The 144,179-nt window shown below is 29.4% G+C and overlaps 1 protein-coding gene across 2 annotated transcripts; it reads right to left on the reverse strand.

Annotated features, from left to right (window-relative positions):
• Nucleotides 1-52,382: 52,382 nt before the first annotated feature.
• LOC107444914 (tachykinin-like peptides receptor 86C) lies at nucleotides 52,383-114,815 on the reverse strand. 2 transcript variants are annotated; one of them, XM_016059184.3, is made up of 5 exons: nucleotides 113,257-114,815; nucleotides 67,718-67,933; nucleotides 57,968-58,118; nucleotides 55,356-55,552; nucleotides 52,383-52,827 (listed from the first exon to the last, which is right to left on the reverse strand). In XM_016059184.3, exons 1-5 carry the CDS (start codon nucleotides 113,745-113,747, stop codon nucleotides 52,626-52,628), a joined length of 1,257 nt encoding a protein of 418 aa, XP_015914670.1. In that variant the 5' UTR covers nucleotides 113,748-114,815; the 3' UTR covers nucleotides 52,383-52,625. The 2 variants fall into 2 exon arrangements, with proteins under 2 accessions (XP_015914670.1, XP_042909337.1); XM_043053403.2 differs by lacking the exon at nucleotides 52,383-52,827 and adding an exon at nucleotides 53,768-53,840.
• Between the last annotated feature and the right edge of the window lie 29,364 nt (nucleotides 114,816-144,179).

The following is a 144,179-nucleotide window of genomic DNA, read 5'->3' on the forward strand; positions in this document are numbered from 1 at the left end:
ATTTAATAAGGCTTAATTCTATTATAATTAAATTAAATTGTTTACTCAATTTTTATCACATTTTATAAAAATCGAATATTAGCTTTATTTTTTTCTTCTTAAAAATCATTGTAACAGCTAACTTTTTGCTGCAAATCGAATATCAAAATAGATTTTTTAACTTCATTTTTCTTTAAGCTGCATTATTTTTCCAAAATCAAAAATGTTTCGGTGACAGGGTTATACTAAATTTCAAAGGTCATTTTGGTGATTAAGTTGTAGCCAGACTATTTAAAATTTAATATTAATAGCGCGGGGTTGATTCATTTTTTGGCTATATCATGGAAAATGGTTAGCGCGTTTGAAACTGGTTAGACCATCCATCGATAGCTCGCCAAATTTTGAATCTCTTCGATTGCTCCTAAGCTTCCTTTAACAACAATGCATTCAGTGGTAATGGTAAATTGTGGTGAGGAAGCTTCTTGGTGCTAGAATTGGGGGGGGGGGCTTTCAGATGTCCGATGGCCCTTTAGTCCGACCACTGAAAGCGTTAGCAATATTTGTGTAACAATGAATGCTTAAAGAATATTAGGGAAGCATTTATAGATTATATCAGCCTTTATAAACTCCTGTTTGTGAAAATTGCAACACCATGAAGGAATCGTCATAATTGAATAAAATTTAATACACAGTTGAGTGGTAGTGGTACAAATAAATGATTAAACTTTCAAAGCAAACAAACAATAACAAGAGATCGAAATCAGTATTTTGTGTAACCACCACGCTCCGCAATAAGTGCTGCTACACGACGTGGCATGGAGTCAAGCAAACTTTGAATGTCTGTCTGAGGAAGAGAATTCCATACTGTTTGTATGCGTACCCAAAGTTCGTCTGTAGAAGCAACAGGACGAGGATTACGAGCGAGACGCCGACCAACGAAATCCCACACATGTTCAATCGGCGACATATCCGGGGAATACGCCGGCCAAGGAAGAAGTTGTACCTGTCGCGATGCAAGGAAGGATTGAACAGTCCTAGCAATATGAGGGCGGGCATTGTACTGTTGAAATACAGCACCTGGCAAGGCTTGAAGGAAGGGAACAGCTTGGGGCTGTAGAACTTCACTGATGTACCGGTTGCTGTTCAGATTACCCACAATTCGTAGCAATTGAGATCGTCCATGATATGCTATGGCACCCCAGACCATAACTCCGGGTGTTCGTCCACTGTGGCGTTCGATAACGCACTCCGGAAGATGGCATTCACCGGCATAGCGTCTGACACGAATGCGGCCATCATGGTACCTCAAATTGAAGCGAGATTCATCAGAAAACACGACACGCTGCCAATCAGCACGCCAGTCCCTATGCTGGTTGTCCTATTGCAGCCGCAGGCGGCGAAGGTTTAGCGTGAGGGGATCCTGTATAAAGGAGTCCTTGCGCGCAGTCCACGCTGCAGCAGACGTCTACGAATTGATAAAGCACACAATGAAACACCTGTAGCTATTGGCCACCGTGCTGCTAGTTGTCTAGAGGGAGCCGTACGGTCCGTTAGCGCAACGCCGAACAAGTGTCTATCATCACGAGCTGACGTGACATTTCGGGGTCCACTCCCAGATTTCCGAGTTGTCCGACACTCGTCCTTCCACTGCTTTCAAACACGCATCACTGTGCTGCTGTTACGCTGCACACGAGGGGCTACTGTACGATAAGATAATCCAGCTTCACGAAGGCCGATGATTCTCCCCTGTTTAAACCCCGTAAGTTGTTGAAATCTCGCTCTCTTTCGTCCAATAGGCATAAGTAATGACTAAGCTAACGTTTACCACTAGCAGATAACCACCGATAACCATACTAGCTTTGCTACAACCGTCTATTTATTCGGATCCATCCGCCGTTCAGAGGGCGCTGCTCAGCATACGCATGCGCTACGGGTCTGAAATTCTAATCATTTGCATATCATGCTCTACTTTAGATTTCCTGAAAATTTCAGCTCACTCGCGTAAGTCCTTCATGGTGTTGCAATTTTCACAAACATGAGTTTATATCAAAAGGTATGTCTTGTGGAATCAAGTTAACATGCCTTATACATTACTGAATTGGTATTTCATATTTGTAGTGTTAGTTACGCCACAAATAATGCTACCATGCTGAAGATTTTGTCCAGCTTTACTTGAGCCAGTTTTGCTTTCGAATGGGGCTGCCGTGAGGAATTCTTCAATTGCGAAATAAAGGGATTTGTTTGATTTTTTTCTCTTTATGTTATAAGTTAAAGATATTTTTTTTCCAATGCCCACCTGTGTTAACATCCGCCAATGCAGGCATATACAGGGCGATTTTGTTGGCCTCTCTTTCGGGGGCACCATATTAGGTGGGCGAACGTCGCTCCCACAGTAAGGACAGATAGTACAGAGAAGGAAAGAACATCCATGCTTTGCCCGTGATTCGAACCCGGAACCTTTCTGATGCAAGGACAGTTCCCTGCCCCTACACAGGCCGGTTGGCAGTTAAAGATATGGAATACTACTGTTATCATGACCTAACATACATAATTATATCATTTATCTTATAGTGACTTATTATGCAGTAAAAAACAAATCAAGGAGAAATATTTTAAAATAACTACAGAGCAGGTCTTTTTTTTACTTATAAAAAATGGCATAGTAATAGTTAAGTTATTTCTTCATATTTAGTAAAAATAAATTTACAGCAAACATACTTATAATTATATGAATATTATTAATTTCATTAAAACAATAATTCAATCTCAATAAACATTTAACAGTGCTTAGATATTAATCTATGCAAGCTCTTTTAATTTTAGAAATTCAAATTTTACACGAAATTACCTTTTGAATGAAACAACGTGACGTGAATTCTGTGTTTTGCCATCCACAAGGATTTTCACGGTTGATAAATAGGCAGTTAACATGAAAATTAACTTTTAATTAAATCTTTCATGAAGCATTTCTCGCTCATAATATGAGCATGCATTTCGTCGAAATTCGAGAAAATTGCATTTTCTCGCTTGCGCTGCTCAAAGTATACAAGAAATAAAAAAAATTCTTCTAAGTTAAAACTATGGCACTGCGCTGAGTTTTGCTTAAACGTGACTCGTAAAAGCGTACAAAAATGTTATAAAAGATAACGAAATGAAAAGTGCTTTAATGGATTCGCAAAATTTAAATTCACCAAAATGGTGCCCATGTATTGCCCAATAAAACCAATGTTAAAAGCAATGTAGGAAGTAAGGCGATTCTCTTGTTAAATTCTAGTTTAATTTAAGAAAAGAAGAAAAAAAAAAGAAAAAAAACTTTAATAATTTAAAATTTTTTTTTACTTATTTGTCCATTTATTAGTAAAGTCATCTTACCGTAATCACATTAAAGTCAAAATAATTCTTTATAGAAATATGGCATATATAGTTTAAAATTATAGCTTTGCTTCAAGCGTAAAGTACTTAAACTGGGGGATCTTTTTTTTTTCCTTGGCGAAAGAACTTCAAAAAACTATTCAATCTATTAGCCTGTATAGTTATTATCTAAATACAATCCTTGAGCAAATTTGCGCAAAAGTGGTTTTGAACCTAATAAAAGAAAGTTAGACTACAACTAATAGCCAGATATGTTCTTTCTTAAAGTTTTTATAAAATAATTTTCACGAATTTTGTACAAAAATATCCTGGTTAAATCCAAGTTACTCTCGTAATAGCAGCTATGGAATGTAATTAACTTTAAATCACTCATATTTTCAAACATTTAATATTTTCCGTCAATATTTAATTAAATCGAGGTGTATGTTAAACGAGTTTGCCTGCTGTCCTTTCTATATAGTGTGATAGTTCAATCCTGAAGAGTATTTAAACGAATGTTAAAATCCATTAATTATGTTATAAGGTATTCGAGAAGTAGCAGTTTATTATATATTTATTACTTTGCCCGCTACGCAGCAATCAAATTAATTTTTCAACAATTGAATTTTAGTTTTGTACAACAAATTGAGAAACAAAAATATTTTAAAACAATTATGTTTGTATCGTATATGTTTTATGTTAAGACAACATGAATTTTGGTTATAAACACCGCATTATACGCTATTTAATTAATCATTTAATAGCTTTTCTGCTTGTTATAGAGGGCCAGGTTAGCCTGGCTGGTAGGACATTGGGTCCGTGTCCGAGAGGTCGTGAATTCGATTCTCGCCAGCCGAAGACAAAATGGTAACTGGTGCATGCAAATTTTTCGGGATCACAAAGTCCTCCAAGGTCCCATAACAAATCACTTATCTTAGGATACTGGATCAGAGATAGATCGTGATCCGGCTCAGATCAAAATTACGATCGGAGGATGGATGGTGTGTGAATGTGTCATCTCCGTAAAATCGGATGTGACGTATATATTGTCCTCGGATCATCCTCAGGGATTTTCCCCAGACCGTAGCCTATAGCCCATTGTGGAGCTCTAATGGGACATATTTTAATATGTCCCATTAGAGCTCCACAATGAGCTATAGGCTACGGTCTGGGAATAATATGTCCCATTAGAGCTCTGTACCCTACTGTTTGTTATAATAAGATTTATTGAAATTTTATTTTTTAAAATAATAGTTCTTACCCATACCTTTAATAACATTACGAAGCTAAAAACTATATTTAATGGAATAATTTTGTTCACGATTTACTCTGAAGAATTATGATATAATCACTGGACAAATCTTCAGAATCTTCCTTTTACCATTTATTCACCGATTTTAAGACATTAATAGAAATTACCCAATAGAATGGGATGGGACTGTCAGGATCCTGATTCCTCTCCCACGCATTTGATTGACCCCTTGACCTGAGGGTCAGAGGGTGAAGGACACTGCAGGTGTCGGCCCCTACATTGGGGGTGGAGCAAAGGACTGTTTCACATGGGAAAGAGGATTTTTGTAGAGGGCAGATCAGTTTTGAACGCAGGATAGATTAGCTTTGAACGGAGAAGAGTTGAGTTTCGTGTTGAACGATGCTAGAGAAAGTATGAGAGAGAAGGGAGCAGCAGCGCTCCGGAATATTATATTCTCCAATTCATGTATCATTTTGTAAATAATTCTATAATCAAGAATTTAGTAATAAATAAGCTAAAATTGAAGTAATCCTTGGTCATCTGTATTGAGTAGTCTTTAAAAACGAACCAAGAGACAGAAAGGTCTCACAGGGACCTTAAAATGTGTTTACCCTAATGAGCTTTATTTCTAAAATGGCGGCACTGGGCACATAGTTTATATGAATTAGATGGCTGTTAATTATTCCTGTTCCTTATATATTCTTTAATTATAACAGAGAAAAAGGGCATGAATAATGCATTTAAGTACTTAATTCAATTATTTAAACAATACTAAAATCAGACAGATCAAACTATGGTGTCTGTTTTATGCAGTTTTGATGTAAGTAGGGTAATTATTTATTTATTTACATACAAGTGTAAGTTTGTTTGCTTAATTAACCCTTTCAGATTGAAAAACAAATACCACAAGCTTAAGAAAGGCGGCAATAAGACACATTCATTTTAAAATCTGGAAAGGGGGCGTCCCTGCAAAACTCTATAGCCTGGAGGCAGTGGTTCGAATCCTGTCGTAACTCTGGATGTATCTTCGTGCTGCCCTTCTCTAACTTGTACTATCTATCTTTCTACTTGACAAAGGAATATAAGCCGTGCTTATACAGGGTTATTCATAATTCCCTCCGGGGTTTCGAAGAGTTATAGCGAAAAAACGAAGACGAACATGGCAAAAAAGAACATATGAAATTATTCCGAAAGTATTCAAGTTTTAATTTAAGCAGTTACCGGTAGATGGCAGTAACATGTACCACTGAAGCCAGTTGTAGTAAGCATAAGATTGTAGTAAACAGAGGGAATTATGAATAACCCTGTAAAATTTTGCCCCAAAGTCTGCATGCATGTGCACTGATAAATAACAATAATATTGTTAAATCGAGATTCAAACCTGCTACCTCCACCCTTCAGAGCACGTTACGAAGTGGCGATGCCGCTTGGCCATAAAGATCTATGTCATTTAATCCAATTAAAACAACCTAACATTAACATTATTGGGACTGCCAAATGGTATTTTACTACTGAAGTAATGGGCTCGAATCCTATCGTTACTGGACGTTATCTTTATGCTATTTTTCTCAAATTTTGTTGTCAGTTTTTCCATTTGATAAGAGCTTACAAGCTATTCGTTGCTTCGAGCATAATACGTATAATTTTAATCAAAATAATAAATAAATGTAATTCGTGAAGCAATGAAGAAAGTTCGTTGGCACTTGCGTAATATATCATTCGACACGAACGTGTACTGATAGAAAACAGACTCTATTTATTATTTTCCTCTTGTTCTTCAAGTTTTAAGTAAAGTTTCAGATCGCTTATGTAAAATCTATAAAGCGCTATAATATGATATATTCGCGTCGAATATCTTTCGACGCGAACGTGTACCGATATGAAAACAGACTCTATTTATTATTTTCCTCTTGTTCTTCAAGTTTTAAATAAAGTTTCAGATCGCTTAGGTAAAATCTATAAAGTGCTATAATAAAACCATATCATGGTTAAACAACATTCTACGTTATGTTTTGTGTTATTCTAGATACTTTTGTTTTGTGATTTAATTATGAATGTGAAGGCAATATATCATGGCTTCCCCTTACACCTAATGCATTGCAGTGTAAAGGTTGCGGGTTCGAATTCCGCTGCCCACGAGTGCATCTTTGCTATGCTTTTCTCGAACTTTTGTATACGCTCTTTAATTGGACAAGGCGGGCTTTGTAATGAGCGCAAAAGGCATGCGCATAAATGTGCAACAGTAAAGGAGTTGAAAATTCCCAGACGAAGTGGTCCAGTTCCGTCAAACGTTTTGCAGCTTATATGTAGTTGGTTCGAAATCCGTCATAAACCCTGGATACATCTTTGTGATGCTATGTGTCTTTTGTGATGCCCTTGCTTAATGCGTACTAAATGTTCTTCAACTTGACAAGGACTTAAAAGCCGAATTTATAATGAAAACTCAAGCCTGCATATATATGTGAAAAAACATAAATAAGATTTTTAATACTGATGTTTTGAGGAATTAGTTCAACATTTTACTGGTAAGTAACAACTTTTATTGAAAAGGACTTTTCGTAGGAAATTACCAAGTTTTGTTTCTATTTTAGTGATTTGCAAATAAGTTTAAAAGAAATTTGTTGACATTGTTAACCTATTGGGTGGTTAGTCTTAACTATAAAAAAAAGAAACTAATTAGCTGAAAAGAGTGTTTTTTCCTGCTTTCATCATATTGTTAAGATTGATTTGTTATTTTAATTTAATTATAATGGTTAAACTTGCACTAAAAATTTTTACTTATTCATTTAGCGTAATAATGAACTTTTCCCGGACTATTTTAGTTTACTTTATTCATCGTGCGAAATCTTAAATTTATTAGCACTATTTTGTGATCAACCTATTTCCGTAGAATTCATAATAGGTGTCTGCTACTATAATAACAAAATTACCTATTTCTATGCTTAATAAAGTAGCACAGGTGTCAATATAAGTTTGATACTTTTTTTACAGTCTCCAAAAATGGAATAATATACTTCTCTCGTTAAAATAACAGAAGTAATATAATAATAATAATCAAAGAGAATATAATAATAATAAATAGTTCTTGTTGCTTTTTGGTTTATGTTAGTACTTAGTAAATACCTTCTTTATTATTAATTTTTATTTTCTTTTACTTATCCTCATTTACTCACCCGATAATTCAGTTTATTGTTGACGACACGACAAAAAAAATTCTCCATATTTTGACAACTCAATGTTTTAATAAGACACTGCTTCAACAAAAATTCTCACCGTCTTATAAATAATATGAAAAATTACCAAACACCATTGCAGTGGATTTTTGTGTAAAATGATATCCTGAAGCCAAAAGTCTCCAATTACCTACCCATTTCCGTATCTTCCTCTGTCCCACAGTAAATTTACCGTAAACCATGGTTTGCAGTAGCTCACAGAAGTCAATCATCACTGTAAGCTGTCTATGAGCTTGTGGTTGACAGCCTTATCAGTCTTCCAGGGAGCCTAGCGTCTACAGTATTTATCCTCATTAAAGTGTTCTTCCCTAATGTGTTATCGAAGGAACCATCACCTCTACAGAAGATCAAATTTGTAATGGCAGATGTTCGATACATGTTTATTGATATTTTCCAAACCGTCAACAATAGCAGTTTGCAATTCTCTTTCATTTTTTGATAAACTTATAGCCATGAATTTTATTTGGAGGAGCGAAAACAGATTATTTTTATCCTAAGATCTAAAGAAAAAATATCGTTAAATTGTCATTTTTCTGTACGATTTCTTTTGCTATTTTCCGCTCATTCCTGCTTGCATTCTTATTTTACCTCCCATACATACCGTCTAATAACAAAAATATTTATAAAAAGTTTTATTCAAAAACCAGCGATACGGTGAGCCATCGTTCAGTGAAATCTCCAAATCACGAGATTTTTTGCAGTTTTTTTTTTATTTCTTACAGATAAATTTATTCTGTGGGCTTACAGAGGGAAATAGATTTAATACATTATGAGTTGTAGTTCTTGTAATTGTAATCAAACATATAGATGTTTTCAAATATGCATTTTCTTTTATAGTTTTAAAGTTGGTAGCTCTTCGATATTGTAATTAACAATAAATTAAAACAAATTTATTACTAAGATAAAAAAGAAAAAACTAGCGTCGCTGCTGAAATTAATAATAGGGGTGCTGCCCCTATTATGACCTTTACAGAAGCACACATGGAGAGAGGTCATAATAGGAAGGCACCCCTTACATATAACGTTTTTAAACTTGCACATTTCGACAAAAAATCTCAGTTTAAACGAAATTGTGGCTTTGAGCGAGAAACCGATTGCAGATTTAAAATCAGCGATATGAAAACATCTAAATCTATTAAAAAAATGTCGGGCATTAGAAAACAAATTTTTCCCCAGTGTTATTTTCTAGTTAATAAATTTATCAAATTTATTGGTAAAACCATAATTTATTGATAATTTTGACGAAATCCAATATGTACGTTTTAAAAAACGATATGTATAACACAGGATAGCATAAATATTGCAACAAATTTCTAGGGGAATTGGAGCACACTATCAAGTTTAAAATTGCATTGGAGTCCATGTTCGGGCCCGTCATCATACGCGGTTAGGGGTGCCGCCGCTATTATGACCTGTTCAGAAGCACAACTAGAAACAGTTCTAAATAGGGAATTACCTTTCGCATATATTTTTAAACTTCTAGAGGGAAAAGCCTTACGATGCAATTTACAGTATTTTTTTGTGTTCCAATAAAGGCAGAAAATATCAAATATTCTAACAAATTCCGATAGTTTTAACCATACTTCTCAGTGTGGCTAAAATATAGTTTATAAGAAACCGTTTTATATATTTTGTTTCTCTTTATGTAATTGCATCTTTTTAACAGTGTATATTTTTAATTTAAACTGATTTTAAGCAGGTGACTCTGTATCTAAAGACTGAATAAAGATATATAAAATGAAATGAGACAAACTATTGTTAAATCAATAAACGTGACCAAAAATGTGTCTTCATGCATTATGATTTTGGCAAATGAAGTAAGCACTCAATGGCTGGCGTAGCACAAGTGTATGTAAAATATCACGTTTCGAACAAGGAATATCTTTTCGAGAAAATTCATTTTCTTTTGTTAAGTGAACGTTTCTCAACCATAAAGTCGTTTACAGACAATAAATAAAACACTCTCTGCACGTAGTTGTTTTTGAAAAAAGATTTCTGAATTTAAATTAAATGTTTAAGGTAGAAGACATTAGAGAATCGAATGCATCTCTATTTATAAATTGTAAAAGCACTCAGAGCTATCTGTTTTTCTTCAAAATGAGAGGAAAAAAACTTGTATTTTTATTTAATTCTTAGGGGGAAAAGAAATTCTGATTGATTTTATTTTTTGATGCACTAAAGAAAACAAAAATGGAAAAGAACAATTATGGACAATAATCGAGAGTGATTTAAATTTGTCAGTACACAAGATTACTAAAAATATACATAATGATGAAATCAAAGTAATTTATGAATAATAAATGAAAGATGGAGATCGGAAGCGATCTCTTTAAGTCCGGCTGTTAAATTATTTTTACAGTATTTTTACAGGACAAGGGGGTCGTGAAGATTAAGGCACCACAGTTTCGGGTCAAACAGTAGACATCATGGTGATAACGTGGCCAGTATCACACATTGATAATAATGGACTTCTGGTATTTAGACTTTTAGGTTGGGCTTAAGAAACTAAATATTTTGAAATTTTGCATTGCAACTGTTTTGATTTAGTATATTTCATTTTAAATTAGGAATTTATTCATAATATTCATGACATCAAGTATAATGCGATTATTTATTGCTCGCTTTTAATTGATTTTTCATGTTTTAAGCAGAAAAAAATAGGTAAAGAAATAAAATTAAATAAAAAAGAAAAAGAAAAGAAATGAAGAGAAAAGAAATAAAAATAAATAAAATAAAATGAAATAAACGTTAAACAGCTGACCAAATATAGGATTTGAGGAAACTAATGTTCAGCTTCGTATCCTTGTAATTTCGAACCCAATCCGGAAGACAAGGAAACTCCTGGATAAGATATTGTGAGAAAATTGCTTTCGTGGAAGACTTTCTAAGGGAACTAAACCTCATTTAATTTGTATGAAGTGGAAAACCACGAAACCCTTTCAAGGTTAGCCTGACAGCAAGGAGACTCTTACCCATGATCCGTCTACCACTGAGGATATTTTACGTCAGCACTACGGTCGGTGCAAGCCGGATGCGGAATTCGTAACCAACTGCCATCGCTGGGATTCGAACCCGGTTTACCTCAGTGGAAGGCGAAAGCTCTATCACTTGAGCCAACACGGTTCACGTTTACCATTGAAATTATCCGATATAACGAATAAAAAAATTTTATATTAAAGAGCGTGCAATAAATTCTTTTAAATTAAATAGAGCTGAACACTAGCAAACATCACATATTTTATCGTGGAAGAATTTTGAAAAAGATAGAATTGTCAATACTTTAAAACAGTAGCCATTGCAAAATTAATGACAAAATAAGGGGACTCAAATTACTCCTTTCATCTACTGTTTAAATTTCATGATCCTGGAACAAACGTTCCTGAAGTCTTATAGATGGACGCAAAACCACTCTCACAAACCTTTCCTTTTATTATTGATTGAGATATGACTCGTAAATGTAATGAATTTTATTTTGTCTTTTATGGACTATTTCGGGGAAATAATTTAATATTCCATTTGATTTAAGTCACTTCTTCTGGAATATCACTTTTATTTCTACGATTAATACGATTTGCTTACTTTGCTAATCATAGGAAATTCAAAGTGCAACTATGGCAAAAAAAAAATGAAAGAAAATTTCTGCAAAAAAAAAAGTTATAAAGTTGAAATATTTTCACTTAAGTTAAAACATATTTCTGATCTGTAAGTTCTAAAAACTGCTTTATAAGAGGAACAGGGAATACGATGGAGTAAAAAAATCGACATTTGATAATTAATTTGAGAATTATTAACTGATAAACTTATCGAAGAAAAAAAGCACCACAAGCCATGGCCATTTTCTTTTATGAATTTAACACGATTTTTTTTCCCCTTCAAATTCTAATTTTTTTTTTTGTAATCTTAAGTGCATTTTTGCGAGTTTTTTTTTTACCTTTGAATTACTTTTTGCGGTAATTAATGACTTTTTATCCAGACCAGCGACAGTGAGATATTAGATATTGCCTGACATAAATCCTAATATTTGTTTCGAGATTTTTATAACTACAGAAACAATTTTTAATTTAAAAAGTAAAACGATGTAACGTTATTCTCATATATTGTTAACGAGTAAAATCGCTTCTCATTTACTGTTTCTACTCACGTTGTACTGTTTGCAAAATAAAACACGGATCACGTTAAATAACTTTGGATCTAATAGTCGGATCTTCAAGCTTTAGAACTCAATTTTAAGGGCTTAAGGGGGGGACTTAAAGTTTGCTAATTAATTAGTAGGGGAGAGTGGGGTCAATTGTAACAGGGTACGATTGTAACAGAGCAAAAATTTCGAATGTCGGGTTCTAGATTTGGTTCCTAGGTGGCGCACAAGGTGTATTTAATAAATCTACATGTACACCCATTTTTATGTACATTTTTATGTACAATTTATGTACTTTTGAAAGAGTTACATCACAAAAGATATTTTCACGCTACGTAAGTACTTTTTTGGTATTAGAATATTATATTGTAGCAAAGTAATTTTGTTTAAACAAATTAAAGTTATTAACCGAATATGTAAGCGGACACCTTAATTACATTTCAATAAAAAAAATTAGTTTTGTTACTAGCATTGTTTTTAACAAATGAAGCTGAAATGGCGTCTTGGGGACGATTGTAACAATAAGTAAAGGGACGATTGTAACAGCTGAAAATAAATAATCTTATGTTTACAAACCATTACTTAACACTTTAAGAACCACCAATAGTTTCCTATATCATTTATATTATGCTGCATGCATTATTTTATTATGTGCATTATTTTATTTGTCACCTTTCACAGCATAAATTAAAATTTTTAACCCCTTAAAGTTAAAAGTTTAACCCTTTAGGTCTCTCCTCATTATTATTTTTACTCCTAAAATATCACTACTATTTTGATGAATAAACAAATGTATCACAACTATGATAATATGTATAATTAACTATGTTTTAGTTGAATTTATGAACTGTTACAATTGACCCCGTAAGTGGGGACTATTGTGACAAGTGTACGACGGTCAAAAATTGTTAATGACTAATATAATAACATTTAAAATAAGGTATTTATTTTTTTCCAGTACAGGATAGTCTACTTTACTTGTCCGTCAATTAATACTAATAATATATTGGATTTTTTGTTAGTTAAAAATAATTAAGTAAAAAATGTTACAATTGACCCCAATCTCCCCTACATACGATGAATTACGAAATCAAACCCAAAAGCCTATTTTCTCTGAATAAACAAACCTTTTTTTTTCGAAATATTCAGATTTCTGGGCCCCAAAACATATGGGATGGTGCAATCTGGAAAATAAATTCCCAATAGCTTGATCGAGAGACTTTGGACCCCTTAATGTTAAATTTACTTTTTGTTTATTTCACCATATCTCGAAAGCATTTTAAGCGAATTGAAAAATTTTGCACACAGTCACAATATTCGTTAATAAATATAATCCGTTTCAAAATATAGCTTTTTATAAATATTTATTATTTTTTATTATTTTATTTAATAATACTCGGAAGCATTTTGAATTGTAAGGTATACAATTTTTTTATATAATTTTAAAAAAATATAATTTTGCGTGGAAAAATAAAAAATTTAAACGAAATCGGTCGAAGAGTTCATGAGAAATTGAATTTTAGAAATATCATATTTGTAAAATTTGATTTGTTTGACTATTTGACCAATTTTGCAAAGATTTTGCATTTTGCCATATAAAATTATGTTCTTTACATTGATGTAGAAAAACCTCACAATTCAAACTCTTTTCGAATATCATCAAAAAAATAGCAGATATTTACTAAAATATGGATTTTTAGTGAAATTATCATTAAATATATGGTTTCTTTATTTGTGCTCAAAAACTTTTCAATTCTCTTCAAAAGTACTAGAAATATAGCGAGAAAGGAAAAAAGGAAAATTTACATTAAGGGTTCCAAACTTTGGACTATTCCAACTGACTAAACTACTGGGACTTTATTTCCCAGATTGCAGCTACCCCCTATATTTTGGGGCTCTGAAAACAAAATCCTCAAAAAAAGGCATGTTTATTCAGAGAAGCAGATTTTGTGTCTGATTTAGTAATTTTAAAATATCGTCAGCGCAAATTAATTTGCAAACTTGCAGGTCAACCCCTTTGCAGGTCAGATTAAGACTGAGTCCTAAAACGTGAAGACCTTATCATTAAGTCAAAAGTTATTCAGGGTGGTATGTTTATTTATTTGACTCACTGTATATTATATATTTCTAAGTTTAAATATTTTTACAAAGGCTGTTGATTTTTTTTCCTTTCAAATTCATGTAATTGTACATTTTGTGGAGATTAACATCTATATATATATTTCCCTTACACGGCGATAAAAAAAAAGCCTCATTACAACTCCCCGAATGGCAACGCTTGAATATCGACCAATCATTGCGGCTGAGAATGTCACATGGTGAGGTGGCTCAACATATAGCGCTTTTAAAAACGGAAACTGAAATAACCAGAGTGTAAAATATTATGTGCTTATGCGCATCGTATTTTGTGTTAAATAATTTATTTATTATATATCAGTTTATTGATGGTAAGGAGAAGAGTTTTGTGGTTGCTATGGTGACTATTTAGAATGTATTTTTTTTTTTTCTTTTAGTGAGTGTGATATTTCTTTTTTGGATCTGCGATGCTGTAATTTTATTGTTTAGTTAATAAATCTTCCTTTTGTATTAAACGTGATAGTAGTTTCCTTAATTATTTGATTCGAAGTCCTTGGAGTTTTATTTGAGGTCAGTTTATTTTGTATTTTTTGACAAGAGAGAGCATGTCCGAAATTCAATGTTTTGTTTATGCAGGTTTTTCCATTGCAATTCACTTATTTCAATTTTTAATAGACTTAATTATAGCCAAAATTTTAACCTTTTTAAAGAGATATCAGTTTTAGAAATTTTATCTTAAGATTTTATACTATAGCACATTTCTAATAGGTTTAACGAATTACATGTCATTTATTTGAATTCAAATTTATTTTAATGACTTAGTATTTACTAAAAAGATGTAATTTTTTTTTAAAAGTTGTTATATGGATTTAAATGATTGTTTTGAATTCTTAGAATTTTGTGAATTTGCAATGTATCTAAGTTAGTAGCGAGCGAAGCGATCTTGGTTTGCGAAGCAAACCATATAAGATTGCGTAGCAATTTTCCGGGGTTGGCGAGCGTCAGCGAGCAGGGGGCGCAGCCCACTAGTATTAATAAAATAATCTTATATAAAATTATAATAATCATATATTTTATAAACGAAATGAACTATTAAAAAAAAGAACTATCGACCTTTAAGGGGATAAGAAAGCGATAAATGAGGAGCAATCATTATAGCCAGTAAGAGCAGCGAACTGGGGGGGGGGGGCTCTACGCTAATAAAAAAAATCAGAGTTCTTTTGCTTTTATCGATCAATAAAATGCATGCATTTTTCAATTTTTACAAAAATTATTATTCATACTTATTTATATATTATTCATATTTATTCATTTATTATTCATTTATTATTCATATTTATTCATTTATTATTCATACTTATTCATTTATTATTCATATTTATTCATATTTATTCATTTATTATTCATTTATTATTCATACTTATTCATTTATTATTCATATTAATTCATTTATTATTCATTTATTATTCATATTTATTTATTTATTATTCATTTTGCATGAACTATTATTCATAAATTATTAGTAAGTTTTGATCCAATATTTTTTAAACCATGCTTAATTATAATTTCCTAAAACGAGTTTTCAAATCCTCTTTTTTATTAAAATATTTCCTATTTTCTTAATATTTCTTATAATGCAAACTTTTACAGCACGATAGAGTTATCTTCTAAAGAAAAAAACTCAATACACATCAAAAATAAGCTTCCAAATAAGTGATATTTTTTTCCCATAAAAAACGCAAGCTTTCAAAATAGTTTTCATAATTAGTATACTCCATGACAGTTTTCATTTATAACTCTGCAGTCAAAAGCCTAAAAAAGCAACTCATAAATATATCTGCTATTAAATCACTTTTTTAAAAAATCTAAGTAAGAATATAGCCATCAAATACTTTGACTATTATCCATGACAACGGATATTTTCATGTTTGTTTTTTAACTCGTGTCTCCAAAGCAATATCCATTATTTTTGTTTATAGTTTCGGTTTACTCTGATAACAGGACAGTCTAACATAGAATGAAAATTAACCAAGATTTTCTTTTAAAAAATATTCCTTTTCCTCTAAATACATGAATACTATTTGAATAAATGCATAAAATGTATATCAGATTTAAGCGTAAGTTACATATTAACAATTTCTATTTTACAAACGTTTTTTTTTTCTTAATGCTAACGACAGTAAACGGTTTCTAGTTAAATGTGCGTGAGAAACATTGTGTACAAAAGAATTTCAATAAACATTTGGTTGTATACCAAATTTTACATCCAAACAGAAACATTATATTTAATTTCTGCGTGTTTTTTATACTTTCAGTTTTAATTTTCTCTTAAAAACGTAATAAAAAAAGTACTCCACTGAACAACTCACTGATCATACAGTTAGCTTAATAACGGGTTTTTTTCTTACCTGCGCAGCATCGGGTAAAGCTACTAGTCATAAAATATTTACAAAATGGAATAGAAAACTCTTTCAGTTGTAGTACAGTAGTTTGCATACCACGCTATAACCCAAAGAAATTGTGAAGCAGGTACTGACGACCGCTCTGTATTTGAGCGTACGCACACTAAGTGTAGTGCGAATCAGTTTAGAATAGTGGACTTGCATAAAAATCACATTTACATCTTAACATTCTATTGTAATACTGAGCAAATGAATGCATAAAGATGAAAAAATCATACTTTTTTTCCGAAATTAAACGCTTCTATTACTTTCTTTAAAAATATTTAACTTTTGAAGATATTTGGGTACCTGTACTGACTGCTGTCATCAACAAAACCAACCTGGCTATTTTTCTGTAATGGCTGAGTGCCGGTACAGAATGCTACAGGCACACTCCCTTTATGTAATAAAAATATAATAATTTTTTGCAGTCATAATTACTGTAAATTAGAATCACTCTAATTAAATAAATATTGTTGTAAAAATAGCAGTATATTTTTTGGTAAAAATGGATTTTCTAGATGAAGCACCTAATGTGCCGATACTTTATATCCTAATTTGATCCAAAATTTTTCACAGTATAGTTCATAATGGCGAATTTGTATAAGAAACTCATATAGTGCCGAAATAAAAAGTGGATCGCCCTGCGTAACTTTTGATCTAATTATTCGATTTCGGCGTTCCATGATTCGATTAAGATCGAGTGAGTGACCTTAAATGAGAAGAACGAAGGTGATCTCAGATATGCTAATTTGTAAGTACAGACTATATTATAAGTTATGAAACAGGCCTAAAAAATGTACTTACCCTGAATAACATATCTTTTTTTTAAAGATTCGGATTTCTGATCCCCAAATTATAGGGGATAGTCACAATTTGGGAAATATGGTCCCAATAGTTTGGACCCCATAATATTAATTTTACTTTCTGTGTGTTATCGCTATATCTCGAGAACTTTTTATGCAAATTCAACAATTTTTGCAGACAGTTATAAAATTTGTTTAACCAAAGATATTCCAAAAAATAACTTTAATAAATATTTATTATTATTTTATTTTATGATAGTCAAAAAAATTTTGAATTGTAAGGAATGCAAATTTTTGTATCATTTTGAAGAATATTGTTTTGCATGTCAAAATGCAAAATTTGAGCAAAATTGGTCGAATAGTTCCTGAGGTATCGAATTTTAAATCACTGATTTTTTGAAATTCAATTTCTCAGGAACTATTCAACCGAATTTTGCCATGCAAAATTATATTTTTTTAAAATGATGCAAAAAAATATATATACCTTACAATTCAAAATTTTTTCGACTATAATTAAATAAAATAATAAAAAAAATAATAATAATGTATACTTAAAGTTATATTTTGCACGGAATTATCTTTAGATAAATGAATTTTAATAACCGTGTGAAAAATTTTTTCTATTCGCTTAAAAAGTTTGCGAGACCTAGCGATATGCACAAAAAGTAAAATTAACATTAAGGGGTCCAAACGTTGGAGCGCTGTCCTAATCAAGCTATTAGGACCATATTTCTCAGATTGCAGCTACCTTTATTTTGAAGGTCGGGAATCCGAATCTTTCGTGAAAAAGGTATGTTTATTCAGAGAAAGTACGTTTTTGTGTCTGATTTCGTAACTTAGAACATTGTCTGCGCTAATTACTCAGCATATTCGAGGTCATCCTCAAGAACATTTAAGATTCAGTCCTAGAATAACTAGAGCGTGAAAATCCGGACCGGACCGGTTGGTCCGGGCTTTTTTTTTTTCTTTTTTGGTGGGCATACTGTTCATCTAAACTTTCTGCTTTTGCACTGCTCAAATATCAGGACATAAGCGGATAAAAATGCAGCGCCAATAAAATAGTGCTTTTATTCATATATGTCCTTATACACTTAAAAATATATTAAAATTTAATCATTTTTAATAAAATTTTCTTTAATGGCAATGGATTTTTAAAGACGTTTGGCTTTCATCCAAACGTCTTTAAATATTAGCATGTAGATATATATAACGTAGCATTAATTAACATGCAGTTCTACAGGTTTAATTAGCATGTGTTTCTTTCTATTTTTTTCAATTATCCACTTCACTTCTACTGTTAATGAAATAAACAATCCACAATCTTGATTAAAAATTTCATTCGCTTCAAAAATATACAAATAGAAAATAACAGTTGACATGTTTCAAGCTCTCGAAAACAGGAGCTCATTTTCAAGACTTGCAAAAAGTGAATGTGCAGGAATAAAGTGATTTGAAATATAAAACAATCATTTTTGATTCTTCTCCGTCACCTATGGCAAGTATGTTTTCGAACGTTTAAAACATGTCAACTGTTATTTCCCATTTGTATATTTTTGAAGTTTTTTAAGTTCGAAGTTTTTGACGTTTTTTAATCAGGTAATAAAGCTGTGGTTGATTCCTGATTATGACTGACTTACTTCTTTTATCTTCATTTGTATCTCCTAAACATTTGTGTTAATCGATGTGTTTTTCTAAGTTAAAAACGTTTTAGAAAATTCGAATCATCTAAGGAGTGAAGATAATAATTTCTTCAATTCAACAATATAAGCAGTGTCTTGGAAATATTTTCGTTAAAAACGAAGAAAATTTTGTGAAATTTGTGTAGGTAGTTTTTTTACAATTATGTTATTAGTAGGTAGTTTTTTTACAATGATATTAGTAGCGAATTTTAGGCAATTAATATTTTTGTTGAAAATGGTTTTTCACACTATTTAGATCTAAACTATCCCTCCAAGTTTCGATGCCAACCTTTAATATAAATACTTTTTATTATGAAAACTTGTGCGTTTCTCCAGAAGATAAAATCAATATGAATTGCTCAAAACCGCCTTGATTGTAATTCTTAATCGAGAAAAGTAAATGTTTGAAAGCATTTTACTTTCTTTACGAGTAAATAAAAGTAAGCACTAACAGAATGAGAAAAAATAACTGCTCTTTGCTAAATAAAACTGCAGTTCTATGTTGAAGTTGATGTGCATAAAAATTTTATTATATCTTTTGGGATATATAAAAGTCTCGTAAAAGAAATCTATTAGGAGTGAACTGTAAATAAATAATTGTTTTAAACTCCATGTGGTCATAAATGATTTTCTTTATTTATATAAAAAAGTTTTTAAAGTTTTTGTTCGGAAAAAAGTATTTTTTTAAGGCCTTTGTTTTTTGTCATGTACAGTTTACTCATCTTTTGTTCTTAAATGACACGGAAACAATGGAAACGACATTTTGTTTAACCGAAAACACTTTTTTGTTCTAAAAGTTTATTTGGAATAGTTTATTTCATGCTTTAAACTTTAATAAAGGGGAGTTGATGATATTCAATTCTTTTCTTCAAAATATTATTGTCGTTGAAAGTAATTTATATGCAGTTCTGCTCAGTTTAATTGTTAATATATATTTAAATTAATAAATATGCGTTAATTATTTATTTTCATATTTGGCAGCTTCATATGAATATAATTATAGTTATAGTTGTATTTTTTTCTTAAATAAATAAAGAAAATAACGGCAATACTGAAATAATAATATGATGGTAAGCCATAACTCTCCAGCGTTCAAGTGTTTTTTTTTTATGAAAACTCAATTTTAATCAGAAAAAAAGAGATATATCTGTACACAATGCTCTTATTTAGTGTAAATTCAGAAAACTTGTGACGCAACTATCTCGAAATAATATAAAGGATGATTCAATATTTCAATGTCATTTAAAATAAAAATGTTACTTAATATAAATAAAAATGTTCTGTTAATTCAATCACTTCATGCATAATTTTGAGCAACAAAAAAAACCTAAAAGTGGTAAGCAGAAATAAAATTGTGGGCTGAGATCTATAATAATGTATCCTTTTTAACTTAAAAAAAAACTATATTATAACTATCATTATTCTATTAGTATCTCCAATATACGAGTATAAGCACTTTGTATTCTTAATATTATATGTCATTCATAGAAACGTTTCTATTGTACATGGTTCTCGAAAATCAGTATTGCGATTACTTTTATAAATAATCTTTTCACAAGTATATAAATCTGAAAAATTGAGTTCCATTGGTAATACTTTTTCAAGGCAAGGCTTCTTAAACTAGCATAATAGAAAATATAGGTAAAATCATGCCAAAATGGTATGATATCTAGAATCTAGGGAAATATGCGTTGAATTTTGACATGATTTCCCCAATATTTTCTAATATGATAGTATAAGAAGCCTTGCCTTGAAAAAAATATTACCATTGGGATTCGATTTGCAGTTTTGTATATTTATTTAAATATTTTTATTCTTATATACTTGAGAATAAATTATCTGCCTCTTTTTACTGGATTCTGGATACCATGTCACTTTTTTACTAGATTCTTGATACTGTGCCACATTTCTCGAGATTCCAGATAATAATTTTACAAATTTCTAAAATTTATTTAATTATATTTTTTAAAGTATTTTATAAAATTTTATTGAAAAACTATGTTTACAAATTAATCCTTTCAAGACTGATTTATAATTTTGCATAGCGAAAATTTTTCTTTTGACAACTGATCATTAATGAAAATTAAGTTTGTAAAAAAAATTTCGTTGATAATCAAAATCAGAGAGATACTTTAGAGATAGAGTATACTCAGAGTATACTTTTCCGGATCGATCGATGTCACGGAATCGATGTTAAACAGGTTTTTAAAATAATCTGGACTAATTTCTTGCTGTTGGGCCTTAGGACATTAATGTTTCATTAGTGCGAAAAGACTACTGGTACATACGCATCTAATTGGTAAAGATGAGGCTGTTTTTATAATTTTCATGATAAAAACTTTCAACATCATACAATTAGAATTCGAATTCGAATTCAAAACAACGTAAAAGGATGAAAATAACACTTATATAATGATACCTACTATTTCTTAACTCTATTTTAGTTATTTTTTCTATGAAATGATCCATAAATGTTCACAAACATGTAATTTCTTAAAACTCTACCACAGTTACAGTTTTACTAGACCTTCCAAACCTTTCAACCTTCCAAACAGAAGGAACGACGTTTAAAACACGGTAATGTGCAAATCTAACGTAAAAACTTGATCTATTTGGCCCAACTGTATCCTTGGGACATAATATATGTCCCATAATATTCGAAAGGGTTAACATGTTTTGAAATACCCTTTAGTTATGCACTCATGTTAAACAATGTAATTTTAAAAGAACTAAGATTTTATTAAAAAAATCTATATTATGACTTATTCTTGTTAAATAAAGGCTGATACAATTATTGCAAATTTAATTACATAAATATAATTCCATGTAAAATGCATTTTATAAATAAAAGGTTTGAACACCGAAATAGTATTTAAATAATATTTAAAAAATATATAATTTTTTATTTGTTTTAAATCTGAAAAAATTATTACAAATTTATGTCTTATATTTTGTTGGACTTTTTAAGCTAATAATTAAAAAATGAAAGCATGCACTTTCTCAAATTAAACTTTTTTGAAGTTATAAATTCTCATAATAATTACTTTTAAATTAAATTTCCAGTCACTAATGGTATTTAAATAAATTATAAATTTTAAAATATTTTTCTCGGGTATAAATTTTTTATTTTGTTTAAAACAGTCAGAAATAAACAGATTTTTAAATCATATATTTTTAGCTTTACGGTTTCACTCAGTCAACTAAATTTTTTTATAAAATGATGTTACATAACGACAAAAATATCTACACTCATTTAATTACTAATAATTCATGTATATTTAAAAAAAAATCTGTTTGACAAAATAAGTTCGATAATTATCTTATAATAAATAGCTGTATTCAAAGGTTCATTAAAATTCAATTATTTTAAACATAATTGCCAGCTATTTATTGCTTAACAAAAAAACGTTTTGTAAGAAAACAACTTCCCTTTATTATGTTCAATTTTTCGGCAAAATTCGTAATTGAGGAAACGTATTGAATTATAATCATTACTATGTCTTTCCGTAAGTAACCTTGACGTCTGGCAAGACAGCTAGACTGCAAGCGTTTATCGTCTAATCTTTGTTGTATCATAAGTTTTTACAACGTCTTTAAATTTGATAACAAAAGAATTGTAAAATTATTTTTTCAATATCTGTATCTTTTCGAATTATTGTGTATTTAAAAGTAACTGAAACCACAATTTTATTCTGCTGTTTTTATTTATTACTGTAGGAATGAATAAAATTATATTATATATACAATTTCGACTAAAAACGCTGACATCTTTATTATATATTCTTATTAAAACATCGAAACATTAGTATGGAACTTAATAATTCAAGGTTTGGTTTCAAAAGCTAAGTCTTTAAATTAGTACACAGGATAAGTAGCTTGTAGTTTAGTTAGAGAACTAATACATTCATTTCAAACTTAAAGAATTGACAAAAATATAGTCGAAATATTTATTTATTTAACAATTTGATCGCTTAAATCAAAAGGTCATTGAACAAATTGACAGTAAATTTAAATGATAGAAAGTTTAGAGGAAGATAATACGCTTAGTTAAAATAATTCATTAATTTATGAGTAGGTTCAGTATTCAGTACGAATAAGTTCTGCTCGTATTTACAATTCAGTGTTTTGGTATAGGGTAATTTAAAAAGTATACAATAAAATACTAAAACAATGCCATTATTTATAATTATGAGACAAATATTAGTAACATATTTCAAAATTTATGAACAATGAGCTGCAGTGTTAGAAATTTCTCTGAAAAGATGGTTAAATAACAATTTATTTAATTTTTATTTTACCATATTCAAATAAAGCAGTCAAATAACCATACATAAGATGATATTCAAACTGTCAACTATTAGAAAAATCGTTTATTTACTGCTTTCTCCTAATACGGTTTAACAGCTAAAATTGCATCAATATGTTTCTTGCAGATAGGAACATATTATAGCCGAGAGGACGAATCTGTCAATCTCTTGTTCGACAGAACGGGGGTTCGACTCCCAGCGTTGACACAACAATATTTCCTTCATTCTCTTCAACAAGAGTTTCCAATGTCCTGCACTCCGGAGATTGTGACTCTGGATTCATTCTCATCCATGCGTAGATGGCAGCCCCATAATACTGTTTACTGCAAAAAATCTAGTATTTCGCATTTCTTACAACAGGTTAAACAACCAGATAAACTAATTAAACCATATTATACGGTTCATTTGATAAAGCGCAACTCAACCACTACCTAACTCTAAAGTCCATTATCTAACAAAAATCCTAACTTCTATGTCCAGTTAAATTTCTTTTTTATTGATTTGAAATAGTTAAAAGAGTTGTAAATAGTTGAAATCGCCGTAAAAATTTAAAAAACCGTATACGTTTTACTGATTTTTTAACCATACAAATTGTAAATGGTTTCAAAACTACAAATGCAAAAAAAATATCTTTAACGTAAACTTGAATGAACTATGATTAAATGTAAGAATATTGCTAGTTATTTTATGCTAATTTTAGATTGAGCATTTTAACAGTGTCGGGTAATAGATTCAAAATCGGGTAATAGATTTCAATATTAATGAATAATTCAATCTCCTGTAAATTCGTCAATTTTAGTTTACTGTATGTGTATTTATAGCATTAATATAGGGAAATGGATTCGGAAAGTATGAGAATGATAAAAATAAAAACTAATAACTCCGATTAAATTACAAGGAAATATTTTTATTAGTAATGGGATGCATTTGTACCTTTACTGCTTCAATCGTTTTTTTTTTCTCTGTAACTGATGTAATTATAAAGGTACTAATCAGAGTTTCAGTTACATTTATTCCTTTTTTTTTCAAATTTCGCAGAGATAGGATAGAAATCTTTTTAATCATCTTTTCATCATCTGCTCAATTAAATATTAATTAATCTTTGCATTAAAATTTTTGAAAATGCAAGAAAAAATTTTTTGATATGTTTTTTTTTCTGTTCTGAAAGTAATAAGAAATACCTGTTATGAAAAATATGCAGAAATATAATAAAAAAGTTTTTAATTATGTTTTCTTCTTCCAGAAAGTTTTGTTTTCTTCTTCTGTACATTTTCCAAGTTTTGTAGGCATGTAAAACAAAATAGTTTTGATTATTTTTAAAAATTTAATAATTTATATTTTTTAATAATTTATTTTTTCCTTTAACCAGCAAAAATAATAAAATTCAAATTTTGTAGATGTATGAAGAAAAGTAATAATTTTGATTATTTTTTTAAAATTTTATTACGTTTTTAATATTTGCTTTAAATTTAATAATTTTATTGTTTTTAATTTTTTCTCATTATTTCTTAGTATTTTCTATTTAGCCTGAAAAAATAATAAAACTTGTATATTTTCTTTTCCAAATTTTCTTGCCATATGAAACAAAATTATATTGAAGTGATATTGAAAAAAATGAAATGATTGCATAATTTGCATTTTTTCAAAAAAAAATGAGTTTAAAAAAGATATTTTTGAGTGTTTTGCACCAATACATTCCAAGTGCATACAAAAAAAATCTTTAACAATTTGAAAAAAAAAATCTTTAAATGAATATTCCATTGTTCGCGTAGTTATGCATTATAATCACACATCACACATGTTATAGATAATCTAACAGTAATATCATATTTGTATCTTATCTGTCCATGTTTTAACTTTACTGATACTTTGGTTTCGGTGTGTTGATCTTATTAAATATATCCTTTCTGAGGATATCTTTCACCGTAAGCTGATTGTAGATCTCTTCTAATACGCAGATATTTCTTTCTTGAGACGAAAGCTCTCTATTTTTTTTTTTTGAAACAACATTCCATTAATGTTTGGGGAAAACCCATAAAATATTTATTTCTGATACAAACGACGCAGGTTCATATTCAGTTGTTGGGTGATTGATTCATTTCGTCCTACAACCTAACACCGTGAACAAAAAAAAAGATCCTTTTCTGTTACTTGATCACCAAAACTTTTCTTTGTGAAATGCTAAATATCGGCGTCGGATCATTTCACATGGTTAAATTCATTTTGCTGTTGTGTCGTACCGATCAATCATATTCGGCCAATCACAGAGTGATAGATTCTGTTCACGTGACTTGATCCTATTTATTTTTTAGTTATAATATTCACGATCCCGATTGCTATGGGATCACTTTTTTCTCCTTATGAGGAATTACACTGTAAGAAATTCCAGATCAGATTGCTGTATAAAGTACCAACACGTTGGGTGCATCAACCACAAAATCCATTTTTACCGTAAAGTAGATTTAAACCGTAAAATATCATACCATAATTTTTACAGACATAATATTTATCAATTGGAGATATTGTGTGATTTTATGGTAGTATTATTACTATACAAATTGTGGTATATACGATTTTTGTTCCTTAATATGTTCCTGCAAATATGAATTTTATGATAAAAAGTATCAGAAACCTGAATGCCGAAACATTTTACGGCAATTTGATCCGAAATTTTTACACTATAGAAAGAGCTATCTTTGAATTGAGATATCCAACATTTTTTTTAAAGTTAAGTGCCACAACTACGGTATATATTTTATGTTTAATATATGAATCCTAAAACATCTAATTAAGCTGTTTATTACCTATTTGTGGCTTACCTTTAAACTTTCGTCATGATATCTGAAAAATATCTCGGATGTGTTAGTAGATAAGTTGTTTTGAATGCTTGTGTATATTAACGTGTATTTACTAGGGTCTGAAAAACTATTTGAAAATAAATTCACCGATCATTTTTGCAAATGAATACTAATGTATTGTTCCTAAATGAAATCAAAGAGTTTATTTCCTTTTTTAATAAAAGGAAATGATTGATAAAGCAGTTATTTCATGCTTGAGTTGCTTCATTTTTGACAATTCGATAATATCTTAAAATGTCGAATGTGATAAATTGATAATAAGAAAAGAGCTTAGAGTCAATTATATTGTAAGAAAGAATAATGAGTATTAAATTAGAATGAAGTTATATCCCATTGAGAATCTTAGTTTTACGAGATTGCTGTATCACTTAACATTCCGCATATTAAACAATGGAATTAGCAATTGAATTACAAATATACGAATATATTTTATTACTATATTATTTTATTACTATATATAATATATTTTATTTTAATACTATTCAACCAATTTCATTCAAATTTTGTGTTTTGTAATTTCAAATTACAATTTAAAATTATGCAAAATTTTTTTGTCATATAACAGAAAAAGTATGGTCAAAACTACCGGAATATGGTAGAATTTACTGTGTTTCTGGCTGCATGGAACACCAAATATCTCGGTAATTTATTCCGAAGTGCTTTGGTAATGATTTTGTTAAAAATATCAATGAAATATGGTCTTATAATATGCGATAAAATTTGGTAAATTTAGTAAAAATTTGTAATTTTATCAAGGGTATAGTATAAAAACTGTTTTGGTTAAATTTACTTTTCAGTTTTGTGTGTTTTACTAAATGTGTGATAAAAAGAACTATTATTTTGAAATTCTATATATATTCCATTATTTTACAGGAAAACCGTTACCATGTGAATTGAGAAATTATCAAATGAATGGTTTAAATTCCGTATACTTTGATTTTTAATATCAGAATTATGGTTTTTTACCAAAAATTTCATTATGTAATTACCATATAGTACTGTAATTTTACTAGAATTTTTTTGTCTATGAACATTCAAACTTTTTCGATAATTTTTAATTAAAACAATAAAAAATAACAAATAATAATTGAAAAATGCTTTTTGCATAGAATAATAAAATGTAAAAAATCCTTACTTAAAAGATACTCCTTACTTTCGATTTGTTTAAAAGTTCTCGAGATATAGCGAAATACGCAAAAAGTAAAATAAATAATAAAGACTCTTAACTTTCGACCACCCTTCCAACCCAAGACCATATGTACTAGATTTCGGTCAAGAATAAGACTTAATGCATTTTTCGTGAGTAGTAGTCTGATTTTGTAGCTTAAAAGTAGTCTGCAGTAATTAAGTCGAATATTCTAAATTGGAATCGAAACACTGAGATTGAGTCTCAGTTTGTTAGAATCCGTTCATTATATCAAACGTTTTTGATTATTTTCTTTTTTTTCTGACATCACAGTAACGCTGAAACGTCAATGTTTTGGCAAATCAATATTTATGGGACGATAACTTCGGTCATGGTGTTTCTTTTGTTTTAATACACGTTCTGTTTTTTGTCCCTTAATGTTCATTCGTTGTTTTTTTCATGCTACTCACTCTTTGTTACACATCTTGATATCGGATATAAAAAAGAATAACGGTTTAATCTTGTATATAATAACAATGATTTAATCTTATATTGACAAGAAAAGAAACTGTTAGCAATTTTGAACTTATTGAACAATGATATCGTTCAGATTTCTTAGAAACATAGCATGGATCGAAGTTATATCGTAATTCTTAAATTTATTATAAAAACAAAAGGAAAAAAATATTGAGTTATTTCGTTATAGTTTTCAAAAAGATATTTCTATAGATTATTTTTTAATTAAATTCTAAATTGAAAATCCACATAAATGTACTGTTTCATCGAAATAACGCAAAAATTGTATTACCTTTCGCATAACGTATCCATCGTACAAATTAATTACAAACTTAACTAAACAAATAATTGTAAGATTCTAATATAAAACTGGCACTGTCCGACAATGTACTTAACTTTGGTATTTTTTTTAATTCCGCTAGACAGCCACAAACATCTAATTAAGAGGGTTTTCTTTTTTATCAAATTTAACATCCAGTTAAAAACTTAAAAGATAACTAGTTAGTTAGATAGATGATTTCTTATCCATCTTCATCTAGCTATCATCATAATTTTATTAATGCTGTATAAAGATGGTTTTTCAATTTTAAAAAGAAGCAGCAAAAAAAAACAATATGTTACATAATTTCATTGCTCTCTAACTTATTATCATAGATTACACAAGGCCTTCCCCAATTTTAATTGAATTTCAAAAAGGGGTTTTCTAAAAAAAGCAAAAAAGTTAGGAGATACTGGTTTAGATTAAAATCAAATGAATGGTATTGTAGTTTTCTTCATAACCACTATAAACGCAACGTCTAATTTTCCAACGTTTTTTTATCGAATTATTGAAATTGTTTGCATTGTGTCATAAAATAGGACGAATATTCTACTCGCTTGTATACAGGATTTACATAGTTCTTATTCCTTTATGCTCACTTTATTTCATATTGTATTTTTTAATAAATTTTGTTTTTCATATACTGCATTAGTTATATTGCTTTTGAGAAACAAATTATTAAAAGTTAAATATCGTCGAAAAGTGTAGATTATATTTTTTTCCATTGAACGAAATCTCAATTCAACCATTCCTGAGTATCGTTTTTTAAAAAACGAATAAAATTTCGTAACATTTGAGTATCAATTTTTACTAGGATACATATACAATAATTTAAAATTATTTAAAGCAATTATGGCTAAACACATTCAAAATGAAAAAAATAACTAGTGATTTTATTTATGATAATTTATATTCACAGCATTATTTCTTATTCTACGTATGTAATATTTTAAAATTATTTAAAATAATTATTGTTTAACGCATTCAAGTTGAAAAGAAATAACTAGTGATTTTATATCTGATAATTTATATTCGCAGCATTATTCTTTATTTTATATACATAATATTTTAAAATTGTTACAAATAATTATAATTAAGCACATACAAATTGAAAAGAAACAACTAGTGATTTTATTTATGATAATTTATTTTCGCAGTATTATTATTTATTACTGAATTACTTTAGTTCGTTGACTATTTCCTTCGACTTAGTTCAGAGCTAAAAAAAGAAACTTATTTAGAAATTTGGATGCACATTTTCAATAGAATTTATATAAAATTTTAAAACCATGCAAAATAGATATAGTTACTTACATTTAAATAAATATGAAATAACTAGATATTTTAATTAATATTCATGGAATTATAGTTTATTAATAATTTACTGTATTGATTATTTTATTCTGAACAACTTCCGGTAAAAAACAAAGAAACCGTCTTGAAATTTTAGTGTCTATTTTTATCGGGATATATAAAAAAATTTAAAATTATTCAAAATAATTATCGTTAAATATTTTCAAATTAAAAAGAAATAACCAGTAATTTTATTAATGATAATTTATATTCGTAGCATTGTTGTTCAATGAAAGATTAGTTTAAACTATTGAAAAAATATTTAAAAACAGTAAAGCTGAAAAGTTTTTTTTTAGATAATGGTATTTAAAAACAATAAAGATTGCTTTATATGGTTAAATATAATGCAAGACATAAAAATAACCACATTTGAAAAAAGAATGACTTACAGATTGAAATACGAAAGCAATAAAATTAAATTACATTACGTACATTTCAAATCATACCATTCAATTCTCTAAATCTTAATTGTAAATGATAGTCATTAAACGAAAGAGAAACTAAGCTTGAAAGAATAAAATAATAGCTTATAAATAATAACGCATCCGAACAATCATTTTGGAAGAAGATCACGTATTTGCTTTGAAGGCAGGAAATACTTGACCTTGATCGCTTATCTTGTTCGTATGATGTAATGTGTAAAAAAAGCAATCTGTCTACAAAGTTATGCACAGTCATAAATTTTTGCGTACCTTTGTAGAAAAGAAAAACGATCTATCGTAATGATTTTTCGTATTTTTGTTAACACTGAATAAGACACCGGGATTTTTTGGTTGCACTTTCTCATTTCAATAAATTTGCGTGATGCGGTTGAAGTAAAAAGAATGATTTTGAACTTAAGTTTTTGTTTTTTATGTTTGTAAAATGTAAGGTAAGAAAAGGATATTTTCTGGAGAAAAGAAATTTTGTTGGAGAAACTTAGATGTGTCTTTAACTATAGCATTTCAATCCAACTCCGTATCTTACAGCAATTAGGCAGGATATCATGTTGTCTGTTCTTATATTAAGCAGTAAGCGTAGCAGTAAGTTAAGCAGCATTTGTTAGATTTCGATAGTTTTTTTTAAAGTTTTTTTCCTCATTTTGCTTAATTATTAATTTTTAATTCCAAATTAAAACAATTTTCCTACCTTAGTTCGCTTTTTGAACATTATATATTCTATTCGTATTGTAGATTTTAAAGTTACACGTTAAGAGCGGACATTTTGAATCAATAAAATAATAATAAATCTGTTCTCTGAGTGAATTTTCCAGAAAAGTATCTGCGTTTATAAATTCCTCAACGCTCAGTTGATATCTTAAAGTTTTAAATTTAAGCAATCTGCTTTTTTTAAAATATCAATTTCATATTACTATTTTCATATTTTGGAAGAAAAATTTTGAAATTACATAAATTTTGAATCAACACACAACATTATCTTTACCTAAAAAGAACAGTAAGAACATTTAAATCAAACTCTAATTCTGAAAACTTTGAAATTTACTATCTTAAAACAGTTTGGAATTATTAACTGAATGTAAAAATTAACAGTTACATGTATTCGGTTTTAAACCATTCTTTAACGATTCGTGTTTCTAATTGATTCCGATTCTGTTACTGTTTCATAAATTCTATAATCCCTCTATAATGAGTTTTCTCAGATCAATTCTTCCAATTTTTTAATTAAAAACAAACATGCTAATGAAGTTTAGAAATGGATCATATCCTTAAGCATTTACTGACAAACTGTTACAACATGGGCATTATCCATTGCTATAAACAAACGATATTTAGAGTGATACTTAATATGGATTGAGCTAGTCTTTTAGTCTAACCAGGATACGATCACTTTGTGGTTGTTACGAAAAACTACAGGTGATTATCAAAATAATGGAAACACTTGTGAATAAAAGGGACATTTAAGAATTCGCTTCATAAGCATTAAAATATAATCTTAGCTACCAGTTTTTTTCAATGTAAAAAGTACACCTATTGGGTGGTATGAGAGAACTTTAGCAGAGTTGTCTACGTTTTGATTTTTTGTCAGAAGCGTAAAATGTCAGACCTCACAGATTTTCAGAGAGGCCAAATTGTAGGAGTCCGACTAGTTGGAGCAACAGCGGCCGAAACATCCCAGCTTTTAAGCGTTTCTAGAGTTACGGTGTTTAAAGTCATGACAGCATACACACAGCGCGGAAAGACAAGCTCAGCAAAGCAAAATAGTGGACGGAAGGAGAAGCTGAGTGAAAGAGACCGACGGGTATTGAAGCGGATTGTAATGTCTAAAAAGAAAACAACTGCAGCCAAAGTGACTGCAGAGCTCAATCAGCATCTGTATTCTCCAGGGTCAACAATTACAGTTAGGAGATACCTTCATAAAGATAACATTTACGGCCATATTAATAAGGGATTCCTTCAAAATCCAGGGTGTTTCCATTATTTTGATAACCACCTGTAACTTGGACTTTTTTGCCCTTTTTCGATGGGACACCGAAGTCCCTCATATATATTGTTTTTTGATGCTCTAACTACAATGAAAAATGTTCTTTGGGTTTTTTTTAATTTTAAAAATGGTCTACTAATTACGAAAAAATCCGTTAGATTATCAGAATTATTTTGTACTAAAATATAAAAACATATAAAATTTTGAATTCGTTTTCAATTATATTCAAAAATTTATCCAAAAATTGATTTTTAAAAGTTAAAGAAAATACAATGATGAATAACTGTTTTTCTTCCATTTAATTAACTGCAAATAAGGGAAAAATTTTAAAAAACAAACATTGTTTGGAAGTGAGCCGTGTTTAGATGATTTTATCTTTAACGCAGAAAAAGACAACCGTGTTTCATGCTCTGTTGCAAAACCGTAAATTATTAAAATGCTAAATATAATATTTTTCGTTTATTTTGACCGAAATTAATACAAAACAATGGAAAAAATATGAAAAATATTTTTAGTTAAAGTTATTCATTAGAGAGTTAATACTAGGAAATTAAACAGCTAGTTTTTACCTGCAAGCAAAGATCAGATCATTGACAGCCCAATTGAACCGTCAGAACTATTGTGCTATCATCTGCAACTAAGAAAAAATCAGAAGCCACGAAATATTCGATCTTTGCTTCTAGCATTCACTAAAACAACACTTTAAAAAGGCCGTTGAAGCCCAATGTTTGAAAATTATAAAAAAATTAATTTAAAAAAAATAAAAATTTGGTAAGAATCATAGAAGTCATACTCCTTAGAATTTTTTTATTTTTTCACAAAAGCAAGCTAAAAGCTTTTATAAAACGAAATTGCTCTCTAAAAATGCACAAATAGCAAAAATAAAGGCAGCCTAATCTTATAAATGTTTTGAAACTCTAACAATTTACGTAATTTGTGTCATAGCATTAGAAAATACATGTAAGCGTATGCGAAAATAAATTGTGTTCGATACAAATATGATTTCACGATAAGCATAAAAATATTGAGATAACAATTTAAACATATTACGACAAATTTAGACAAAAATGCAACTATATTCAAATAAATATAATATTTAAATTTCAAAATAGATCACTCATAAGATCAGATTGCAAGTTTTGTTTTTTCATGTAATTCGTTCAGCCATCTTTATACGATACCAACTGCACAGTCACAACAAATATGACATTCCAATTTAAATCCATGATTAAACAAAATAAGAGTATAACTTTTCAAACAAAGTAAGTACATTTATTTTGTTGATAGTCTCTTGAGTTGTTATTTAATAATACTGTATATGACATTCAGCAGGCAAAATGAAACATTTCATATGTCTACTTACTCTCAATCCAGTCAATGCCAGAAGTCAACAATCAATTCAAGCGTTTTATTAAATTCGATTGGTTCGAAATTGTTTCGGACAAACAATATTAAAAGTTTCAAAAAACAAATTAAGACGGGAGTGTTTGTTTTCTTTTATTTGAAGACAGGCTCCTTTTCGCAAGTTTATGTCGCAATAAAACATACTTTGCTTATTAAAATGTCTGCTGAGCGTAAACAATGAAATATGAAACAGATTCAATTTTTACGAGAAATAGCACCTAGAGCAGATTAATATTTGCACAATATACTTAAGGGAAATATGTTGTTTACGCAGTTCTAAACATGTAAACATTTTTATTAATATTTAGAATTCTGATATTTTCTATTTTCAGTTTATCAATAATTTATTTTTGTATTTTGTTCACGTAATTTATTTATCGAAATGGTATAACTGATTTATAATTCGTAGAAATTGGGACAGTTTTGAAAAGATAAATATCTATTTTTATCAATGTTTTCTATTGTATAAAATTTTGTTCTTAATGATTTAATAACAAGAATTAAAAATATAAACGATGTGATTTCTTTTACGATAATATTATTTTGTTATTTTAATCATTTTCTTTTCGTATTCTTAAATTGAATTCCAATAAAATAGGGTTAAGTGAAAAAATTTTCATACCTTTTTTTATTAAGTTTTCCTCTAATTTTAGATTAAAATCAAAATTAGCAAAATTTCAAAATTAGCCTCATTCATCCTTCTAGTGTTAAATTATGATATTTGAAATGCATAAATACAGAAATTTCTTTCCAGATATTTATTGTACAAGTACAATTTTTCGCGAAAAGGAACATTCTGAAGTAACTAAAAATTCTTTGCGTGTTTTAAATTGAAATGCAATAAAATATGGATAAGTTATTCTGTAATAAATTATGTAAACATGATTCATTAAGCATACTTTAATTTCCTTCTAATAAGTATAATCTTTGTAGTAATTTCTTTAAGTAAAATTATTTGAATATAGTAACAAATATGAAATTTATTGTAGGACCATTTTTTTTCTAATAATCTTGAGTTAAAATATTTTTGGGCTTAAGAGATATATCATTCATTATATCATTAAGAGATACATAATCATTGACATAATGGCTTTCACAGCAGAACTTTACACCATGTGAATGATCTTTTTTTTTAAATAAATTCTATATTTTTTAATTTAACGGTTTATAGTTATATGAATTAAAGCATGTTTTTTTTTAAATTACTTAATTTCAGATACGCTATAAATTATTCCCGTCTTTTTTTATAAAATATTCCCGCCTTTCTCTGTATATTTGACGATTTAAAAATAACAGTTTTGTTGGCAGCATGGTTATTCTCCTTTTTTCTTCCCAATCAGAAAGGGAATAAAATTGTCATTTCAAATTCTAGATTTTACTATACAGCTTTGCTCACCATACGATAACTCTATTTTTTTCAGATCGTATTGAATATTGTATAAATAAAACTTCAATTAAATATAATTCTCAAATTGATGATCTACCTGATTATTATTTGTCTTTATAATCTTTCAGTAAGTTAAATTTCCACACATTTTTATAAGGGTGGGCCTATATAGTTTTCTACGTTTTTACAAATAAATATTAGAGCAATAAGTAGAACTTTTAAAATTAAACTGTTTTAAAACCTTTCTATTTACTGATGCACTACAACTGTGGTAGCTCAAGGGAAAAACGCACTCACTTTCCAATGAGGTAACCCAGGTTTGAGTCCCATCTTTCACTGGTTGTTTAAATTCTACTTTTGGCTCGTACCGACCAGCTATACTGACATTATTATTTTATCTAGTTTTTTCTTAAAAATAGTACAGTTTGTTTAGTAAGATAACGGTATATAATTTGTTTGTTAAAAGCCACTGCCTACCTGCTTAAAAAGCAAGCGTTTGTTTTTAAATAACAGTGAAATAAGCGATTTTATACTATTAAACCAGCTGACGGTTCATTTTTAAAAATTTTTCATTACAGATTTTGTTTTAAAGAGAATTGTCGATTAAGAAATTTATTAAAACTAGCTGTCACAAGTCTAATTTAAAAAAAAATACTTATTAATAAAGTTTCTATTTATTTAAACACGATAATTACAAATATTTTTAATAATTAGATGTTTTGGTGCAAATATCAGTATTTAGTTCCCCATTCTGCAACAAGAACATTTAACGAGTTTTTATAAATATGGAACACTGAATAAGAATTTAAGTTACAAATTGCCGATGATAGTTATCAAGCGAAGTCTTATTCCAATAGAATTTGGAACTAAATCAGTGATATCCAATCTGTACTAGTAAAATGAAATAAAAATTAGTATAATTTCAAATTGAAATGAATATTTTTTATTACTTGTAACTTTCTGTTTATTGCAGAGAACAAAAAATATGATTTATACATTCGTAGGGATTTCTGAGCAAAACAAACAGAAAATGACTCACCTTTTGATGCAAAATTATGAAATTGCAAGCTTTAGATGAAACCAGATATGTTCACGTGGGAAATATATGTGTTATGTTGACTTGAAATAGGCATTTTCCTCATGAATATAAAAAATATAAGCTTTCCTTTTTGAAAACCCGGTTTCTAAAATGTGTCTTATTTTTTACGTTTGCATTAAAATTCTGAACTAAGTTGTTCAAAAAATCAATTCTACGAACTAGATCCGAAGTCATGAATTTATTCTCTATCCAACTCGTAAATATTTTTTTTATTTGAAGCCGACAAATCGTAGGTTTTCAAGTTCCAAATCATCCAGTAGCGAATAACACAAAAAAGGTAATATTCCGAAATAAGTTCGCCTGGTATAAAAATATTAGAATAAAATTGGAACAAATATATTTTTACTTTGACACATTTTCTTTAGTTTTTTTTCCTCTCTTTTTTTGACAGCATTAGTTCTATATGTACGTCTAGAAGAAATAAGTTTCATATTCAACACCACAAAGTTTTCAAAAGTTTTCTGACTTATAGTAACACAAATCGAATACTAAACAGACTGTAATACCATCAACATAGTAGAAAGAATATAAATCCTCCTTAATATAAATTACTTTATATATATTTGTAGGGTTTAGGTATATTGTTTTCAAATTATACCTCTTTTCAAAATAAAGCTTTTATACAGTATAATAATATCATAAAATGGAAAAACTTTATATCAGAGACAATATAAAACTTTTATAAACAGCGAAGTTGTATATTTTATGTTTTGTTAAGGAATATAAAACTTTTTAAAAAATTTTATATGTTTAACTGTAGAACGATTTTCTGTTCTCTTTTAGCTAAACTTATTTCGTTTTTTTATCTCTGCCTACTGTAATCTCTATCTTAACTGTTTTTAAAAATAATAAATTTATTTTCCTTGATAAACAAAGGGTAATTTTAAAATATTTACATTTTTATTAAATGTTTTAAAGCTTCAATAACCTTATAGTTTAAATTTTAAGTAAAGATATGTGTCATTCCGTGTTTATATTAAGAAGATATATTATGGGGGTGATAATAAGATGACCTATCATTTCACAAGACTGTGTGATAAATCTTTAGATGAGAGACATAAGGCACTATGCCAAATCTGGAGGCATAGGGATCTTTCACTGCATGCACTTTGCAAGCCTCGACATTCATGGCTTACAAATGAAATAAAGTAAAGCAATACTGCAACGGACCGTTGTGGGAAAGGGGTAATTGAATTTAAGGGTCCACAATTTCGTCACTAACGGCATGATTGCTGCAATGGGGTTCAGTACTGCGCATAGATCATGGATCATAGATCATAGACCATAGTCGTTACTTCCCAGATAAGCTCGTATCCATAGATCTTAAGCTGAATGGGCTGCCTTAAGCACTGAGCCATCGCTGCTCTTACTAAGGCTCCTATACTATCAGAGCTGACCTATCAAGCAATATCGGAGCAAACAAGTTCGCATGTTAGCGTTATGTTAGTATTAGTTATGTTATGTGCTTATGTTAGCTCTTAGCTCCAAAAATAAATGATAAGTCGGCCTGTCTAATTCAGGGGCTGTAGCTCTTACAAGTCTATTGCCTTTGCTGATATATACTATACATTTCTACACCTGATTTACTTTCTAAAATTTCTCAGTATCATGTGTTAAGATGTTATCTGAAAAAAAAAAACAATTCTTATATTGATGTCTTTATGGTCATTTAACAAAAAAAAATTTTTTTTAAGAAAAATGGTTCCAAGAAATTCTATACTAAATGCAAAGACAAAAAAAATAGAAAACCTATTAAAGTCTTTCAGTGCTCATCAGAGAATTCATCCTCTAATTCCTAAAAAATAATGTATTCTTCAGATTATAGTGCGAGTTTTAAAACAAATAAAAAATGAGCTACGTATAGCCTAAGTACAGTAAGCTCTGAAATGTACGGAAAATTACGCTTGTCTATTTCCCAGTTTTTATGCAACTATCAAAACAGAAAACTGGAATTTTTCTCTTCTATCATCTGTCATTACATACATGTAGTTTTTTTTTATTTCGTAAGTTATTCATAAGTTATAGTATAAGTTCATAAGTAGTTCAAAAGTTATTTAGTAAGTATGCTAAAACATTAAATTATTTTTAAAACAAACTAAAATATAGCTCAGAGAAGCATAAAAATAAGATCGAATGAATTTGTCTGAGAACTAAGCAGGTGACAATCACACGGTCAATGGATCTCGGGAATGTACTGAGAACAATCCAGATGTTTCAAACTGGAATAATTTAGATCTCATCCTCTACTTAATGATCTCCATTTGCTTTGAGTACTAATGATAGAGCTTTGTGCCAAATACTACATTCTTTTTAAGATATCACGCTGAAAATGATAAAATTAGTTCTTGATTAAAGTAGTAATTTTAAGTATTCTGTTATCATATAATTAAATAAAAAAGTGTACTTTTGATGTTTTTTAAACGAAGATTATTCTTAAAAGTCTACACTTTATCTCACAATCGTCTACATTTGATGCTCTTGAAAATGGGGAGATTTTCGTGAATGTTTCTTTCCTACAATTGCCATTTCTCTTTAGAGTATGTCAAAGAAACAACATTAGAGTAAATCGATTCATTTTACGGGTTCACAATCCGTTTTAGCAACTATGTTCATATTCAGATTTAGTGATTTTGCACTTATGGAATTCTCCTAAACTAAATTTGTGTTTGTAGAAAAGGTATACAAGTTATACTTTTTTTCATGACAGAGTTAAATATAATAAATAACAGGACAAAAACTGGCCTTCGCGTGTCTAGACAAATAATAGAGTTATACTACCAATTAGAGTAAGATACTAGACAGAATTGTCTCGTAAATATTTTAAATCGATTCCTGTTGCAGCAAGAGCAGGTAATTAGATTTATGTGAGTTTAAATACGCGGTGTTATTGTCTTCGCAAGCTATAGTCTCTTCATCGCATCCTGTAACGCCAATGTAAAAGTTCCATCAAAGAAGTCCTCCAAGAAGGCAAATTTTTGCAATACTTGATCCAGCTTCTTGGTCATTGATGGTGCCGTTTAAAAAACAAGAAATGCACTCTGTGTCTTAAAAATTTGCTTGATTTGCTTTCAGGTATTGACAAGTAGCATATGTCACAGTAACAAATATTTGTTTTCGTAAAAAAAATATCAAGATTCTAGGTAAAACAATAATGAATAGGAATCAATCACAGGGGTTGATAAGCAGAGAAAATGGAAAGTAGTCTTCTAGTGATTTAAAATCATGATTTGTACAACTTTTATTTGTTTTAAACGACTTTTAAATTTAATACTAGAAATATTTATTATTCGTAAAAAATCTTTTACACATAAATTGTTTGAGATATTTACGAACAACTAATTCGACAGTTAATATCAACTATGTAGTTAGTTAAAAGAACTTATTTCGTTTCCATGAGTTCAAAATAAAAATGGCAAAAATTGATTACAGCATTTGATGCAAAATAATTTCTAATGTAATAATAATTGTTTGAGGCAATAGCACATCTGTTATTTTTACTAAACTTAAACTTCCCTCACACATTTAACCTAAAGTGGGCAATTTGTGTTGCCATTGAATAAACAACATTATTATCATATTTGCTGCAAAAATAACCTAATTGATAAGATAATGCATTCCAAAATTATATTAATCGAATAAACTAAACTAGAGCTAAACAAACGACGTCTTCTTGAAATTTCATTTCCGTTTCACTGCAAATCGAAATAATATTATATTTATACAAGGTACTTAGGATATTTTGATAAATTTCATCTGTTTGGGGGATAGCTATCTTAAAACAACTTATTACATATCGTGAGCTTATATTCAGTATCCTCAATAAATGAAGACAAACTCAAAAGCTATGAATACGACAGGAGGAAACTGTATTTTGAGTTTGAACGTAGATTCCAAGGCCATTCCGACAGAATAGGATAGTTTCACCAAGCATTCTAACGTAAATTATTAAGCAGTGAGGCAAGATCTGCAGCTTGAATTAAATGAGTTGCATTATAGCATCTCTAAGAATAGTTTCTCAAAGTTGCAAAATTAGAAATTTATAAATTATTATCGAAATCACATTTTCCAAATAACGCAAAGGGAATTGATAATATGGTTGCTCCATTTTATATATTTGAAAGCCTAATTGGAATAGCTAAACTCCATTTTTTTTTAATTTTGGGATACAGAGCCTTTAAATCTAATAAACGGAATACTTTTTTTTCTATCTTGTCTTTCTATCTCAATATTTTTCTTTTTTTTACCGAAGAAATAAGCTGGAGGTGCAACAGTTCTAAAATGAATCAGAAATATATTTCTCAAACGTGAATGTAAGGCGAAATTTTTAACAATTCATTATGAAAGTAAGGCTGCTCTTTTTACAGTTATATTCTGTAAAAAAAATAACAGTATTTTCTCTTGAAAAAACCATAGATATTACAGGAAAGGAACTGATTAAAGATACATGCAGATTTTTTTCTGTTTTTAATTGTTACTCGTGTACTGCAAAAAAAATTCATTTTTTTTTTTTTTTTTTTTTACAGATTCTTTCCGTATATTTGACTGTTTAAAACTGTTTTTCGCAAAACAACTTTTGTTTTCACTCTAATCATAAGAGAATTAAAATTGCCTTTTCTAATTCTAGTTCTTATCATGCAGTTTTGCTTACCATAAGACAAATTTACCTGCTTATATAAATTTACCTAATACGATAATTTTCTATATTTGTTCTTACTTTTAAAGAAATTGTTTTATGGTGTTGAAAATCACTTAAATAAAAATGGAATTCAACGTTCGATATCGAATTAATACTCTACCTGATTATTATCTGTCTTTATATATAATATTTCAGTAAGTAAGACTGCCAGACAATTTTATAAATTTGGGCCAGAGTAATTTCAAAAGTTTTTTGCATTTAAATATGATTTTAATAAGTAACACTTTAAAGATAAAAGGAGTTGAAGAATTTTTTTCTCAATAGCCAAACACTAGAGCTACCGTGGCTCAGGGGGCATAGATATAAACCGTAATTAAACGTAAAATTATGTATTAACTTTATTATTATTCAACGCAATGTTCTAAACGTGAAAATTATATATCTACGTGCTATGTATCCGGCATGTAAGGACTTAGGTCTTATATCCTGGGTCAAAATAATTTGGAAAAAAATTAACAATAAGAAATAATTCATCTAGACTTAAAAAGCAAGAAAAAAACAGATTGGCAACCAAAATTTCAGTTACTAAAACGCGTCGTCGTAGAAATAAAAAAACTTTTTTTTAAACTTAAAATTAAGCTAATTTTACGCTAAAAGCACTGCGCAATTTAGCTAATTTTTTTTTAATATTTATTTTGGGTTTTAAAATGTAATGTTTTACTGTTTTATATCTGTGCATTACTTTAATTTGACGGAATGTATATCAGTTAAAAATTATATCGTTTTGACGATAATACCCTTGCAAGAGAAATTCATGGGCTCGCATAGTTAAAAATGGCGAATAAAAGCTTAAATTTATTTTCACAAAATTGCTGATTTATTTTATTATCCATTAAAAACGACATTACGATTATTAACATTTTTTAAATGTTAGCCTACGTCTAAACATTTTAATAGCAAACTCACCACGAAACACTATGAGACACTAATCTCTATATATTTTTGGATCGCTCTCTGAAACAGGCAAACCTAAACCGTAGAAGTAAAGCACGCAGATTTCTGTAACTTACCCCAAGAAAGGTTTGGCTTTTATATTCAAGATTAATGCCAATATTCCTGATTGGAGCGGCGATGTCTCAGAGGATAGAGCGTTCCGCATCCGGCTTGCACTGACCACAGTGCTGACACGAAATATCCTCAGTGATAGACGGATCATGGATTAGAGTCCCTTTGCCGTCAGGATAACCGTGGGAGGTTCTCGTGGTTTTCCTCTCCATGTAACGCAAATGCGGTTTAGTTCCATCAAAAAGTCCTTCAGGAAGGCAAATTTCTCTCAATACTTGATCCAGGAGTTCCTTTGTCTTCTGGATTAGGTTCAAAATTACAAGGCTACGGAGTTGAACATTGGTAGTCATAAACCTAAAATTGAGTCGGCTGCTCAAAGACGGCTACAGAATGGTCCTGGTTGCACTCTTGAAATACTATTTCTAAATCACAGAATTGTTTTAATTTGGAAAAATGATCGTTTTTTAGGTCATTCTTTTCATGAAATTTCAAAATATTTATATTATTAAAAAAAATTCTTGTTCATTTCTGTAATAAAAAATAAATTTTGGCTACTTTCCTTTTATCATTCTCAGGAAAAATCAGGATATAGGATTCCTCCTATACTTAAAAAAAAAGTTAAGCTCTTGGATTGGGTTGAGCAAATATTTATATACTTACTTTACTTTAGATTTTGCTTTACGTTATACTTTTCTTTAATTTTTAATTTATACGTTACACTAAATTTTTTACTTTAGATTTCATACTTCCTATCCTTCGTTACATTGTATACGTCACAGTTTACTTTACATTTTACTTTTTTTGCACTTCACTTTATACTCTACGCTTTGCTTTACACTTCATTGTCAACTTTATTCTTTACTTTAAATTTTAATCTATAATGTATATATTGAGGGAAACGAGTCTGCGGACTCCTTGGCTGGGGAAGGCAGAGGTGCCGACCAACCTTGCACCACCATTACGCTTGCAGACGCAAATGATGTTGCAAGACACAGACTTCTGCCCCATTCCTTCAGGAAACCCCTCATTACTGACTTTGATTGTTCCAGAATCTTAATATCAACAATTACAAGACTAAGAACAAACCACTTTAAAGGGATGAAAATTCTTCCCGACAAAATAAGAACTTATATTCCCTGCAAGAACTGCACCGATATCCAACTTACCCCGGATCACATTCTCGAGTGCCCAGCCCTTACCCCATATGTTTTGCAACTGGGTATGGTGCCACTGGCTTCAGAATTTTGTGAGATCCTCTACAGTAATGATGTAATGGAGCTTGCGGATGCAGTTCTGAAGGCACACGAGGCCACTTAATTGTCCATGGACACCATAAAAAAATTTTAAAAAATCTACAATGTATGCTTTGTTTTTTACTTTAGTTTTCGCTTTACTTTAGTTTACTTTTTGCTTTATTATTTTACTGTATATTACTTTACTTTTTACTTCAACGGATAAATGGGTTATTTTAAAAAAGAACTTATTTATGCTAACAAAATAACTAATAGCGCACAACAATGTGCACTCAAAATGTAGCAAATACTTTAAGGGAAGAAATTATGAAGTCAATAAAAGATTTATTATGTTAAAATTCCTAATATCTTATGTCTCAACTCATCTCGGTTCGTCACCAAGGGGGGCTTTAGGCTCCTAGCATTAAATCAGCAATTCAGTAGAGTATAGAGATCAGTGATACGAATAAGTAAGAGACAAAACTAACACAACTCTTACTTGAGATATATCAGTTTATAATTGAAATTTGACAGTACAATCTCGATATACTTTAACTTCGGGCCAAGACGAGCAAGCTGCTCCTCGGTGGCAGCTTGCTATTTATAAAATATTTTTTTCATATGGAATTATATTTGATTAAGTTTTGCAATTGTGGCAACTTTTTTTGACTAGCATAATTGGTTAAATAAAAAGCGAAAGGATCATTAAGGAATCGTAATTTCATCCACCGTCTTACCATATTTTTTCTGATTGGCGCCATGTTTTCCAAGCTGCAGATAAATTCGATAATTCTGAAGCTTAAAAATCCTAATTCGCTTAATGTAAGGTTTATTTATATGCAGAGAAAGTACATTTTTATGCAAAATCTTAACTTTAAATTATCATCTGCACAAATTAATTATCATATTTAAAATCAAACTTTCATAATATTAAAATAGTGCCTTAGAATGTGAAAACTTGAGCATTACAGTTTTACAGGTGTTTCGTTTTTTATTTTGCCCACTATACTTATTAAGTTCTTATTATACATTCCTTTTCACAAAATTTTTAAAAATGAAGTATGGAAAAATATTTTTTTCTCTAAAAATAAGTAGAAATTGAAAATATTACAGGTTAATAAATATCTTCTTAATTTTATAAGACTAGTAAATATGTAAATAATATTAAATTTATATTAAATTTACTTTTTCTCTAAGGCCTTTCAGCTATTTTTCGTTTAAAAAAGAATTTCATGGTTTTCATTTTTTATATCAATTGCTATCTTGTTAATATATAATTGAATAAAATTGTATTTTTAAAAATGTATATAAAAATATAAAGTGTATGGATATCAAAAACTTTAATTAAATAAAATTGTAATAATTTTTTTTTCTATTTTAAACACCGAATATTTATGAGTTAGGTTAAAGCAATATTTTTGGAGCATTTTTTGTTCCATATTAAGTTAAAATGTTAAAACCACGAAAAAAAGAATTAATTAAGAGAGTTTTCTTCAAAGTTTAACTAAAGGTTCTTCATATTTCTATAGAAAGCCAGTTTACATTTTCCTTTGTAGCATGTTAATATTTTCGCTAAATTAAATTTTGTTTAGAATATAAACTATTAAAAAAAACTAATAACTCTCCAAGGCTAATTTTTAAAAGTTTTAAAAACAATCTTTTTAAAACCCCGCATTATTTTGATGAAAAGGAAGCCTAATATAATTTATTTTCTCTGTTGATAATTATAAAGTTACTAAAGACTGAATTTTAGAAAAAAATATAGTTTAGAAAATGTGTATTAGTGAAGCAAAGAGTACGCTTACTCTTTACTCATAAGTTTGCAATAACTTAAATACCTTCGAGGAGTTAATATTCAAAAATTTTATGAATAGTAACTTGAATACAATACAGACCATGTCTTTATGACTGCTACTTTTATTTAAAATAACTTTTATGCAACCAATTATGTAAGTTTTGAATTAAGGTTGAAGAAAATTTTTTAAAAGATTCTCTTTGAATTAAGTTCCAATGCTCATCTTGGACGAGATTTATAATCAAAAAATTAGTGAAATACAGAAAAATTGATAATGATAATCGAAAGTATAGGGAAGAGTTAGGAAATACCGGGTAATGGATATCTCGATTGTGTCGAAATTAGTTTTGTTTTCTAGCGAACAAACTCTGAATTACACTTTACTAGTCAAGAAAAAAAATCTACTATATTGGCGTGTTGTTATTAATTAATTCCCAGAGTCTAAAATAGAAAAAATTGTTTTGTGATGTAAACTCTCTCACGTTCTTAAGGTGTTTAACTATCCCTAATTATTAGTCATTGCAGTTACAAAAACCATCTTTGAAGAAAAATCTTTAAAGGAATATCTTTGAATTAAGGAAGAGTGACAAGAATCCCGTGATTCTCACCCTAGGTGGTCAAAATTTATAGTCAAAAAGTTAGTGAAACACAGATAAATTTAAAATGACAGTCGAAAATGTAAGGAAGAGTTGGAAAAATCGATTGTGTCGAAATTAGTTTTGTTTCCTAGCCGACAATCTCTGAATTACACTTTACTAGTCTAAAAGAACGATCTATAGTCTGAGGCCGTTTGGTACTATGGAACCAAGAACAGGCTTTTATGGCCAAGACAGGCAATAGCTTCTGTGGCGTTTTTATTTCTATTTAATAAAGAATAATGGAAGTCTTGCTTTTAAACAAGTAACATTTTATTATTTAAACAATTTAAGAAATAACATAACTATATTAAACCAATTTGGCATTTTAAGCTAACTATTTTAGAATTAGAATATACAATTAAACCAACTTATCATTTTAACATTAATTCTTACGTGTTTTTAGAATAGATGGAGAGAGAGACTTACCAAGTTTAGTCATGGTTTCGGTTTCAGCCTTTTACCCTCTCTGGCTGATTGCTCTTTTGGTTGCTCCTCCAACACTTTCCTTCGGCTGCTTTGATATCGTATTTTTGAGTGATAAAAAGTTGCAAATCTGAGGAAAGGTCAAGTCCAAAAGTTATTGCTGTTTTCGAGTTTGTCCCATGATGGGGTTAATCCCATGATGGGGGTGACATTGTAAGATTTAAACCTAATCGTTTGTTTGAATTACTTTATCCGTATTTAAGTTACTATTTGCCGATGGAGATTTCCCACGGTAGTTTTATTTAATCGAAGACTTTGAAACGTTCTAGAAATCTAATTTTAGCCCTTTCTCTTGATTTTAATTTTGAGTGACGATAAGCGTCACACTTCACTCTAAGACTGACACAATAGACCGAAGAAAAAGATTCCCTTTCTCCCGCCGACACCAGCTGAAACCACTCCAAAACAGTGACCCTGCACCCCTACTTGAAATAGTCATACCTCGTTACCATAGTCACCGCCACAGGCCCAGACGAATGTCTGAAGGAGTTCTTATTTTAGACAAACTATACCCTATTTGCTTGTTGTAGTTGATTAATATTCTAAATAAATAATTACAAAATAACTGCACAGAGAGTGAAAGAGCATCCATCCCTTGCCCGGGATTTGAACCCAGAACCTTTCCGATGCAAGGCCAGTTCCCTGACCGCTACACAATCCGGTCAGCATAATTTCTTATGTAAATATTAAAAAAATTCTCTGATGGTTTCTTTAAAAGAAAACTAATAAACACGTATTTTGTAATGAATATTCGTCGAGCCTCCCTCCCCCCTTTATATACGACCTTGATAATATTCCATGTAAATTACAAACATATTTTTTTTAAATTGCCATAAAAATAGAACAGTCTTACCTTACTAATAGGGTAAGATCGGATTATTTGACTTGTTCTAGAAAAAATCATTTATAAAAAAGTGGTAAATGTGTGACTTTTCAGGAATTATACATTGCATACCACTAAATAGCGAAGTTCTTGATTAAATCGGAGAGTTTATGAGTCAAAAGTAGCAGTCGAACAGTTTATATGTAACAAGCTACACAGTCTACCCCCTCTTTCCCCTATGTTGAAATATCATGCAGAACACGGCGTTCATAAGTTGCACTCATTAGATTAAAACTTCACGGAAGCAAATTCACATTTCATGTAAATTTCTTTTCAAAGGGTAATAAATTTAACTATCTCATACTAATCTTATTTCTGCAATCTGTATGCACACTTTTAGTGAAATGTTTGACCCTCTGGGAGGATTATACGCATAAAAGAGACAAAAATTTAAATGTTGAGTATTCTCAAAGGGTTAAGCAAGCAAGCTGAGTAATCCCATCATTGTTATAAGTATTTGTATCGAGAAATCATCACATCCATCTCTATATAATGTCAAATGTTAAATTCATGTTTGCATTTGAAGTAATTTCGCTGTCTTTATTTTCATTAAAGCAATAATGTAACGAATGAAATTATTACCTTTGGGAATAGAAAAGGCATTTCAAAGCGATTTCCCAACTTTTCCCACCTACGTCACATGGTATCCATAAATTTCCCTTTTTCCCATGCCAGAGAATTATTAATATAATAATATTATAATAATGTACACTATATGTATAGTTATACAGTATATGTATGTCATACATTATATGTATAGTTATGAGATATAAATATTCCTTAATTAGCGTGTGAATAAAAAGAGTAGCGTTGCTGCCTGTCAAATCGTTGCAAAACTACGAAGATAGAAAATGCAATATCTCCTCGCAAGTGCAATATCTCCTAGAAAAGAGAAGTCCTCAACACAGGGTACTATAGACAAGAAATTTGATTCTTTAGTAGTCCAAACGTAATGACATCTATTATATTTTCCACTACAGCGCAGCTTAGTATCCTGACCATAATGACATTTTTTTTTATCTACTGCTCAGTTTATGCTCGTTACGTCGGACTACTAAATTGATCAGTGCTGAGGCCTTCTTCCTTCCAGGAGGCCCTACCTTGATTGGCCAATTTTAATTACAAGCAGTAATATTATTGAAACAAATATATTAATAAAATTTCTTAATGACATTTTAGTTATTATGAGTAAACTAGCTGTAAAGTTGATAATTCAGAAATATAAAAAAATGCGTTGCCTTTATTTCAACTCCTCAAACTCTCAATTGGCAAATTTAAATGACTTTATAATCTTAGCTGTTCTCGCCATTACTGTCCTACTCTCTTCGTTTTGAATTACTGCCAAAAGATAGATTCTTTTGTGAATGCTGTTATATATTTTATTTTATTTTATAACTGGCGAACCCAATTCTGAGTTTACGGCTATCAATGCTCTACTCCTTACCCTCGCAATTTGAAACTCAACCCAGAAGACAAGGGTACTCCGGGATAAAGCCTTGGAGGAGACTAACCTTTGTGGAGGACTTTTTGATAGAACTATCCCACATATTTGCTTTACTATGAGAAGAAAAAACCCAAAACCTCCCACGGTTAGACCATTCTAACCCATGATACGTTCACCACTGAGGATATTTATCACCAGCACTGTGGTAGTATTCGTATCAGCCAGGCCAAAATTGGAATTCGAACCTGAGCCCCCTCACTTAGAGACGAGATGTTACAAGTGATCTTTTAATGAATTCTAGTAAATCAGAACTAAAGTTTATAATTTACCAATAGAAAATCAAAATTTAATGACTTGCCTTTATTTTTTCTCAACAAGCTTTTAAATGGCAAAATCTATAAATTTTTAAGACTCATTTACACTGTTTGCGCCATTGCAGTTCCTCTTGCGTTTTAAATCGCTTCTAAAAACAGGTTTTAATGATTATCCATTAACTGCTCACCGTGAAAGGTACTTTTTATCTTCCTGCATTCTAAATCCACTAAAGACACTCCCTTAGTACCTTCATTCACAGAAATCTCCGAAGTGCAATTATATTAAAAAAATAAATTAATGGTAAACATTTAAGGAGAAAACACAGCAAAAGCTTGTAAGAAAGAGGGAATTTTTATTAAATTTTACAATGACTGTGACAAACTTAATTTCAATAATTCTTTTTCTTATCATATTGTGCGTATTTTAATCTTCTTTTTTCCATGTTGCAAATACAAAAATGTGTTGATATTTTCATCTCAGAAAAAAATGGGTGAGAATTTCTCACCCTTTCTCAAAAACAGGGTGGGATTTCAAAAAGTTAAGTGAGGTTTCAAAAATTAAAAAGAAAAAAAAAAACACCAAGAGACTTGGAAAAAAATCATTTCTTTAATTATAATGCATTTTTAACATCTTCTAATTTTTAAAGCATTGAATATTTTTGCTGCATCATCATATGGAAAATGTTCTACATCTACTTTTTTCATCAGCTATTCTCATTAGGTTGTTCAAATGCGTATTTGTTTCGATTTGATCGTTTCTACCCACATATGTTTCATTTTCATTAGTCCGTTTCGGAGTAGAAGATATTGGCTTTCAAGGTTTACATTTGTCCATCTTACATTAACGAGCAAAAAGTTTGAACATCTTACATGAAGAAACCTTACCTACAGTAAAGAAGAAGAAAGAAATGCGTTCTGAAAGAGGTTCCGTGGTTCCGAAGGATGGTGTTCTGTTGTTCTTAAAGGTTCTGAACAATACTGGTAAATAGGGAAGCTAGATAATGGGGCAGATGTTGAAAATAATAAAAGATCCAGGAAGAAAAGTGAAACGGATTTTATTCTAAATGGTGCAAATGAGAATTTTTTTTCAAAATGCGAGAAATTCACGAATTTTGAAATTGGTTTATAGAATGCGCGAATTTCTCGCGTTAATAATTTTTTAATGCGAGAATATAAAAAAATATGCGAGATTCTCGCGTTCTCGCGCTGTAGTGAAAACACTGTAAAACTTATTTTTTGAATTATCTGTATTTTGTGATACTCATAAGTCAACAAAAAAAATTCATCCAGATTCGATTCCGTTTAAATTATTTCAAATTACATAAATGTATGGCCCTAGCTAGATCTTGGGGGCTTAAATACAGAAAAGTTTAGTGCCAAATATTTTTATTAATTACATATAGCACACGGACAAATATAAATTTGAATAATTAAGAGAAGGAGAAAAAAAGAAGGTTCATTCTGTTCAAAGTCTGAGCATCTACTGCCTGTTCAGATGGCGCTGTGGCTGCTTGACGATGTGGTTGCCACAAATGTAGCTTTAATTGAAACGTACGATTTGTAAAAAATATTTTTTTTCTCAAAATAGTGGTGTTTAAAAACGTAACAAAAAGAGACTTAAAATAGGCAAAACTGTCCTTTCACACGTAAAACCTGTCAACTCAATTAAAAAATTCCTACGTGCAAAGAGAACTAAATTTATTGTGAATATTGTGCCATATGAAGCAAGTAAATTCGTAGAAGATTAGTGAATTTGAAACTAAAAGGTTGAAGAGAAAACCAAGTCAGAAAAACATAGTTCCGTGTAAATTCTTTTCAAAGATTGTGATCAATAATCTATATAAACACAAAAAACTAAAAAAAGTCGCAACTAACAATAATGCATCAATACCAAGTTCATAAAAAAGTATCTTCTCCATAATTTTTGGTAGTCTTAAGTCTAGCTCTTTTTCTTGTAAATCTATCCTCATACAACAGCCGAATTTATGCTGCCATCTTTATTTTGAGCTTATTTATAGGCTGTTGGGCCAAAATTTATTTCAAATTGTTCCAAAACTCACAATAACCACTTTCATTAAATATTATTACAGCTAAATAAATTACAATGTCAACTATTAATATCGAAAGTATCATTAATTCTGTTTCTGGCATAATTTAAACAAATTGCTTCAATAAAAAAGTTAAAATGCTCTATATTGCTCTATAATGCCCCATATTGCTCTATATTGCAGTATAATGCTCTTTATTGCTCTAAAATGTTTTAACATGAGTGAGCAAATCCATGAATCAACTGAGCGCGAAAGTTTACTTGTTCATGCGTGTTACTGCGTGCTCAACTCCGCTCTCCTTGCTCGACATATTATGCTGTAACTTTTGCATTCTTAAAAAAATCAAGTCAATATATAGGTAATATATCTTATAAGGATAAACTATCGAAAAATGCTATTTTTTTCAATTTTTAAAAAACTTTACGGTTTCCTCTTAAACAAGAAAATAATATGTTTCGCAAAAAAATATTTTTAAAAAAAATTAAGATTTCTCTTTGAACTTTCAGTCCCCTAGCTCCAAATACGCATTAACATTTTATTTTTGTTTTTCACTTGGTGCTGATATCACTGTAATGTAATATTAATTTTATTCTAAAATTATAAAGATTTTAATTATAAAATTATGAAAGCGAGTAAACGTTAGGTGGGAAAAAAATATAACACCTTAATATTACCTGAGAACACCTTAACATAACCTAAGAAAATATAATCTGCTATGTTTCTTCCCTCTGTACCTTTGAGTTTTTCTTAAAACATACTTTACCACAACAAATTAAATAGAACACATAGTAATTTAAATTTTTTTGGAAAATTAAACTTAGAATTGTAATTTATTAAATAAAAAGAAAAAGAGTAGTTTAACATATTCTATAAGGCCACATGTACTGCAGTACGAAGCATGCATTGCTGGCTCAGATCTGTTAATTTTAGAATATAATAAGGGAAAGTGTGGCAAATATTATTCAAACGAAGTCGTTATTTATGCCCCGAGTATTAGAAAATGAATCAGATGGCACCGAAAATTTGATATCCACCATCTACACCTAAACGCTTTGGTGCCTTATAAATTTGCTATTGTAATATTATAAACATTAGATGTCCACAATCCACAATTGAAGATGGTGAGCATTAGATGTAGAGTTTTGAAAATTGTAAAATTATCAAGAATGTTTGTAAATGCAAACAAGTCAACAAATGATTAAATACACATGCAAATCATGCTATTCAGTTAAACATTGTAAAAGGAAACAAACAAAGACATTGGGAAATCCGAGAAAAACAAAATTATTTTGTACCAAATGCCCTGTTCAACCTCAGAGTTGTATAGATTGCTATAAAGTTTTATGTCCTGAATAAAGTTTTGAATACACCATTTTATAATAATTTAATAGTATTATGACATTTATAGAATATTTGTGAAATTATTACCGATGCAGTCAAATGATCCGTCACTAAAATACGGGACATTGATATGATAAATTTTGATGTTATCCTAATGCAAGAGCTGAAACTCTATGACAACTTTTGCTGTTATCTGAATGCGAGAGATATGCAATTCGATGACAACTTTTGCAGTTTTCTGAATCCGAGAGCTGCAATTCGATGACAACGTTTGTTGTTATCCTAATAGCAGAGCTGCAACTCGATGCCAACTTTTGCTGTTATTTGAATGCGGGAGACGTGGCTCGATAGCAACTATTGCTGTTACCCAAAAGAGGTAGATGCTACTCGACGACAACTTTTGCTGTTATCTGAATGAGGAGAACACTGCTCGAGGGCAACTTTTGCTGTTACTCGAATGCGGGAAAGTGCCTCCATTATAACTTTTATGAAGCAACAGTCAACGAGTCAAAAGGATTCTTAGAATAAATAACTGAGAGAATAAAACAGCGTTAACGGCATAATAAAATAGCATGTAAGAATAAGGTTATATATATATATATANATTACATTTGGATTGTAGACAAATTTTGATTTATGCAAATGGTGCTGTAGATAGACTCAGTAAATTAGTCGTATATATATATATATATATATATATATATATATGTTTGAATTCCCATGTTTGGATTATATTTTTAATAATAGATAAAACATGAACATTGTTTTGATAATTAGAATTTATTTACATGCATATTTACAAACATAATTGATGAAATAACTTACAGTTAGAAATATGAAAAGTGGTTTTAAGATAAGTTCACAAATATATTGGTCAGATCACAGATAATCAAAAAGGGATTCAAAAAAATCCACTTGTCATGAAACAGTTAACATTTACGAACGATGTGCGAAGATATGAAAAAAGTATAAAGTGAATTTAAAATATCTCCAGTAACTATTTCTTATAGTCTACTGCAGACATATCGTGGAGGATTTATCACTCCGTTAGGAGTTCTTGGAACCGGCAATGTGACCCGGCAGGACCTCGTCCTTGTCGAACAAGTGTAAGTTGTTGTTTTTGGTGCTTTTGGGTGATGTTTGCACCATCCTCTTCTTAAACCTCTTCGTGGTAAACACATGACTGTCCTGAAGTAATCTCTAAATCTAGAGATAAAACATAACCAATAGTTAGTCCAATTTTGACTTAATAAATTACAGAATTACTATACATTAGCCACTTCTAAAGAAAAATGAGTAATGCAACCCATGGCCGGAAGAGTCATCATACTTCGATAGGGAATTTTTTCTATTATGAACTTTTTCTACTTATACCTTTGACCAAGTATTTTTATCTAGCTAAATTTCCTTAATTTTCTGCATTATCTCTGTGTTTATAATTGGACACAGAGGCTGTGTTAACACAGATAGAGGTAAACACTATCTGTGTTTACCTCTTCGTGGTAACACATGACTGTCCTGAAGTAATCTTTAAATCTAGAGTTAAAACATAACCAATAGTTAGTCCAATTTTGACTTAATAAATGACAGAATTACTATACATTAGCCACTTCTAAAGAAAAACGAGTAATGCAACCCATGGCCGGAAGAGTCATCATACTTCGATAGGGAATTTTTTCTATTATGAACTTTTTCTACTTATACCTTTGACCAAGTATTTTTATCTAGCTAAATTTCCTTAATTTTCTGCATTATCTCTGTGTTTATAATTGGACACATATAGAGACTGTGTTAACACAGATAGAGGTAAACACTATCTGTGTTTACCTCTTCGTGGTAAACACGTGACTGTCCTGAAGTAATCTCTAAATCTAGAGATAAAACATAACCAATAGTTAGTCCAATTTTGACTTAATAAATTACAGAATTACTATACATTAGCCACTTCTAAAGAAAAACGAGTAATGCAACCCATGACCGGAAAAGTCATCCTACACCGATAGGGACTTTTTTCTATTATGAACTTTTTCTACTTATACCTTTGACCAAGTATTTTTATCTAGCTAAATTTCCTTAATTTTTTGCTTTATCTCTGTGTTTATAATTGGACACAGATAGAGGGCACAGATAGAGGCTGTGATAACACAGATAGAGGTAACCACTATCTGTGTTTACCTCTTCGTGGTAAACACATGACTGTCCTGAAGTAATCTCTAAATCTAGAGATAAAACATAACCAATAATTAGTCCAATTTTGACTTTATAAATTACAGAATTACTATACATTAGTCACTTTTAACGAAAAGCGAGTAATGCCCGGAAAAGTCATCATACTCTGATAGGGTCTTTTTTCGATTATGAACTTTTTCTACTTGTGCCTTTGACCAAGTATTTTAATAATTATTGTCGAAAATTTCATTCAAATAGGTTAGTATTTCATAAGTATAGGTTAGTACTATTTTATCGTAATTTGATTTTGTGAAATTGTCAAATTTGTCCCCAAATCAGACACCTAAAACAACTAATAAAAACAGCTAATGCTTAATATATTTGAAATGCAGTTTTCTACAGTTATTTCTTGAAAAGTGGACTTAACACGAAATTAAGTTATTTTAGATTTTAAAGGCGCATGGATAATCTATTTCTCTTATAACATCATCTTAAACTCGGGTATTTCTTTGTTAGCAACATTACAGTTATTGTTTATTTTATTAGATTTTTTAAAATAATGATTTAAGTAGTGTTGGATAGTTAGTCATACGTTAAGTATTTATTTGGAATAATTTTGTATTTTTATAGAAATAAAAAATTAGTAATGAAGTAATTATTTAGATTTGTTTGCGATCCTTTCTAAAATGGCTACAGAAATTTTGAGCATTAAGCAATGTTATGGTGACGCATATAGTAATACCAATTATTTGTGACAGAACTTGCTTTTTTGGAGCAATAGCATAATTATAGTATACGATATTCAAAGTTAAGGTTCGACAGGTGTGTGAGGAAGTAGTAAAACATGTAAAGGAGCATTGGGATGATCTTTCGATCTTATTTCATGATTAAAATAGAAATAATTTTAATACCTCTTCTTCTTACATCGTTAAAATATCCCGAACTCAGACATATATTAGTTTTTCTGCTTTAATGGCTACTGAACAGAATTTGAATTATTACTACAATTCAATGCATGGAGAACTTTGATAATATCGCGATCTCTTAAAAATAGTTTAAATTGAAAGCGAAATACTACAAGTGTGAAAAGATGAGAGCATCAGCTAGATAATGAAAAAATTTGGTTAATAGTTATTTAAGTTACAATAATAACTATTTAAGTTTTAAGGATTGGATGGGAGGTATAAAAGAATTATAATATTTAATTACGATTGTGCTTTGCATTTAATTTGCTTACCTTTAAAGTTTATATGATTTGAATTTTGAAAGTCACCAAAGGCTGCTAGCATGTTCATAATAGAAAATCCCCCTCCAAAGTTTGCACCAATGTCTACGAGGCACTTTGTATTTAGATAAATAGAGACACAGCTCCAAAATTATCGATTTTTAATTGCATTAATAGTTACATTAATTAATATCTTTAAATTTTTTCATAGACAATTAAATATTGTGATTTTTGAGAAAAAATTTAGTATGATGAATTAATATTCTATATAATAAAATTTATAATAAAATAATTTACATTTTGTTTTAAGAATTTAAATGTTATAATACATTTAACTTACTTTGAGTTCATCCAGTAATAAACAATAGGATTGTAGCAGGAATTTGACATGGCAAGCCAATATATTGCCAGATAAACATGCTGTATATACTGAGAACTAAGTGCATCTTGGTGATGGTATACATATAAAAAATATGCGTGATAAGGAAGCCAGCATATTCCGAAAAGTATAACAATAGCCACCAGCATGTGAACAACCTGTGCAAAAATATATAAAACAAAATAATCGTTTACTTACATAACTTATGAAGCATACTCATTTAAAATTGTAATTATCTACTTTTGAATCATTAATGCTATTTTCTAAATAATCAACAGTTGCTTTTACAATGTAAAAAAATTTTGGTACTTAGTTATCACCATTTTTGGTACTGAGGTAAACGAAAATTTTTTACTGTGTGTGTGTTGTCATATTTTTTATTTACTTTTTTGCTGTTATAGTTTTCTTTATTTATTTAATAATTTTTTAGTTATTTGTTTGCTGACAACATTTATTGCACCTTAGAATCAATTTGTTGGCTTCATACAAAATAAATTTTGTTTAAAAACAAGCACACATTTTTAATAATATATCCGCACCAATTGTTTCAAACAATCGCTATATTGTCATTATTATAAAAGTTTTTGAACGATAACTACAGTTCTGTATTTATAAATGTATTTAGCTTACCTTAACACCAAAAATGACGACTACTAAACACCAACATTTCTTAGACTGTACTGTGCAAGAAAAAAATAATTGAAAAGAGCTCGTCCTGTAAATATCTCCCCAACATTTATTCAATTGAAAAATAAACTATATATGTATAACACAAAATTTAAAGTAAACGCGTTCAATATCTCGACTAGTTTAATGTAACATATTATTGTTGCTAATTATTTTTTGATTTAACGTGTAAGTACTATGTTCATCATATGAATAACACATGCATTCTAAAGAGTTTTTACAATTTATTTCCCATCTCGATCTTTTCCTGATACTGTACATATAAAGAAAAAAGTAATGCTTTTTTTCATAATCATAACGTTTAAACTAATTTGACTCTTTATTTCAGTGGGTTGAACACCGGAACTATTTTGTTAAGTTAGATTGCAGATTAAATGATAAAATTCCGGTTTAGTACAAATTAATCCGTTTTTAAAATCCATTTTAGGGATTGCTGCAAAAATTCTCCACTATTATTGACATCAGTGATAATTCACTGACAGTTAAAATACGTACTACTGTTATGGTTGTAATAGATACTATTCACACTGTGACAATATCTAGTAGGCGTAAGAAACTTAATGTACTATTATAAGGACTGTGCAAATAGTTTTTTTAAATTTCCCGCTGAAACGGATAAACACCAAACAAATGAACCAAGTTAAAAGATTTTTAGTCTGATTTCGTTTCCCTACCGGAGACTAAGGTTACTTTATTTATTTTGGAATAACTTAGCTCATTTGTCGCAAATTCCAGTAAGCAGAAATTATAAATTAAATCTTGATATAGACGCCCATTAGTGTTTAGTTAAAAATATTAATGTTTTGTCATCGTTTCTACGAGGTTTAGTATCTCTAAAAATTTCCTGGTTTAACAGACCTTTGTATTTTGTGGTAAAAACACTAAACAGAATAATATTTTATGTAAAAAGCTGAGTTTGAAAAACTCTTCATAAGTTTGAATTTTCAGACATCTATATTAACGTCCAAAAAAGGAAGTTAAAAACAGTGCAATTAATTGCACTGATTCTGATGAAGCTGCATCGCTATAGCCATGCAACACAAATAATTCATGAATAGTTTAATTTGATTTCTAGCCCTCGTGTGGTCCCCTCTGGCCTCGTGTGGTTTAAATGTGTCTATTAAGTTTAAAACACATTTATTTTATGGATGTGGCTGAAAATACAGCTATATAGGAATGTTGTAGCTTGGGCTATATAATCATTCAAGTTGTGTGATACCACAGTTCGCTTAGATGAAGCATATTATTGTGCAAGTTAATTCGTCTTAAACTAAGTTTCATAATACTATTGTTCAGTTTAACCAGGATTATATTTGTTAAAATTGCAGCAAATATGCAAGTTAATACAGATATAAACGTTAATCAGATATGAATGTTAATATGACAGCAAATATGCACGTTAATATGAAAGCAAATATGCAAGCTTATTAAACCAATTTTTCGGAAAATGTATTTTAATTTACACGCATATTCTTTTCTGCACTGTATGACTCTTAAACGTCAATTCGAATAACTCTTATAAATAAACGATAATGTTAATTTGATCTAATTATTTAAAGAAATTTATATCTTTAAACGAAAATTACCTCACGTTGAGGTAAAATTACTATACTAAAAAATAACTGCAAGCAAAATTTTTGTGTGCAAATATTAATTTTTAAATATATTTTTCAATGATCTATACCTTTTAAAGTATTTTCGAAAAAGAAAAGCTTTGAAATCTAAACAAAATCACTCTGTTTGTGGAACAAGTTGTTTTTTCGCGAACTACAATTTTTAAGAAGGACTATAAAATTATATTTTTAAAGCAAAATTTATTTCAAACGTACAAGTGTTAATGCATAAATATTCAAATCAGAAAATTTCAAACGCATTAGGCACCTTACCCTTTGTTTTGATCGTATGACATCATTTTGGAAATCCGAGTTTTCTCCAATAACTTGACTTCCCCATAATACTAATCCTACCCAAGAATACGTAATTGCCATGCAAACCATCGGAAGGGCATATGTTAGTACAAGAAAAACGATATTGTATCTAAAGAAATAAGAGAAAAAAATATGAAGAGAAAGGCTTTAAGAAACATTCATAGTTAATTATTCAGAATATTAAAAATAAATTAAATATTTACACTAAACATAAATTGGAAACTGCTATATGCATGAAAATTACAAACGTTGCGATGAATGCTTGAAATCAGTAGTTTCCAATCTTTTTTAGTGTGTGGACTATGATGCATTATGCAAGAATAATTCATAGACAGCTCAAGCATGGTAGTCCGTACATATGCTTTTTTTGTAAAAAAATAAAGCTTAATAATTACAAAAATATAAAATACGGAGGTGATAATAAATATCACAATTATATCTTAAGACATAAATTTTATTAATAATAATAACAATAGAAGACGTTTTTTTTTTCAGTTGCATGAGATTTTATAACAGATCTTAGATACTTGCATTTCGCTGATTTCAAATCTGAAAACGATATCTGTCTTTAAGCTACTGTTTTTTTAAGTGACATTTTTGTCGAAGTTTTCAATTTTGTTTTAAGTTTTGTGTGGAAAGGAACAAAAACGTTATATATAACATTGATCCGCATAAATGTTGTAACGAACTTCAGTTGGAGTTTTGACACATCATCGGGAATAAAGCTGCAAAACATTCCATGCTAGGAAATGTCATAATTGGCCTCTAGAGGAGCTTCCTTATTATGAACTGTTCCTTCGTGTGCTTCTGAAGAATTTGCAAAAGCGAAGCACCCCTATCCGCGTACGATGACATTTCGGGGCGTGAGTTCCTATGCAATTTTATTACGAATGATGTGCCCTAGTTTCCCTAGAACTTTGTACGCTACACCTTGTTATATATTGCATTTTTAAGTTTATACAGTTTGACAAAAAATAGACTAAAAATGCCATAAACTTAATTTTAGACTTGAAACCTCCACTTCTATTCAGACATGATCAACTATATGTATAAATACAACAAAAGTTTTGTTATCGAGTGTAATATATTAATCTTATACTCGAAGCCATAAAGCTTTTATTTAAATATTTATAAATAATGAACCGTTTTTCTCTCATTAATAATATATTTATCCTTATCAAGAAAACACTTATAATGGCATTAGAAATTTTTCCGTGTATTAAGCACAATGACTTAAATGCTATAATAAATTATTTTAATCCCAATTCACGCTTATGTAATTGTTTTAAATATTTCACTAATACTAAGCTTATATGATTTGTTTAAACAGTCGCGCTCTAAATGCAATTCAAAATCTTCAAAGCTCACGTCTTACTCTTTTATGAGATATTTCAAAAAGTAATTTTCACATAAAATAGTTTTCATTAAGTAAAGATGGCTATTTTGTGCACACCAGCTATCTCTAATCTCTTTGCCCATAAAATACTTCTGAATCAATTATTTACGATTAACAAGAATATCCAGACAGAGATTCGGTGTCGTAGGATTATTTAGAATTACAGAAAGCGGAATAATGTGAGGCAGACAGGTTTAAAGAGGATGCTGAAATAATCGTTAACAAGACACGTTTACTTAAAATTCTATTTCCCTCAGAAATTAAACAAACCCTAAAATGAAGGCTATTAAAACACTTTGATGTTTTACTTCAAAATTATATTTGTTACGTAGACAAAATAATTTATTTTAGCTATGCGAAATCCCTGAAACAAATTTAATATTTTAAATTTTAGCAAGTTTATTCATTAAGAGGTAGTTTATACATTCCTCTTATATGACACCATAAACTCGGGTATTTTTCCATCTATTGTCAACACTATAGTAATCATTTATTTTGTTAGGTTGTCTAAAGTAATAATTTAAGTAGTGTTAAAAATTAATTATATCTAAAGTATTTATTTTGATTCATTTTGATAGGTTGTCTTAAATAGTAATTTAATAGATGTTGAATAGATAATTATGCGCTAAGTATTTATCTAGAATAATTTTGTGTTTTTATTGAAGTGAAAACTCAGTTATGAAGTCATTATTTAGATTTAGTTTTAATCCCTTCTAAATTGGCTTTAGAAGCTTCAAACATAAACAGTGCTATGGTGCCGAATACTGGCATATATATTATTGGTGATGGAGCTTGCCTTTTTGTGCATATATTATTTGATACTTAAGTAACGGCTCGAGAGGTGCGTGAGGAAGTAGTACTGCACGTTATGGAGCAATGTAATCAGCTTTCTAAATTATATCAAGACAGAGATGGAAGCAGATAGACGGAGGAAAAATTTAGTTAATATATTGTTCAAAATTAATTAAGGTGCTAGGATTGGAGGAAGGGTTGAAAAATTTTTATATTTGAACGCGGTTGTGCTGTGCATTTGGCTTCGTAACAATTGAAGATTAAAAGTTGCACGAGATAATTTTGAAATCGGACCAAGAAGGTCACCAAAGGTGGATAGGAATTGTTTATTTTTTAAGAAGTCCGTAGCATACTCTTAAAAATGCATAAATTATTTTGAATTTCTACTTTCTGTTTTGTATTTCAAAAATATTCCTTACAAAAATTTAAAACATTCTAAATTTATGAATAATTAAGATTATAAATGTTTCCATCCTTTGGACTTAACTAGGAATAATTTTATTTTATAAAGAACAATCTTTTTTTCTAACACAAAAATATCCGCATTTTAACTAGTCTTCTAGACTAGGTTCACTACACTTAAAATTTCTCTAAGCTAAAATTACTTATCTTCTTATGTTTTTTTCGTGCTTTTTTTTTTATCTTTGCCTTTTCCAAAAGTATAAGAAACGTAGCAGGTCTAAATAAAATGCAATTTATATTTTATTGTTTTTTTATTTAAAATAAAAATTTTAAAAAATAAGAAACATATTGCTGTAGAAGAAAGCATGATGGTTTCATCAGCATTATAAAATTCCATACTGAAACACAATCTCTAATTGAGGTAACAAAATATATAGTATTTCACAGTATGTAGTAATTTTTATAGTTTAAATATAAATTTGAATTAATAGTTTTTCTTTTAATTTACTAGAAAAATCCACTACTGCTCGCTAACATCACTTACCGACTCTTTTCTTCTCAGGTACTTTTTTTCTGATCACTTCATGATCTAAGTCTTACTATAGCTTATTAGTACTTATAGCTTATCTTATTAGTACTTATCTTATTAAATACTATAGCTTTTGTACTTTAATTCCGCTTACCAACGCTTGGAACACATTGCACATTTCTTTTCAGATAGCTTCGCTGGCTCATCCGCCTCAGACGGATGAGGCGAAAAAGAAATTAAGATATTGAAGTGGATATGTATGCGTTACCAGAGAGAAAATTTAAAACTTGTAAATTAAAAATCTTTAAAATTTGAGCAACTGCTTGAAAACATTCTCATATGTTATGTAAATTTTTATCTAAAACTGTTTAGGTGAGTTTTTCTATTAAGTGATAAAACTGGTAAATTTGCCTAATGCAAGAAAACTCACCAACAGAAAAAAAGAGGAATTTGAGGAGAATTTTAAAAATTTCACCTTAATTTTTTTAATATGTAAATATAGCTATAGATATCTTTAAGAAAAATTCGGTTGTTTTACTATGATAAATTTCAAAAAATGAGAAACTAAAATTGGGGAAAAGAGAATAGGACTGGGTAGTTAAAAGGTTATGAGTTTGTTGGAGTTTGTTCAAAAGTGTTCATGAGTTTGTTCAAGACGGAATTGCTCGTTATTGAAACTGTCTGCTTTAATTAAAAATATTCATATTTTAGATGTGCACACGATATCATTCCTAAAAAGTCATAAATGTACTTTTTTTTTAAATGATCATTTTCTAGAAAAAAATCTTAGGAAGGGAGGTAAATCCTAGGAAGGCAAACCCGGGTACACTTTTCGGGAAATTTAAAAATACTAGAATTTCATTGAAAAATTAGCAGTCATTTCTGTTTTACATAAAAATTTATGAAAATTAATCACGCAATTTCGATGGGATGTAATCAAGGCCGTACTTAGGAGAAGAAAGAGGGGGGATTAACGATAATAAACTATTTAATAACACCAACTCATGAGAACGGTAGTTCGAATCTACCCGGCGACAGAATCCCCGTGTAGAAAATGGTTACTGGCACACGTTAATTCTGTCGAGTCACAAAGTCAACCATGATCCCACAACAAATTACACCTCTGGGGGTGCTGGATTGGAGATTGATCGTCTTTTGGTTCAGATCAAAATCACGATCTGTGCATGATTGAATGAATGTATGAATGTGCCCGCCCTATAAACAGTTGCGACGTAAGGGCATCACAGAAGTTGAATCCTTGGCCATAGATGGCACCACTGGAAAACAAGAACAGTCACATCTCTACAGAATCCTACGACAACAACAGCATCAGCAAAATAACTCCAACACTAATTCGTAAATAAAGAAAAGGAAAACAAGTTTAGCATCTTTCACCATAGGAATACGCGTCTGCAAGAAAACAATAATTATAAAATCTTCCGTTAGTATTTTCGTTAAACTGAGTTACAAGTCCTAAAAAAAGATGTTTACCTTTTACATAAAAACAGCTCATAATCAGATGTCTGGATAAATAACACTTTCATATCAGAATGTTTCTCAAACGTTCCCGAAAAAAATATGCAAAACGTCATATTTTATCCTCTAATAGCTATTGAGAAGGAAAAGTTAAAAGCCCGAACGGCAAAAATCTTTCATAAAAAATGGTGATAGTCATAATAGTAACTTTAACTTAATTTTTCCGGAGAAAAATAAGCGCTTTTAGCGTCCTGATACCCTCTTGAACTTCGTTTTCGGATTGCATAAATATCTTGAAAAGATTTTGAATGCGTCTGGTGCAATCACTTTAAACACAGATTATATTTTTGATTATCAGTACCACTATGGAGTGTTAAAGCCTAATATAAACAGTTAAGTTAGAAATGATTAACATCACATATCGCCCAGGTATTTTATAGAATAATAAACTAATATAGACTCAAAAAAAGTTCGTCAGACATTCTATATTATGATTAGATAAATAACATAATAATTCTAATATGGAATTGGATAAGTGGTTTATAGAATGACTATAGAAATTCTACAGACATTCTATATTATTACTAGATAAAGAACATAAAAACCGGTGCAGTAGAAAACGATTAATATTACCCACATTGCATAGGTATTTTACAGAATATCTAATAGAAAATCCTATGAACTTTCAGCATTATGACTAGATAAAGAATATTGTCAAGTTAAAGTGGTTTAATACAGATGACAAGATGAGGTTTAAATAATGAATTTATTAAAGCGAAGAAAGTACAAATGACGAGAACCGGTCTGCACTAAGAACTGCCTGTTTCATCACCATCATCATCAAATTTTATCTGGGCGCCTGAGGCCGTTAGCGGCCCTTTTCCCATCCGTCTTGAAATGTTGTCTTTAAGGTGGTTCTTTCTGGTAATTGGAATGCAAATTGGAGTGAAAGAGAAATTAAATAGTTTGTATTTTGGATAAGATTACGTCACTACAATAGTAAGCTGCCATCGGCCTGAGATTTATGTCTTCTCTTAAGTTTTCAAAATTAAAAATTTCATTGAATCCTGCGGTGTCGCAATTTATGGTTTTCTCAAAAAATTGGTTATTTAGCTTTGCAATATGATGACCTAAAAAATCTATGTTGAGGTCGTGATGTATGTTCTTATTTCGGATAAACCACCTTGCTTGTGTTATTTTTCTGAGAATTTTGTTCTGGCATCTTTTGAGTTTTTTTTTTTAGAACTGCCTGCTTACAATGAAGGGATCGCTTATATACTGACAAAGAACGTTCTTGAAGCTTCCTAGAAATAACTAAAGAGGAAATGATGTAAATTGAATGTATCGGAAGCTTCTGGAATGTTCATAGAATTAAATAAGAAAAATTGGGAATTAGAGTTCGCGTCCCGCATCGAACCTGGGACCTCCAGCTTTGTAGATTCGAATTATACCACTGAGCTACTGAGACTTAGACTGCTCGGCAATATAATAATTCTAAAACAAGAAACAACAGTCTTTTCCGAAAAGCAATTGCCATTCCATAAAATACCTAGGCATTTTACGCCCTAACTAGGAATTCTAAGGAATTCCAATATTTCATATACTGAAGGTATTATACGCATTTTTTGTTGTAGTATAACCAAAAATTTAATTTTCGTTATGTTTCATAAATATATAATTATTTGAATTGTGAACCTCACTAATTCTAGTTTCGCTAAAATACTATGTATAATCTCTAAAATTCCTTAGCCTCATCATTTTTATCTTCTCAACAGGAAATTAGTTCTTTATTCTTCGCTTCCATTTGAATCGAAAACTTGTAGCTGTATTACGCTAAAAACGTTAGATGAGGTAAACATTTTTTAGTGTCTTATCAAATTCTCGGAACACACCTCGTTAATGATCATTCTGGGAATGGAATGGATTCCCCACTCTGGAATTCTACCTAATTTATGCTCAGAGGAAAGGTGCAGAAGGAAATCTCATTATCTCTACTTTATGGTAGTAAAGTTGGAGAAAACCAGAAAACTTTTCTTGTTCATATTAAATGTTTTTGGATCTTATCTCTTTATTTTATTTTCTATAATAAAAATGGTCTTCGTAAGACAAAAAATTCATATTTATGATATTAATTTAAAAAATAATGCATCGTCCCAGAAGTTAAATTCTACTTTATAACTGGCCTCATATAGCTTACCAAATTCTGAGTTTACGACTATCAGCGCTCCTCTTCAGGACCTTGTAATTATAAAACCAACCCACATGACAAGAGGACTCTTTCATCAAGCATTGGTACAAACTAATCTTTCGAGAATGACATTTTGATGGAACTAATCCATATATTGTAAAGCAAAATCATTAAAACTTCCCACGGTTAGACCAACGGCAAAGTGATTCTACACACTGAAGATATTTTACATCTGCTCTATTGTCGAGGCGAGTTAGGAGTATAATTCAAATCAACCGGCCACAACTGGGATTGGAACTTGGGTTACATCATTGGGAGCCAAAACCTCTGTCCTCTGAACCACCTCCATTTTATAATTGCAGCTCCCAGCAATTATAAACTACTAAAATACAGATTTAAAAAATGCTTGTAATTACTTGTTTATCCGATATTTGAGTTCGAAATGTTATGTAAACGTTAACAGGGTTGACCAATGGTTAAAGATTTACCTAAGCAATAAAATATAACTTAACATAATTAATATCAGTGACTGTCGATTTACTCATATCTAAACTGCTCGTTATGCCTAACCAAATCAAAGGTAAACTACAAGCACTATAGTGAATAAAAATATATAAATAACAGTGTCTCTTGCATACTATTTAAGTAAGAGGAATATTAGATGTACATTTGACTATTTACACATATATAAAGCTAGTAAGAGTATAATAAATGAACCGAAATATGGATTATAAGACATAATTGTCCTCCAATATCAATTAAGTAGAAAAAATAGTTTTATCATAGTTCCCGAAAAAATTCATTTAGAGGACATAAAATCAAAATGAAAATACATTAACACTTTAAAAAATATTAAATAAGGAATCCTTACAATTAGTTTTTAAAGAAAATATTTCGGCATTCATAAAGCATTTACAAAGCTTGCATTTCGTTCCTACTCTTTTTTTTCCTTCAGTATTTGGCTAATGAGGTGAACCAGGTTCAAATCCCTGCCATGGCTGGTTGATACGAATCCCAGCCATGGCTGGTTGATACGAATCCCAGCCATGACTGATTGATACGAATCCCAGCCATGACTGATTGATACGAATTCCACACCTGGCACGCACTAACCACAGTACTGACGTAAAATATCATAAGTGACAGACAAATCATTAGTTAGAGTTTCCTTGCCGTCAGACTAACCGTGGGAGGTTTTAGTGTTTTCCTTTTCGTGTAGCGCAAATGCTGGTTAGTTCGAACAGAAAGTCCTCCACAAGGATAAATTTCGTTCAATAATTGACCCAGGAGTTCCCTTGTCTTTTGGATTGGGTACAAAATTACAATGCTGTGGAGTTGAACATCCGTAGTCGTAAACCCAAAATTAGGTTGGCTGTCCAGCGACTCTAAGAAAATGAAATATTTGGCTAAAAAGGAGTCAAATCCAATCCGATTTTTTCACTTATATAATGCAGAAAAGCGAATATTTCACAGACTCTAAACGAATAAAATATTTGGCTAAAAAGGAGTCAAATCCAATCCGTTTTTTTTCGCTTATATAATGCAGAAAAGCGAATATTTCACAGACTCTAAAAGAATAAAATATTTGGCTGAAAAGGAATCAAATCCAATCCGATTTTTTTCGCTTATATAATGCGGAAAAGCAAATATTTCACAGACTCTAAAAGAATAAAATATTTGGCTGAAAAGGTGTCAAATCCAATCCGATTTTTTTCACATATATAATGCAGAGAAGCGAATATTTCACAGACTCTAAGAAAATAAAATATCTGGCTGAAAAGCAGTCAAATCCAATCCAATTTTTTTCACTTATATAAAGCAGAAAAGCGAATATTACACAGACTGTAAAAAAATAAAATATTTGGCTGAAAAGGAATCAAATCCAATCCGATTTTTTTCACTTATATAAAGTAGAAAATGGAATATTTCACAGACTCTAAGAAAAGAAAATATTTGACAGAAAAGGAGTCAAATCTAATCCGATTTTTTCAACTTATATAATGCAGAAAAGCGAATATTTCACAGTCGACAAAAAAAACGTATCACGGTACAACACTCGCAGTTAATTATACAAGTGAAATAATCTAGATAATTGCCAATAGAATGTAATGTCTGATATGGTAACCTTCTAAACTTAACTACAGGGCAAGCAGCAAAGCAGAATTAAAATGACAGAAATTTTGAACACGTTCACCTAGAAAAGTAGAATTATAATAAAAATTTAAAGATTATGCTGTTACAGCAAAAATTAGTAATCCAGGAGTTTCCTTGTCTTCTGGATTGGGTTCAAATTACAATGATACGGAGTTGAACATTGGTAGTCGCGAACTCAAAACTGGGCCGGCTGTTCAACGACGATTATAAAACGAAATAAAAACCCGTCGATATGAGCCATAGTGTCTCAGAATATAGAGCGCTCGCTTCCCATTGAGGTGACCTATGTAAAAATCCTAGTGTTGACAGATCGATAAAAATTTTATTTCCTGCTTGCACCGACCATACTACTGACATAAATTATCCTCAAAAGTAAACAGATCATGCTTTAGAATCCATTTTACTTCGAATTAACTGAGGAAAATTGTTGTGGTTTTCCACTCCATGTTACTTAAACGGGGGTAAGTTTCTTTTAACTTTCTTCACGAATGTTAGTTTGACCCAATGCTTTGTTCAGAAATTCACCTTTCTTTTGAGGTCAGTTCAAAATAACGAGATTACTTAGATAAACATTGATAAAACAAAAAAAGTGTCGACTGTTTAGCACCAGTTTTAAAATAAAGTGAAGTTTTGATATTGACAGCTAACTAATGGATGATTGAATGTAAGGTACATTCAAATGAAGTAAGTTTGAGCATCTATGCACAAAAATAATAGGAATTCATTTTTTTCTGAGTTTTTGTAAACAATAAGAAAAACAAAAATACTTACATGTGATCGGAATATGAATGCCCAGCAGGACCATCCGGCCATACTAAGTAGCATATTGTCCTGTGACCTCGGTCGGCATATCTGAAGGTCATCGTTGTAGAATACAAAATAGAAGGGCAGGACAAAATAGCACCAGCAATCCATACAGTTGTCAGAATAGCATATGCTGCCAATCTTGACATCCGTGGTCGGAGAGGACGAACAATCGCTATAAACCTAAAAAATAAGATTAGCAGTTTAAAATATTTGCATACAACGAAAATAATCAATAATTACAACTAAGTGAAATGAATACACAATGACAATGATTAACGCAACTAGGGAAAAGAATACTTCAAATAAAGTACTAATTTAATAAAAAAAGACATTAAAACAACCCTATAAAAATTTAACAAAAGCAAAACTTTTCTAAAAGTATTTCAATTTAAAAAAATCTTGTAATTATAAGGAGAAAAGGATGTTTCTTCGGAAAAAATAAAACCCAATATATTTTTGGATAAAAGGCCTTGTTATGATTATAATACTTGAAAATATTCCTCTTATTCTCTATATGCTTCTCTCTTTAATGAGGGAAATGAGAGTGATTTGAGGGGAGAATTGAATTTCTTGTAGACATAAAAGTATGACTTTTTTCTGATAACTTTTTTTTTCTGATATGATTATGATACCTGAAATCTTCCCTTCTATATGCACTTTTCCCCTTTAATGAAAGAAATGAGAGTGATTTGAGGAGAGAATTGAATTTCTTATAGATATGAAAGTAGGACTTTTTTCTGATATATTTTTTTTTTCTGATATGTTTATGATACCTGAAATCTTCTCTTCTATATACACTTTTGCCCTTTAATGAAGGAAATGAGAGTGATTTGAGGGGAGAATTGAATTTCTTATAGATATGAAAGTAGGACTTTTTTCTGATATCTTTTTTTTCTGATATGATTATGATACCTGAAATCTTCGCCATTCTTCTCTATACACTTTTCCCTTTAAAGAGGGAAATTTGAGAGTGATTTGAGAGGAGAATTAAATTTCCTATAGATATGAAAGTAGAACTTTTTTCTGATATCTTTTTTCCACGTTGAATTGAAAGAAACCAATGCCGAGATGATAAAACTACCGATTTAGACGCTAGAAGCACTTTATGAACAAAAAGTGCAATTTTGTATTTGTACCTGATTACGCATCTCACATTGCTATCGAAACAGCATTGCTATATTTTTATTAGTTCGATCATCTTGAGATTAGTCTCATTCAACTGAGCGTGAAAAATACATCGGGAACAATGTCTTAATTGCATGTCTAAAAGTAATTCCATTTCCTCCCCTAACCCTCACCCTCATTTCCCTCGGAAGAAGCGTACAGAGATGAGTAGCAAGTTTACAAGAATGATTTATAATAATAAAATACGTTTATGGAAAAAAACTGGGGTAATTCTTTTTCCCGTTAAAAAACTGAATTACTAAAAGGAATTTTCAAAATAAAATATATTTTTTAATTGATATTCTTTTCTGATTTCCCCCCCCCAAAAAAAAACTGATTATTTTTTTCCATTTAGCTTTAATGTAACGCTTATATATAAAAGGAACAACTGATTCATTAAGTATGTTTTTTTAAAAAGCTTTAGTATACTATTTGCTCTTATTAAAACGTTATTAATCTTAGAGATAAAGGAAACAGAAATTAACTATAACTACAATTCTGTATTTAAAAGTATTTGTAACAGTTTTATATTTTAGTTTCAAGTGCATTAAGTACCGAACTGTAGCTATCGTGCAAAATATTATAGAAAATTTAAAAAAATAATAATTGTTTAAAGGAATTACTGTGAATATATTGCTAAGCACATGCTTGATTGTTCAGTGAAATATTTCTGGAAGACAGCTGTTAAGTTGACTCTAATATTCATGAAATTATGTGCTGTTAATAAACTCACCAGAAATGAATAGATAAAAAATAGGGTGTTTAAAAAATAGGCGAAGTAACTAAGTGCAATAATAAAAAAAAATATTTTAAAAAAATTTCAATTGTGCTGTTATATGCTTTTTCGCTTTGTGCATAACTTCATAATGTTGATTAAAACCGAATTTTTGATTATTTACTTTCTCACCGTAGGAAGAACTCAGAATAAAATCACTCTTAGGATAAAAACATGTGAGAAAGTAATGTCGAAGTAAGCCATCTATCGTAAAAATTGTCAACTAAAACCAGGATTCCTAAGAGGAAAATTTATGGCCCGACTAAAGAATTTGCAGTAAGATTTTTTTTTAATGTAAACTGTTAACCGTTACCAAATTATATATATTTTTAAAATGTCAGTCTGGTTTAAGTCAGCTTGTATTTATAATGTATTATAAAAGTCTCTCTATCTACATATTATATCTATCGACAAGATTTGTAATTCATAATATACATATGCTAACCCTTTGAGGCAGAAATGACACCGATGTCCCTCACAATATATATTTTTTTTGGTGCACTAATTAGAAGTAAAAATACATTTTGGTACTTTTTAATTATAAAAAGCAGTTTAATGGTTACTAAAAAAATCTGTCAGATTATTAAAATTATATTGTACTAAAATATTATACCCCCCAAAAAAATTTCGCATTTTTTTATTCATATTCAAAAAATTTTCAATTGTAAATTAAAGAAATTTTAATGATAAATTACCGTTTTCCTTTTGATCTAAGTACATAAGAATTTTAAAAATATATATTGTTCGAAAGTGAGCCGTGTTTAGAATATTCAATCTTTAACGTAGAAAAAAAATACTGGTATCTCATCCTTTATTCATTGTCATATATTATTAAAATGCTAAACATAATATTTTTCACTTATTTTAACGTAAAATAATACAAAATAGTGAAAAAATCACGAAAAGCATGTTTAATTAAAATTCTGCTTTGAAGGGTTAAAGTAAGCTAAAACAGTAAGAACAGTATAAACTGAAAGCTCATAATGGGCCGTTAAGACCGTAACATCTATATTTATCCCAGACATTAGTAGATAATATTCTTTATTTTCCTGTCATTACTTTACTTTCTGTCTAGTTTTTTTACTATCATTTAATGAATACTCAAATCATCATTGTAAGCATGAATATCTAAATGACTATGCACTAATGATTCGCAGTTCCTTCTAAAATTGCCAATTTGTAGATTCCTAAACACATATTATGAATAAATATTGAAATACAATTTGAGAATAATGCTATCCATCATTATCTTGATCCTTGACTGCTGAATAAATAAATATTGTTTCACGATTTGTTTTCATGTAACTGTATTTTTTGGCATTCGTTCTTTACGCTGTATTTATCCACTTGCGTAAATAAGGAGCGTCATTGTGAGCTTGCCGATAACATCGATTGCTTGTTTTTACCCACTGCATGTGATGTCGTTTGCTAATTTTTTTCTTTAGCGAGAAGAGACAATATTGTATTACAAAAGTTGGTGTTTCCTAATTTTAAAATACGGACAAACCCTTCATTGATAACTCTTGTAAGAAACATATTTACATACTGAATAATATGCAATTTATAATTGTTTAATTCAATTTTTAAAAAAAAAATGATCACATAATTTTTAAAAGCCAATGATAGTTAAGTAAATAAAATATTTGTAATAAGAATGGGGGTTCAGTTTTAGAAATTGAAAATTTTCAATCTTTAATTAATATTGTAGGTTAAATTAAGTTTAATTCCAGAATATTCATGGCTATGCTAATCTTTAAGCATCGTTAGTAATTCAAAATGTAATGTTCTGTAACAATAAAAATTATTGCACGCTCATTAATATTGTTTAAAACCTATTTAAAGAAAACGTAACAGTTTCTATTGATAAGGGTTATGGTAACTAAGAAAAGTTCGGGCTGAGATTACAAGAAAATCCTTTAAATTTTTATTATAGTAATGAAAAAAAACATAAGAGATGAAAATAAAAGTAAAATGAAAAACGCTGTAATAATCTGTAACAATAAAATGTATCGCTTTCTCATTTATATTGTTTAAAGCCTATTTAAAGTTTATTGCAGTTACTATTACAGTTTCTATTGTTGCGAGTGATGATAATTATAATGAATTCAGTCAAAAAGTACAAAAAAATCCTTTAAATTTACTATATTATAGTAAATTACAAACTGTAAGAATGATGAGAATTAGTAAAAGTAAAATGAATAACAAACTTAGTATTCTTACTGGCATTAGTTGTTTCAAAATATTTTTTATTTTTTTTATTTCCAATGAGCTGCACAATCGGTCTTGCCGATGAGCAGACCTAGTGCGTTCTCCAGAGGTGGTATCCACTCTTTCAGGACCACCACGATGGGTGAGATACCGTTGGTCATGTTAATTTGGACGTCTAGTTTCTGCCACACCAGATGGCAGCACCGAGACTCTATTTGGATGCTAAAGTGCACTAGGAATTTAATTTTGCCGGAAATGCCAAGAGCTAATAAGGCACTCCAGGGATCTTTTACATGCCGCATAATCATACGACATGGCCGCTGAGGATTTTCTGCATCCCGAAATTCCGGTGTCTGGGCCGGGGATCGAACTCGCAGACTTGGGCTCAGAAGGCCACCGACTAACCAACTGCGCCACCCAGCCACTTGTTTCAAAATATTTTATACATCATTTCATTTTTTTGGTACACTCCACTTTCCTTCTTTTTATTCATTAAAAATTTAGTAAAAATATATATAAATTTCAGAAAGTTTAGATACCTTATTCATAAATATCAGATAGTTAATTTTTTACGATTTTAACTTTGTTCTTACTAATATCACAATCCAAATAATGAAAAAACAATGATTTTTTATTAATATTTCATGCATTGCACATACTGACAAGGTTTTTGAGTGATCAAGAATAAAACGTTTTTCTTTTTTTGTTGAAAGCTTCATCGTACCTTAATAAAGGATTGAAATATGTATTTTTTTCATACAATCCAGGAATTTTATAAGGAATTTTTTACAGTGTATCTCTGGAGTTATTCGAAATTTTCTGAGAGAAGCCAATTTCTCAAAATTTGACTACTGAGAGGGGGTTCGTTTACTTTCTTCTTTGCATTTTTAAAACTAATTTTAATCGATTCCCTAGATCAATCAGTTATCAACTTAAGGTTCTATTACTGAAATATTCGTTTATGTTTAATGTTAATTTTTTATTTCTTATCCAACCTACTATTATATGAAGAACATTTTCAAAATCTTTAATTTTTGTTGTCATTTGTGTTTACCGATTTCTTAAAGATTTTTTTTTCTGTTTAAGATAGAGGTTTGAAATTTTTTGTAGGTACTTTAATTTAAATATGCTTTAAAAGATCATTTGGATTTAAGTGTGACTATTATATTTAGTTTTTTTTAGGAAGAAATTAAAATTAGTATATTTAGAATTATTATTTTTAAAATAAAAATTAGGGTTTAGTCACAGAAATATTTTTATTAGAATTCAAAACTAGTCAGATTTTTAAATCAATACAAACTTCTGTTCAATTCAGGAAATTCATACAAATTCAATACAGTACAATAATACATACAATAATTATTTAAAAAATTTAAAACTCATAAAAATTAGGTTTTTTAAATCAATTAATGTATACTAAGAAATTATTTTTAAGTATTCAATATATATTGTAATTAGTTTTTAATATTCTTATAAAATGACTTTTTGATGACTTATTTTTCAAAAACAATGCAATGATATTATATGAAACTAAATAATGATTACTTTCAGTAATGTTGCCACAAAATACGCTCCTTTTAACTTTAAAATTAAAAAAAAGGTTATCGTGTAGTCTTAAAACTTTTCACAAACTAATTTTTGCATACTTCAGTTTTAGCACTTTTTAAAAGTATAAACTTCTAAATCTTATCTTCATTATTATTTCTTTAGTAGCAATAATTGTAGCACAGGTTAATGTAACTTAAATAAGAGACACTAATTATACCTCAATAGTTACTCATGAAGAAAAAGAAATAATACAAAACTAAAAAAATTGAATTCATTTTAAATGATAAACTCTGATGTTTTGCGCAGTCGACTTGCCAAATGTCAACGACTGACATTAAAAAATCCCTACTAAAAATATTTTGCTTTGTTTCTTATTTTATTTGTATTGTCTCATGCATAAGCTGTAAACATGTTGTCAAATAAGCCATTTTTTATTCAGTTATTCTAATTTTGTAAATTCAGGGTGACATCAAAAACTGTATGTGTTATCTGGATTTTCACCGGCTTTACGTTGTTTGTGACATTATGTTTTTCCATGAAAGATATTCTTCCCAACAATCACATTCTAAATATTTATAAACAGCTTACGAAAGCTTTAAGGAATAAATACTAATTTTGTTTATGTTTATTTATTACGGGTAAAGAGAAACGCATGAAAGTAATTTTCATTTTTTATTCATTCAGAACATTTTTAATGTATTAGGTTTCATAATTTCCTTAAAAAATATAGAAAATCCTCTTTACATATNAAGAAATTATTAAAAAATGTTTTAAAAAAATATTCACAAATTTAAAAAAAAATTTAAAATCAAAAAAAAAAGGGAAAAGGTTATATTCGAAAAAAAATTGTGCTTTCTAATATTATATTATGGTAGCGAAAGCAAAACATATCATTGTATTGATATGAACTATTGTATTGATATTCGAACCAGTATTATTAAAAAGCTAGTGAGCCCCACTCTTACTTTCAGCAATCCCCAATCAGTGATTTTTTTTCGTTATCTCATGTGATTCCTATGCTTTTCCGAACACTCCTAAACAATTGACATATTTAACCACATTAGTCAAAACGCGAAAGAGGGTGGGGACGTTTGGCATAACTTCCAAACACACAGCAAGAGCTTCGGAACCTCTACAAGCGATGACACGGCAGATTACTTTAAATATTTCATTACTTCTGAGTCTCTGAAAGTGAAAGTTTTCAAACATAAATAGTTAAAGCAAAAGGGAGAAGTGTTCTCTTAAATTTTAAGAAAAATCATTAATACTGTTTCTTTTCACAATACTTTTGCTTATTTTCCACGTCTTTTGGCTTCCAGCCATCCTCATTCTCCCCCAAAACACACCCATAAAATAAAAATATGTAGCTACAATTTGGCGTGAATGTGACATAAGGGGTAGAGGTCCCCAAACTCACTAGAATAATTGTAAGATTCACGGTACAAAACATTCCTGGCCTCTTCTTCCTTACCCGCTTGTTGCCAAAATCCAACCTAAATAGTTTTTTTTTATTATTATTTATAGATTATTGGGTGAGGGAAGAAAAGCAGTTTGAAGCTGGAATGTAAAAAAATTAAAACTTCTTTGAAAGATTCAGGGGGTGAAGACTTCCTGATCTTTCCCCAGTGTCGCGAAAAAAAGTTGTCAAGGGAGTAACTACTCACAGCATTAAGGCAAAGGAGGGTATTTTATCGACGACTAAGGACTCGTAAACTTTTAAATCGATTATTATAATCTTGATTTTGAATTAAAATTTTCTTGCTGGTAAATATTTAGTGCAAGGAAAACAATTTATAGAAAATACAATGCATATAATTAAAGTAAAATTTTTATAATTATTTATGTACCTTATACAAATCCACAACTCTGAACCAATCCGTCACTAAATTTGGTGAACAGTGCGAGGAAAAAAAAATGACGGATGTTCTTAAATGACTTTTGATCTAATGATCGGATCTTTACGTTTTAGGACTCAATCTTAATAGTTAGAGGGGATGACCTCAAATAAGCTCTTTAATAAGTGCGCATGATATTTTAAGCTAAGAAATCAAACACAAAAATGCACTTTCTCTAAATAAACACTTTTTTTTCCAATGAATTCTGATTTCCGATCCCCAAAATATAGGGGTTAGCGGTTATCTGGAAAATGTGGTCCTCATATTTCGGTCAGGAGTGCGAACCAAAAATTTGAACCCTTAATCTTAATTTGTGTATTGCCGTATCTCGAGAACTTTCAAAGCGATTTAAAAAGTTTTGCACATAATTATAAAAAATTTTTGTTCGAAGATAATAATTCTATGCAAAAGAACAAATGTTAGCAAATATTCATTATTTTTATTATTTTGTTTAATAAAAGTCGAAAAAAAATTGTATGGTAAGGTATACAATTTATTCCCTCATTTTAAAGTGTTTAATTTTACACGGCAAAATACAACATTTGAATCAATCCGGTTGAATAGTTCGTGAGAATTTGAATTTTCAAAAAGTCGTGTTTTTAAAATTCGAATTCTCGGGAACTAATCGACTCATTTCTATTAATTTTGCATTCTACCATTACGTACTTTAAAATGATGTAAAAAGTTGTCTCCCTTACAATTCCTTATTTTTCGACTATTATTAAAAACAATAATAGAAAATAATGCTTCTTTATGAAATTTATTTTTTGCATGGAATTATCTTTGTACAAATGAATTTTATGATTGCGTGCAAGTAAAGTTAGCATTAAGGGGTCTAAATTTTAAATCGATTTCCTGATCAAACTATGGCGACCATATATCCCAGATTGCTGCTACTTAATGTATTTTGAGGATCTTAGATCTGAATTTGGTGGAAAAAAAAGGCTTGTTTATTTAGAGAAAGTACATTTTTGTGTCTGATTCAGTAAATTAAAATATCGTGTATCCTTATTAATTAGCATATTTGAGATCCTCACCTCGAATCATTTTAAGGGGAAAAAACATCTCGTATAATAAATAAATATACTAGGGATTTTTGTGAACTTACATTAAAGAATTATTCAGTGCAACTAACGTGCATTTTCGTTACATAGAGATAAAAAAAAGCCAAAACCTCCCACTGTCAGCCTGACAGCAAAGGGACTCTATGGACCATTTACCACTGAGAATATTTCACGTCAGAATAGGTAGTAATTGAAATTTAAAAAATGAGCTTTGTACTAAAAAGTTAAACTAGTTGAGAAACCGTACTAATTCGATTGAGAGAAACATAAAAAAATCGTCCCGCTAATATTGACCCCAATAATGCTCAATTAATTAATTTTGATAATAGGTTCTAATTGAAGTAAAAATTCCGTTCTATGTATTAGAAAGTAAATAAAATGAATAAACGGCTCTAATTCGTTTGAGAGAAATATAAGTAACCTCCATAACATTATTGAATTACTTCTAAAGCAATTTAGAAGTAGTAACGAAATAAATGCTCGTTAAAATTTAATTTTATTGAAAATGTTAATATAAATTTTGAATGAAGTTCATTCTAATTGCAATATATGCTTACTATTTGTGCTCATATATTCACTTTGATCAATTAGAGAGTGCACTTGGCATTACTTTCGGTTGATTGCAAAAATAAAAAGAATACGGAAATAAAAGAATACAAAAGAAAAGGTCATAGCAAACTGCGTTAATATGAATACTATAGTATAGAAGGAATCGATGACTTTGAAAGGGATCAACAGAAATAAATAATGTTGGAGATAAACTGTATACCTCTATTTATTTACACTATCAGTTCTTTCCGGAAAAAATTTAATAGTAGTTTTTTTATAATAAACTTAAAATTTTCTGACTCTTGCACTCTTATTTTAAAAGTGTTTTTGCATCGTATTGTTTTGCAGTTGACTTTATTTTAATGTACATCCGAAAAAAGATTCGGATCTTCATAAGGATCAGAAGTTGAAACTTTTCTGCGGAGAAATATTTCCTTGAATATACATAAACTTTCTGTTCTCCATTTTTAAAATATTTACGTTAAAATTAATGTTCCTAATTTGTTTGCGAGACACAATACGCTATTTCTGACCATGAGCCGTATCGCTAAAGTATGGGAAATAAAGTTTACGTTAATGTAACGTTAAAGCAATGCAGAAGCTCTCTAACATTTTACTATTTTTACTTTGGTAATTGTGCTCGTTAATGTCATCGAAACAGAAATGAAATCATGTTTTCTAATTGAATTAAAATATACAAACAAGTATTTGATCAAGAAATGAAACCGCGCTAAGAAAAAAATTGGTCAACCTGAATATGATAAAATTTACCGTGTTTCTGACTGTATGGAAACGCCAAAAGGCGCATTAATTTTTATCAAATCCGTTGGTAATGATTTTGTTTAAATTAAAACCGCACTATATTTTATGCTTTTATAATGTGTGATAAAATGTGGTAATTTTTTCATGAAAACTTAGACCAGGGCATAAAAATTATTTATTCAATTAATGTTTAGTTTTTTATTTTTTACTGGATGTATGGTAATTAGAACTATAATTTTAAAATAAAATAAAATTTCAGTACCAATGCGGTAATTTTACCAGAACTTTTTTCTCCATCCACTTTCACGAAACTTTTTAAAAAGAATAAACATGACTGAAAAAAAAAACAATTAAAGTGCAAAAGGTAATTTTTGGTAAAAAACAACACTTTTGGTAAAAAAGCCAAAATTTCAAGCTTAAAAACCTCCTGATAAATCATATTATATAATATCTTTTAACGCATAATTATTCTTCATATGAGCAAAACTCCTAAAGGCACTAGCAGGCAATAAATTGACTAAAACCAATTTAGTATTTAAATCAATAACACATGATTTTGAAACATAAATATTTCTGAATTCTAAGGGAATCCCCTCATTGCTCCGACAAAGAACATGACGTCAAATTGAATTTGAATAATTAATCAAGGCGATAACAAGGAACAGCTTCCTTCATTTAACCTTAACTAGATGATTAATTGAGGAAAACTCTGCAAATTATATTCCCTCTTCGGAGTAACCTTGACATCTTAACATATTACCATACTTAGAGGTGAGATTGTTCCATTGTTACAATAAGCTGCTATTAAAAAGGAATTTTTTCTAATAGATTCGATTTGCACATTGAGTTTAAATGATGTATACAATTATTTTGCATTAAGTAAAAATTAAGGGGCACAGAACACAAATAGCTTAAATATTTTGAGATTGCTTTATAGCTTAATAATTTTCGTTTCAAATGGCGAAAAATTTCCTTTCAACTTAATTGGAGCACGAGATTAAATATGACTTCATTCTTTCCTGTGCGTAATATTAATCCCTCGGTTATATTTTTTTATTTAAAATTATGCATGTGAAAATGAATGTAACTCCAAAAAATTGTAATCAGAAATATTTCAATTATTTTAATTTATTTTTCTTTTGGAAATTCGTAAGACTTTCTTTGATTTTGCTTCATGCAATTTTTATAAAAAAAAATAATAAAAGAAAAATATCCAATAATTTTAAAAAATAGCATTTTTTTTTATTTTAACAAAAATTAAAAGGGAAAAAATGTCGAAAACAAAGTAAAACATAGCTATTTTTGTCCAAAACAAACAAAAACAATTTTTATATCAAAGCCTGATATTTCAATGGATCAAAAATTACAAATTCTTTTAAATGTTTCTAAAATAGTTTTTTTTTTATACTTGCTAAACAATATCACAAAAGAAATTATATGTTATATGCTAAAAACAATTTATATGTTTTTAAAAAAGTTATAAATTTCAAGTTAAGTAAAAATGTGTTAAGTTATGTGTTAAATTCAAAGTTCTTCATGTATTCAAAATTTTGGTTACACCGAATTATGTCTTTAAAATATTTTATTCACTGGTTTTCACATTAAAATTACTCGAATATTGTTCTCCAATTAAATACGTTAATGCTGCTCAATTTAGTTTAAATGAGACTTAAACATATTAAATTAAAATGTTGTATATTATTTTCGACTTTAACCCATAGCTTTTTTCGAATTTTGCGTAGAATATATATTTAAAGTTTCACTATCGTTTTCTTAAATGATATTTTATGCAAAAATGAAGCTAAATTAATCTATATTGGGACTTATATATAATAAATTAAAAAATGGATAAAATTAAAAATATAATAAAATAAAATAATGTAATATAATATAATAAAGATTATATAAAATTAAATTAAAATATGCATTTAATTAAAATATTAAAATCAATTAATCCCGTGAAGTATCATACAAAATACCTCAAACACCAATTAAAATTTAATTTTTGACATACACTACTCAAATCAATTCAATTTAATCTGTTATGTTCAATTAATATCTGGGTAATTTATAATCTAACGTACTATTAAATTTAAAATGGATAATTCTGTAATAAATTATGTAAGACTTCGCCTCATTTATGTGCAAGGGAGAGCTCTGAGGTAACAGTGTATTAAGCTAAAACTATGTTTTTTGTTAAATAATTCTTTCAGATATCAGCAAGGGAAGTACAGTGGCTCAGAGGATATACACCAACCAGCGATGGTTGGTGGATAAGAATTCTGCTCCTTTTCCCCACCGACCACAGTGACGTATAATATTCTCAGTGGTAGAGGGATCATATGGCTAAGAATCAGCATGTTATTTGGCTAGCTGTAGAAAACTTTCGATGTTTTCCTTTCCATGCAACGCAAAAGCGTGCCATCAAAAAAGTCTCCACTAAAGCAAGTTTGTTCCAATGAGTGATCCAGGAGTTTCCATGTCTTCTGGGCTGGGTTTAAAATTACAAAACTACGGAGTTGACCATTGATAGTCGTAAACTCAAACATTCATCGCTGTTTAAAGCAAAATTATGAAATAAGTTACCTGTACAGGTAAACATTCTGAACAATCAGCTAAAAAAAGTCGAATGTAAACTAAAAAGCAGCAAATTGCAAAAAAATGAGCTTGCTGCAGGTTGTTTAGCGGTTTCATTTGATTAGCAATAGTTAAAACAAATTATCGGTACTTAGTCAATGAAATTAAGTAAAAACTGAAACTTTCTCCCACTGCACAGTGGGCCAGAAGACCATGATCTTTGGCCAAAAGTCAAAAATTAAATTTCAGCTAAAATATGTTTAGGCAGCTTTAATATCGCCCAAATTAAGTATTCATAATCAATCCAAACATTATAATTTACCTTTTGGACCGACGAGAGCACAATGTAGTGAAAAATATGTTTAAAAAAAATTTTTAATGTAACTTTTAAATTTATATTTCAGAAATATATATAGGAATTTCACCTCACTGTTGCCTTTTTATCAGAGTAATTAGTCTGAAATTATAGTAAAATTTTTCAATTCGTTGGATTAGTTAATACTCTTGACAAACTTATAGTCTATATCTTATCATTTGACATTTTACAATGTTTGAATCACTTTCGAAACTTATCTCCAAAAAGTTCCACAAGGTAATTAGCTAAACATTTCCTTTGTTGTCTTCTTTGATGTTTCTTCTTTCGAAAAAACCTGCCCCATATTGCAAAGGTGGACTAAATATACCGAAAAACAAAAGTTATGTTTTTTTTCATGTTTTCGAGTTATTTTGTAATATTACTTTGGAAATATAATTTGCTTTTCATTTTTATTATAAAATAACGAAAATTATTATATTTTCATTGCTATATTTAATTATTTAAACGTACTATGTTTTTTTTTTGTTTTGCTCACCATATTTCAGCAGCAATTTTGGTTGTTTTTTTGGTATTTTTAGCGTATTTCAAGATTTCAACTATGAATTCAATTTACCTGCACATAAAAACTCCTAAATTTTGAAACAAGTTTTATCGAAATACTAATTTTGGCCACGAAACCTTGGATGGTGGCCCACTGTCCACTGGTTTAAAACAACCTCAAACTATCTATTTATACAATAACTACATCGTTCTCAAGTGCGTATAAATGAGAAATAGCGATACACTATTTGCATAACATGGTGTATCCCTGATCCAATGGCACATCGATATATTTAAGTACTTATCGACTTTAATCGATTGACTCCTGGAATTTCATATGTCACTCGAAATATCTCTCGCCAATCAAGATGAAGCACACGAATGCATAGTGGTTAGGTTTAAATAAGACAAAAATATTTAATTTAAATTTGAATTTTATATATTTATGCAGTAAAAATTTATTAACGCTTATGTCTTAATTATTTGAATTTCAAATATAATTATTTGAAGTACATTTCAAATAAGAATTTATGCAGCTTAACTCTTTGTAGGGATATTTTATTTCTAGTTATGTCTTGTTAAAATATTTTCGGGATTGAATTTTTTTTTATGAAAGAAATAATTTAGCTTATAATTAAAAACTAAATTGATTTTAGATAGTATTTTTCAAGTTTTAAATAATGTAAAGAATTGGCCATTCACTTGAACTTATAAATTCATATATAGTCAAAAATGTCTCGAAAAAAATGGTTAGATAATAATTTATTTAATTGTTGTTTTACCATATATGACTGTTGTGTTTTAATAACTGTGAGAAAAATCGTTTTTTATTTGCTTTCTCTTAATTCTGTTAAACAACCAGATTTTAATCTCATCAACTAGTCTCCCTAAATGAAGCTACTTATTTCTTTGCTATTGATTATATTTTACTTCTAGCATTGTTTTAAAACTGTAAATAAAAAAGAGATTTAACTAAGCATTGCTAATTGTTCAACTGCTTCATAGTGCTGCGTTCTATGCGCTTACGAGATTATAGTATTCTAATAGTTCAGGTTCATTAATTAGCGAGTGCAGAGAACTAGAGTTTAAATGTGTTGAACAGAATAGAGTGAATGGACGTGGTTGGAGTCAACACTAGGACTCGAACCCACGTTCTATTGGTCCTCAGACTGATAGATTAACCTTCTCGGCAATAATATATACCTATCATCAAGGAACGAAGTGACTTCATTTGGTGGATGTAGTTGGTATGATAAAAATCTGGTTGTGTAACCGTATTCAGTGACAACAGTTAATGAAAGGTTTTTCTCACAGTTAGCAGTTTGAATACTGTCTTATTAATGGTTATTTGAGTGTTTTGTCTGAATATGGTTCAATAACAATAAATTAAATTGTTATTTTGCCATTTTCTCAGAGAAAAAAAATAAAAATAAAAATGAAAATTCTCGCAGAAAGTGGCAAAATAACAATAAATTAAATTGTTATTTTGCCATTTTCTCCGAGAAATTTTTTTTTTTGGTCCCGCAGCGGACTGATCGTTAAAACACGGTTCCCAGAAGATCACCGAAGTCAAGCATCACTGGCTGCGGTCAGTGTGCGGGTGGGAGACCACTTGGATCAGTCTGCGTAGGGACCGAGGGTGTGCAGTATGGGTCCTCGTTAAACTGTTCTACAGCAAAGTGCTCGATTCCACGTGTAGGTCGTTAGACTACCGAAGCGGGGGTACCATCCCCTTTGCAGAGGATCAAAATTGTGATGGCTTGTCTTCGGATCATCAGACCGTCGCCAATAGCCAATTGTGCAGCTCTAGTGTGACGTAAACTAACTACAACAACAACCGAGAAATTTTCAACGGTGTACAATTGTTTTTCAAGAGAAAAAATACTTGTTTAAAAACTCTGAATTATTGATCACTGCGACTGATCATTGACATATTAATTATTTATTTGCCAATGTGAGTCTGATGTCTTGCTTTTACACATTTTTAATGAATAAAAAAAATAATTGGTTGTTATTTGTGTAATTGTTAATTGACAATTAGGATTTCCTTTCCTTTAAAAAAAACTCTTATGCATCAACAACTCTAAGTTTGATGCCACATTTACATTACATTGATTTACAATACATTTGGCTTTGTTCAAAAGCTAAAGCACTTTGAATTTTGGAATTACAAAGTTGGGTAGAAAAATGTACGAGAAATACGATGGAATAAAAAAATTTATTATTGGATAATCAGTTCGAGAAATATTAACTGTTAAACTTGCTGCAAAAAAAATATAATGAGGGCTGCTCCACTGTGAGTCATTTAAATACAATTACAAGATTTTAATCTTTATGCTGAAATGACAACTGCATTTATGAATTTTTTTTCTTTAAAATTGCAGTTTATTTCAAACCTGTTGCAATTTTAAGTGCTTTGTTTGCATTTTTTATCCATATTGTTGCTTTGCAACAATGATTATTCCTCCATTGTTGCATAAAAGTTTATCTCTCTCGAGATCTTCTTTTTATACGCTTGACTTGATGTTAAAATTGGCACAAAAAATATATATATATATAACAAAAGATAGAGGGAGAAGGATATTAGACTTTACTAGATCTTAACATGAAAAATTTTAAAAATATAAAAGCTTAAAAAGGAAAAGTCAACACCACTTTGAACTGTTGTATTGATTAAAGGTTATCATTTCATATTATTAACAAATAAAATTACTTCCAACTTGTTTCTCCTTAATGTGTGATACAATCTGTATTCTTGAATTTAAATATTTCTTACTTCAAATACAGTTGATTATTCACCTGAAGTAATCAATCTGTTTTATTATGATTAATATGTAAACAAAATGTTTTAAAATTATTAAAATTATATATTTTTATAAACAGAATCATCTTTGCTGCTTGAAAAGTAACGATATAAGAAAAAATAAAACAATGAATTGGGATTTCTAGTTTTATATGAAACTTTAAAACAAAAAACATATTTGTTACGGATGCGGTTTAACGGGGCAATATTAGATCATTTTACACAACGTGTTTGTGCTAAATTGTTTTATAAAAAAGGCAGCGTTATTCATAAAACAGAGTGTTTTGATGTGTTTACGTTTGTGTTTCTCAAAAAATAAATTTACGTTTCTGTACGCTTGAAATTGATTTTTTTAAAACCTAACTACAACCTATGTAATGCATTAATTATGAAATTTCTAAAAGTTTATGCACTTTCACTAACATCGCTAAAACAAGCATAGGTTATATTTTTTTGAAAAAAAAAACTATTCATCAAGATTGGTGAACAAAAAATCTACTATAAATTCGCTATATTGAAATGAAAATTGTTTATTAATATTTATATCCAAGTATTTCTAAATCAGTACTGAAACGTTCACAAAATATCAAGGAAGCTAAATAAATGTAAATGTTTGAAATGCAAAGAAAATTAAAAATTTTTACGAACTTTTAAGAAATGCAAAATATGAATTTTGTGTCGTTTCCATGGACGAGAGAAGGCATTAGATCTCTATTTAAATATTCTATCGACATTTTCATATAAGTTTTTGTTGCTTCATTCGAAAGCACTTTTCATTTAGAAACTAATGCCAGCCTTAGGATGTTTTAGAAATTAATGTGAGTTCCATTGGAAAACCAGATCGTGATGACTTTTAAAAAAAGTCTTTTTTTTTCATTACTATACATTTCCATTACAATATATATTTACAAATGATCATGGTTATTTGATATAATGTTTTATATAATGTTTATATAATATCTTAAAATGTAACCATTAAGAAATAGTTTCTATAAAAATTGACAAGCTTAATTTTTTAGGAGAAATTTTAGATGATTTTTAGCACGTTATAACAAATTAAACACGTTATTTCAGATAACTTTAGAAACACTAATTTGGTGATGTAATCCGCCGCTTTTAACTCGTTCACTTAAAGCATTGAGTTTATCTGACAACTTGAATAAAAAATAATTAATTATTAAAAAACATGCTGTAGATATATTTTGTATTCATAGAGATTTAAGCTAGAAACTTCACTGACGTTATGGATAAAATATTTGAGGAAACAGAATTGGCTGCAGTTTAATTTATATATTAATAGCTTTATCTAAAAAAATGTGAGAATTTCAATTTTCAAAAGTCTTTTCCAAAAGATTTAACTGAACCTTTTTGAAACATTCTTAGGATCATGGACAAAAATTACCCGTTTAATCCACTAGGCAAATATTAGGACGCTAGACACATACACGTATAAGACACATACACGTAGACATTCTCTTTTATTTTATTATTATTGATTAAAATTCAGAACAAAAATATAAATGTCAGGTAATCTTTAATAAAGTCGAACGTGTAATTATTTCTGGTGAATACAACTGTGTAGATTTTCTTTGGTACAAAAATCATGAATAAGAATATCCATTAAAACCTCTTATAAAAGCTGAACTATGTAGGGTAAATATGAAGAGCAAAAAAGTATGATATTTTAAAAACTGTGATTTTGATTATTGATATTAATACTTCTTTCCTCCTTCAAACTACTTAGCAAAAAGGTAAACATCTTGGTTAATACCAAACTTTACGTATTTTAAAATAAGAATCATAGTTAACATTATTTGTCACTTTGTTTAACAACAGTAAATATTGTGATCAAAAAGCTAATTTACGAACTGTAAATTACCTCTTATATAAGAGCTTCGAAGTATAGCAAAATCTGCCAAAGTTTCATTTCAAATGTTTGTAGATAACATCTTATTCTAAATGCAACAATGACACGTTAATGATATTTTAACATGGGAAGTCAAACTAAAACACGGTTGTTATACGAGTTTATCACGCAAACTGCGAATTACCGTGTTTGCTTTTCCAGTCTTAAAAATACACATTGAGCAAATGACATTTTTTTTCTTTTACAAATAAAGAATATTTTTCCACGTTAAAATGTTCTATTTATATATTGCATGCATCAAATATTACCCTCATATGGTTGAGTGTGCAAACAAATAAATGCAGTCAAATCTAAAAAAGTGGAATGCTATTATCCAAAACGGAAGAACTTCAACTTCAAATGACTGTTTCAAAATAAACCATAAATTTTATAAAAGAGTAAAATCCGAGAAGTGTCTTTTCCAATCTGGAATATTTTTATTTTAATATTTAAGCTTCTAGGAAAAAATATGGTAGTTGGTGTAGATTGAAATTGGTTTCTTTTTTGTTGATTTTGTCAGAATTCAAAAATTTAATGAAGGAAATCTGATAGAGGCAGATTATTAAATTAGGATCATAATCATAACAAAACTTTTATTTCGTTGCTGACCTTTAGATAAAAAAATATTGTTATCCAAGTGTCATTTGAAGTAAAATCATAAATTTGGCATTATATGAATATAGACAGGCCATAGGAGATAAATCTCCCACGACCTCCTAATCAAAAGGCAAATCAAAAGAGGTATTGAATAAATGCTTTTAATGTACAGGAGATATCCATAATAGATGCATTATCAAAAAAAGACACAGCCAAAAGCCAACCCTATGGTATCTCATGTGGATATTTAAATGATTTAAAGTAAGGTTTAAGGAACTAAGGATTTATTGCCAAAATGATGTTTCTCGGCGTATAGACCTAAAAAAAACCAGTAGTCACTCGGCATGTGGCGATTGAACAAAAAAGTTGACGACCTAATTTAATAAACTACTTTTTTTTTCAATTTTTATTTCGAAACAGATTTAAAAAAAGATTAGGTTTTCACAAAAGTCAGATAGTTGAAATTGGAATTTTCAGGAACTATTCGACCAATTTTGCTCACATTTTGTGTTTTGTCAGGTAAAATTACATTCTTTAAAATGATAAAAAAATTCTATACATTACAATTCGAAATTATTTCGGGCATTGTTAAATGAAATAATAAAAAATAATAAATGTCAACTAAAATTTTTTTTTGCATGAAATTATCTTTGGATAAATGATTTCCATAACTGTGTGTAATTTTTTTTTCAATTAGCTTGAAAAGATCTCAATATATAGCGAAGTACGTAAAAGGTAAAATTAACATTAAGGGGTTCACAATTTTAAGCACTCTCCTGACTAAGCTATTGAGACCACATTTCCTAGATTCCGTTTTACCTATAATTTGGGGGTTAGAAATTCGAATCCGTCGAAAAAAAGGTAGGTTTGTCTTAGAAAGTACATCTTTGTGTCTGATAACTTAAAATATCGGCTTGGAAGACTTCATGTTCGATGACCGAAGTTTAGGTTTTTAATTTTGCAGTTATGAAGAAAAAAAATATCGAAATTAAATTAATAATGGAATATTAAATAAAATTTATGTAAAACAAATTACTTATCCAATCATTTTTATTTATGAAGTGTCTTCTGAGTTGACTGTTCAAAATACACCATATTTTCAGGTGAGCCTCTTTAAAGATTTGACAGACTCGTATTCTTCGTACGCTCATTAATTCATTACATAAAAATATTTTTTTTTATCGAAATTTCTATTTCTAGAAAAATGCTGGAAAAACTAAAGCAATGGCTTTGACCTTTTTTCATCGATTTTTTATTTAAGTTTGAATCAAAAGCAATGCTCTCCCCAAGCGCTTTTAGAAGGGCCGCGAACTCTATCTGTTCTTTGATCCCTTTAAATGCGCCCTCTTGCGCTTCTTGTAAGAATTAGCCGCAATTCCTTAGAAACACTGCTTTTTTATTCCTATTTCATACGGAAAAAAAACGAATAACTCACAGATTAAATAATAATCGCACACTGATTAAATTATCTATGTTTATAGGTTAAAATTATCTGTGTTTTTCTCTTTACTATTACGAATATTTCCTTTGTCTGAATTATTCTGGAACTCTTATTATTAACTGGTATTATCTGGAATTCTCTAACTACTATTATTATCTGAAATTCTTATTAATAACTGGTAAAATTTTAATGAGTTTCACTTTTTTTGAGGAGGAGGTGGTAAATTTAGGAATTTTTAAAATAATTTTATAATGTGAAATTACTGTTCAAACAAGGATTTTGAAAATGAAAAATCCATCGAAAAAAATTTTAAAAAATGCAATTTCATTTTTTTTCATAATTTTCAGTTTAAATTAGAGAAAAAAGCTTTAAAGTTGCTAATCAATTAAACAGTTTTTGTTTTAGTTTACTTTTTTTTGAAAAAAAACTATGCTCAAAGATTTTCTTTTAGAGTGTTTAATTATTTATTATAAACTACGCATTTTTCCCCTGTTTTAATAATGTAGGAGAATTAAATTTTTCAATTTAAAATTTTACGATTTAAATGAATTCTTATGCATTGTTTACATATAATATAATATTTTTTTAACTCACACTTATTCCTTATTCAGAAATAATTTTTAGAATTCTTTCTTATAAATTAGAGAAATTTCAGTTTCCTTAAAAAATATTCTTTGTAAACGTTAATAAAACTGAATAAATCTTTTTTAATAAAAACAGTATCAAAAACCATAGATTGAAGAAAGAAAACTATTGCGTAGCATGAGTATTGTTCTTAATGTAACGCTGTGAGTGATGAAAATCTTTTGTAGAAAAGTTATGATGAACAATAGGAAATTTTCATTGAATAATGTAAATATTTGCAATAAAGCAAAACATACAAAGCCGTATATTATCATTGTGGTATTTTCTGAAGTATGTAAAATGATAACAAAGCATTTCCATTTTAGTAATTTCTAGCTTGCCAAATAATACTCTGAAAAATATAATACGAATAGAATTTAAATATTATTTCTGGAATAACATTACAACTATGTAAAACTAGATGAATCATAACAAGTACTGTCAAGTAAGACATTTTTTTTATTTAATACACAATTTTAAAAGGAAAATAGAAGTATGCAATAACATACATCGTCATGGAAGCTTTCTTAATTTAGCTAAATTGCCAAAAAGTTATGAAAAGTGTTAAAAAAGTAATTTTCGAAATGAACAATATTAAATTTGAAATTTTTTAAATTTGCTAAATTTGGGCAATTTTTTAATTTTCTTAATATTGAACATTTTAAAGGTAGAAAACTGACTGTGCTGTTTACCTTCACAGCTGCAACTGAGCATATATATATATATNATACGTAAATACAATTGATATCGATTGTTGGTATATTTAGTATTAGTTTAAGTTCGTAATTTTTGTTATAATCCATTTAAATCATTTAAAATTGTCAATAAATTTTTCGAGAATTTGTAAGTTTCTAAAACAGGCCAATACATATTCAACCTTTTTTATTCCTTTTACAACCCGCAGAATGAGACGGAAGTGCTTTCCCAGGCCCCCATGCTCCAAAGGTAAGCCTATTAAAGTGTTCTTAAATGTACTACTATGCGATGAAATACAAGAGCACCGTATTGAGATCACGTCAGTGTGATATCGAGATATATATATATATATATATATATATATTAAATATTATAATATTATATAGTAATATAAATATATATGTATAATCTTGAATATTTTATTATAATTTTTTCAAACATGCATCAGAATGCTAAATGCCGTTTAACCAAACAGCTGTTCGTTTTAAATTGTACCGTAAGAATATAATGACCGGGCAAGGTCAACTTTTCCCTACCTTTCTTCACGCACACGTGATTTTCTTCTTAATAACAACTGTCTAGGGATGAGATAATTTACTAGCTATTCTTTTTATTGTTCCTCTTCAAATAACTTAAATGCTTTTTTTCTTTTATATTTTGTTAATGCACGGAATTTGTGTTGAGTTGTATTAAAGCTGTGATAAATTATGATATATATTTATTTAGCATTTCAAGTTACAATTTTTCTACACTTATTTATAAAACTGAACTGAACTGAAAAATTACTTGAATTTCAACTATAATAAAAAAGTCATTTTCTTTTTTTAACGTATTTTTTCTTTGCACATAAGTTGGAACATGTATAAATGATAGAAAGACAGCTCTTATAAGTTAAATAATTTTTCGACAACAATTAATGATTGTCTCATATTTAATAAGGGCAATGTGTTTTCAGAAAAGAATTTCTCAATAGTTTCAGTTCATTACTGTTTTACAAACGAAGTTTCATTTTTTAGTTTCTCTAATTATCTTAACTCACAGAACCCGCTACTACCGTAACATGAAAACTTTTCTCATACAAATTTCCAATATATGTTGCTTTGTTTCAGAAAAAAAAAGATGCTTTTCATGCAAAATTTCAAATATTTGATGAAAAAAATTCATTAATCACCTAAAAATATTACTTAATAAGTGAGAAATTAGAAAAAAAGCTTTCAAATTAAATGCATAATTAATCGTATAAAAAGTGATGCGAATTTTATGTCGCATACAATTACTAATAATATGTTTGTCACAACCTAAAGTAAAATTTATTGTTAATACACTTACTTGTGTGGAGCTCTATTGCTAGAATTCTTTATCGGAAAATTATGGAAGATGTGAATATACATATACTTTTTGTACAAAACATCTTTATATAAACGATTTACAAAATGGAATAAGGGGATATAAGTATTCGTTAGTTATTATAAGTATTCGTTTGTACAGATCATAGCAGTAGTGTACTTTCAGTATGTTTATTCCATCTCGTTCTGTCTTTTCTTCTTCTCTACCAAAATCAAACGATAACTTAGAACAGTTCAACAGTTTGAGGGCTGGCTTTAGTTTCTAGCTCTCTATAGCTATGAACAAGCAACTAACCTGCAGACGACAGTTCTGATCTAGTTCTTCGATAATATTCATTTTAACCACAATGTTGCTAATAATTTTAAAATTATGAATGGATTTTGCAGGTTGTTAAGACTGCTGCAGATTTAAACAATATTATGAAGACACGAAATATACAATAAGTAATCAATCTTCTTATTTACTTTACTTGTTTTGGAAAATTACACATTATTATTGTTTATTTGTTTTTATTCGTGTGTGAAAATTTATACGTTTAGTTAATTTTATGTTCTGAAACGCTGCTAACTACTTGAGATGATTATGAAACGTTTCGGAAAGCCCATCTGTAAAAAATGTCAAGAGAAAATAAGCTAATAAATTAGTGAACAGAGAAAAAATATAGTCAAAACTACCAGAATATGGTAGTATTTACCTTGTTTCTGGCTCTATGGGAACCCCAAAATGCTTGGTTAAAAAGCCCTATCGTTTTGGCAAAATTAACAATAAATATAATTTTATAATGCATGATAAAATTTGGTAATTTTATCACGATAACTTAGAGCATGGCATAAAAAGCATTTCGGTTAAATTTATTTTTCAATTTTGTAATTTTTACTAAATGTCTGGTAACAAGAACTATAAATTTAAAATCCAGGAAAACCGTAGCCATTTACTATAAAAAATTTCAGATCAAAATACGTTATAAAGTACAGGCATTTTGGATTCATCTGCTTTAAAATCCATTTTAAAGTACTATTCATCTTTTCCGTATACCGTAATTTGTACAGTAATATTTATGTAATTAGTGTGATTCAGTGATTTTTTGAAAATTATTACTGTAAAAATAGCAATATATCAAGGATTTTACGGTAAGAAGTAACCCCACTCGGAGTGTCGGATTTTTTTTACCGTAATTTGATCCTGTGTATGAACTGAAAAATTTTCAAATAATTGACTTGAATATCCTATATTTTGAATTTATCCATCGGAATTATGTGTGCATATCAATCGGAATTATGTGTGTGTATTGTTTTTTTTACAAGAAATATTATTCTTTTATAGTACGGTAATTTAAACAAATTTTTTTCTCCGTGTGCTGACCATTTTTCAAGTTATGAAATGGTACACAAAGAATACTGTATCTGAATAAATCTGGCTTTTTTTCTAGAAGATTTGAACTTTTCTCTTACAAATGTATAAAGGTGATCTGAAAACAATAAAATATCGCGCTACTAATTTAGTTAAGTGAACAGCCACAAGTTTGAAAACCTCATTTTTCCATATTTTCGCATATTTAACTACTGGTATAACAAGACCGATTTTTTGTTTATTTCATTTTGCCTTTATTTGAGACTGAATGGGATAAATACGCTAAATAATGAACAAAAAAATCACTGTAGCAGAGAAAGAAAATAGATGAAAGCAGAGCAAGAAAAACCACAGTAGTTTGCTTCCCCTTGTTAACGACATCAGTTCCTCGACGACTTCTCCATAGCTTGTAGAAATGCATTTCACCCTAATTTGTCCTTCTCGGGCACTGTGAATTTTCATATTTTGTTTTTCATCTTTTTTCTCTCTCGGCTGCTTTGTAGCAACTTAACTTGTTATTTTTCAAATCAATTTTGCTTATCTTTTCATTCACCCCTTTGCTAGTCCTGAAAATGGGCGCCTGCTTTTGAGCCCTTAAAACTTACTGAATATTATTTTCAATTTGTATACTTTTAAAGCTGTGGTAGTTTTTAGTCTAGTAATATTAGCTTGGTTTATTGAGATTATTTATTTAATGAAGTAATCTTAAAATATCTACAATAATCTAACAGAAATTATTTCATATATATAATTGTCATACAAATAATCTTTCAACTCACACAAAATAAATTAATTTAGAGAGCAATGATTAATAGTTTATTAAAAGAAAACAGTTTTCGTCCCTAAGATTTTAATTTCTGTTGTCTTTAAAAAAGAATGATAGGAGCTTTTCGATATAGTCTCCTTAAGAACTATTTTTCTTACTTAATTGAATAGTAAAGTACTAAAATATTAAAACTAATGCCACTGTCTAAGCTAAACAGTACAAAAAAGTTATTCCATTATAAATTAAATAATAACGAGAATTCAGTATTTAAGTTATTCATGTCTATGGGAATGATTTAAAGAGTAAGTTTGTTAATCCTTGAAATAAATCGTAAAAGCTATACTAATTGTGGTCTTTGTTACTTAAAAGATTTTTTACAACAAGATTAAAAAGGACGAATTAATTTTGCTTTAGTTTTTGTTACTTATATGGGTTGTAAGGAAATTGAAAAGTTTCTTTGCAATAAAAAGTGTCATCGAGTCAGTAGATTTTGCCCCTATTTTAGAATTAAAATAACATTTTGTTTTCATTTCTAATTAAAGTTACCCGCCGAAAATGGCTCACAAATCACTTCTTATAACTAGCAGCTGTGCATGAAATAGAAGTTTTGTACGAAAACTGTTTTTTTTTACGGGTAACATAAGATTCTTGTTTTAATGTTAAAAAAGATTAATGCTTCATAAAAAATATTTGCTAGTTCCATAAATAATGCACGTTCCTTGTCTGGAAACGTCTTTCCGTGTTATTGCAATTACTTTCTTTCTTCTTTTTCTTTTTTCCTGTGCTTCAATACGTTTTCAACCCAATTTTCAAACCCTTTAAAACCTAATTTTTTATTGAGTTAATCTATTAAATTCAAAATTGCTTGATAACAGTGCTCTTACGCCTAATTCAAAGCATGTAGTAAACAAACTTGAAATAGTTCAAAGAAATTTATTTGCAATTTTATTTACATATTTATTATTATTTTTTTATTTGTTTTTTATTTATGTATGTTTTGAAATCAGATAGAGTTTGCATAAAATTGGATTTTTTACAAAATATTCAATGTTTTGAACAAGAAAAAATATTCTTTTATCTATCTATACTCTGCTAACATAATGTTTTAAAGAGCAAATTTGTTAAGGCTTGAAATTAATCGTAGAAGCTATACTAATTAAAGTTTCTGTAACTAAAAAAGATTTTCTTGAGCAAGATTAAGAAGACTGAATTAATCTTGCTTTAATAAAATGCTTTATTAAGACTTTAATGTAAGATAAGATGCTTAGAATTGTCTAGATTAAATTAGCTTAGGAATTTTTAATCAATTTAGAGGAAAAACAATGTCTTTAACCCATAAACAGTAAGGTAAATTTGAAGGGTCTCGAACAGTAAAGTATTAAGCCACATTTTTTTTCTGAACATTGTATTCAATTTCACATTGATTTTTTTTATTATTGTTTTTAGTTAGATTTTCAAAAGATTATAGATTACGAATAGATAAGGGCACAATGCACAAAACATCTAATCCTACATGAAAATTGATTTTTTTTCCAACAAAACTTTTTTAATTAACTCAAATCCTGTAATTCCTTAAACTTAACACATCTAAGAAAAGGATTTTAAAACTAAACATTTTAAATACATTGCTTCCTAAAAGATACTCCGGCCACAATGTATCCAAAAACAATGCGAGGTGTCCTCCAATTTAAAATGTCTTTAATTTGACTTTTTAGAAAAATAATATTGCTAAAATTTAACATTTTTAAGTTACAAAGTAAGGATGATAGTTTAAATTATAAATGAAATAATGCTCTAAACAAATTATTATATTTGAAACAATGAAATAAAGTAAAATCTTTTATTTATAATCTCTTGACTGAAAATTGAAAAAAATAATTACATTATGATTTTTCTTTAATTTCTTTTGGTTAGTAATTAAACATATTTACATTTTTTCCAGTCTTAATTTTTGTTATATGGTAGTAAAAAAGAGTATCCTATTGTGGTTATTAGAATATTTTTATTGACGACGTGACTCATATTAAATGCTAGTATTGTCTTATGCCACCATAATTTTTTACTCAAACAAAATAGTCTTTTTTAGTGACGAAATTGTCGGACTACAATTGTTAGACTTGTATTTGAAACTATAACTTATTCCAGCAAAGTAAATGCAAAAAGAAGTTATCAAACTTAATTATATGAACTTCAGTGTCGTGCATTCAAGATGATTTGGTTTTCAAGATAACGCAAGTCGATAATCACGATATTGTAGTACCAAGTCATTTTAAAATTTAAAACAATGCAGTTGATGATTGTTCTTTTTGAAAAACAAGCACTCAATTTAAAATTTTGAAGTTACTTTGAATCGAATTTAATTGGAAATTTGTTGAAAACTTAAAACAAGTAGAATCTCACTAGTAGCAACATAAATCCATCTGTGTTTTCTATAATGTAAACTGTAATGTAAAAAAATAAAGCAAACTAATGTAAATTTCTCATGTATGTTAAATCAGAATACCGTACTTATTTTTTGCAATATAAATACGACACCAAGTGAAATGCATTATTTTTAAAAATATTACTTCTATGTGATCACTAATGTTCTCGTAGAATATCGAATACAGTTTAGAAATTTTGAAACAAGTTAAATCAAAATACCGTAGTCATTTTTTTTAACCTGAATGCGACACTAAGTTATACTGCATTATCATGCAAGGAGAAAAAAATTCTGATAAAATTACCGTACATGGTAAAGACATTTCTGGTAAAAAGAACACCATAAACTTGGAAATAAAAAGTAAATGCTATTTAAGCTTTTCATGTTTCAACGGTTTCCCTTTATATGGTACCTGTTTTCAAATTTATAGTTCTAATGACAATTTAGTAGCACACATTTACTGAAAATGCAAAACTGAAAAGTAAATTTAATCCAATGAATGGTTTCAATGTCATTCTCTAAGGTTTTATGATAAAATTATCCATTTTAATCCCATTTACGAAATTTTAAAGCATAATATAAAACCATATTTTTTGCTAACTTTACCAAAGTGATAATCAAAGCTCTTTGATAAAAATATCATGCTTTTATGGTTTTCCCATGCGAAAGCACATAGAATTTTAACACATACCCTGGGTTTTAACTAACTTTTTTCTCAGTGTGGGAAACAATTCTTCGGTGCAATCTATAATTGCTCGTGAATTATCAGTTGCACACGCACTGATAGAAATTCAAAAACGGATTGGATCATTATAATGAAGTTGTTTTTTACAACCTGAATACAGTAACAAGGTTAATTCCATCATCATATAACGTAATCATTTTTCTTGTTCTATAACACGTTTTCTAAAAAAATTTGAAACTTTTTGAATCAGAATATCGTACTTTCTTACTGCAACTTGAATACTACATCAAGAGAAATTGTATCCTCATGCAAATTAATACTTTTAAGTAGTTAGTTAACAGTGTAGTGTTTTTGTTTAGCAACATGAGCGCTGATAGAAAATTTTGGAACACGTTAAATTATAATACCATACATATCCGTTATAGCCTAAATAAGACGCCAGGCTAAATTGCATTAATAATTTTTAAAAACTATAGTGCTTACTACAGTTCTATCTAAAAAAACCTGTTCAGTTTATGACCTTATTATAGTAAACTCAAAATTTTTGTATGGAACAACATTTAGCTGACTTTTCCGTGGGTGTAATATTTTTATAACGACAAAAGACAATGAAATTATCTATACGATCTATGCAATAAATTTATGATTCCTTATTCTCTCTATGAAATAAATCTAGCAAATTGTAATTGGTCAGTCCGTTTATTATATGCATGATCATAAAACATCCAATAAACGTGGTTTCCAAGCATTATAACCTATGGTCCTATGTCGTAAAAACCAATTCATTTAATAAATCTCATAAAAATCGCCTTCTAAATCATGAAAATAGTAAGTGAGTGGCCATTCAAAATAATAGTTTCTTGAATTGATTCTTTGGTATTTTGCGTAATCTATCTCCACAACTAATCTGAAATATTTTTTACCTACATGATTGCATGAAAAATCTTTGGAAACAAAACTTAACGGTGTAGAAAAAAGGTAAGAAAAAATTTTGCTATTGATTCCAGTAACTACAGAACCATATTTTTTTATTTATTAATTATTTTTTAAATTAATTGTAAATAGATATGAAAATTAAATAAAAAAAAATGTGCACAGGGAAAAATATTCTGATGGAGTTACAGTACTGTATGATAATGGCATATCTAGTAAAAAAAATACTGGTTAATAAAACCACAATGTAGGGTACTTAAACCATTCATTGGGTAATTTTTCTTTTCATCTGGTAATGGCTTACAGGAAATTCTGGTTTTCAAAATTATACTTCTTATAATCAAGCATTATTAAATAATGTAAAACTGACAATTAAATTTAACTGAATAAACGGTTTTCATGAGATGCGGCTCTAAGATACAGTGAAAATAATTACCAATTATTATCCCATTTACCAAATTTTGCCATAGATTTATAAATCCATATTCGATTGTTAGTTTTATGGCAATCCTTACTAAAGTTGTTCGCTAAATTTTATCTTGCTTTTTAGTGTTATCCCAGAACTAGAAACATGGTAAATTTTACCATGTGCAGTGAGTTTTGACCATATTTTTTTTTCTCAGTGTGGAAGTAGATTGCCTCTAACACGTTTTATTAGTTTTTAAAATTTATTAACTATTTTTTTTAATTTAATAAATTTTTTTTTGTCTATTTATGTATTTTTTACCAATTTATAATTAATTTAATACAAACAAAAACTGTTATGTTTGATTTATGTATAAAAACAAGTTTAGAAACTTTTTTGTTTAACAAAATAATTTTTAGTTATTTATTTACATATTAAAATTTAGAGTTAGCTTTTTTTAAAAATTGGAGCTAATACATACACTATCTAGCCATTAATGACCGGACACCCCTTGAAAGGCAGGTGGACTCGTCCTGGCGGAATAAATACGCAACCTGTGGTGGGGGAAGACCATTCGCAAGCAGGTGACGGCCATACGAGCATTAACAGTGAAAATGAGTGGACGGTGAGAGCTGAATGAGGCGGAAAAGGGCATGATCATAGGTTCCCACCGATTTGGTCATTCCATACGTGCCATCTCCGACAAGTTTCAGATACATCGGTCAACAGTTGGTGACGTCGTGTTGAAATGGGAACGAGAGGGAGTGATAAAACCGCAGTCCCGACCCGGCAAGCCCAAAATAATGTCCGACAGGGATCGACGATCTCTTCGACGTGTAGTGAAGGCAAACCGACAAATGTCGTTGGACACTGTCGCTACCAACTTCCGGGCTGCATCTGGCAGTGTTGCCAGTGCACGTACCATTCGTCGGGAGCTGATTGCACAAGGATTCCATGGACGAGCAGCAGCACATAAGCCAAACATCTCTCCATCAAACGCCCGCCACCGATTTCAGTGTTGCAGAGCACGTCGCCAGTGGACAGTAGAGCAATGGAAAAGCGTTATGTGGAGTGATGAGTCACGCTACATGTTGTGGCACTCCGATGGACGGGTGTGGACCTGGCGAATGCCCGCAGAACGGTACCCACCGGAGTGCATTGTCCCCACTGTGAAGTTCGGCGGTGGAGGAATTATGGTGTGGTCCTGTTTCTCATGGTTTGGCCTTGAACCCTTGGTGTTAGTGCGTGGAACCCTGAGCGCAGAAGGGTATAGAGACATCATGGACAATTCGGCGCTTCACACCCTGTGGCAAAAGTTCGGTAATGGCCCGCTTGTGTTTCAACACGATAACGCTGCCATTCATAAAGCACATGCCATCACGGACTGGTTTGATGAAATGGGGGTGCAAGAACTTGACTGGCCATCCCAAAGACCCGACATCAATCCAATTTAGCATCTCTGGGATGAGTTGGAGCGCCGGTTGAGGGCCAGACCACAACGCCCCAAAACCACCACTCAACTCTTCGCCATGTTACAGGAGGAATGGCGGGCAATACCTGCCGCCGTGTACCAACACCTAGTGGATAGCCTTCCTAGAAGGGTTAAAGCTGTGATTCGGGCGCGTGACGACCCTACGCCCTACTGACTTGATACTAGCACCTCATGTATCCGAAATGAGAGGTGTCCGGTCATTAATGGCCAGATAGTGTATTACAACATCACACTTTTTAAGATTATATCATATTTTGCACCATTGAGAAACAACAACGAAGTTTTTATATTATCCAGAAGGATATATTTTTCGATTATTTTTCTTCCTAGTCAAGTGGTAACAGATTTCGAAACTATTACATTTGACATACTTTGAAGAAAATATACTTTGATATTGATATAGTTTAAGGAAAAGACTCCAATTCTAACAAACAATAAAACATATTGACTTAAAAGATATTTTATACTCTACCGAATAGTATATCTGCTCTTTCAAACAGGCTTCATATTCTATAAGGAAAAAAAATTTATTCTAAATTCCAAAAAATACTGCAGACGACGTTACCGCTTATCATAAAACTTTGCGTAGCATGCACATCTTACTCTTATAAAGTAAAAAATATTGAATGAGGAAAAAAATATTCTAATTTTAGTATTTTACGGGGCATTTAAGGTATATTTTGCTGGGAAAATGCCACTTAAGTGGACATTAGCTTTTGAGCTTTTTATATCCAAAATATATATTTATTATTGTTTTGTGCAATGTAATTTAGTTTAATAAAAAAACTATTAGCAGTAGAATTAATATTTTATTAATCACGCACTCTAATGTCTGAAGATTAAAATGCAACACATTTTCGTTTTTTTAATATATTAAATTAGTTTTATAGCTTAGAGTTAAAGGAGACATTTTTCAGATTCATTTTAGATATATTTTTGGCTTTTCGGCGTAAAGTAAAGAATTGCGGATTAGAATTATATTTTTTCAGCAACTTTCCTAATGCCTACAAATAAGAAATTTTCCCTTTCTTATTTTTGAATGATTTTTAAGTCATTAAAATTCTTAAAGTCAGTTTTAAGCTTTTTTACAGTGAAATTAATCTATGTAATTTTGATAACATAACAAATAATTCGTTTTTTTATTCAATCGTTTACTGAATTCCACATACTCCGCGTTACTTCAGTACTTTTTTTATTCAGTTAAAAAAACTAAATAATAATATTTGTACAAGTTAAATAGATTTATAAAAATTTCCTACATCGATCTTTCATTTTTAGAACAACCCTCCACTTGACCTTGTGTTAGGCAAAGAGTCTTACTTGAGACTCCTGCAAAGAAGGTAGATTTTGCTAATCTTCTTTTCTTTACAAAACAATATTTCTCTGTGAATTATATCCACAATAATAATATAAAATAACGCTTCAAAGTAGACCGAACAATGTATTATATTCTACCATGTATTATATACCTATTTCAAATATTATTTACTATACTGCTGATATATTTGCAAGAGTATATCTCAAAATCTATTTTGTGAAGATATTATAGACCCACACAAAGAAAAAAATTTAATAAAAGTTATCAGAATATGATAAAATTTACCATTATTTTGACTCTTTTGGAACTCCTAAAAATTTTACCGAACTCCTATAATTTTACCATAACTCCTAAAATTTTTACCGAAGCGCTTTGGTAATGATTTTGTTAAAACTAAAATAAAATGTGCTTTTATAATGTACTATAAAATTTGGTAAATGTGACAAAATTGGTTAATTTTATCATAATACTTTGAATCATCACTTAAATGCGGCTAAATTTACTTTTCAGTTTTATATTTTTTACTGAATGTGTGGTAATAAGAGCTATAATTTTGAAAATAAGAATCTCCGGTAATCCGTTACCATATGAATTGAAAAATTAACAAATTAATGGTTTAAAAGCCTTATACTTTATTATTATTATTTTTATTAGAAATATTATAACCACACAGCTCGAGTATATTACCAGAATTTCTTTTCTCAGTTAAGAAACGAAATTATGTTACAAGAGGATAAAAATTATTCTTAAAAACACAGTTTAAAATTATATTTTCCTCCAATAATAAATTTTTTATCTCTTATTGTACCATTTTTACCTTAATTTTTCTTTTTGGAGAACATCTATTTTAAAGATTAATGCTATAACAAAAATGTCTTAAAATTAGAGGTTATTTTGTTAGCTCAACATTTAGCTCAACATTTAATAACACGTCATTAAATGCTTTATTTCTAAAGCAAAACGAAAGCTTTTCTATTCGTAGAAAATAAAGTGAAAATAATGATTGATTATTCAGACAGGAATATTAAAACCTTCGTAGACGAATTCCTGATATGAATCTTAACTAAAGATTAATAAAGCCAAACCTCGTAGGAAAACTAATCATATAGAATGTTGGTAATAAAGAATATCATAATGGTATTATACGTATTTATGAATATTAATGAATAAAGTTTCTAACTGTAATCATTTGCGAACGTTCTATCCAATTTTAGTAGCTAGCTTAAGTAATTTAGTAATCAAGTTTGGCCGTTTATTGCACGTGAAGTTCAAACTATTGACTTATTGAATTAATTATAGAAAGCGTATAAAACCTTTTATTGCAGTTCTAAATCTTTATTATAAGTCTAAAAATTCAAATTTTCCGTTTATGTTTTTTTTTAAAGTTTCAAATGCTTTACGCCATTAAAAATTTACATGAGTGGTCAACAGTGATATACTTGGTAAAGAGTTTTTATCAGGGGAAATGTATCTCGAAAACTATCTTGAAAAAATAAGGACACAGTTAAAAAATTCCGTTATCCGCAGTTGCGGAATCCGGATTCCACCATTGATTTTTTTATATTACATAGTAAAAGGAAAAGAAAGAAATATTTTGCAAGACTCATTCATCAAAAGGCACACACAATAGTGGAAATTTGAAAATCTTAAATAAGTCTATTTGTAACAGCCAAAAGGGGGGATAAACATTAAACGAACATTCGTTGTGACTCTTGAAATGTAAAAGATTTTCTTGGTTTGCCCTCTCTCTCACCTAAACCCATAGTGCAAAGTCGCATAGTGCAAGCCAAACCCATTTGTTCAGTATATATATGGGTGATTCTCACGAAATATGGCAATTTACTGTCACTTGCACCAAGATCTAATGCTAAACTACTAAAAAAACTTTTTTTTAAAAAAATTTAATAAATAGCATTGCTGTTAGCATTTTAAATAACCCAGTAATAGCATCGACTATTTTGTATATTTAAAAAATTAAATTGAACTTCATGTTTCATGAACAAAATTTCATATTTCTGGCATGTCACAAACAATGTTTCCAATAATAACTAGCTTCAAAATTTCCCATTAATTTTCAAGTATCTAATTTTTTTTTCATCTCAACCGGTGTGAGCATTTCTAGAATATGCGCAGAGGGTATTATTTACCAAAACTTTGCTTAAAAATTTTTTTTCTGTAAATAATTTGTCTGTCACAAGAAAATCTGGCATTTTCCTGGCTACTTTTATTTATTGGTTTATAACCAAAATAGATAGAGCCAGCAATCCATATCTTATGTTAATAGATTGATTAGACGCCCTCCTATATGAACATGTCTTGTTGCATGAATAAAGAACCAAATTTCTGGTTCAAAATCTATTTCAAAAAATGTTTCCAGGTGAGTAGGTTTTTGTGTTATCATTTTCCTGGCTTCTAGAAATCATTAATAACATAAACTACATAGATTTATCTGAGTTATTTTAAGAAATCCTGCAGAATATAAACATCTTAGGCCAAAATATTAAGTTAACGTAAAGTTATATACTATAACAGGGCGAATTTATCATTATCCTGGCTGCCATTTTCCTGGCTTATGAATGCTAGGACATTGAAGTGATACCAGAATTTTTTTTAACTACTAATACGGTAAAGAGGGAAAGCAAATATTAACCTAATACCAAGTTTATGAATACCAAGTTATTGAATGTAATCAAAACTATTTATTTAATGATTATTTTGCACAATTTCATTCTGTTCATATCAGCAAAACAAAAATCTTTTTTATTCTTTCTACAGCAGATAAAAGAATTTAAGTTATTCATTCATCCAGCCATATGTCCATCTAACAACAAGGTTAAGATTTTGTTACTTACTAATAGCGTAAAATGACTATTTTTTCAAACTTCTAAGCTAATATGCCATTTTCATGGCATTCAAAATGTGGTGAATTTCCATTGTCAATAAACTATATGCTGTCAATAAACTACAAAGCAGATGTCAATGAACTACACTGCTGTCTGTAAGATATTAATAAACGTAACTAAATAAATATACAAAAAAAAATTAGATTTTTTTGAAGACTTTAAATTTGAAGATTGGTCCGAATTGTCATGTTTCCTAAGAATCACCCACATATATATATATANCGTCACTTTCTTCCAGTATATATATATATATATATATATATAAATACTGAGGTTTTGATAGTTTTTGAACGATCCTTACTGCAAAATAATATTTATATAACCGTCGTTGAACAGCCGACACAATTTTGGGTTTACGTCTATTAATGTGCTACTCCATAGCCTTGTAATTTTGAACCCAATCCAGAAGACAAGGGGTCAAGCATTGGGAGAAATTTGCCACAGCTAAAATCTCCCATGGTTAGCCTCACGGCAAGGGGACTCTGACCCATGATCCGTCTACCACTGAGCATATTTTACGTCATCACTGGGATCGGTGCAAGTCGGATGCCGAATTCGCATCGACCAGCTATCTCTGGAATTCGAACGAGGTTCACCTGAATAGAAAGCAAGCGCTCTATCCCCTGTGCAATTTTGGCTCCTGCAAAGTTACAGACCTAGACATTATTTTCGTATTCATAAAAACCTATAACGTTGAAAGGGAATACCGCTTAACTCTGAAACGCCTATTCTATTTATAACGAATATAGTAGTGATGATATGGAATATATGTCCTATCCGAATTTAAAAAGCTACAAGGATCTTATTCCCTTGCTACCTCATACTTTCGCTAAGCTGGCTCTTCAGCAGTTGTTGCCCCAGAGAACAAGTTGTTATTCGAAAATAAATAACGAAAAAAGAACTGTGAGTAGCCATATAAAGTTTTGTTCCACTTAATTAATTTATTATCTAATTTCTCTTTCTTTTTATTAACTTCTCTTTAATATCTTTCATTATTCATCTCTAAAATTATTACTTTATTATGTTTTTATAACTACTTTTATCAATAACGCAAATATTGCCCTTAATAAAATATTGCAACTTAAAAAATAAACACTTTATACAATGTTTTATTGCAAAATTTTCTCTAGAAAAACGAACACTTTATTTCAAGGTTTTAAATGAAACTTTTTAAAAGTCATGGCTTTTGTGTTTTCCTTAATCATAAAAATTGGATCTTATTTCCATCTTTTGACAAAATTATTAATAGATTTTCACAGTTTGTACGGAAACCCAATTCTTTATTTGATTTTTCATAAAATTAGAACCCTATTTTCACACATTCGCGAAATAATTATCCCTTACAAAAAAATAAGTTACTTTTTAGGATGTTTTGAGGTTGATAGATGCGAAAAAATATTCCTAGAGTAAAAAAGGAGATTATGTTTTATGCACCAAAGGTTTATCATGCACCAGAAATACCCTCATTAATCAATCTCAATTTCAATATCATTTAAACCTCACAAAATCAAGATCGGGTGAAATTATTCAAACCTCTACTATACGTATTGGCTTGAATGTAGAAAAATTAATCCGTACCATCAAAATCAAACTCCCGAAGCTGGATGCTCTTAGGTAGGTTTTCATCAACTCTCAAAATAACTTCAAGTGTGAATACAACAACTTCATACACCTTGATTTTACACCTTGGAAAGGTTTATCTTTTAAGGTTATTTTTGAAATCAACTTCGAATAAACGTCAAATCTCAACAACACCTCAAAACAACTTCAAATGAGCCTCAAAAATATTTTGTAAGTGATATATTTTTCACAAAAACAAACTTTTAACAAAAAGTCTGAAATGATCCGCGATAATAACAGACAGACAAGAAAGTGTTTTTATAACCAGAGTACATTTTCATACATTCAAAAATACTTAATGTCATAAGAATATTAAACTTTCTTTACAAAAACGAAACAATCCTGGTCAAAAGATTTAACTTTAATTTTTGAAATAGTATAACGTTTTATTTTTATCGAAACAGAAGTTTTCCACAAGGACAAAAACTGTTTTATTACAGGTAACACAAATTCTTGTTGTAATGTTTAAAAAAGTTTAATAAAATATATTTCCTACTTTCATAAATAATGCGCGAATAATGCATAAATGTATGGATAATACATAAATAATGTTTTGAAACTTCTTTCTACTTTATTGCGATTACTTTCTTTCTTTTTCTTCTTCAATTTCAATACGCTCTCAATAAAATCCGAATTTCTCGCGAATTAAATTTAAATTTACTAGGTAGCAATACTCTTAAGCATAGTTTAAAGTATGTAATAAATTGTATTTACTTTTTCTTGAAATAGGTCATAAAATGTATTTATTATTAATTTATTTTAATTATGTTTTATCCATTTATTTATTTTTTATTCATCTATTAATTTTTTATTCACTTATTCATTTACACAATTTTGGACATGTAATTGATTTAGCATAAAATTGGATTTCCAGCAAATTAACAACGTCTTAAACAGGCACTTTATCAAATTTTCAATAATACTGGGTGCTCTGAAAATGCTGGATGATTTGAAATGTATTTTATAGAACAATGCAAGGAGGTAGAAACGAACGGTTTCCTGCATTTTTTTTAATTATTTTTTTTAGAAAACATGTATTTTATTCCCGCCAACTTCCGAGTTCGTCTACAAATGAAGTTGCTGGTTGAAAAGAAAATGTAAAATTTTTTGCTGTATGTCTGATTAGTCCAGCTGAAATATTTGCACAGCAGTCTGCTAGTTTTTTCTTAATACTGCGTACCATGATGTTCGAGTTAGTTATCCTCAATTGGCATCATGTTGTATTATCGAATTTATAATTAGTTTCAAAACTTTGTGCTTTGTAAGAATGAATAACAGGTTTCCTACGCAGAATGCAGTAAGCCATAACTTTCTCTGTATTTCCCTGTACTTTCTGTGTATTGGTAAGTAATTTTTGGTACATCCGACAACTAAATTGTTTTTTTTTTTTTTTCACTTTTTACTGGATTTTTATTAACTAGTTTCAGTGTCTGTGTATTGGAATCTTATAATATCTAATGGACCTAAATATATGATTGCAATGCAAGTTTCGTTTGTATTCCAGTTTTCAAAAGCAGAATTTATTATAACGACCAAGGAGAATTTATTGTAAATCGATATTTTTGACCACTTTTTGACTAATGTGAATAACTTTTTACTAAAGATATGATAGATAGAAATACAAGCTTCAATAATTTGCTGACAACTACTATTTAAATGTATATTGTATTTTATGGTCTAATAGAATTTGTATTTAATCGACCAGCACTCCAAAACTATGTATAATTCAAAATCAATATTATTCAAAAAGAAATGCAATTCAAAAGCCATTATTATTCAAAAGCAATATAGCACTTTTCGTCTAACTGGAGTAGCCAAATTTGAACTGCAGCTCTGTATCTGATCTAAATAAATGTTGACACAAGCAAATTTTTTTATGATTCAAATCTCTGACCATTTTTCAACGTACATTATCCCAATTACTACAAAACTAAAGAAAAAACAATAACATAAGCCTAAAAGATACAAAACAAGCATTTTAAAAGCTATCTTTTCATGTCTTATAAAAAATATATCATATTCATGTATCATAAAAAAAACTATTCTATCATTATAGATTCCCCTTCTTCAATTTTCAACTTTCAAAAGTGGTATATATAATTTGTTTTCTAGTAAAAAAAAATAAAATATTTCTGTTTTAAATTTTAATCTTTTTGAAAAATATAGTTCGGAAATTTTTCATTTTATCTAATCACTCCAATTTCAAAATATTACATTTAATTTCATGCGTTTATTTTAAAATGTCTAAAATCAATATATGTCATTAAAACAAATGCTCATCACAAAAATGTAAGTACTGTACAAGAGATACTTTAAATTACAGTTAAATTCGAAAACTATTTTTTAATAAAATTAATGAGGTGGCTTTAGAATAAATAACGACTTAATAATGAATTCCGAAAAATAAACTAGGGTGGCAATTAAGAATACTGTTTCACTAATTAAAGCAAAGTTTGAAGTTCGAAAATCGTTAAAAATACAGTATATAAACTTTTAAATAGGATTTTGACCTGGCGAAAGAGTTTCTTGTTTAAGAGTAATAACAAATGAATAAACCAATAAATAAATTTAATTAACAATAATGCATGAATAGTTAGATTGTTGTATAAAATGTGATAAAAATTGCTAAAACGTATAAAATAAGTTAGTCTTAAAATATTTATATAGTAATTATTGAAAACTGTGTCACGTTTATGGCTTCTTTGTTAGGTCGTGAAATGGATGTATAGCTTTTCAAGAAATAACTCAACTAACTTTCAATTTCAGATAGTTACAACATAAAGCATTAAATTGAATTTACCATCAGTATGCAGTATGACGGAACATACTTTGTTCTTTAAACTTAAATAATTAAGTGCATTGTTTTTCGATTTAAGCATACTAAGGAATTAAAAATACTTATTTCTATTGCTTCAATACGTTATAGTGAAAAATGATCAAAATATGATGTTGCATTACTTAATGCTTATAAAAATGTAAATGTTGTCCTGATTATTATAATTTAAATTAATTTTGCAGTTATCTTCATTTTATTTTATATCTGTCATTGCGCAACTGACCTAATTTAGAGTTAACGGCTACTAATGTTCAACTCCGTAGAATTGTAATTTTGAACCCAATCCAGAAGACAAGGGAACTTCTGGATCAAGTATTGGGAGAAATTTTGTCTTTGTGAAGGACTTTTTGATAGAACTAACACACATTTGCGCTACATGAAGAGGAAAACCACGAAAACCAACCACAGTTAGTCTGACTGTAAGGGGACTTTAACCCATGATCCGTCTACCACTGAGGATATTTTACGTCAACCCTGTCGTCTATGCGAGCCGGGTGTGGCTCGCCAGCTCTCGACCAGCTCTCGCTGGGATTTAACCCGGAGAGCCTCTTTGGGAGGCGAGCGATCTATGCCCTGAGCTACCACTGCTCAATTAATCTTCATAGAAACTTTTTTTGAGTAGAAAATTAAGAGTATATTATAAAAGTCCAAATTTGTTATATTTAAAGAATTTTTTAATAATTTTAATAGCCGATTTATTTTTAGATATTACGCAATATAAATTTATGTGCTATCTTCCTGAATTTTAAACTGATTTTTTCTCTTTTTTTTACATTCTAAATCAGAAAATAAAGATTCGTTAAAATCTTATCAAGGGAAATTTTTTTTAAAACTTTGAATGTTATACACATCCATTCGAAACCACAAAATAAAATATTTGATTTTCAGAGGAAAATACACATTCCTAAAATCTTCACTGTTTCAAGAATTTTTAAGCAGAATTTAATCCTTTTTTTCTTCCTTTTTTTTGTAGACATGGAGGAAACCTTTTTTCCAATCTATTTGGCAGGTATTAGATTTTGCAAAAGAATCTGCCTTCTAGCTGTAGTTTGTCAAAAGTAAGCTAAGAAACCTAAGTTTAAAACTAAAAAAATCCCAGTTGAAAATTTAAATACAATTAGTATATTTACTAGAAACCCACTTTCCTTTTCTGTATTTTGCATTGTATTAATACTTAATTCTGAAACTTACATTTTTAATGATAGCTGTAAAGTAAAATTAATTTAATACAGAATTAAATTAAAATAAAAAGATGTTTATTTAAAAAAATAAGTTAAAGCAGAATTACATAAATTTAATTATTAATAATTAATCATTCTAATTAATAATGAAAAGTAAATTTAATTATTAAGTCCTAATATCTTTAACATATTTCTAAGGTATGTAATTCAGGATTTTTTAAGAATGTTAAATAAATAACTATTATTTTTGCGTCATATATTAAGCAACATTTCTCAAAATGTAGTCACTGAAGTTGCTAATTAAAATTTTATCGTACATTTTATTATTAATTAAGAGCACTATTATTAAAAATATTATAATTTATTATAGAATTTATTTTATTTGTAGATTAGATTTTTATTAAAACATCTTATTATTAGAAATTAGGTATGGTGTAGAATTAGTAATGGTGTGACATCTTATTATTAGAAATTAGTTGAATATTTTACCGTTTACTTTTCCTTCTTTTCTGAAAATTACACATATTTCTTTCCTGCTTAAAAATATCGCAATCTCTAAGAAGGATAAAAATATTTTTTAATTAATTTTGTTGAAAATGGAAGTTCCAGAAATGCACATTGTTCTGAAGTAAGAGTTTTAACTAGAAACTACAGCATCGTGAATTTTCGTTAAATTTACCACAGCTAATTTTGACAGTACAAATGAGCTACACAATTGCCTAGAGTAAAGGTCGATAATGATGAACTAAACAATCATTTCGGATATCAGAAATACATTGCAACCAAATGGCAGGGTGAAATGAGGCTAAATTTGAAGTCAAATAGCCTAAATTAGTCAACAGATTTACTCCTATTGTCATAACTCCAATAGGGATCAACAGATTTACTCCTATTGGTTAAGCCTCACACTACACAATTCACAGTAGCAAAACCTCAGGCGTTGAAATTGGAAATTCTTCATCATCATTCATATTCACCTGACCTATCCCCAATTAGCTACCACTTCTTGATCGATCTGAATTTTTTTTTTATAAAAGATACAATTTAAACCTAACTATGCTGTAGTACCGATATTACAGAAATTTATTGGTTTAAATTGGTTTAATACAGGGTATTATATATGCGGTCTTTATAAACCTGCCACTTAACTAGCAAAAGTACGTTAAAAAAATATTAGTGTAATTCTTTATAGGTTTTCCACCATCAATGTTTATACAAATTCCATCAAGAAGACCTAAGAAAACAGGACTGAAGTTGAATTTAGAAATACATGGGGCATAAATAACATTATGTGTAAGATGGTTATACTGCTCCGAAATCACTACAGAAAAGTCGTACTAGAGTGCAGACGCATCATCTTTAACAATAAAACAAGGAATACTTAAATAAAATTCTTTTATTTTTTTACAGAATATAGCATGAGAGATTAAATTAATTTAAACACTCTCTAAACGATTTCGCGCATTTTTTGGCATAATGCAATTTACTTAAAACTTATTATTATTTTTTCTTGAAGTTACACAAGTCTTGAAGTTAACATTAAGGAAAGTATATAATGTTCAGAACAAGTATTGAAACAATTACGCATGCAAATCTTTTCATAACATATTCAATATTTCGTTATATTCCGTTAAGTTTACAACTATATCTTACCTTCTTAAGCATAACTTTATTCCCTCTTTTCATTTCGTCTTCCAATCTTAAAAAATTCATCTTTAATTCTTTTATGTTGTTTTCATTCTAGTAATAACTTTCGCTATTCTATAGTTTAAAAACCCTCATTTAATTTTCTTTTTTAAATTTAAATTTAAATACTGAGAAAGACTAAAAATTTCGTTATTTTTCAATGAAAAAAAAATCACCGATAAAAATTATTTAGCATCTGAACTAGACTATACAGAGCCATCTAGTGCCATAATATGTAAGGAGAAAATTTCAGTTAATTTAAATTATAAGTATTCAGCTTGTATCTCCTGCAAACAATAATGAACTAATTAATATTCTTCTTAGAATTCAATGTAGGGAAAATAAAAAAGCGCATTCGTAAGCTATTCGTGTACTTCCTGTACTTCTACCTTAAATGTATAAAGGGAAATTTAGAAAAAGACAGTTATAATTATTTAATGAATTTGTGGAGCGAAAAAAAAGACAAATATGATTCAGTGTCAACAGTTATAATACCAAAATGTTAATTGTAAATAAAACGAAGGTGCCATCATTAGGCTTTGCGATTTAAGACACCTTCCAATCCAAGGTGATTAATTTAAATACTAATTCATTGTAGTTAAGCTTAGGTCATCGCTGAATTAAACTGCATTCTGGATTAAATTACGGTAAAAAGTACTGGCACCCTGGCTGCAGTATATATATATATTTATATATATATATATATATATATATANTGTATATATATATATATATATATTAGTGGGTGATGGGCTGGTAAAAAGATAAAATATAACATCCTCTATAGCATGCAATTGTTACAATATGAGGGAAAAAATTTAGCCTTTGCTTTACTTATGGGAAACAACAATTAAATTAATAATATTGAAAAAATAAATGGAAATATTATTAATTAAGAAAATCATATATAAAATTCCGCCTAAGATTTCGTTGAAATGTTTATAGAGAGTTAATCTAAAAATAACTAAATTATGGATTACAGTTATGTAGATGTGAAATATGTACGCTATTATGGTATAAAGTACCAGCACTTTGAATTCATGATCCGTAAAATCCATTTTTACCGTAAAATATTATGACGTAATTTCTGCAGTAATATTTATTCAACTAGAGTGATTGAGTGGTTTTACGATAAATATTACTGTAAAAGTTACGGTACATCAGTTTTTTTGTTCCGTAACATATTGTGGTAAAAATGGATTTTACGATAAAATGCACTGACACCAAATTACCGGTACTTTTTACCTTAGTTTGATCCAAAGTATCTAACAGTGTTAGTCACAGATTCTAGAAAATAAGGAACTTAAGTCAAAAATAGCAATGCCAAACTCAACATCCAAAATTGATTCAGCAGAATGGTTTAAGTTACACGAGTGACTAAGTATCCTCAAATGCTGGTATCTAAATTTTATTCAAGATGAATATTTTCTAATTTATATAATGTTGTTGTTCGTATTTAAAGATTTAAAAACTTAGTCTATCGATTCACTTCTAGTTGATTCGTTTCATCCCTTATCATAGCAAAAATGGGAGCCGCGATAACTCAGCGTTTAAGGCACTGAACTGCCATTGAGAAAAACAGCTGTTCGATCCCCAGTTGTGGCTTGAAGTCCACCCAGCTTCAAATCGATGGGTACCAGATTGACGAGGAAGTTAAAGGCGGCCCGTGCACAATGGTGACCACATAGTCACAATCATGCCGTCGGTCACGAAATTGTAGAGGCTTAGCCTCCATTACCCCCTGGCGCACTCGGTTTGTTCCGGAAATGCTCAACTTATAGCAAATAGCATTGTTGTGCATTGTGAGATTTCACTTATCTTACAAAATTATAATGCTCATCAAATTTCATTACTTTGTTATCACGTTAATGAGAGTATAAAAAGTAAGAGAGTTTAAAATTAAGGTATCTGTATTCTTACGCACATTCCTTACAAAAGCATATTGTAACTATGCAACGTCCAACTTGACTTAATAACTTGCAACTTAATAAAAATTCAATGACTGGATGAATTCTTGCAGGAAAAATGTACGATAAATAATGATAGACAGATAAAATGTAAGATATAAGTATAGATGATAAATTTTATACATAAATCTCGCACAATTTACGACATAAAAATGACTAGAAATATTTTAATATGCTTCCAAATAGGTTAAATATAACATATGCATTTTGAAAAAAAAATTCGATAAAATTTTTTTAACGTAATTATTTATCTTGTGCTTATTTAGTTTTTAATCTTTGCATCACACAAATCTTTGCATTGGCATGTTTTTCATCAAACAATTTAAAATAATATGGCATAAGGGATACTGATCGATTCAAGTTTTTATTTTGAAATTGAATTCTAATATTTAGAAAAAGAAAACGAAAAGAGGAAATTTAATACTGTAACAAATTACTTTTAAATAATATCGTGCAATATTTCAGTTCAATTCAATAAAATTTTTAAAAAATATATGTTTTTGAATAATATATAATTTTGAAAGAATACATATTCTATTTAGGAATAATATATATTATTGTAATATATTAGGAATAATAATAATTTTGAATAATATATATTCTACTTAGTTTAAGAGATGTAACATTTTAAAACTGTAAACATGTGAGCAAATTATGATGGTATAAAAATATATTTATAGTTTTAACATCACTTATAGTAAACAAAGGTTTAGACTTACATGTCCTTCGTATTTGTAGATACAATTGCGTAGTTTTTTTTCCATATCATATTATAAATTCTAAACAATAAAAAAATATCTTAAAATTTAGAGTTTTGCTTCTTGCATATTTCTAGAAACATAATTTATTCTGAAAAAGTATTTTTATGAGAAAAATACATTATTAATAAATTAATTTCTAATAGATTTAAACATTCATTTCGAAGAAAGGGTCTTGCATCTTGCATAATTACACTATGAAATACTCCACGCCAAAATATCAAATGTAGCTTTGTAAGAGATTATAAAATGTTTTTTAACTACTTAATTATATTCTTTCGAATTTTTAAAAACAAAAAAAAGAAATATTTTTCTCTTAAATGGTTTAAATCATAAGAATGTAAATGAATGAGCTCTAAAGATCTTACCTGTCAATGCTCATAGCCAATATTGTGAACACAGAGGTCGAAACAGTCAAATTGGCGACAAAATTACTGATGATACAAAATCCTTCTCCAAATGGCCAATGACTCTCCAGCATAAACACAAAGTTAAATATGGCATTACCACTCGCCAACAAAAAGTCTGCTATAGCCAAGTTCAACAAAAACAGATTAGTTATTGTTCTCATCCTTCTGTGAGCTAGTATAATCCAAATCACAATTGCATTACCGGCTACAGCAGTAGATATCATAACGCCAAACAGTATTGCCCATATAGCTTGCTGTTCCCAGGGCAGTAAATAAGGTCGACTTAAAAGAGCAGTTGGTAGAAAAAGGCCAAGACATTTGGCCCAATTGTCCTGTTCGCCTTCTAGCCTTTCTGTCTCATTCACACAACATGATACGTTATATCGTACCACTGGGTCTCTAAGATATAATTCCAACAAATCAATTTCTTTGGGTTGAGCATTACCCATATTTTATCGATAATGATGAAATTTATATAGTAATTTAATAAATTAGTAAAAATTATATTATTATAGCATTAAATAAATATAGTATGTTGATTACAACTTAATACTGTGTGGTAAATAATTTTATACTACATAGGACTACGTAGTTGATCCAGCGCTTACAAGTATTTTATATATATTTTTTTTTTATTTTGTATTATCATTTAATATATTTCAAGTGGTAAATGTAGAAATAAGAACATTATCTTGCATATTTGTTAATTCAAAAAATCAATTAAGGAAGTCTAAAACATTTTTCACAATTTATTTTGCAAAACGTTCTATTTTAAAACTGAATGGAATAAAATGGAATTAAAGCCCTTTTAAATGTAGGTTTATTTATCATAAATTATTTTAAAACATATTAGTTTTATAAATTCAATTAAGAATAAATAAAATTCCTGAACGTAAATGTTTAAATAATATTTATAACGTTTGTACCATTTCGGCGAAATAAATAATTATCTAATGTATCTTCGTCATTAATATATAAATTATTATTAGTTCGTAGTATTTTAAAAAAATAAACTTTGCAATAATTTAAAATGGCTTTAAATATTTGCTCTAAATCTTTTAATAAGTTATTTACTTTTAAAAAATATTTCCTATGTTAATAAATTTTTACAATTTTTTTTTCTTGAAAATTTAAACTAATTCGACAGCAGTGCCATAAAAGTATTTTCTAACAATTTATGACTCTAATTAAACTGCATTATTTTTTAAAAAAATACCCAAAAAAATCTAAACATTGTAAAATGTCATTTTAGCTTTTAAGAAAAATTTCCGAAAAATAAATTTTTCACAAACTTGCTCACTATTTGAAATCCTCAGAGATATCTAATTTGTAGCACCAAACTAAGTTTTCAGATTTCTGACAAAATGTAAAAACTTTTCTTCAAATAAATGCACCATATTTGTGATAGAAAAATTCATAGCTATAAATAACATCTAAGTTAGCACAACTAGCACAACTATAGTGTCAATACATCCTTCTACTCTGGAAGTTGTGAGCGAAATGAAGGACTAAGATGCCTTTCGACTCACTCCACGCAACTCCGCCTCTAGAGAAACTCCGCCTTAAATCACCTTACACGTGCGCTCAAGAAATAGTTTGTTGGAATAGAAATGTTTTAATTCGTGACTGCTTTGGTAGATGCTATTTTGACTGGAACTTTTATGTTTTATTTCGTGCTGCTTTTATTTTGAAATCTCTTCTATTTGGTTGCGGGAGCATCGTAAACATGGGAAAACTAATGAAACATTTCGAGACATTAAAAAGCAAATCTTTGCGTTTGCTTTAATTTTGGAAAATAAAATTCTTAGTCCTGTAATTTAAGTATTTTAACCAATTGTCAGATACATTATCTCAATTTTTCAGTTCTTTCTTTTTCGGTTGCGTAAATATGCTGCAAAATTCATTTAAAAATTCGCTTAACTTTACAGAAAACGCATTTTCCTGTACAAAATTGAATTGAATAGTTAATCACCTCCAACTGAATGGAATAAATCGTTTTTATTAAGTTTACACAAGAACTAAGTTCCTATCCATGAATCAAATACATTCAAGCACATTGACGAATTTTCTATTTGTTATTCACAGCAATTCAAATAAAAATAAATAGAGGCAATTAATATTCACGATATATTAATTATTTATATTTACGGGATTGAACATTGTTGTATACCTAGAAAGACTAAGGGGGCAAGCTGACCCTTCACGTATTGTTTACGTGTAGATCAATTTGACATTAAAAATTTTAAAATCTAATTATAATTTAGTTAAAATATATCAAATCAATTTAGTTTTAATATATCAAATCAATTTAGTTAAAATATATCAAATCAATTTAGTTAAAATATATCAAATCTGTTCAATATCTCAGAAATATAGCGCCAACTTGGCATCTTTGTCTCAGCATCCTCGCCACCGTTTGTTGTAACCCTAATCAGTTGAAAAATAGTTGTTGATCTTATAGCATGAGCGTGCTCGTAGCACCAATCATAATAAAAATCTTTAATACAGTCCATTTCATTTGTTATCAAACGAACCAGCGTAGAAATCAATTATTTAGTATCGAACAAAATCAATTTAGTTAAAATATATCAAATCAATTTATTTAAAATATATCAAGGACCAGATCATCTAAATTCCATGGTATTTTACTCGATTTATTTAACAAAACTATATGTGATTAAACGATATGTGTATTGGGGTTTTCCATAACTTTTATTTTTTACTTTTACCAAGATTTATTTAAAGTTACACCGTCAATGTGGAGGATCATCACCCATAAAAAGACGTTTTCTTTCCTTATTCCATTACTTTCTGGATCATGGGCGATTATTATAAGGTATTATCATTTTCTTAAATTATTTGCCGTATGATACGAAATAAAATTTGTAGAAACCCCTTAACATTTAGAGCTTTCTTTTGAAAAGTACAAAAGCTACAGGGAAAACTGTTTTAAACTTTAAGGATATTCAAATTTTATTTTTTTCATTAGTTATAAAATAAAATTTACCATAAAATTGTAAAAAAAATTATTCTGTCCGTGCTCGCACAGTGTGAAATAACTATAAATGATTTTTATTTGTGCAGTTTTTAACGTTTTTTTTATTTAAAATTTCAAAATGATAATCTTATAAGACAAAAAGATACGTTTTTATTATATTAAGAATATTACAAAATAATTCTCGAAATATTTCTTGAGAAATTCATGAAAAATAACAAAAACTGTAACTGTTTCTTCCATTACTGTAGAGCAGTGTAAGTATTTGCCATTTTTGTGCAATTCTTATAGCCTTCAACTTTCTAACTTTTTCTTATGTTTTTATTTAACTCTATTAGAGTGTTGTTTAGATTAAAAAAAGAAATAGAAACAATAATAAATTAAATAATATATCAATTGACTCATGGATAAGTAAACTTCAGATAAAAAAAAGTTTTATTATGAGACATAATTGATTAACTTGTGCCTCGTTGTTTAAGCTATATATATCCTATGATTTGTTGAATTCCAGCAATTTAGTATTTTCTTAATTCATGAATAAATCACTTTTTAAGCTTATGTTATTATAAAATTAACACTATTTACATCTCATTTGTTTTTGGCGAAACCTCAAAATTCATTCATTATTATTTGAGACGTGTTCTTGCGTAAAGCTATATATTTTTAATATATCATATTATTACAGACATATCCTTAAACAGATTCAAAACAAACAATTTAAGAATCGCTATTATACTAACTATTTAACCTAGTTAATTCTCAAAAATTATCTTTATTTTAATTAATTAAGTAACAAAAATATAACATGCAAAAATAATAAACGAAACCGTCTCCGAATTATTAAAAAAAAATACTTTCATAGATTTTAACACTTATAACGTAAAAAATGAACATGTCAAAAAAAAATTTCCTTCTCTAGAAATGTTATTTTGCCGTCATTATTTATATATTACCTTAAAAACTTTTGAAATGGTAATCGTACGATCATTATAAATATTATTAAATAATTATAACAAGATAACAGGAAAGAAAGTTGATGAAAACCTTGTAGCAATATTATACTTATTAAGAAGAATGAAAATACATTAAAAATACAAACACAGCTTTTTTGTGCTCTGATAGTATTACGTATTACTAAATCCATATCCGAAATAAAATGCATCTCCCACTGTTTTGTAAGGAACAATAAAATATGCCCTTATCCAAGTATAGAAGATAAAAAATACTACAAGAGCTTTCACATCCATTCATTATTCCATAAATATCAATATGGTTATATATCAATATATGACAAATGCTAACAAAAGATTGTGTTCTAAAGTGCAAGAATGGTCCGCAACAGCATTCTAGTGCCCAATAGTGATAATTTGTAGTGTCATCCGTCATAAACCAATTTCTGTCTCTCATGTTTCGTAATAGCAACAGACATGAGGTGGAAAAATATAATGGTGTTCCCTAATAATAGTTACGATTTCATGATCGAATACACGAAGGATAACAATGACCAGCCAAGGTTAGATAAAAACTTAAATAAGATGAATAAATAAGTGCACTATATTAATAAAGGTGTTTGAGTATATTGTGAGCAATTACGTCATATTGCTTCCAATAAATACTTGAAATGCTAGGAAAAAATTTAAACAAATAACTTAATAATTAACAAATAACTTTAACAAATTAACAAAATAAAAAAACTTATTTAATCACTTTTTTAATGTAGGAAAAAAATTGCAATGCAAATAAGGAAACAGCAATTAATAAATAATTCTACACTACGCATTATTAATTATAGTTAAATTTTAAATACAATTATACAATGCATTGTACAATAACCGAGCTCCATATACATGCATGCATATATATATATATATATGGGCTACTGTCTAAAAAGTGTGATATTTGTGTTCTTTGTCGTTTATTTTTCTTACAAAGATCATTTTAAAAAAAACATATGACCCTACAATGATGCTTTTCAACAGCGCTTTGTTTTCATGTTGTAAATATTATTAATAACATCTTTACTAAGAAAGTGTAAAATATCATTAATATCGCTTGTCCTTTTGTCACACCAGTCATTGCTAAAGTAAACGTTCAATGTAATTACAGAGCATATTAATTACATGTTTTGTAATTGAAATGATTATTTTGCTAAATATAATGATTTTCAAAAAGGTATTAGATATTTTCCCTCAGCTCTTTTGTCTTTTCTATATTTCCACTTAAAAATGCTGAATTTTATGTTCACCTGTCACTGTTATTACAAGTTTTATAGAATTGATCGAAGGAATGCCATATATCTAATAAAATAAGAATGAACAATTTGTAGTATTCCTTTATATTTCACATAATAATGAAGTAGGGTGAATTTAGGTGTTAAAAGTGAAGCATTTTTGTTTTCAAACCAAAAAAAAAAAAAAACATATTGGTCTCGTTTAAAAAAAACACGCAATGAGGTTATTAAGCCTAATTAGGCTTAGAAAAATACTATTATTCAAGATTTTGTCACTTCTTAGTTTCACAACTTGAAAGAGCAATATCATAATAAGGGCTGAGAAATTAATTGGTGTTCCCCAAATTCCTGTCTAAATATGGGAAATTAACCGTCGATCAATCACACGCCTATTACATGCTTCCATGTTTTGATATTCGCTAATGACTTAATTATAACGTACCGAGAGACTTCATTATGATCAATTTTGTCAAGATATGAAATTCAATTAAACTATAGATATTGATTTTGTACGCCAAGACCTTTATTAGACACCTACATAATTGTATAATAATAATGGAATATAACTTTCATTGACTGAACGTCGGCATTTTTCTGACAAATTAATAGTTCATTATCTATAAATATTCTCAGTAATTTGAAACTACGTTAAGAATTATTAATCGGATTTATTGTAAGTCTGAGAGGCAGAATCAAACTCATGCTGGTATGTGAGATACTTACTTAATATATTTTTCAAATAGTTAATTTAATCAAATTAAATTTTATGTTAGCCTTGTTTAAGACGATGACATAAAATTTTCAATACTATTCTTCAAGCAGGCGCTCCTTTCACACTAAGGTGAAAGTTCGCACATACTTCTTAGATACGCTAATTACAGAATGTGAATTTTGGAAAAAACAAAGTGTTAATATTAATATAATTACGTAGTAGTATTACTATATACATATAATAATTGTGAATAAATNTATATATATATATATATATATATATATATATATATATATATATTAAAAGATAAGTTAAAACGCTTATTAAAAAAAGTGAAGAAGCTAAAATTATTAAATAGTCAGAAAAAAATAAGGAAAAAATATAAGCTGGTCGTTAGCTTACTCAATTCTGTTCCTCAAAAAAGAGTGCTTCATAATGTTGTATTAATATAGTCAAAGCAGAATATATCAATACAATAGTGTGAAGGGCACAAAAATATTGAATCTAAAAAATTTAAGCAATTAAAACTTAAATTAAAAACTAAACTTATTTTGAATGATTAATTACTTTACCAGAAATGTTTTTTTTTGGTTAAACAAATCATACCTTCTAAAACAACATTCAAAACTTCTTAAATATTGTGGAGTCAGAATGAACTTTAAATTAATCAATCACGAAAAAGATCAACATGAATGGAGCATGTTTATATTGAAAAACTTCTCCATTTTTAATCAGGGATAAATTTAATTCAATCAGAACTTTCTAAAACAAAAAATATGGAAAAACATGTTGTTGCAATGATTAAAATGATTTGATAAAAATATTTTCCAGAAATTTTTTTATTGATTTCATTTTTTTCTCTTTTAAATCTTTTTATCTCTATTTAATGAAATTAGTGAAATAAGAAAATATTATTCTTACTTATGTTGATATCCAGTGGCTGCAAATGCAACCTTTTTTGTATCTTCGATATATACTTTATTTGTTGAAAAATAAAGAGTAGTCTATAATTTTATACTTCATGGTATATTTTACTGTAAATTATGAAATAAATGACGAAAATGCACATAATTTTATCTGATAATATTAGACAAAAAAAATAAACTTCATGATCAAACATATGATATTAAAAAATATTGAATTGAAATAAATATTAAAGAAACAAGTAGAGGTTTTATTTGAAAGTCTAAAGTAACAAACATCAATTTTATGATTTTAATTAATCGTATTCTGATAGTAATGTAAGAAAAGTGCAGTTTCTCCAATGCATAATCTATTTGATAGAGAATAAAAAAGTTGTCAAGTAATTTATCCATTTAAAACAATTTTTGTTCATCTGGACACCAAAAACGGTGGCAATTATTTTACTCCTGAGTGATGTTTCACTATACCAAATATTTTATGACAACATTGTACACGATTGTACACAATGAGCTGGTTCATTGAGTACTAGAAGTTTAACAAACAATACTTTATTTAACAATTGTCAATAATCAAACCAAAATCATTGCACTATTGCAATTTTAGCCACAACTGGCTCAAACAAGAGTTCAAGAGCAACTGCCAGTTCGAAACATTTACAACAGAAGGCGTTTCGCTTAAGACCGAACAAACATAAACATCTTTATTATGCAACTAAAAGCACACAAGTACTTAATAATAGCTCATATTAGTAGTTTGTCAATTCAATTTGCCCTACAGATTGAAATTATTTGATAAAAAATATAGACCACGATTATATAGTTTTTATCGATAAATAATGAGGATTGAACATTACTTGGTATGACCAATTCGTCAATTCAATTCGTCTAGAAGGCATTCACCTGTACACTTCAAGCAAACAAACTGTCTTATTGTCAATGTGTTGAAGTCGCACAATTATCCGCCTTTAAACTTATAACAATGACTCAAGAGCATTTATTATTTATTACACGTTTAAAACAAGCCCCACCATCATTTCAAACATGAATTTAGTTAAATAGTTTAAATAAGCAAGAAATACTCCCCAAACATACGTAGCTCCGAAAAACACTTCCTTTTTCACCAACAAACTACAGATTGGTATAAGCTTTATCAGTTATTATGGTTAAGATTTAACTACACCCTTTAAAAGGAGTAAGAACATTCAATTCGGATTTAGCTTTTCAACACCAAATTCAGACAGGTATTACACCATAATTTTTAGAATGTGTTTAATGGTAATTTTTATTATAAATCATTCATTAAATTGAATATATAGTTTTTAATTATAATACAATTTTATCATTTTCTTTTAATTTTAATTGATTATGATCTTTTAGTGAAAACTTAAATATATAGTTTCTTTATCTTCGAGACCTACATTATGTTTATAGAGTATAAACAAAGTATATTTAATTATTTTATATTTCATGCTCTTTATAGTGTATTTCATGAAAGGTAAACTATAAAACTGCCGACATTAATATGTGTAGGTTTTAACTGAAATTAATAAGTAACTAACAAGCATCTCTTAATTTTATATTATACTAATAGATAGGAATATGAAGATTGTTTATCTCGAAGACATATTACATTTGATAAAGAATATTTTAAAAAATTAACACTATAAAATTTTAAGGAAATGTTGACATAATTAGGTTTTGACTAAAATTAACTTACACATGTTACTTTAAATTTGTAATATTTTCTTTCGAAACAACGTGAAATGTCAATCTATATTTGACAAGTAAAAGAAAAGAAATTAACGCTTGAATGTTTCAAGACTATCTGTAACGGTATATTGAATTATAGAAACAGAAAACATGCATATAATTTCAGCATTTTAGATTTGTCATTTACTTTTGTTACATTTATATTTAATAAAAATATTTTTAAAAGTTTCAATGACTATTTCATTTTGTCTGGCTCATTTTTCTAAAACCACAGTTGATACTATTAATTCATATTATTAACATTTCTGTGCCATAGAAAAATGAAACTATCATTTATTTATTAAAAATTGAACTAATTTAATCGGAAACAGAAATGGAACTGAGAAGTATGAGAATCCTGCTAACAAATGAATGACATAAAGCCATTTTCAAGTCTTTTTAAATACATTATAAACTTTATATGTATTTGCAACTTTTGTTTCCATTATTTTTTTTCCAATGCCCACCTGTGTTAACAACCGTCAATTCAGGCATGTACAGGGCGATATTGTTGGCCTTTCTTTCAGGGGCACCATATTATGTGGGCCAACGTCGCTCCCACAGTGAAGACAGATAGTACAGAGAAGGAAAGAACATCCATGCCTTGCCCAGGATTCGAACCCGAAACCTTTCTGATGCAAGGACAGTTCCCTGCTTCTTACACAAGCCGGTCGGCTGTTTCTATTATTAATTTGTGTAAATATTTCACTAAAACAAAAGACATTGTGGTCTCATTAATGATTAATCTTTCAAGGTTTTATTTGGTGATTCAAATAATAATTTCGTTTCTTTTTTCTTCTTTTTTTTGAAAGAAAATTGCAAACAAATTTTTACACCGGCGTACTGTCAATACATCTTCTCCATACGCATCACATAATTTTTTCTTGCTTGAACAGTATATTTTCATTTTCGACAGTAAAAAAAGAAAAATAAACCGAAACTTCTGCTTTTTATTTTCCATATTTAAAAGAGCATCAACCAAAAACAACTGCGTAGAATCAATTGAACTTTTCACCAGTAAGCGTTGCTATAGCAGCAGACAAAATATATAATAATTATGCTGCTTAAGTGTGAAGTTGACTGTGAAAAATATAATTGAATCCTACTTTAAAGAAAAAACGAAATTACTTTCCGAACATCCCAATAGAATCCAAGTAATTGCATCACTCTCCCTTTCTCTCTACCCTCCTCAATAAATGGAGAAAGGCAACGAAGTGATTTCTAAAATTAACTTATTGCAATATCATTTTAACACAAAATACCGTGTCATGCATTTCTGATCGCAATTTAACAAAATTATAGGATAAATTATTTCAGATTTTATCTTCTATTATGAGTTATCTTCCATTTATACTCAAACATCGTAACAATTGCCGCTGTTTTTTTATTTCAACGTTAAGCCATATTTTGATTTGTTTCTCAAAAACTATATCCAAAAACTTTTTCCTGAAACTTGAAATTATAAAATAAACTTAGAAAAATGTGCGGGAGAAATATAAAGAAAATGATAACAATTCTTAAAGATCGATCATTTTTACCTTTTAAACTTGCATCAAAGAATATACCATGCGGACCGCTCTACAACGCATGGAAAGGCTGTTACAAAGCTGAATTTAAACTTAATAAAAGAGATCTATTTAATTACAAACTTAATACGATTATTTTAAAACTCCAATTAGTTTCAAAATTATTAGAATGTTTAGTGTTTCTTGCCTTTTATATCTTTACGCTACATTTTGTTTTTTCTATGCAAAAACTGTAGCATTTCGTATCTTGAAATTAAGAAAGGCAGTAGGGCGGGAAGTCCCACAGAATGAAATAAATCACAGTTTAGTCATTATTAACTGTTGAACTTGCATTAAAAATATCAATGGAGTCACTCTACAGCCTGCAGAAATTCAACAATGGATTTGAAATTTGACGAGCTGAAGGAGCGACATCTAAAATTTATACGTGTTTTTTTCTTCAAAATTTCAATTTGTTCAAAATTTATAATAATTTTAAGTAGTTTTTGGCTAGATTTTTATTTTCTCACTTTTACGATTAAAATATAAACAATTTATTCATTTTTGAAGAACAATATCTTTCTCGATGTCTTCATTTTTTATGCTCGTGCTGGAGTTAATGTGAAAAAAGACAAATGGAGAGAGAAACAATACACGTTAGCAGATATAAATCTTAATATATATATATATATATATATATATATATATAATGTTGCATATATATGATGTTCAAAATCTTAAATTTACAAAGAACTATATTAACTTTATCTTTCCAATTATAGCTATACACAAGTATCTCTGGTTATTTAGTTTAATTTNTATCGAGAAATCCAAAGAGAAATAACAGCTTCCAATTTGAATTGTTAATAAGTTTATTATTATAAATTGCTAACAAGTAAAATTGCTTCTTATTTATTTCTTTTTATTATGTCGCATGCTTTCCAATCCTAACTTTTTTTCTTATATTTAATTGATTGTTTTTCCCATACAAAATTTTTAATTTATTACGATTAATATATTAACAAAATGTTCTTACATAGAATTATTATTATTAATACATAATTATTCATCGAAATACTTTTTGTTTTTTGGAAAATATCAACTACTTAATAGAATGCGAAGCAATCATGGGGGTGGGTGGGAGAAGAGAGCAGAGGTACGCATCATAGTTAATAATACATAAATAAATTAAAAAATGTTATTTCAAAAGTTTTGCATCGTAATGAACTGTAATCTATTAAAATAGATGTAAAATATTAAAATTTTCAACGTTTTTATGGTACTGTATTAGCATATAAGAAACCATTTTTATTCTTGTGATATAATTTCTTGTACAGCTTTCTTATAAGCCCTTGCACTTATTATAATAATTTAAAATTTAGTTAACAGAATATTTCATACAGACTTGTTTGGAATTATAACCTCTAATGAAAAGTAAAAAGTTATAGTAATATGATAGTTAAAATTTTTAAGAAGCTAATAAAATTATTAAATATTCATGAGAAGCACGATTTTAGTTAGTTAAAAATAAGATTTAACAAATTAAAATTTGCATAATTTATATAAGTTTACATGTTTTATTTAATATTAAAAAATTATGTTTGAAACATTTAAAATATTAAGCATATAAAAGAAAAATATCTAAATTTATTTAGTTGGAGAATTAAGTTATTCATTTATAACGATAATTTTATACTTAATACTTAACTATAAGAATTTTTACAACTAAAATATTCATTTTAGCCCTAATTTAATTATTAGAGCAAAAGTATTTGAATACTTAATCTTATCTAGCATTTGCTACTTATCTAGCATTACTAATAATGTATTGAGAGAATAAGCTACCGCTCGATTAAATGCATTAAATATTCCCATGCCAAATCAATTTGTATCATCTTTATTCAGTCTGTTTATTATTATGATATCCTTTAATAATATAACCTACAGTATAGTATATTATATATATTTCACATGTTATATATATTTATATATTTTATATGTTATTTGATATTGTATAGTATATTTAATTATATTATAATATTCACAATGATAATGCAGATGCATATAAAGTATTTAAACAAGCATTTTCATTTAAAACATTTTATCAAGTACATCGAATAGGATTAAAAAACTATAGCTGATAAGCAAAACTTTTAATATGAAATTTAATTTTAATTAATAATCGAAAGTGAAAATAAAATTATAATTTATTTCAAGTTTTCAAAAAATAAAAATACTTTGAAGAGAAAAACACAATTACGTAGTGTATCTTAAAAATGATATGCATTTTGTCACTCTCATTATGTTTAATGACTTGTGATAATCTATTAGCAAAAATATTTTAATTAAATTTATTTATTATATTTTAATAAATTTTTAACTTATTTTTTAAACTTATCTTAGAACTTTTTCAGAAGTATCTATTTTCAATTTTTAAACATTTACTTTTGTTAGTAACTATTTATCTAAATTTTTCTACGTAATAATTCAAAATTATCTATAGAGTTTTTACTTGAAAACTAATTTTCGGTTTATATTTACGAAAATATATAATGGATTGATTTACTTTTAATAGTTATTAAAAAAACCTCTTCGGCCTGTAAGTTGAACATTATTTCAACAGTTGAACAGTTTACAGTATTTATGTGAAATGCAGGTGAAGCTGCAGGCATTTTGAATCACATTTTTCTGAATTAACTTTTACGACTACACGTTTGATAGTAAAGAGCAAATCTTACAATCAAAATTTCAACCATTTTTTGACTAACTAAATCGCTTGGATCTTAACTTATACTCTTCGCTTACAACATGTTTCAAACGTTTTCCAATTTCTACAATCAGAGTTCAATGCTAATCAAAATTTTGACATATTTTCTGACAAAAATAAACTAATGTATATAAAACCAAAATGTAGAGAATAATAAAATAAAAAGTTTTTATTAAAAATCGACCTTTTTTTGTAACCCCTGAGATGAAAAGTGTGACACACCACTTTTATCATCACCTGACGTTTCCCCATATTTTTCAAAATTAAATCACTACCCTTATTTTGCTTACAAATAAATGTAATAAAAAAATAACAAATGTTTAATGTTTAATGTTTGCTTACGTTGAAAATATAACAAAAAAGTTTATCTCAGTTCTATTTTTATTTTTAAATGCTTTTTCTTCCTTTTTTTTTATCTAAGATAAAAAAAAATCATTTTTTAATTTTTAGACTTGATTATATTTATTTACATGTTAACTACTTCATGCATGAGTTAAAAACTTAATCTGATTTTAAAACATTGCATTTTTTGCCACGTGATAAAAAATAAGAACCATTGTTGAGAGGATATAACGTTAATAGTTTGTTGAATGTATCTTTTTATTATTCAGGGAATTCCAGAAATAACGCCCGTAATATATTTTTAAAAACATTGTAGAGTTCACGATTTCTTATTCAAACTGATAAAAAGTGAAACGATGTAAAAAAAATAGAATAAATTGTCATTTAAACCTGTTTGATTTCTCGAGAAATGTTTGAGGGGTGGAAAATAAATTGTTAGTAGAAAGAGACTTGTCTGACTTAAATTACGTTATTGTTAATTCAAGATTTTCAAAAATATGCAAAGCATCCTCTATGTCAGGCTCTCACCGAAATAAAGATTTTTTGACGAGTTAAAAGGAATACTTTTTGCTAAAATGAGACGAATTATTAAGGAGAAAGGCAACATTAAAAACATTTAATCCAGTTGGAGTTTTCTAGAACTAACCTATATTAGCAAAAGTATATTGGGAGAAATTAGGCAATCACAATGATTTCCATGCTATTTAACTCTTTCATGAACTTCTTGCAATATTATTGTTCTTAGTTTATTGATCTTTTTTTTTTTTTTGGTAGAATTCTAAAAATGTAAAGCAACCTGTGCATGTAGATCTTAGTGGGTCAGAAAGAGTTCTGAAGTTATGTTAAATTTTATTTTTATAATAAGTACTTAATTATTATTCTGGCTCTACGGGGACACTAAAAATCTCAGTAACTTTAACCAATGGGATTGGGCAGTGATTTCGGTATTATCGACGATAAAATATGGTTTAATAATATGTTATAAAATTCATTAAATGTGACGCAATTTGGTTAATTTATCATGAAACCATAATATATGACATAAAAACTTTTTATTCGGCTAAATGAACTTCAGTTTTGTTTTTCTAACTAAAAAGAACTATAGGTTAGAAGACCAGAACTTCCTTTAAATCATGTGAACAAAAAAATTACCAAATAAATGGTATAAATACCGTATTTTTGGTAATTATTACCAGAATTATGTTGTTGTTTTTTTTGCCATAAATGTTACTAACATGCAGTACGATAATTTTACCAGATTTTTTTTTCTGTACGTGGAAAACATGTTATTTTTATATTTAAACATTAGAATTGATAAATTGCAAATCTATTATCTCTTACTCTATTTATCACTCTATTTATCACTCTTACTTACATAGCAAAGGATAATCAGAATATTTTCTACAAGGACATTTTAGTTTAAAATAATAAGAAGAAAATTACAAAACAAAAGTTTTTTTTCTTTATTTAAAAGAATTAGATAATCATATGGTAATTTATGGTTTACACAACTTCCTTAAGGAGAATTTTCACGCTTTTCAAGAAACTATAAATAAATTATAGAAAAAATATATAAGAAAAAGAAGGAAATAACTAATGATGTATAGTTAATTGTATCCTTCATTTCTTTTAACGTTTTCCATACAAGTCTTTTGTTTCGAATAAAAATGGGTTTCTTTGAAGAATACTTGATTTTCTTTGGCGTCAAATGTTCAGTTCTTGACATTTTCTTTGCTCCAAGACTCTCAGTTATTCATTAATTAATAAAAGTCAATAATTTAATATGAAAAAATAGCTATATTTATAATAAAGAAAGAGGTTTGTATCTGTCTATTTCTGCGTGTATGTCTCTCTCTCTTATAATTACAGAATCATTTGAGTGAAAGTCTTGAAATTAAGATGACGGGTGCGAAGAGGAAGGTAGGATCCCAACTAAAAAAAAAATCCTTTAATAATATCAAGTTGCTTACATGAGAAAGACTTTTGAAAAATTGTTTCATATATTTTTAGCCCTTTGTAATCAAAAACCGGATTTTATTGCACGTTTTTTCATAGTTAATATTATATTCGATAAGTAAGTTCAGGAATTAACGTGATAGCTGAATATTATTTCTTACGTTATCTGAAAACAAGCATTTATTATTATTTTTCTTATAGTCTCGTTTGCGAAATTTGTTTTTCCCCTGTTAAAACTTTTCTGTTATTTCACTGCCAATTTGATATTAAACAATCTTAAAAATAGTATCAAAGAAAACTTTTTTTTAAGGTTAACACCAAATCAAGCTAACATACAAAATTTTTGTGAAGTCTTTAAACCAACTAAAATGCAAAACGCTTACATTAAGACCATTCACGAAACCGGTTAAATATTTTTACTTCCAAAAACTCCCATGTTGGCGCTCTGTGGATAACGTTTGAAATTGTTTACAATCGACTACGAGTGGATCATTGTTTATTATCGCCTTCAATGCAGCTACGAGGGTTGCTATTTATATTTCTGGCCCAATAATGAAAAAACAAATATGAAGGATCGAAATTGGCTTTATTGTTTTTCAAAATATTCTCCATGATGATCAATACACTTTTGCATGCGTTTGAACCAATTTTCAAAGCACTTTTTCCAGTCCGATTGAATTAACTCCAAAACATGCGTTTTGAATGCATCAACCGCTTCTTCGGGGGTCGAAAATCGTTGTCCACGTAATTTATTTTTGATGTGTGGGAATAAGAAGAAGTCATTGGGTGCCAAATCAGGGCTGTACGGCGGATGACCCATCAGTTTGATCTTTCGCTCCGTCAGAAATGCCTTTGTTTGAGTCGATGTGTGAGAACTCACATTGTCATGATGAAGAATGATTCGCCTGTTCTTCTGCTTTTTTCGAATTTCTCCGATGACTTCTGGCAAACAAATGGTCGTGTACCATTTAGAATTGACCGTCCTGAGTTACTCTAACGCCACTGTTGCCACATGACCATTAATGCCGAAGAAACAGGCAATCATTTGTTTCGATGTGCTTCTTCCTCGAACAACTTTTGTTGGTTTTGCCTCGTCTTGGAAGACCCATACAGTTGATTGCTGTTTTGTTTCCGGCTCATATGCATAGATCCATGATTCGTCACCTGTGTAGATGTTATACACAGCCTTTGATGTACCTTGAACGTATTTTTCCAACATTTCCTTGCACCAATCGACACGAGCCTTTTTTTGAGCGTTTGTCAGATTATGCGGGATCCAACGCGAACAAATTTTTTTTACGCTCAAATGTTCATGCAATATTTTATTGATGCTAGTCATACTAATGTCCAAAGACGCCTCTATCTCACGGTATGTCACATGACGATCTTGCTTTATCAGTTCACGCACAGCATCGATCTTTTCTGGCACAACAACGGATTTTGGACGACCTGCACGGGATTCGTCCTGGATCGAACATCGACCACGATTAAATTCGTTATACCAATTTTTTACAGTGCTGTAGGATGGCGCTTTATCGCTGAATAAAGAATTAAGATCATCGAAGCACTCTTGTCTTGACAATCCACGTCGAAAGTGATGAAAAATAATGGCACAAAAATGTTCACGATTCAATTCCACTTTTTGAAAGAGAAGAACTTTTCGGTTTACTGTCAACAACACAAATGAAGCTATAATGGTAAATCGACTGCTGAATTTATGTTTAAAAATATCAAACTTTCGATTAAAATCGTCTGCGGTCGGCTAGCAACACTTACTGTTGCCAAGGCCAGAAATATAAATAGCAACCCTCGTATTCATCAAGAGAAACTCAATTTTGTCGCTAAAATATGTATCTACGTTTATGGTTGTTTAAAAAAGATGTTAATATTTTAATTTTTAAGTTATTTTAAATTGCCTTAAATAATTTCATAATCAATTGTTTCAATCTGGTTTTGCTTTTCCAAACCTTGTTTAAATTTTTAATTTTCTCTCTGTGTTATGCGTATGTTTGACTTGCAAATTTTTATTTCAAGACTCAATCTATGTATACATCTTAAACTAATGATTCTTACTTTGTATTTTCTTGTAAAAATAATTTTATTGACTCTATTTTGTATTTTATCTCACTTTACTTATAAATATTACAATTACTGAATATTAGAAGGGGGTCAACTACTTTACGCCAACTAGTGTAAAAGAACATTATTGATGATTCACTACACCAGGAACTCTCTTTGGTACTGCGCCACTTCGGTGTAAAGAAGTTCTCACCATTTGTAAAGTTCAGATACACTAATAGTTTTACAATGAATAAAACTGAATAATTTAAAACCAGCAGTAGTGGAGGCAAAAAAAAATAATAAGTTAAGTTTTAAAGAGTAAAACTAATGAAAAAGATTTCCTACTGCTATATTTTTTGGCTGCTATAAGTTGGGCGTTAACAATAACAATTCTTCCGGTGCCAAATAATATTGATTACAACTAAATTTTATTTCGTTATACTTGACTTCTAGAAACGTGTTTTGATTAATCTAATTTTAAAAAGTCATTAAAAAAGGCAACAAATGCAGTCAAACTCGTTTATGAAGATCACTGGCACTGGAATATTTATTACCATGCGCAAACTTATTAGAGCGAAACTCGCTTTTAACGCGCCAATCCAGGTTTCACTGAACAACATTTTTGTGTTTCATAAAATTTAATAGTGCGACTTCTTCGACATAAAACTACTTCGATTCTTTTTGGATTAATCTGTTTCTCATTCCATAAACAACTGAAAATTAGTGATAACATAAATCTAGCTAACACGTGAAATTACATATACCCGTATCCTTAAATTATATTATCATTAAATCCTCAAATCCTATCCTTAAAGTTTACCATTCTGCAATATTATGCTTACTATGTTTCAAGACGCTATGAGCCTGAGTAATAAAGCATGAGTAAGGTATTATAAAATGCTCTTGCCTAGCGTAGTAAATTATAGTATCTGTACGTAAGAAAATAGAGGCCGTAAAAGCCCCTTCTATCACATTTACTCATCTTATCACAATTTAAAATAATGCGTTTTGCTTTTTAGTGTACCCTCTTTAATTTTATATCTTATTATATTTTTTTACATGTACTAATCTGTTGTTTACATATATCGGGTGAAGTTATTAAACAAATGCTGGTTAATTAGCGAAAACCCTAAAAACCCTAGTTCAACTTTTTATTTTCAAATGCATATATCTTCAACTTTAAATTTGTATTGCTGAATTACGAGTATTTGTAATTTTTATTTGAAAATAAGGCATCACATAACCAGATTCATCTCCCAAAATGGAAAAGTCAAAGCTATATGGTCCCCATAGCTTTGTAGAATAAAAAAGAATGTGTGGTTTTACAACATATTGTTAGAAAAAAAAATTTTTTTTATCGGACTTTCTACAGTTGATAGTTACTTAGTAGACAACGTAGTTTTAATTATGTTTAGTCACATTTTAGCGAATATTAGTTAGATCCAGATTTACTGTTAAATTAGGATTAAATCAACTATGTAATTAACACCTGCTATACAAGTCGTCAAACATTACACGTTGGGCACGTGAGTGTTCACTTCTCGGACAGGTTGCGGGAGGTTAGATTAAATAATTATGGTAAGTGCGTAGCTTAAATTACCTTGGTGTTAACTTTGAGCTTGCTGTCATCATTTACAGTTTCAGTGCACGATGTAAATGGAGGCAAAATTTGATAACAATGTTAACAATCTCACAGATTTAACTTAAAAACCAGTTTAAAATAAATATTCATAATAGTGTTACATCTGAAGTAGTATGTTATTAATTATAAGATGTTTATATTATTATAACATGATAAAGATTAATGATTTAATTTTTCCTTTTAAATAAACAGTATTACATCTAAATGCAAACAAACACTATTTAAGATGCATTTTAAAAATCGACGATTTTTTTCTGTTAATTTTAATAAATTGGAGATACATGAACTTATGAAGCAAGCATTTGGAATTAAGAACTGGTAAGAAAATTCAAAATGTTTTCGTCTAAAATATTCCACTTTTCACATAATATTTTAAAAAAAAGTGTTTTATGTAGACATTGTATAACTAGATTCGATTTGCGAAAAAAAATTTTTAAACTTTTAGATCTTTTTTTCAAACCAAGAGATTTAACGTGAATTCTCTTGATCATTTATGTTCAAGACTAAAAGCGACGAGGGACTTTCATTCATCCATTTTCGAGATTGGAACGTGGGTCGTTTCAGTTAAAAAGTAGTTCTTTATCCTCGGTCTCCGCTACTTATAATCTATACATATAAAAAGACATGCCGTGAGTAATGCATCATTACATAAAATAAGCTAACGGAAACTAAAAACACCAAATTTGAATAATGGTTACCTTTAATAATGCAAGCACCCACTATGGAAATTATAATTGATATTCCACCCCTAAGAACGTTAAAAAGGTGATGTAAGTTTTTTATGTATAATAATAAAATGAAGAGCTTATGTATCTGTCCATGTGCGTCCCTTTTAACACCAGAATGTATGCGCTAGCGTCCGGAAATTGGGACAGTGGGTGAAAGGAGTATATTTTGTCTTCAATCCTAAAATTCATTTAAAAATTTCAATTGGATCTTTCTGGAGAGACATTAACAAAATGGATTTTTCTGATAGATTTTACATTATCCATTGTTTTAAATGAAACTATAGACCACTGAGAAATATATTAAGAGTTTCCACTCTAATGCTAGAGGATATATAATGGCGATGCGTTTTTTTTTTTTCCTTTTATCAATGGGCGCCAAAATGACAACAGCCTGGTCTAAGCAATTTTAGCACTACGATACGGCAGACAACTTAACTATTTATTTGATTATGAATTGATAAGCTTATCATTTTTTCTTTAATTGATTTTAAAGGAATTTACAAAGTTTTCGTATAATCGTTTGGTCATTTGTTTTATTTTAGTTCCATAAAATACTTAAACGTTAATTCGTTAAGGACGTTGTATGTTAATAAGACAAAAATACAACTTGAAAAGTGAATTACAATTTCTTTTAAATACTTTAATTTACTATCATTTTTCTCGTACCTAAATTTATTTCAATGTAATTGTCACAGTGATGTGTGACGTTTTTTTCTAATTGTTTTAATTTAATCCCTTTTTAGTTTAATGTTGGTTGTTTGATGTCACAGTATTGTGTGACAATTTTTTTTATGTCCGGAATTTAATTTTAATTTAAATTTAATTCAATCTTTCATTGTTTATAAATTTTGCACTTTTCCTTTTTTATTTCTCTTCATTTTTTTTCTCTGTGAAGAGAATTGAAAATGTCTCTTTTTACTCTTAAGTTAGCAACACATTTTGTGTTTTCTCCTTTTCACCTTTTACAATTCAAGGTCGTCTGACCCCACTGTCCTTCAAGGACGAATTCTCTTCCCTCACATTCTATTTTACGTCACCACTTAACTTTTCCCTTCACTTTCAAGTAACCTTCAAATTTTTTTTTTGCACGTAGTGATTCTTCCGGTTGGTTTTTCTAGAATTTTCCAGAATTTTTAGCGTGTTCACGCCTTTGTGTATGTGTGGGAGTACATTTGGCACATGATTGGTGGTGACCTAATCGTGTAGTAATCCCCCCATCCAATCACAGTCGTTTCTCTCTCCTGCTTTTCAACTCGCATTTTCCCGCGCTTAAGTGACGCCATTATTATGATTATCGTTTTTGGTACCACGAAGGACACTGCTCCTGTGGTGACGCTTTTTTTGCGTCTGGCAAGCTGGCCCTTTTGGGTCAGCGAGCCCCGTCAACTTTTTNAACATTTGACAAAAAAAAAGGGGGGCTCAAGTCGTGCAAATAACTCATATATATAAAATCACAAAAAAAAGGTTGACGGGGCTCGCTGACCCAAAAGGGCCAGCTTGCCAGACGCATAGCGTCACCACAGGAGCAGTGTCCTTCGTGGTACCAAAAACGATAATGATAATGGCGTCCCTTAAGCGCGGGAAAATGCGAGTTGAAAAGCAGGAGAGAGAAAGACTGTGATTGGATGGGGGGATTACTACACGATTAGGTCACCACCAATCATGTGCCAAATGTACTCCCACACATACACAAAGGCGTGAACACGCTAAAAATTCTGGAAAATTCTAGAAAAACCAACCGGAAGAATCACTACGTGCAAAAAAAAAATTTGAAGGTTACTTGAAAGTGAAGGGAAAAGTTAAGTGGTGACGTAAAATAGAATGTGAGGGAAGAGAATTCGTCCTTGAAGGACAGTGGGGTCAGACGACCTTGAATTGTAAAAGGTGAAAAGGAGAAAACACAAAATGTGTTGCTAACTTAAGAGTAAAAAGAGACATTTTCAATTCTCTTCACAGAGAAAAAAAATGAAGAGAAATAAAAAAGGAAAAGTGCAAAATTTATAAACAATGAAAGATTGAATTAAATTTAAATTAAAATTAAATTCCGGACATAAAAAAAATTGTCACACAATACTGTGACATCAAACAACCAACATTAAACTAAAAAGGGATTAAATTAAAACAATTAGAAAAAAACGTCACACATCACTGTGACAGTAATAAATACGTAATAAGTTGTTACAGAGTGTCAACTATCCACATCTCTGAATCAACTAACCGTTTCCATTCGTTATTGCTAGAGAGCGCTGATGAAAGTTGAGTCAAGAGAAACTTAAGTAAAAGCGTAAAGATGACATCAGAGCAGGGCTCGAAAAATTGCCCGTCCGCCCGTCCTTGGCGGTCAAAAATTCCCCACGGGCAATGAATTTCTCGAATCCGACGTCCGCGCGAACGGCCATTTTCCCGTCTTGACCTTCGTAATTTAATTATTTCATAAGAGAAATAAATTATTTCATAAAGGAAATACTAGGTTACAATTAGTAACCTAGTATTTCTTTTATTACTGCATAATGTAAGCTGTTGTTTCCAATCCCATATAGCTCCGCTCAATGATCAGTCCAGATCAATGAGGCCGTGAATCCCAGATCAATGAGGCCGTGAATCTTCAAAAAATCGAGGAGAAGGAGAGGTCTCTCAAGAGCCTTTTCCATGGTGAAATCCAGGCAATCAAGTAAAACTAGTATTTGTAATCCTAGTAACTACTAATTCATTGTGCAATTTATATACATGTTTGTAATAAATAAGAGAAAATTATATTCTCATTTATTTAGGAGCTGCGGGTTAGTTTCAAAGGAAGACGGGTACATTATTGGGCAAGCCGTCCTCGGGGACGGGTAAAATTTCTGAGTTTTTTCGAGCCCTGCCTGTTCTTATGTATTATACTTTAGATATTTAAATTCAGAGACAGCATCATTGATATTTCCTAATGTGGAGTTCATAATATTTAAAAAAGAGAAATTAATGGTTTTTATTTAATAACAAACAAGTTATAAATAATCACTGAGTAATAATCCACAAAACTGAAATACATATACCAACACAATTAATAAAGCTAAAATAATTTCACTATTTTTTATTATTATTTTGTCCTTGCCGGAAGCTTTACGTTATTAGATTAAGCAAAATACGTCTTTAGAAGTACACCCTGTCAAAATAAAGAATAACTGCATCACCATCAGTTTGCATGATGCTGTTAGGCAGTTCATGATAGTCAACATTTACCTCAACATATCGATTTTCACTGGAACTCATCCCTTCCAAGGGCCAATTACGTGGTACTTATGGAGATATTACGTGGTAATATCTCCATAAGTTTTGCTTTCCAGTACATAACTTATAGTTTCTTAAATACACAAATGGGCGACCTTTGCGCTAAAATACAAACTAAGGCAAGCAACGTTAAAGAGCACAAAAATATTTATAAAATACAGACAGCTGTTTCGGATGCTCAAAGTCAGTGCAACAGAAAGAAATTTGGACTTGGATATGTGATTTTTTGAAGTACCTGCCCGCGAATGCGGTCACCTCACTTCTTCATCGACAATGACGGTGACTATTGGCATAAGAAATAGAAGTAATTCCACAGATGAAAATCTGTGGTCGTCATCATTGACTGTATCTCCTCGTCTATGTCTTGGTAGGTGGGAGAAGGGTTCCTGAAGCTCTCTCACGATGTGAGTAAATCTGGCTACTGGGTTGGCAGCAGTTCGATGTTGTTGTCTCTTCCTTGGTGCGAGCTTTCTCTTTGGCATGGCTGGGCAACCTGTGAAACAGGCTGGGAGATCTTTCTTGCAATTCACGCATAATGGTGGCTCGTTTAGGGGTTTCGTGCATTTGTAGGTGTAATGCGCGTACCAGCGCATTTCATACACGCCGGCTCATCGGTGCATTTGCTCTGTGTATGGCCGAAGCCTTGGAGATTTTCATTTGCTCTGTGTATGGCCGACACCTATAGCATTAAATTTCGTGGCGGCAGCCACGAAATCTTTCCACCCGGACAGGTGTGTTCAGCAGTCGGTTGATTCTGAAGATTTCCCGGTGCTTAGGATCATCGGGCAGGATAAGCAGGTGGAGTGGGAGGAGCTTGTAGTCTTGACCATGCCTCTTCCTCATCTGTTCGGTTTTGATTGGCCGCAGCTCTAAGTCTGTGAGTTCTTTCTCGAGATTGGGGATTTCGATGTCTGTGCTAAGACCTCGGACGAGGGATTTCAAATTTCTACGGGTGGGTTGTAGAACTTCCATCGGCTCGCTTTTTTCTACTTGAGTCTCGATGATAACCGGGGCTGCAGTACTAATAGGATCTGATGATGAATCTTCCACTGTGGGTGTGGAGGCGATCTTTTTCTCCTGGCGAGGGGGCTAGGTTTTGAAGTTGTGGAGTCAGCCTCTGGGATGGTAGTAGAGATTGGCTCTTCGATGTTGTCAGTAGCTTCCACTGGGGTTGGCTCATCTGAGATTGTTGGAGTATCAACTGAAGTTGTTGTCTGAGAAACTGCTGATTCTATGCAGACATCGGTTTTTGGGGATATCTCAGGCTCTGATGCTTCCGTTTCAGGGTCCGGACTGGTGAGAAGTAAGGCATTCTGGGTGTCTCGAGATGCTTTTAAGATCCGCATTTCCTCGTAACGAAATTTCAGTCTGTAGCAGTTCCCAATATACCCCTTTCCGCGTGCTCTTTCAATCTCAGCATCGATGTCTGTTGCATACATTTCGGCTTTATCGTATTCGTTGTCGAAATCGAGAAATATCCTTTGCATGTTGTCGGTGATATAGTCCTTCTCTTCTTTCCTGATCGCATCAATATCTACATGAGTTTCCGGAACACGGTTGGGTCTGAAGACCTTCCTTCCGCTGCCGGATCGGTACGTTGACATGGTAGCAGGAGCTCGGTTATAATGTAACCTAACTCGGACACAGTCAGTGAGCGAATGGGTGGTGGTGACAGAAAGAAATGAGAGAAAACAGGGTAAATATAGAGAAAGGTGACGTCACAAGAGGGTTTAGAGCAAACACCAATAGGAGGGAAGGGTGAATGGATGACGACGAATAGGAAGCAAGGAACAAAAAGGTGGTTAGTTAGGTTTATAAACAAACATCATCGATGATTTATTTAAAACATTTAATAAAACACCCTGTCATTTAATCTATATGAAATGGGGAGACCTCAACCAATGCACTTAATATCTTTTATATTGAAGATACAATTTCAAATTTCAAAATCATTGTGTGTAGATGCTGTTATATAGTCTTAAAAGAAGACTCATGTTTGCTTGATGCTTGATATTCTTGTGAACTCGGCATTTGGACCGAAGGGCCACCAACCGATTCGTCGTGATCTAGTTGACTTGAGCTAAAAAGACATACTTAAGATACAGAAAAAATATACTAATAAAAAGAGGTTAGGCGTAGGCCCATTTAAAAAATGATAATGAGCGCATTTACATGAAGCTGCTTGTCAAATATATAGGTGAAATAGCAAATATATAAACAAATAATTAAGATGAGCACAGTAATTATATACAGAGTTAGGAAATATTAACATTGGTAGAAAATATATACAGCTATGTACAATACTAGGGTTAAAAATGTGTATTAGGTGTTGCTCTGCTAGCACAGAGACCCGGCCGTCCCGGTAGTCACCGCTCGTGCCGGGTTGCTCGCTGTGGAGATTTAAAGGAATCCAGCTCACCCGGTTGGGACCCTTTCGGGTTGCTCTTTCCCCGGGTTCGCTGTTTCCTGTGTTATGCTATGTGTGTTTGTGTTGTTGTGTTTGCTAATGTTTAAAATAGTTTGAGATGATGCAGTCCGAGCTAAGAAAAGCAGTGACTGGGCTGTAGTTTATGTTATCAGTAATGATATCAAGGTTAAAGACGCTATTAAAATCTGCAGTGGTGCACTGTGTAGCATCGCTATAAAACTTAGTGTTAAGTATTGCCATGAATTTATTTATGTTTTCGATTTTTAAGTCCTTCCTAAGTGAATCATTGCTTATTGCTCTTGGAGCCCCTAGCATCATTCGGAGTATTTTGCCTTCTGCATTTGAAAGCTTTTTCTTTTGGTTATTGGTCATTGTGACTAGGGCTGGGCTAGCATACGTTAGAATAGGTCTGATATTTTGCAGATATATTAGCCTTTTGTTAAAAAGATTCAAAATAGAGTTTTTTCCCAATTGTTGGGCTGAGGCCGAAATATGCGCCTTTGGCTTTTTTAATACATTCATTAATGTGCTGATTCCAGCTGAGATTTTGGGTAATGGTTACACCTAAGTACTTTACGGCACTAATAGGAATAATAGTAGTGTTTAGGAGGGTTAAAGTATGGTCCTTTGCTTTTTTATTATTGAAGATGATAAACTGGCTCTTGTCAGGGTGTAGTTGCGTTTTTCACTTGGTACACCAATTCTCTACTGATGTTAGTTTGTTTTGTAAAAGCTCAACGGCTCTTTTGGAGTTCATAGATTTTGTAACGATGGCAGTGTCATCGGCATATAGTGCAACCAGTTCGTTGGAATTACTAGTATCTATAGGGAAGTCTGCTGTAAACAGTATATAAAGAACAGGTCCTAGGATTGATCCTTGTGGGACGCCAGCATTAATAATATCATAGTCAGAATAAGCATTGTTTAGTTTAATTCTAAATTTTCTGTTGTCTAGGTAAGAAATTAAAAAGTGGACAATGTCTAATGGGAAGTCCATATTATACAGTTTTACTATTAAGCCCTTATGCCATACTCGATCGAACGCTTTCGCGACGTAGAGTAGGATAAGGGCCATAGTTTCGTTCTTGAATTTCCCATTGCTAATAAGTTCTAAAATATTGATTAGCTGCTTGGTTGTTGACAAATTTGGTCTGAAACCATATTGCTGTTTAGGTATTTTATGGAGATATTTGTCCAGTCTTTTCTAGATGATTTTTTCCAAAATTTTTGACATAGTAGGCAGAAGACTAATAGGGCGGTAGTTACTTGGGTTAGCAGCGCATTTGCCCGGTTTTGGAAATAAGATGACGTCAGATTTTTTCCAGGGATCGGGGAAGTATCTTAAATTCAGGCAAGCATTAAAAATGTTGTTGAGTATTGGAATGACGCTTGAGGGGGGGGGGCGTTTTTTATCATCTCATTTGAGATGTTGTCATGGCCGGGTGCCTTTCGGTTTTTAAGTTTTTTGATAATGCTGATTATCTCCTCATTATTAGTGTTCTCCATAGTATTAGTACTAATAGTAGAGTTGTTGATGTTATCATAGGTCTGGTTCACGCATTGATCATTTATTGGACAGTAGATGTTATTTAAGGAAAATTGATCTTTCATAACACTAGAGAAAACATTTGCCTTATCTTGATTAGTGTAAGACGTTTGATCATTGTGTTTAAGAGGCAGGTTTACTGGGATTGGTCTTCTGAGTGTTTTGGCCATATTCCATAGTGAGTTATCATCTCTATTTAGATTTGCTACTTTACTATTCCAAGTATCACTTCTGTAATTATTACAGAGGAGTTTAATGTTTTTTGTTAGTCTATTATGCTCAGTCTTATAAGTAGGGTTTAGTGTGCGTTTATAGTACTTTAATAATTTATTTTTATATCTAATTTTGTCCTTGATATCTTTAGGTAATTTAAAATTGTCTAGGTTTATCTCTTTTTCCGTGGTTGCCTCATTTGCGGCATTTATAAGTTTATTGCTGATTTGATTAATACAATCATTGATATCAGATTTGGTATTCAAGACAGTGGGCTCAGATAAGGATTTAGTCAGTATATTATGGTAAAGCAACCAGTCGATATTTTTTTTGGTTAGAGTATTATTACATTTGGGGATACAAGTCGTAATCAGTACAGGTAAGTGGTCACTGCTTAGGTCATTTATGGCCTGTAGAGCAAATACTCATGTTTGCATTGAAGTGGTTTGTTAAATGTGGCTTATGTAAGATATCTACATGTGACATAGATACAATGTGTATGAGACATGCATCATATATGATGGACATGTGAGATATATTTAATAACACACTACTGTTAATTTCGCAACATGGTTTAAAGTTTATAATTAAAAATTAGTAATACATAAATTTTTACATTAGAGTAGGAGAAAAAATCATTTATTTTCTCAAATTTCAAATATATAAATTTTAACAAAGCTAATCTAATAGGAATATTTTTGTAAAAAAATAATAATAAAAATTAGAAGCTTCTGTTTGTGTGAAATGACATTAAAAATCTAAGGAATAGATTAATGATATCAGACATTAACCATTTTCCATACTTCTAATAATAAATTTATTTGAAATTGAAATACTTTTATAAAAAAAACTTCATTGAAAATCAATTTATTATAATATGTTTGAATAGAATAAAACAAATATACATACATTTTATGCAAATGTTTACTAATTTAGACAGTTGCAGGAAGAAAGTGAAATCGTTTCCAATCAATGAATTCTTAAGTCTCTGTATCTGTGTCAATATTATGTAAGGAACGTTATTGTATGAGACAATACAATATAGCTAAAATATAGAAAAGTACAATATAGTAAAGATATAGCTTAAACTTATATTCTGCTTCGTAGAGCAAAATGAATTCAATAAAATTTTGAATTACTTTTTCAAATTCTTTAAAAAGTAAAACATATTTCAAAGAATATCAAAAAAGTACATAATAAATTCCTTTGACTTTTAGGAATAATGCTAAAGTTTACGGTTAAGAAAATATATAAAATGTATAAAATTTCTCCTTTATTTTAATTTATTTCTTAAATTTACACTATATTGCTTTTTTGTAGAAAAAAAGATTAACTCAAGCGATTTCTTAAAAAAAAATATGAAAGTATAAGTATTTTTTATTCTACTTGTGGTACGAATTAGTTACTGTAATAGTTAATGACATCAATTAGTTAATTTTTATCAAAAGGTTTATAGTTTATTTTTATATCCTGTTAACATTGAACTAGAACATACTTTTAATTAAACGTTTTATTAATTGTGGCTGAACAGTATTTAAAATAGGTTTGATTTGGTTTAATCTAAAACATTTTTATATACTTCCGCACTGCACTTCACATAAAATGAAAATACACATCTATTTCCAGTATTACGTGGTCCGACATACAAGATAGGCTGGTCATTTTCTTTTTTCACTGCGCAAAGCATTCTCTTTTTGATCGCAAGAAAATTTACAGTTAAGTTATTCTTGAAACGAGATTTCTCTCTCTCTCTCTCTATCTCTCTTCTAAATTCTTCTCCAAATGGATCCATTTAGATAGTTATGGGATAGTAACAAAAACATAAGTGACATGTACTTTCAAAATCTAAAAATTACTACTAAAACACACCTGGGACTTTCATTCTGATATTTACATTTTTTTCGCATTACTTATGGTTAATAAAAGAGTCCGAAAACTTTAAAGAATTTATACTAATATTTACCTTTCAAATGAAAGATAAATATTACAAGAAAATGTATTCTCTACAGCACTATTCAAACTTAACAGTAAATTATACTTGGAAAAAGAACGTGGCTGCCTTACATAAAATAATATGGCAGATATGACGCTTTAACGGTATTTTACACCGTTCTTAAAGCTTTTTCTATACTGTTAGAACTTTTATTCTAAAATAACCAGCAGTAGTCTGTCTATCCAACTAACAGTAAAGTTTACGGTCGTGAGTATTTTTTTTAACTTTACGGTTTTGAAATCGTTTACAACTAGTATGGTCAAAAAAAAACATGAATGCAAAACTATACGGTTTTTTAAACAGTAACAGTAATATGGTTTCAAAACCGTGAAAAATAAATTAAACTGTACATTATATAGCTAGGTTTTTAGTTAGGTTATAGGCATTGGAGTTAGGCTGTGGCTGCATTGCGCTTCATCAAATGAGGCGTAGGATGTCGTTTAACTTGGGGATAATGACAACAAATAAAATATATTTGACTTTTTTGTGTTAAATAGCTTCATGATGCTGCAATCGTAAATGAGAGCATCGTACTCTCATGTAGTCCAGGGTCACAAATGAGGGAGTGCAAGACACCGAAAACTCGTTATGGGTTAAAGGGAATGGAGAAAAAATTGCGGCGTGTATGCTAGCACTCGAACTCCATTTTTGTAGACTAGCACTCTCGGCTATAATATAGATCTAGCAGCAAGGAACTAAGTTTTTTCATTAGATGGGCCCAGTTGGTGAGATAAAATTCTAACCGTATTAAGCGAAAGCAGCTAATAAAAGGTATTTCTCTCAGTTAACAATTACAATACCATCTTTTTTATGATTATTTGGCTGTTTTGACTAGATATAGTCAAATAATAATTAAACAAACTGTTAATCAATCATTTCTTGAGAAAAATTTCTGATAGTACATGGCATGACTGGATGGAGTAGATGCCAGAATGGAAACGTTCCCTGGGTTCGAAATTTCAAAACTACAAAAACTACTCTCAGTTTATACTACTATTTTTATTTTCTCCTTAAAATAAAATTTTACGGTAAATATGAAACTTATAGTAATAATTGCAAGCATGTTGATTGCCTGAATATTTTATTCTTTAATTATAAGATCTTTTTTAAGCAGTGAACCTTTCCATACTTGTAAGTTGAATTAGATATTATAACTAATAATTGCATTTATAAAAGTGATTAAAAACACTTTAGCATTTTATTGATCATAATCCATAGTATTTAGAGTTCATAAGTTATGATAACAGACGTATATGATAAATTCAACAGTTAATAGGTGATAAAACAATTATTATCAGCATCGTAATGCTGTTGCTGTTTGTTACATTATATATTAGTTGCTATAAATAATATAACAATATAGTTAGATTATATATAAATGCTATACATTATATAAGTATATATAATGTATAGCATTTATATATAATCTAACTATAAAAAAGAAAAAATTAACTAAAGAAAAAATTAACTAATTAACGTGAAAGAAAAAATTAACTAAATAATTACCTTAGGAAGTAATAATGTACATAAAACGAAGCGTTTTGAATCAGTGGTGTACATTTTAAATATAAGAAGTTATTATTTAATAAGTTTACAAATATTTCTAAAAACTCTAAATATGTAGAGTTGACAGGCAATTAAACAGTTAATTTTTAAAATTGTGTAATTTCTTATAAAACTGAATATTTTATGTGATTAGATCTTCTGTGGTAAATAAGAATACCTCTTCCCTCAATTAAAACCATTTTTTCTTTAAATTTAGTTATAAATACCCAAAAATATCCCGATAAAAATTGTCAAACCTGATAATATTTTTTTTAT

Source organism: Parasteatoda tepidariorum, chromosome 2, assembly GCF_043381705.1.
Source record: "Parasteatoda tepidariorum isolate YZ-2023 chromosome 2, CAS_Ptep_4.0, whole genome shotgun sequence".
Classification (NCBI taxonomy): Eukaryota; Metazoa; Arthropoda; class Arachnida; order Araneae; family Theridiidae; genus Parasteatoda; species Parasteatoda tepidariorum.

Excerpts from the sequence above, each read along its gene's own strand:
- LOC107444914 (XM_016059184.3), bottom strand. The coding sequence starts at position 113,747 with ATGGGTAATGCTCAACCCAAAGAAATTGATTTGTTGGAATTATATCTT. Across the intron at positions 67,934-113,256 it reads TTGGCTATGAGCATTGACAG|GTTTATAGCGATTGTTCGTC; the intron begins GTAAGATCTTTA and ends CTTATTTTTTAG. Across the intron at positions 55,553-57,967 it reads TCATACGATCAAAACAAAGG|GTTGTTCACATGCTGGTGGC; the intron begins GTAAGGTGCCTA and ends ATTTTTGCACAG.